The sequence below is a fragment of the Corythoichthys intestinalis genome, chromosome 2 (genome assembly GCF_030265065.1).
Source record: "Corythoichthys intestinalis isolate RoL2023-P3 chromosome 2, ASM3026506v1, whole genome shotgun sequence".
NCBI lineage: Eukaryota > Metazoa > Chordata > Actinopteri > Syngnathiformes > Syngnathidae > Corythoichthys > Corythoichthys intestinalis.
In genome coordinates this window covers 28359865-28504043 of record NC_080396.1, presented here as the reverse complement: position 1 = coordinate 28504043, position 144179 = coordinate 28359865, and the positions used below count along the sequence as shown (strand labels likewise).

Sequence of the window (144179 nt, the reverse complement as noted above, 5' to 3'; positions counted from 1 at the left end):
GGCGGAGTGATCGGGCGCCGCGGCAGCGTTACCTACGCCACCGGACTGTGCAGGTGGGGCCATATTTTCAATTCTAGTGGTTAGCGCGGTGATCACGTTCACTAGTTCATTTAACGATTGTTCATGCTTGCTGATCATATGACCATGACCGGCAAGCGCGTGGCGAATACCCTCCGAGTCTGTGGGATCCATGGTCGGACTATTCTGTTATGACGGCAAGCCGTTATTGTGGATCCAAAAACACAGACCAGGAGATCAATAGAGCAAATGTTTGTGTTTAATTAGTATAACAAAGGGCGCACGCTAGAAAGCGCGGATATAATAAGTACAACTTAGGACGCACGCTAGAAACGCGGATATAACAAGTACAACTTAGGACGCACGCTAGAAAACGCGGATATAACAAGTACAACTTAGGACGCACGCTAGAAAACGCGGATATAACAAGTACAACTTAGGACGCACGCTAGAAAACGCGGATATAACAAGTACAACTTAGGACGCACGCTAGAAAACGCGGATATAACAAGTACAACTTAGGACGCACGCTAGAAAACGCGGATATAACAAGTATAACTAAAAGAGCACCCAAGATGGCGTGAATATAACAGAGTACAAAATCCTAACTACAAAATCCAGAAGAGCACAAAAGTAAATAAGATCAAACCAGAACACGACCGAAGAACGTCGGAAGGCACCGAGGATGACGATGAGCACACAGCGGTAAGCAAGGCAGGAACAAGCATATGCAATAGTCCGACACTCGCAGACGGTGACAGGAGTCCTTAAATAGTGAGCGCTCCTAATGCGCCACAGGTGTGCGGCCACAGCCCCGCCCATCCAGCTGAATCAGATGCTGGAAAGAAAAAACAACTGAGAAGGCATACAGATATGACAGATGATAAAGACCACCCCACCGATGAATTTGACTATTTTTTTCCATTCTTTTTTTTTCCACTTCAAATTACTAAATTTTCATTTTCTTTCAGTTCTAGTGTCCTTTTTTCTTTGTTTTTCATTTCCTTCATAGTTCTAAAACCAGTTTTTTAATCCTGCCAGGAACTATAAATTAGTGGATAAAGGCTTACTTACTGTGTCAGCATAAAACAGAAATTTCAACTTCTTATGTTAGTAAACATTTTTGTTGAGCAATGAGCATCATTACTTTGGTTTGGACATACTTTTGTAAACAATGGACCCTGCCATCATGTGACACAATAACTTGTGGTTTGAAACAAGCACCAGTGTGCTCCAGCACACTAACAGGCTGAATTCTGGGCATGCATGCCCTCGACTATCTCTGAACTACAGACACAATAAGTCCTCAAATATTAATCAGCCAAAGAAATAAAAATCAGACTCCGAGGATGGGGAAGATTTGAAGCCTCAACCTCAAAGCTACAAGGAACACAAATGAACCACTTTTCTCTCTATGCTGTCCAGTTGTGCACTTTTCTCACACAAGAAAACTGTTTCCAGCTTAACTAAATCTTTAAAATTATATTGAATTAGTGTTGGAGAGCTTTTGTATTTAAATTGTTTTGTCACTTCATATCTGACACAAATTCAAATCATTATTTCCACATGTACACTTACCATAACCTCAACAGTTCATCTCAGCGACTCTCCCCAGAGATCAGTGATCATAAAGCGGCGTGCCGTAATCTACGTCGGGTCAGTCTAAAAATGACATGGTAGCAATGTGTTCCAGGTCCGCTGTGTTTAATTCATTAATATTTTGTCTCAATGTGTCCTTAAATTATACAAGCATGAGTCACAAACAATACTTGTGTCTCATTCTGCCTTAGAGTTAAATGAGCATGAGTTGCGAACAAAAAGTCCACACTGCCTTCTGACAACTGACAAATTCCTCTTATAATAATTCCGTCATTAATTAATCCACCCTGATACTTTTTTTTTTTTTTTTTTTAAATCAGGCTCCTAGTCTGGATCGATACATATTGGCCAATGTTACTAACAGACCAAGTTTCAAGACAATCGGTTAAAGAATTAAAGAGGAGTAGCACTTCAAAGTTAAGTATCCACAAGAACAATAACAACCGAACTGACTCGGCAGGCTTTCAGTCTGTACTAAAAATGTTAATTTGATGAAAGTTTAGATGCCTCACATCAAATCAAAAGAAATACGTTTAATTCGATTTGAGGGATCCGATGTTTGGTTTCAGTCGAATGAAACAGATTTTTTAGATAAATTAATAAATAAAAACAAAACTGAAATCCCCGATTTTTAATCACCGTATTTTTCGAACTATAGGTCGCACCTGAGTATAAGTCGTATTTTTGGGAGAAATTTACTTGATAAAATCCAACACATAGAACAGATATGTCCTCTTGAAAGGCAATTTAAAATAAAAATTAGGGCTGTCAAAATTATTGCGTTAACGGGCGGTAATTAATTTTTTAAATTAATCACGTTAAAATATTTGACGCATTTAATGCACATGCCCCGCTCAAACAGATTAAAATGACAGCACAGTGTAATGTCCACTTGTTACTTGTGTTTTTTGGTGTTTTGTCGCACTCTGCTGGCGCTTGGGTGCGACTGATTTCATGGGTTTTAGCACCAAGAATGACATTGTGTAATTATTGACATCAACAATGGCGAGCTACTAGTTTATTTTTTGATTGAAAATTTTACAAATGTTATTAAAACAAAAACATTAAGAGGGGTTTTAATATAAAATTTCTATAACTTGTACTAACATTGATCTTTTAAGAACTACAAGTCTTTCTATCCATGGATCGCTTTAACAGAATGTTAATAATGTTAATGCCATCTTGTTTATTTATTTATTGTAATAATAAACAAATACACTACTATGTACCGCATGTTGAATGTATATAACCATCTTGAGTCTTATCTTTCCATTCCAACAATAATTTACAGAAAAATATGGCATATTTTATAGATGGTTTGAATTGCGATTAATTACGATTAATGAATTTTTAAGCTGTAATTAACTCGATTAAAAATTTTAATCGTTTGACAGCCCTAATAAAAATACAATAGAGAACAACATGCTGAATAAGTGTACAGTATGATAATGTTATATGATGCATGAACAACGAAATGCAAACGAGGCCGATATGTTAACGTAACATAGCTATTAAGAGTTATTCAGGTAACTATAGCATAAAGAACATGCTAAAAAGTTTCGAAACCATCAGTGTCACTCCAAAACACCAAAATAACATGTGAAATGATATAATATGTTAATAATTTCACACATAAGTCGCTCTAGTGTATAAGTTGCACCCCCAGCCAAACAATGAAAAAACGAATGCTTTATTTGGACATTAGAAAAAAAATAATAATAATAGACAAACAAAACAAACGAAAAACAAAATGAATTTTTTTTTCTTTAAAAAATAAAATAAAAATAAAAAAAATCAGACAGAACCAATGATATTCTCGAGATAACAGAAACAATAGTTAAGACAATATTAACAATGATGAAAATAAACAAGATCAGAATTTATTCATTGTGTCCACAAAGGAGTAGGATGAAGCATTTGCTTATTAAAACCTACCCCCCATTTCTACTCCTTAATTATATCTGTCCGCCCTATGTAACTAGTCCTCATATTAACAATGAAATAAACTAAATAACCATATACATAAGATGCAAGATAAACAAAATAAACAGGACTTAGCCAATAACAGATATGTGAAAAACCCCTATAATTTAACCCCTTCCTCTTCCCTATACCCAGTGAAAACCATGTGCTTGTACCACTTCCTAAACTGGGTCATGCTTGGACATTGCTTGAGCCCCTCATCTAGTTTATTCCACAGCTTCACTCTACAAACTGAAACACAAAAACTTTTTAATGTAGTTCGTACCCTCTGATGCTGTAAGCGAAGCTCCCCCCTCAAACTGTATTGTGCTTCTCTGTTAAAAAATAATTTCTGTATATTGCCAGGAAGTGACCTGTGTGAAGCTGAGCTGTTTGAAAATGAACCAAGTCCATGAATTTTAATGTTCCGGAATTTAAAAATAATGTATTTGTATGATCCCTATAACCAGCGTTATTGACTATTTTTATGGCTCTTTTTTGTAAAATGGATAGTGAATTTATTGTACATTTATAAGTATTACCCCAGACTTCTGCACAGTAGTGTAAATATGGCAAGAGTATATATTATAGTCCAAAAAATACTGTAAATTAATGTAAAAATACACTTGTGACACTTTGTTCAGTGATATGAAGGGATTTCTACAATTGTGAAGAAGAAACAAGGCCTCTGCAAAGAGAATTTAGTGAATCATGATACATGTGAAATCATTGAAAGGCGGAATTGTACACGTGACTGTAACACAATGTTCCTGGAAGTGTGAATTAGTCGCCAGAGAGTGACTGTTTTTGCATGGGAAGGTCATCAAACACTTTCAGCATCTGTCTCCTCGCCGAGAATCCGAATGTGAGATGTTGGTCTGCATGTTCATGATTTTATTTTTTTCATCCTTATCTTTTCTATGGAATTGGGACATTTTGTTGCAGATGAACATGATCTGACACTGAATGTAAAAGATATGTTGCTGCTTTATTTCTACAATATTTTCTGAGCAATAGCTATTACCGCAGTTATTAATATCGTTTTAAGATGACTGATGTCAAATGGTTAGAATAAAAATACCATGATCGAGAGAAAAAGACATCAATGGAAGAGAGGGCAGAAAGGGTATTAAAATTCAGTTAATTATTTTACGTGTCTGTTCTCTGTGTGAAAGACAACATGTCATCATGAGTGGTTTGTTCCTTTGTCCTGTTTTTGCATCTGTTAAGACATCTGCATAGATAAAAAGAAAGAATACAAACAGCCTGCCATCTAAGTTAAATTGTAAAACAGTAATAAAACAAGCAGGGACACATAAATGGAGAGCAAGAAAGAAAAGCGTGAGATGACAAGTGAATGGAAAACTACCGATGATAGAACCACACAGATGAATAACTATTATATTGAGCATTTAAAGTCATTCAAAAAGATTTTGTTTTGGACACTAACATTAATAAACGTTCAGTTGACAACTTGTTTCTTATTACAAGTTTAAAACGAATTATTCGTTGGCGCCTTACAAACCCGTGTGTCTATTTGTGTTATGCTGCTAGATTACAAAGTGGGCTCCCAGCTAACTCAAACCAGCTAACTCAAACCAGGAGGTTGATAATCAGTTTTGTCTTTTGCGGTTCCAAGTCTTAAGTGTACCCTGAAAGATCTGAGAAATGCTTCCTCTTAAAGGCCAAATTATACCTGACGCGTGTGCAGTATGGATCTGCCAAGATATAGCGGCCGAGCCAATCCTATTCCATTCTATCATATTTTTCAAATTATATGCGCTATGGATTGACTGCAGACCATCTACGACGTGCCGGAGCCCGCCGGATAGTTTGGGCTATTTTCTATTTTTGCCAGAAATGCATCCATCAAAATGGGTGGAGCCAGGCTTGGAGTCAACAGGCCAGGTGCTTATTCACGGTTTAAACACCAGCAAACATGGATGATGTACGATTCATTATGGAGGTGGAAAGTCACAAAGTGATTTACGACACAGCAGATCCTTTTTATAAGGACAACTTTAAAAAGAAATCTGCATGGAATGCCATCGCAGAAGCTATGAGGATGGATGGTCAGTTATCCAAGTTATGTCATTTAAAACAGTAAATAAATAGTAGAAAATGGGTATAGTTGACATGGTCAGGGTGTCACAAACCCAGGTAAAAGCAAAAAAATCGGGAAAAAATGTTCAGTCAAATCAAGTCACCTCTCTCTGTGCTTCTCTGTTATGTACAGACTCCGTGTGTTTGTCGTTGTTTTTAATGCCACATTATCGCGCGCGATCACGCAAGAACTCATGACGGGACGGAGCTGCTGGACTGCAGTTGTGTGCAGCCAGTATGTTTTGTCCTATTTTTGACGTACGTCGGAGCACGCAGTCAACGCAGAGATTGGCGGATCCGTACCACACACACATCCATTATAATTTGGCCTTAAGACTTTGGGCTTTGTTCTAGTTTCACTGCATGAGTTCAGAGACCTCCAGCTCTTTAGAACCTGAGCCAGTTCTAAATTTAATTTCATAACTTATCAAAAATAATTTTTAGTGATGGTTTATCATATAAACTTCCAGGTATAAGATAAAATCCCTGTGAGCTGGCCTGACTTTTGGGCGTTCTGTACGGTAGCCGAGAAGTATTTCGCCTGATACTATTCGGCCACCATAGAATAATATGCAACTTGCACCATGTGATACGATGGCAACACATAATTGGGGAAACTTGACAGGGATCAGAGAACAAACGGACCCAAGTATGCAGAGATCAGAACAGGTTTTATTGACTAATTTCCCGAGACGGAGCAGGCTTGGCTTTCGGCGAGGCCGGGAGGGATGTTCGAGCGGGGGGGGGGGGCAAGGTGGCGGCCCAGGCAGGATACGTTCCGGGTCCGATTCATGACACCGGTTGCAGGTCACGGTTGCTGGAATACAGGCCAGAGGGCAGAGGCACAGAAGAGGAACAGGCTAGAGGCAAAAAATCCACAAGGTCAAAAAAGTGTATCAAAATCCAGGAAGACAGGGTTACTAGAAACGCTCATATGTTGCAGTGAGGGCTAACAAACTCGCAACGGAGCAGAGGGTTGTGGGTGTTTATGTTGGGAGACTGTGGTAATGACCAGGTGTGCAGGACAGGAGTGTGGAATGAGTGCTGATGACTGGGAGGGAAAAAAGAAAAAGACATACAGGCCTGCTTTGGGGCTCTAACAAAACTTTGTCTTGTAGCTAACTGTGATCATAGGCGGAGTTTGACTTTTGGGGCGGGGGGGGGGGGGGGGGCACAACATGTTGATGCCCCTTAAACGCAGTGTCAACAATAAAATTAACTTACAAGTATATTCATAATAATAAGTTGAAAATTAGCGTTTTTTGTTTCCCATCATTCTTGCGGGGGATTCTAAATAAGGCTACTTTGGACAGCTATACTTTTTGTCAAGATTATCATCCATCGAATATGACATACATGCCAATGTCGTGCCAATGTAGTTACCTGAAGGGGAAAGGATATCATCATCGCACACACCATATAATTGTTTGCATTAGTCTAACACATATATAGTCTAACACATACATATGGTACAGGTTCTTGTAGGCACCGTCTAACTGTTTGCATTACTCTAACACACGCAATATAATTAATCAGGAAATAATATCATTTTCATATTTAGGGTAGGACTACACTACTAATATAAAATAAATAGAACACCATAGTTTAATGAGAAGAAATAGAAGAGATACACAATGCCGTCTTATCACAAGATTGACGCACCAACTCTAGCAATCAGCTCTCCCAGCAAACTCCAAGGACAAAGCGCTGTGTCCTAAAACAAGTACAACCAGCCCGGACAGCAAAGTTGATAGCGGGCGTCCCAATCCACGCACGAACCTAAGCCGCCCAAAACCGGCCACAGAGGGGATGACCCAAAAGCAACGCCCAGAAATGCCTTCGACAAGGCCCGCATCAGCAAAGACTTTAAAAAGACTGGACTCTGAGATAACACAGATTTTTTCTGCTCGGAAACATGTAGCCTTGTTTTGGATCCAGAATTGTCCCTCCGTCGTCTGTTTTTGCCTTGTTTTTACCATTGTCGACGAATAAATTGTCACCTGTTTTCGGTGAGTGTTCTTCAAGCTTTTGAAACATGGAGTCAGTACAAAGGGTTAAAATAAGAGGACGCGCGAGATTCGGCCTTCCCAGCGGGCGCACACGGGGCGGCGTCAGCCGAGCGGCACTTGTTTTGGTTGGTGCTGTCCCCGGGTGCGTCTGGGCCGGGGGGGGGGGTGAAATTTCACCATACCCCAGTCAAAAACTGTATCCCCCGGGCGGAGCCACTGTGCTACACTGATTTGCTTGATTTCCATGTTTTGGTGATGCAGTTATCTACGAGATTTCAAAATGTGGCCCATCCATCAAAAAAATCTTTTTTTTTCTGTCGTATAACGTAAAATACGTACTGAACGTAAAATAAAGCAATGCTTTACTGTTTTACTCATTGGATGACCTATAACTGTTATTACTGGAGGTGTGCGAAATTTCTGATTCTTAGATTATTCACGATTCGGCCGTGGAAGATTCGAGAACGATTCACAAATATCCAAATTCCGATTATTGAATTATACCAGGTAAAGCGGAAGTAAAACACAGTCTTTGGGACGCAATGAGGAACGGACCGAGAGTAAATATCATGTTCAACTCATGCCGCTAGATAAAAAAAACAATCATACCTGACTGCGGCTGACAGCAGCTACAAACAACGCCCAGTTGCTAGTTGCTACAAACATACGGCTACAGTAGATATCATATATATGTAGAACTAGATGCATAATTACAGATGACGTCAGTGTTAGAACATGTATTATTGAACAGAGAGGCGAAATGACAGACTTTCCGGCGTAAGTAAACAGCCACCATCTTAAAGCAGTAGACCTCTCTAGAAGGCTCTGTTGTAGCGAACCTAATTAACTTTTTATCAAAAATACTCCTAAATCGGCAGAATCTTGTCTTGAATCTATCTTTAAATGATGAAATAGTTTTAAAGCTTTGACAAAAGTAGACAGAAGGGAAATTATGGAATAACGGGAGCAATTTTAACAACTGTAACAGTTGATTTACAACATTGAATTAATTGAAGGTAGTTTAAAGCTGCTGATACAGAATGGGGACTGGAGTTTTTTATTTACTGTTATTTTTGTATATTTGTTTACTGTTATATGTTAACTTGATACTGAAATAGTAGTTTGGTTTAGCCTGAGAGGATTTTTGAACAATTTTGGAACTAATGTACAAAACATTTTTAAAAAATAAATAAATTTAAAAAAGGAGGGGGGTGCATCAATAATCGTTTTATAATCGAATCGGAGCCTCTGAATCGTAATCGTAATCGAATCGTTAGGTGCCCAAAGATTCGCAGCTCTAGTTATTACTAATTAAAGTCCTGTAAGGAGTTTCTCCAGTTTAATAAATGTCGATGTCCAAAATATATAAATGTTTTTTTTTTTTCTGGCTTCAATTAATTGTTTAAGTCAACATAACTCATAGCTAATGTGTGTGTGTGCGCTCCCGCAGCCAGGGGATACAATTTTTGATGGGGATAACTACACTGGCAAGACACCGGTGGTGGCTCTGTTATACAATTAGCGTCTTTAGTGGGGCAAATTGAAACTCCGCTCACCATTTTGACGGTGGTCGCTGGCGTTTTATGGTCTACATTTTCAGTCTTTGGTTCTTGCTCAGTAGTTGTTGTCGCTTTTGAAAGCTTAGATTTGAAAAAAATGACGTACCTTGCCTCTTCGGTCCTCGGGTGGTTTTGGCTAAGCAAAGCAAATATTGTCTGAGGTGCTAGTCACATGAGCTTTTCGAAAAATAATTTCTTGGTTTTAAAATCATATCCTGTATAGACACTACTGACCAACGTCACAGAATGACGTGTCGCTGTATCCGGCCGCCATATTGTCCGTCTCTGTTTAGCCCTATTCTCAATGGTTTCAATTAGTCGTTCAGTTTATAGAGCAATTCATGGAAGCCCCGGTGTTTTCAGACGCTGTAAACTCATTGGATGCGTTGCATAAAAGGCGTTATGTGGAAAAGCTTCAGTCTATCCATTCACCAGATCCATATTTGATGCCTAAATCGATATTTTTCGACCCGCTGTCTTCACCCTCTCTGCCTGACATCTGCTACCCTGATACCTACAACTATCTGGTCCACACAAAATCAGCCTATTCTCACGAAAGTTTGAAAAACTTTAAGAGCAGGACTCTAAGCAACATTACCCTGTGTGATTTCTAAAATGGCGACAATCAAAAAAAAAAAAAAGTTGACTGCAATGGCCGACGCTTCAAGGATAGATGGATATTGGACTATTTCTTCAATAAAACATGCAACAACTGTGTCTGCCTCATTTGCAAAGAGACAGTCGCTGTTTTCAAAGAGTTCAATGTGACGCAATATTACTAAACAAGACACGCTGACATGTACGACAACATTACAGGGAAGATACGCAGCGAGAAATTATAGCAACTTGAAGCTAGTTTATTTTTTCACAGCAGCAGTATTTCGCAAGAGTCCGAGTGTCGAAAGAGAAAGCCACAAAGACGAGACTGTTGAAATTATGAATTTAAAAAAAATAATAAAGCAAATGTGACACACGGAAGGGCTTGCTAAAATTTGTTTAAATTAGGGCTGTCAAACGATTAAAGTTTTTAATCGAGTTAATTAGGGTTTAAAAATTAATTAATCGTAATTAATCGCAATTAATCGCAATTCAAACCGTCTATAAAATATGCCATATTTTTCTGTAAATTGTATATATATATTCTGTAAAATAAATTGTTGGAATGGAAAGATAAGACACAAGATGGATATATACATTCAACATACGGTACATAAGGACTGTAGTGGGCATTTCACTCTACTGTCATTTAAATCTGTCTATGCTGTCCTCACTCCGAAGCGTCTACTTTTTCCAAAGCGAGACAGCTAGTGAACGACGCCTTAATAATTCTTCTCCCTTTTTCATCTGATTTATTAATAAAATGGCCTCAAACCATTGTCCTCTTTAGACCGTCGTAAAACTACAAAATAAAAGTACACAAGCATTGCATTAGCAACAACGTTAGCTTAGCACGCTATACAGGTTCACTAAACATAAACAAAAAGCGTCTCATACAAAAAATATAACATTTCGCCTACTAACATAATATGTACATTCTTTACAACAACCATACTTACGGACAAATCTTGTCCAAGGATCATATAAGCACAACATTATCAGCCCGAGACGTCGTGCAGCCATAATGAACTGGTAAGAAAACAATAAACCATGTGCCACAAGAGTTAGCTGTTGGACAGCATAAAAAGCCTTGCTGTAAAACTTAGCAAAAGGCAGAATACTTTCTGAGCGGGACATGTGCGTTAATTGCGTCAAATATTTTAACGTGATTAATTTAAAAAATTAATTACCGCGCGTTAACGCGATAATTTTGACAGCCCTAGTTTAAATATATTGTTCTATGTAAATCAGCCAAAGTAGCCCCCCGCATTTTTACCACACCAAATCTGGCCCCCTTTGCAAAAGGTTTGGACACACCTGTTTAACTGATGATCCGTAGACGAGGCCAGCTTCTTTCACTTGGTACCAGCTAAATATTATTCAAAATGTATCGATGGTGGAAGAAATAAGCATCCTGAATTTGAAACTGTACACTGTAAAATATTATAAGTTGACTTTACTAAAAAAAATATGCAAACTTGCTGCCTTAAAAAATGTATGTTGACTTAGATGAATTAGATTTGATTAACTTAATTATTGTGAGTTGACAGTACTCAAATTAACTTAAAAAAAAAATGAATTATAGTCACTTGTTTATTGTGAGTTGGCAGTACTCAAATTAACTTAAAAATTTTGGATTATAGTCACTTGTTTATTTTGAGTTGGCAGTACTCAAACTAACTTAAATAACTGGATTCCAGTAACTTGTTTATTTTGAGTGTACAGTACTCAAATTAACTCAAATAAATGGATTGTAGTAACTTGTTTGATTTTGCAGTATTCAAGTGATAATTGTGTATTAATTATCTTTAGTTTTCCATTTCATCCATCATATTCAGGTCAACTTAATTTTCTTGACCTAAAAGAATTCCACAATAGAAATTACAACTGCACATACTAATTTCATTAAAAACACATTTTCTAACAGTAATGACCCCCAAAACACAATAAAAGGAGAAGACTCAATGGATTAATTCAGTGGAATTAAAATTTACTTTAAAATGCTCAAAAGTGCATTTAATGGGAGACACTGGCTCCTGGCAGGCTGAACAGTGTTTGGTTAATGCTCAGTATCAATGAAGTGGATTATTATAAACCAACTTTTGCAAACATTTTGCACCTCATACAAAGTATAAGTACCAAAAATAACCTTTTGCTACAGAAATTACTGAATAATACCTGAACTGCATCAATGTCCACTCCTATCCTTTGATTTCCAAAGACTAACAGGCGAGATCCTATTCTCATAATTTCAGGACATTAACTCGAGCATTGAAGACATGGCGTCAAACTAGTTTCCCATTACAACATGAGCTTGAGCTCTGGTAAAGCTAACAGTTCTGATTTCTCCAACAATATTAGTGATCAAAACTGGTACTACAATCAACATTGTGCCGTGGTTTAAACTGCGCAGCAGTGATAAAATAAACATAAAAATACAGAACTGTTTTTGAAACACACAACTCAGTTCAAATTCAAATTTCACTTTAACACCTGATACAGTAAACAAGATACCTTGTTTTTTTCACATCACTAAAAGAGTAAATGCAAAACGTGTACTGGAGTTATACACTTGAGAAACCTAAAATCTTACCAAGAATATCTTATTTTTATTCAAATTCTAATTTCATATTAAGCTTTTTCCTCTAAAAAAAAGTCTAATTTCTAGTCAAAAATATGTCATTAGTATGTATATATATTTTCAATTAAAAAAAAAAGTCATGGCAATCAAAAAAATGTGTTTGAATGCAAAAATAAATTTGTAAGTCAAAAAAATTTATTTGAAAACTATTTTTCTTTGATTTTTTTTTTTATTTTTTTATTTAAGTCAAGTTTTTTTTTTTTTTTATTGAAACAACTTTTTTGATTGATGTAATTCTGCGTTTGGACCACATTTTGGCTAGGACATTTGTGTCTTTATTATTCAATCAAAAAATAAGTTGCTTCAAACAAAAAAATTATATTTTCAAAAGAAAATCACTTCAATCCAAAAAAAAAAAAAAAAAAAAGTAGAAAAAAAGGTTTGAATGTGAAAAAATATTTGAGACTCAGAAATTTACACTTTTCATTGAAACTGTTTTCTTCGATCAAAGCAATCCTTTTTGTTTTCAAGCCATATTATGGGTAGGACATTTGTGTCCAAATCAATCAATCCCAATAAAAGTTGCTTCAATCAAAAAAACTATTTTTAATAAAAGAAAAAAAAACTTTTGCAAAAACATTTTTTTGAAAATATTTTTTTTATTTTAAATATTTTTTTTAATTGACTTGTCACTTTTTTTTTGAAAAGCAAAAAGTTTTAAACTTTTTGTTTTTTTTCTAAGGTGGAAAAAGTTTTGAAGGCACTTTTTTTTGGTTGAATCATTTAGACACGAAGATCCAAATTCAACGCTACTTCCACATGTTTGAGTGGCAGGTGATTACGCCAATGGCATAAAAGCAGGAAGCAAGAATAATGGCCACCAGGGCTCCATCCAGCCATCGGACTCTGCTCGAGTCCAAGCCAAAAATAGGGCACCGGTGCGGGGGTGTGACATCGGCATCTAACCGGAGTGCCGGCGATGGTACGGTGCCCTGTCGCGGCGCACTGGCGGACCCCATTATCACCCCCCCGGCGCGGAGGCCGGCTGTTGAGTAGACGGCCCGTGAGTGACACGACACTCATTCAAAGCTGAAGCGACGGGGCTCCCGACGGGGCTCCCGGCGCGGACTCGCTTACTGGGCAGGCTAGTGTCGGGCCACTCCCATACCGGCGCGTTGCGACACTGCGGTTGGACCCCGATTGCCAACCGTCACGTCAGGGCAGCGGGTGAAGTTCCCCTCTTGAATCACATTAAGCAGCAGCGCACCATACCATCGCGGGCACTCCGGTGAGATGCCGATGTCACCCCCCCGTACCTGTGCCCTATTTCCGGCTTGGACTCGAGCAGAGTCCGATGGCTCGATGGAGCCCTGGTGGCCATTAGTCATTCTTTTATGCCATTGGTGTAGTCACCTGCCACTCAAACATGTCAGAAGTAGCGTTGAAGTCGTATCTTTGTGTCAAAATGATTCAATCGAAAAAAAGTGCCTTCAAAACTTTTTCCACTTCAAAAAAAAAAAAAAAAAAAATTCCACTTTAAAAAAAAAAAAGTTTTAAACTTTTTCCTTTAAAAAAAAGTGACACGTCAATAAAAAAATATATATTTAAAAATATATATATTTTCAAAAAATATATTTTTGCAAAAGGTTCTTTTTCTTTGATTAAAAATGAGTTTTTTTTATTAAAGCAACTTTTATTGGGATTGAATGATTTAGACACAAATGTCCTACCCATACTATGGCTCAAACACATTTCACATTTCTTTGCTTTTGTGTGCAGTGAAAGTAGAATAAACACTGCTCTGAAAGTTAGTCTTGATATGGGCAAGTAACCATTTGCCTCAGCTTAAGATGTCTTTGCAAATGGGTGAAGAAGTCTGCTTCTGAGCAAGGCTCCACAAAGTTGCACAACTGACGGTCAAATGCAGTTTCTCCACTTTTGCCTGCATCTTTTTGAGAGTGCCATGTCGACAGGTGTACTTTGAGTGCATTAAAAGATTTAAATGTGCAGAGGCAGTCCTTATGAAGACATGGGAGTAGGGATGTCCGAGTGTGGTATCCATGTTTTAAGCGGTAATGCTTAAGCAAGTAGCCTCTTTTCAGCAGAAAATGTGCAGTACTTGCAAGTCCACTGCATTAGAAAATACTGCTCTGGTTGACCTGAAAAGACACGATAATTTCAGCATTGAGAACTTGTTAGAAAAAAAAAAGTTACATTTTTTCTTAACAGTCACAAATTAAAATGTACAATTATTTTTAATCACAAATTAAAATCTGCAATGAATTATTTTAATATGCACAAACTAAAATGTGTAATAATGAGTTTTTAAATTAACGTAATTGATTATTTTTGAACATTCAAATTGAGATGTACAATTAATTTCTTAATCCATCTGTAAAAACATTAATGCATGTTTGTTATCCCAGCCCATGAAACAAATACAAATATTAAATGATTCATTGATCAGTGTATGAAACATACCTGTAATTGCTGAGACTGAGGTATGTGTGGACTTTTGACCATTTGCTTCAGCCTGATTGGGGGATGGTGAAAAAGAACACAAAATTAAGGCAACAATTTCAAAATATAGACACATAAATGACCAACCTTCAACACACCAGGTTGTTATAGCATTGAGTGTGATCTCTGCACTCTTTCTATCTGTATTCCTATATTAGGTTAGACCAATGTTAAAGTGGTGAAATAACAGAGAGAAATGTGATCTAGTCCTCTGATTTTTGCGATTAATGCATTTTAAAACAAATTTCAAATTATCAGTGCAGTTTGGTCAAAGATGGAGGGGGAGCACTGCACATGAAGAAAAGCAAATGGAAGGGCAGATGACACTCTAAAGCAGGGGTCCCCAAACCTTTTCCTGTGAAGGCCACATGACTTTTCCCTTCTCTGATGAGGGGCCGGGTCAGTTTGTAACAGAAAAAGTGTGACGATTGCAGCAGTGCCTACATGTAAAAAATTTTGGTTTTTCAGAAAGCCACAATTAAATAACCCTTTCTGGATTCTTCGCGGAACAAAATAAAATAAAAATAATAATAACATAATATAATATCATATAATAATGAATAATAATAACACAATTAATTAAACAGATAATAACCAAATAACCCTGTCTGGGTTCTTCACAGAAAAAAGCCAGGAAATAATAACACTATGGGGGAGGGGGGGGGGATGTTCAGGGGGCCGGACCAAATGTGGAGGCGGGCCGTATCCGGCCCGCGGGCCGTAGTTTGGGGACCCCTGCTCCAACGCAAGAACCGATTACGTTGGCACACATAAAGTCTGACTGTGCATTTAGCTCTTACCTGAGCCGAAATATACAGGCTGAAGCTGACTTAATTCTAGCACTAACTCTGTAAATAAATCACTTTATCGACATTTCTAACATTTTTACGTGAGAAAGTAGCCGTTTAGCTCCACAACGTGCAAATTCGGCGCTTCTCAAGCTAGCCGTAGTGACTAAGGCACTTCCTGTTAGTTTCACAAAATAAAACACCCGCTAACGATAGAATTAGTGTTTTTATTTTTAAAACAGGAAGCGAACCTCCCCTCGGTCTAGCTAACTTAAAACCGCTCGGTAACACAGGAAGCGACCCCCCTCGGCTCGGTCTAGCTAACTTAAAACCGCTCGGTAACTGTTTTAAAAACCTCTCCCATCGCCTAAAAACGTTAACGAGCCCCGTCTGTCAACTTAATTGCCAAGAATTCAAAACGCCGGCATAAAATGGTAGTCTACCATAAAATGTAGTCTACATTTGTTTCTGAAAATGATGAGGTTACTGTCACGGTCATATAGCATGCTTGCTAGCGGTGATATTTGATGTAATTGACATTCTCCTCCCTGGCAGCACACAGGCTACTACGCTACAACAAGACAAATCGACGGTTTACAAAAGAGTAAAATATTTTCTTACCAAATCAGTGTGCTGAGGACAAGTAAACCCACAATGGCGAAAATAACTGAGAAAGGTGTTGGAAAGAGCGCGAAAGTGGGCAGGGCAGATCTGCGCTTGTCTGATAGAACGCCCAAAGGACACTGGGTACAATAAATTATTTTTTCTAATTTGACTTAACTCGGATATATCAAGTTAAGCAAGTTCTCCAACCCCAAATTACTACTTACTTATTTAAAAGTAGTGTTCACAACAGGTTGATGAAAATTGAGTTTAGTTCACTTATCACATTTAATTAATTTGAATGTTAGCATTTACAGTGTATGTTTTCGGCGATTAGCCTCGCAATGATCTTAATTGTGGTTGTCAGCCCAAAACCCTCTAAATATATATTAAATGCATCTTACCAGATATAAAATGACTACTACATAATCCGTGGTAATCGTTTGGAGCCCAGTTTTCTCGTCGAATTGCAGCAGTCCATCTCGCTCTCCTCTCCGGGTCTCTCGGAATACGGTAGAACTTCAAGTCTCTCCGTCTGTCTTCTCTGTTATTGCAACCAACCGCCACACACGCCTTCACCATTTTGATTATTAATGTTAACGAGCAGAAAAACACGCCATAATAGGAGGAATTTACGTAGCGGTAATGCATCAACACGACGAGTAGACGGACAATATGGTGCAGAGGCGTGGTTGTGACGTCATGTGAGTAGAGTCTATAGGAAAGTCAATTACATGCAATGACACTTTTCAGCCACCAGGGGGGCCTGGCCCTCCTGGCCCCCCCTGAAAATCCGCTTATGACTGTGATGTATCGTTGGAGCATAATAATAGGTTACTCTTCTTTTGTAGCAAGTTAGCAACCATGTTTTTATCCCATATTACGACTTTACAACACATCAGAACAATTTTCCAACTTGGGAACTCCGATCTCCCGACACACTTGAACGCAGTATGCAGGTATCTCCCCAGCATGCTCAGCGAAAGTATCAACTCATATGCTTATCACAGCCAAAGTTACGTGCATAAATTACCATATTAAGTAGCTATGTGCAGATTGTGTGTATGGACTGTATATTAAATAGGTATATTCTGTAGATTATGCTATGAAGATTTAAAACTCCAAAGTATTTTTTAATACCGGTGAAATTTATACTGGGGGACTGTAGATCAATATCATATATCACATATATATCATATATCACATATATATATGTGCCCCAGTGAAATATGTCTGGTGACGCCTATGTTCTTACACCTGACACACAGATGTCGTGCCCACCTGGTTTTTCTTTCCTCTGTGGTGGTCCCTGGCACCGGTGGTGATTTCTGGCATTCTGCAGTCAGCAGATGCAGCACAGTGTCATATTTCAAAGGCTGAGAGGAGAGAGATTTGTAAGGCCCTTAAAGAGCATACGACACCAGAAAAAAAGTCTTAAATGGCATTATTATGTGAATTAGAATCATATTTTGAGACGATTCGACCATATACAACAATTTAGCAAAGCACAGATGACGAAAAATTAGTCTTTTAATCTGCCGGTTAGCCACGCCTACAATTATAGGGCTTTAGCGTCCCCAACAGGTGGATGACGTCAGCGGTAGACTAGGCTCATCGGTTTTACTATTCAGCCCATTGAGGGGGAATTGTTCAGAACGAGGAAAACGAGACGAAGAGAGCTGCAAAATGTCATTGTTTCAGTCTCTCTACTCCCAATATTTTTACAGGATATTCTTTTTATCCAAGTATTTTCCCCAATAGCTACATAAATGGCTTGAGAAGGACCAGTCAGCCCGTCGAGGGGGAACTATTCACAATGAGGAAAACGCGACGAAGAGAGCGGCAAAATGTCATTGTTTCTGTCTCTTTACTTCAATATTTTTACAGGATATTCTTTTTATCCAAGTATTTTTCCCCAATAGCTATATAAATGGCTTGAGAAGGACCAGTCAGCCCGTCGAGGGGGAACTATTCACAATGAGGAAAACGCGACGAAGAGAGCGGCAAAATGTCATTGTTTCTGTTTCTTTACTTCAATATTTTTACAGGATATTCTTTTTACCCAAGTACTTTCCCCAATTGCTAAATAAATGGCATGGTCATGACAAATAACTTGTGCTAAATGGAATATAAAATAATAAAAATCCATTTATTCAAGACGACATGGCAAAATTACTCCATAATGGTCAAAACAGTCGACTTTACCTTTACTGTCACACCTGCCGAACGATATTTTATGACACCTAAATCGGACATATGTCATTTCCCTTCCCCGGCTTCGGAGAATGTAAACAGACCAGAAGGAGTGACAGCTAGCCGACATGCTAACCCGAACCGAGGGATGTTTCAAAGTCTTCGAAGTGGAAAATCACACATAACTAGCCTGGATTATTTGACATGACGACCCGGTTGTCGAGTTTCTTTGCGGATCGGCAAACCGCCCGGCGGAGAGCAATTTACAGTTCGTTCCCTGGAGGAGGGTGGCTGGAATTGTTGTGTAGCTAACGTGCTAACAGCTAACTGCTAATGAGCGTGAGGATAGCTTTTTACATGCCTATCAATGATCAAACGTAAGTAGTCCTTTATTTAAATGAATTTTATAGTGTTTACTTTGTAATCACTGTATTTGTATTTGACATAATACAAAACAAGATGTTTACTCACTTCCTTGTAAGTCCAATGGTCCCACAGTAAATATCCACGGTGAATGGGAACCTTTTGAAACTCCAAAAAGGCGCATACGCCTCTCCCGCATACAGAATGATTTTTCTGCAGCCGTTTGGCTGGCGTGATGCAAAAAATAAAAGTATTAATCCGCAAAATCAGCTGAATCCTTCGTCCTCATACACAACAGTACACTGTAGCGTGAAGAGGACGTCTTCTACCGTACACGTCACAACGCCCTCCTCCTCAATGCGAGACCGAAGCCGGAAGTCACTCATTTTCCTGGCGCGGGATTCAAAAAACTAAATAAATATAGCGATCGCTTCCACACGCATCCAAGCGGTCCATATCATTCAGGAGCATAAAATACCGCGTGTATTATGAAATAAACATGCTTTTTCGTGTCACAAGCACTTTAAAGCCCAAAGGCAGCCTGGCGCCTCCCATTCTTGATACTAGTCAGAGGGACGAAGCAAAAGCCTCCGACCATATTATCCTGGGCAGCAATTATTACCGAGACACCAAGAAAGGGAAACTTGTGTCTTGATTGCTTCAAAACGTTATCCTTTAGCATTTGTTGAAAACTGTTTTCAAGTAACGTTCAGTCCTCGAAGCAGTCAAAATGAACTCTTTGTTGCAGTAACGCTGCCAATAATGCTGACAAGTTATATAACTGCTATTCTTCATTTCATAACACCTCTGTTGGCTGTTTGTTGAAGTAATACAAAATCTGTCACAGGCGCCGTGTTTCCAAGCCTGATAAGGAGTCAAGTTCAGCTACAGTATTTGACTAGAAATCTGTTTCTTACCAATATTTTACACAGTTTTCATTTTTTCATAGCCTTATTGCTTGATTTGATATAGTGTAGCCTGGTACAAGATACAGAATTATTTAAATTTGTTAATACGCAGAAACCAAAATTGTTGGCAAGCTTGTTTTTGCTAGAATATCACGCATTTTGGTCTGGCAGGCATCAATTGCTGGCGGGGTTTTTGTTTCATTATATAATTTCTTTTGTGTGCTCATTGTGAATCCTGCACACAAATTATCAGATTGACCCCAAGAAATTAATTGTGGTTGTGAAGAATTGTATTCTCTTGCTTGCTTCACGCAATTAAGTTATTAACAGGAGTTGATGATGATTGAGTCATTAATTCACTTATCCTCACAAGGGTCGCTGGACTGCTGGAACCTATCCCAGTTAACTCTGAACAGTAAACGTGGCATACACTGAATCTGTTGCCAGCCAATCACAGGGCGCAAAGTGATGAACAACTGCTTACGCACACACTCACACTTAGGGACATAAATTTTTGAGTGATCACTCAGGCTACCGTGTACATTTTTGGGTTGTGAGTGTTAGGGTGTGCGACGAGAGGGGATCCAAATGCAGACAAGCAGGGGTTGTGGCGAATAATATTTTATTGGCGAGCACAAACAATAACGTGGCGGGCGTAAGTTGTTCTGCTCGGAGTAGCTGAGCCGACGCGGGGTGTGGAAGCTCGGAAGAAAGGCAGGCGTGGGATCCGATAGGGGCGCGCAAAGTCAGGACCTGGGGCGAGAAGAGAAAAGTCGTGAGCCGGGGATCAGATAAATAATTAAGTACGCGAGACGCAACTGACGTGGTAAACAGACTAGTTGATCGGGCGACGAGGTGGTGGCGTCCACTGGCTTATGAAGATGGCTGATTGTCATTGCCAGCAGCTGTGGCCGCTCCACCCGTCTGGCGTCCAACCTACAAATCAATAAAACACTCACACCTGCCCAAGGTGGGCCAGGGTTCAGGAGGGAGGGGCCGAGGCCCTAACAGTGAGAGGAAACTGGAATATGCAGAGAAAACCGACGTCATCACGGCGAGAACATGCAGACGCCACACAGGAAGGCCGGAGCCTGGGGTTGAACCCATTATCTTCGAAAAGTGAAGCAGACGTGCTAACCATCTAAAGATCCATCCATCCATGGGTCACGGGGGCAGCAGCTTTAGCAGGGAAGCCCAAACTTCCCTCTCCCCAGCCACTTCAACCAGTTCCTCTAACTCCCAAGGCATTCCCAAGCCAGCCGGGAGACATAGCCTCTCCAGCATGTCCTGAGTCGTCCCTGGGGCCTCCCACCGGTGGGACATGCCTGGAACACCGCTCCATCTCAGCAGGCTCCTCTCAACGTGAAGAAGTAGCGGCTCGACCCCGAGTCCCTTCCGGATGACTGAACTTCTCACCTTATCTCTAAGGCAGAGCCCGGACACCCTGCAGAGGAAAGTCATTTCGGCCACTTGTATCCGAGATCTTGTTCTTTCGGTCACAATCCACAGCTCATGACCATAGGTGAGGGTAGGAACTTAGATCGACTGGTAAATCGAGATCATTGCCTTATGGCTCAGCTCCTTCATCACTGCAGACTCTGAATCAATCTACCTGTCGATCTCTCACTCCGTCCTACAATCACTTGTGAACAAAACCCCAAGATTTGAACTCATCATTGATATGAACCCAGAGGGCACGCCACCCTTTTCCGACAGAGGACCATGGTTTCGGATTTGGAGGTGAAATCCAACCCTCACTGGGTACGAATCTGACTTGCTGCCAGCAACGCAGACCAAACTCTGGCACCTGTCTTACAGGGACCGAACAGCCATTACCAAAGGGCTCGGTACCCTGTATTACCGAAGCACCCCTCGCAGGACTCCCTCAGGGACACAGTGGAACGCCTTCTCCATATCCAAAAAACACATGTAGAGCGGTTGGGCAAACACCCATGCACCCTTGAGGACCCTGCCAAAGGTGTAAAGCTGGTCCACTGTTCCACAGCCGGGACAAAAAACACACTGCCCCTCTTGAATCCGATATTCCACTTCCCGACGGACCATCCTCCCCAGCACTCCTGAATAGACTTTACCAGTTAGGCTGAGGAGTGTGATTCCCCTTTAATTGGAACACCCCGGTCTGCCAATCCAGAGGCACTGTCCCCGATGTCCACACGATGTGTAGAGGAGTGTCAACGATGAATGATGTCAAAGTAATTTTCTAATGGGAGGGCATGCAGTGAATGAATATGTTTTCATTTCAGGCAGTGATTTGCTAGCCCTCCCCCTCAAAATGGATTGGACATCTATTGCTGTCAATGGCAGTGAATGAGAAAAGCACAATCTGTTGTCTTCCAGCATTGTTAATAACGGTGTTAGAGTATAACAGCGTTTCTAATGAAGTTATTTTTTTTCAGTAGTGAGTAATTTAATCAATTACTTTTCCCATCTATGCAACGCAGTTACCGTTACTGAGGATGTGAAGGGGGCGCGTTACTACAGTTTGGTTGAATGAAGTGCGAGTTGTTTGATTTTTTCACACATCAGGTGCCTGACTTGGGGGTGGGGGGGTGCCACCGGTGCAAACGCAATGATGATGGGCTAGGCAAACACAACAAGACCGCAATAATGGTGACGGGCCAGGGAATTTCAAAGGAAGCGTTCGCAAACTTGAATTATGTTTAATGTTGTTACATTACGGAATATTTAAGGATAGTGTTGAGCTTATTGTGCATTAGGCCTAACATTCAGTTTCAGAGATTTGCACTGGTTAATGGTCATTTCACTTTTTTTTTTTTTTTTTTTTTTTTTTGTATCTGACCAATATATTTGATACAAATAAATACCAAATGTTCTAAAATACTGTATATCGTGTTTTTATTCTTCAATGAGTTAATACAAACTTCTTTGATGTGAAAGATGTTATTGAATGTATTATGTAATAATCCTACAAAAGTCCACCTATGTTTGTAACTGTAACTTATTACTTTTTTAAATTAACAACACAATTTACTGCACTTGGGTTCTAGTGACGAGATTTGTCGTTCACTTGAGTAAACGAATCCATTCCGGTTCGTTCAGTAAAAAGATTCGTTCAAACAAATCGTTCAACGAATCGTTCGCCCCCCTCATCTCCCTCCCCGCCCAAACGAATCGTTCGGTTACTGAACGGGAAGTGACGTTGCCGAACGAATCACCAAAGACCGCTTCGCAGTATAACTGAACGGGAAGTGACATTGCTTGGTCCCTCCCTCTCTTCCACATTGACCACTCGTCGTAGTTTCAGAAATGAGTGACAGGCGGTATCATTCTGCTTTCACAGACAGCCTCGTCTCCCTCCTGCTGCTGCAAAATCGAGGGAGAACTTCCGCGTCGTCTGTCCTAGTTCTATGGGCTCAAAGTCATGGCTCGTGCTTGCATTTCGATTTAGGACACGGTTCAACATTTTCCTTTTGTGAGGGGAGTAGGGGGCGGGGGCGCACGGACTTTCTTTAGCAGGTTCTTGATCACACATACAATCACATATACAGCATGTTTGCTGTCACGAAAATAAAAATACATCGAAAGTTTAATTTCTGAATATGGAACGACCAACACATCATATTTACATCTCGCTCTGTTGTATTTTTGTTTTTTAGTATTAAGATGATCGTGTTGAATTTTTGCACTGGTATTAATAAATAAAATAATCCGGTCAGCTCCCCTGTCGTCCCCGCATCTCAGATCGTCAAATGCTGACGAGAAATAATTGTTTGCTCTTTACGATGTCGCCTTTCTACTCTCATTAGTCTGTTAAGAAAAATGTAGACATATTGCGACATCTCCCGTGTCCGCGTGCTTTGTTTTTGGGCGCTTGAGTAGCACATGATGGACGGATTGACATAATTTGTCAAACCAACCAACACCTGACACGAAAAAAAAAAAACACTCGGAAAAAAATTACATGTATATACAGTTTCATTGCAAATCAGTATTATGGTGATCATATTGTTTTTTTGCACTGGTATTAATAAATAAAATAATCCGGTCAGCTCCCCTGTCGTCCCCGCATCTCAGATCGTCAAATGCTGACGAGAAATAATTGTTAGCGCTTTACGATGTCGCCTTTCTACTCTCATTAGTCTGTTAAGAAAAATGTAGACATATTGCGACATCTCCCGTGTCTGCGTGCGTTGTTTTGGGCGCTTGAGTAGCACATGATGGACGGATTGACATAATTTGTCAAACCAACCAACACCCGACACGCTGACACGAAAAAAAAATAAAACACTCGGGAAAAAATTGACATGTATATACAGTTTCATTGCAAATCAGTATTATGGTGATCATACTAAATATTTTTTTCTGTGCACATATGAGGTAAATATCGCTGCCATGAAGCCTCCATATAGTGACAGTTCTCTGCCCGCTTCACTGCCGTCACGCGACCGCAGCTCAGCTTTTGCTTGCCTCGTAGCTACCCGTGTTTTAAATTACTATAAATTTGATAGTATGTCGTCATAGGCAGTCACGAGTTTGTTGAGAAAAGTACTACTCTAAACAATGCTCGCTAGATTTGTGTGGTGTTTTTGTCTGTTTGAGCAGCATTTGATAGGCTTCACGTTAACAAATATGTGACAAAGTCATTTCCTTTCATTTTCTGATTCGTTCACCGCATAGTCATTACTGGAAAATCAAGTTAGCAGCAAGCTAGGTCAGGAACCGGAGGACCGAGTCACTGAACGGGAAGTGACAAAACTCAGTCTTGCCCCCCTGCCTGCACGCTGGCTGCTTATTGGCCACACGTGGACGTGAGTGACAAACGCCCTGATTCTGTTTCCGCTCCCTCCCCTGCCCGCGATGAGGCTGGCGTCTGATTGGTCGTGTGCGATGTCAGAAGACGCTGCCGCTTGCTCAACGCCCTCCCACGCAGCGAACAAGCACCACCTTCATAGAACGAATCAGTGCAGATGATGATTAGTTCGGTCTCGTTCACCAAAACAATTCGTTCAAAAAGAACGAATCGTTCGCGACCGATACAACACTATTGGGTTCATCTCGTGCAACCAGAAACAATTAGACTATGGAACTACTGTACTGTAAATGTTTTATGTTCTTATAAATTGGTTGGTCATCTTCAGTAAGTTAAGCCCATCAGTTGGCAGTTCAACCATTTGAACCCAATTTATGTAATGCTTTAGTTTTTAATTGTTTCCAACCTGTGATCCCATTATAAAAAATATTCCTAGTGTTTTATGTGACAGAAATTCAGGAAATGAATGAAATAATTAATAGGAGTTAAAGAAGGAGCAACATCATTGATTCACAGGGTGAATATGTACAGTATATCCTTATTGTAGGTTTTGACTGCAGTATATCAATAATTTTTGGATGTCAGCAACATTCCAATACGAATGGTTCAAACACGTCTGCACCAACTAAACACCTGGGATGAGTTAAAAAGAGCAGCATCTTTGGGGTTTCAATGCATGCATTTAGAGTAGTCTTTTGGTACATTAATGACTATGGTTCCCGTAATTCCCAGAGAACCTTGTGCCTCCCCATATACAGAAAAGGCATGTGGACCTTTTGATATTACCTAAATGTCCGCATTATTTTATTTTATTTTTAAATGTGCTTTTGATAAAACTGCATTTCCATTTCAAATTGTGCCTCACTGAGCAGGAACATATATTTGTGGAATAGGCATGGGTGGCGCCCATGAATGACTTGTTTTGATCTTATTGCCCCCCCTACTCCCCAAGTGTTGAGCATAAACCCATATATTCAGGTGATACAAAGGGGAATGAGCTGTCTTTTCAGTAGTATACCTTTATTTTCTTTTAACAAGAAACCTTATTACAAATAAACCTACAAAACACAAATGTCCTTACTTTCGTATAACGTTTATTATTCATGTTGCATTTCTCCTATACTCTGCTTTGTATTCTGCAGAACAGATATCACTTTATCTCAGAACCTTGGCGCGAGAGACGATGAATGCCTTCAGCTTTCTAGGCTGCATGATAAATATGTGCATATGAAATCTGTTATTCCATAATTTCCTTTAAAATTTGAAGATTTATCTGCGTCACCTTGGCTTTCTATCGAATAATTTATGTCCAAGTTTGTCTTATGGTGATATTGTGGAAACAATGATGCGCTCTCCTGTCAAATGAATGAAATCTATCTTTACCTCAAAGAAATAACAATATAATATTCTTTATATTGCTTATTGCTTTCACATTGCAACATAAGGCGGAAAATACTCAGGTGACTTGAAGTTCTGCTCTGAGACCCCCAATTTGGCCAAATTTCAAAATTGTCCCATATGCATGTGTGATACATCATCGGAAAGCTTAAAAACACGCGAGAGCAGAATTACAGACGCCATGACTTTAACGAGATATTATCTCGTACTTACTTTGTTTCGATCCAAAAACTCCATGTTGCATGTATCACTGAGTGTCAAGCCACAGCTGTGAATGGCTGTGAATCTGTTTTGGGGGGATTTTATGGGTGAAACATGGTAATATAACAATGGTCACAATGCAGAAATCGCAGACATCAAGGAGTGGTCGAGATTTTCTTTTTCATATATTTACCCTTTTTAAAGTTTTTTTTCTCAATTTTTCTTTGTTTGGAACGATTATTAATCATCTAACATCGGAGAAAATGTGACAGTAACAAAAAAATACAATTAATCGATAGTTATGAGGTAGATAGCCGTGACTTTTTTACAGACGCCATTTTTTTCTTTGTGACGTCATTTGTTTCAAAGTTTAAAATATGGGAGTGAATAATTTTTAAAGTCTTTTTTTTTTTTAATGAAATATTAGATATCAATTCATGATTCTAAGCGAAAAATGACAGGCCTTTTGAATGATAAATATCATTAATTACCTTCGTTTTATGGCTGGGTTAAAACAAAAACGGTTGCGCGACATCTGTAAACGGAGGTTTCCAGGGTAAAACGGACAAATCAAAAATAGTTTGGGGGCTTAATCCGCCATGAATCTGCTATAGCAGCATATAGACATATTGCTCTATCAAATACAACCGTTGTTTTGGCTTTAAATACAGCAGTTTCCTTTAAAGAGGAGTGCAAGAAAAGAAACTGCTTTTTCAGTCTTGTTTGTGTTTTTCGCCATATACACACACACTCACCGGCCACTTTATTAGTGTGTGTGTATATATATATATATATATATATATATATATATATATATACATACACATACATACACAGTATATTTATACACTGCTCAAAAAAAATAAATGAATGAAATATTTTTATTAAGTACTTTAAAATTATCAATGAAAGTCAAATGTATCAACCCATGGAGTTACACTCAAAATTTAAGTGGAAAAACACTGTACAGCAGGGGTGTGCAAACTTTTTGTTAAGGGGGCCAGATTTGGCGTGGTAAAAATGTGGGGGGCCGACCTTGTCTGACGTCCTTTACGTAGAACAATATATTTAAGCAAAATTTAGCAAGCGAGTCAGTGTGTCACATTTGCTTTATTATTTTTTTAATAAATAATTTCAACAATCTCGCAACTAGCCTTTGCGGCGTTCTCTTTCGACTCTCGGGCTCTTGCGAAATACTACTGCTGTGAAATGAAACTAGCTTCAAGTTGCTTCAAGTTCTCGCTAAGTATCTTCCCTGTAATCGTGTCGTACATGTCAGCGTGTCTTGTTTGGTAATATCGCCTCACATTGGAATCTTTAAAAACAGTGACTGTCTCTTTGACAAGGCAAGACACAGTTGTTGCGTATTTTAGTGAAGAAATAGTCCAATTTCCACCTATCCTCGTCGGCCACCACAGTCAACTTTTTTTGTTGATTGTCGCCATTTTGGAAAATTGGAAGTAGAGGTTCACACGGACTAATGTTGCTTAGAGTGCTGCTGCCTTTTAGTGGGTAAATGAGGAGCAGTATTTCGTGTGTAAGCTACTTCATATGCTGGTTGCAGTACTGCTGGCCAATTTATTAAGTCTGTGTGCGGGCCAGATGTTATTGATTTTATGACAGAGGCTGGGGGCCGGATGAAATTTGACCACGGGCCGCATTTGGCCCCCGGGCCGGACTTTGGACATGTCTGCTCTACAGGCTAATCAAACTTTGATGTAATGTCCTTTAAACGAGTCAAAATGAGGCTCAGTAGTGTGTGTGGCCTCCGTGTGCCTGTATGACCGCCCTACAATGCCTGGGCATGCTCCTGATGAGGTGGCGAATGCTCTCCTGCAAATCCGGTCCTCGAGAGCCGCTATCCAGCTTGTTTTCCATGTCTCCTTTCTTTAACACAGCTGAATAAAATGACCAGCTCATCAGCAAGCTCTGAACCTGATCATGGAGACCCCTCTCCTAAGGTATCCCGTCCCAGATCTGGACCAGGGCATCACTGAGTTCAACTGGTTACATGGGTAGGGGTGGGGTTGTTATGTCATCAGAATCTTCTTCGAAAGTTAGGTGCGGAATGTCCACCGAATAACCTCTTTAATGGCTTCTGTAATGCAACAAACATCGGCACTTATAGTATTTTACAGTAGAGTACCTAAATAACATGTTTTCAGATGCAGGGAGACAGTCAGTATTGATTTCATACTTGTTTCCTGATTTTGAAATGTCACATTTTACATTTGGTGAGGCAGAAGAGTGATATTGGAAATGCAGGTATGGATTAGCTTACTTTCGTTGAAATTCGGTGAATTTTAGACCCTTTGTGTTTTGTTCTTAGGCTATATTGATCAATTTTAATAACTTGGGAACAAATATTTTGATCCTCCTCAGTCAGTGTTTGTGAAATGGGAGAAAATCGGTCCAATTTTTTGTTCTTTTAGCTAAATAACAAAGGTTAGGAATTAGATTATTCGCTACACGAAAGACGCCAACTTGAGTAAACTTGTTGTGTAGAGAGTATGGTCATCGCTTCGAAAAAGAGTTTCGTTAGATACTGTAGCTAGGCCAACTTTGGTGTGTTGATCTCGCCTGTTTTTTCATTTATTAAACTACTAATTGAACATAATTATGAGATACTGCTGTATCTTTGTTGATATAAGCATTTCAGAGGCAGTTCCAGATGGCTTCAAAATTGATAGATATTATTGAGAACATAAATGCCAGTTTCAGTTACCTGAGACAAAATACGTTAAATGAGCTTGCTGTTAAAAATGGATCAACAGCTAAGAATAGGCTTGTTGAGTTCTAAATGTTCGGTAAAAATATGTCATCAAGCATGTGTCATAATCCTGAGTATTTCAAGCACCAGTTTTTGTAAATAAACTCCATTTTAAAAATCATAATTGTTAACTATAAATGTTTTGGGTGAACTGTGTTTTATATTTGTGTGACAGTCATGACTCATGAATGTTAAAAAGAGTCAATTTTACTATTTTATAGGTATTTTTCTGATTCAAATCCTTCATTCATCTTCTGTGCTGCTTATCCTACTATGAGAAGTAGGCAGAATACACCCTGAATTGGCTGCCTGTCAATCGCAGGGCACAATGAGACACGCTTACACCAGACTGACCCTATGGAATCAATTGAAATTATTTTTTTCCTAATAAATAATATACGAGTAACAATATTAAGAACTACAACGGGAGTACACCAAACCACAATGTGGGATATTAAAATTCCCGTTCTACATGTCTAAGCAGCCGAGCAGGACAGGCTTAGGGAAAATGATAATAATAATATTTGTGGAGTGTTATGGTTGTGAAGAATTGTGAATCCTTGCTTGCTTCACGCAATTAAGTAAATAATTACAGCTTCTGAAATAAACTGTTAACCGTAAAATTTCCATGGAAATACATTTGATATGTCCATCTTTTCTCCCTTCAGGGAAAATTTCAGACACAATCTCAACATACGATGCAGTTCAAGCGAGCGATGCATCAGAGACGCCCAGCACGTGACGGTTAAAATTAAGATCAAACGTGTCACTAGCTCCTCCATCATGACTCTTTAATAGGTGCCTGGAGGAAAAAAATGTGTTTTCTTATCCCATGAGCAGGGACTTACTGTAGATGTTTATCAAAACATTTCAAGTGTACAGTACATGCATAATGTTATGCAAACCATTTAAAATCTTTATTTGGACTGTATGTGACCCATTTCAGGAAATGCCAGAGCAACTGGGAGATCCCATGCAGATAAGTGGCGCCAACAGCACCGCTGATGTCACCATCTTTGAACCCATTAAGCCTCCTCCCTCACTCCCTCAAGCCCTTGTCTACTATAAAACAAAACACACACACATAAGAGGTGTTTGCTTACAAAACACAAGAACGCGCCATTCCAAAACAGCAACATTTTTGGTTGTGTTTCTACTGCCAGAAGAACAAGATGGTTTCATTTAATGCGCACACATACACCGAAAATACAGAGGAAATATGCATGAAGGATGGTAGAAAATCAATTAAAGACTTACAGCTATATTGCACCACATAGTAAAGTATAAACGTATCAAGAGATTTGAGTGACTCAATTTTTATTAGATGCGAGGCGCAGTGACTCAACTCACTTCACAACAAGCATCATTTTAGCAGAGAGTAAACAATTCTTAGAAGAGAGCCTTGAAACTGTTTGTTGCGGGTACTTGAAGTTTGTTAGCTTATCACTAAGGGTGTAACGGTACATGTATTCGTATTGAATCGTTTCGGTACTTGGTGCTCGGTTCGGAACAGAGGCGTACCGAACGAGTTACTTATCGAGGCTGTGAGTCGATCGAGTTACAGTTTCTTTATGTAGATTATATTTACTCCGTCTTCTCTACTATAATGAGGACCAACACGGTAGGACAGTAGAAACGTCAACGGCGCGACAATGTGACTCCCGCGAGAATGCAGTGAAACACGGCCGGTAAAGTCAATCAGCCAAAGCACACCAGTCGCAATTCGGACACGTGTTAGACGCGCCCCAGAAGCGGCTCAACGCGATGCACGCGAAAAGAACGGCAGAGTTTATTATTTGACGCGAGACGCAGCCCTCCTGCGTCAATACTACTAGCTAGCAAACCGGGCAGACCGGAAGTCACTCGTGTAAAAATACGGTGGATCCGGTCGATTTTCAAACTAATATGCAATCGTAACCCACTTTTTGAGTCCATCAGATCTCTTGAGTGGTAGATCGGGGCACAGTTGACTTGTCTTTTCTATTTACAGTTGTCTTCTCTGGTATAATACTGTAATTTCCCCAATATAAGGCGCACCCGTGTATAACACGCACCCCAATTTTACTTGTAAAATCTAGGGAAAATTATTGTACCCATGTATAATGCGCACCCTAATTTTAGCACCAATAAATAGAAGAATACAAGAAAACAGAGCTCATGTACAGATACAGAAATGTAATTTTACTGACTGGTGAAACACAGCACAAGCATAGCACATTGGTAGTTCAAAACATTACCGTAGACTGACAATATGTACGATAATAATATGATCTGATAACTTCTTCAACTTACCAGAATCCAGGAGAAAACAAAACAGATGTGACTTTTCTTTTAAAGGCTGCTGTATAACTTGCTCGTTTCATCATGATGAATAAATGTTTCTTCCATAGATTGATGCGGTAAAATAAAAGTGAGAATTTAAGTCGGAAATGGTAACGAGCGCATTGCTGTAGACTAGAATGTAACAATAGGAACTATTGTTATTTGGATTTTAGTTTCCCGAGGGACAGATATAGTTGACAGACACAGAAAGTGTGTTGTGTTACGTTTGTTATGGTCCGTGTTGCGGAGATGCAATAAACGTTGACTCAAATGAGTTCAAGAAATTAAATTCTGTGCTTTATGTAGAGTAAAAAAAGCAGAATTTAACACAGACGAAATCATTCGACCGATCACAGTGAAGTATTACCGAAGCAAAATGGTGATGTCACGTACCGTAATGGTCGGCAACGGATCGCCGCATACGTTTCTTTAACTCAACATGGGTGTGTCAATAAAAAAATAAAAAAAATTTTTAATCGGTCTTTTTATATTTATATATATATATATATATTTCTGTCTCCATCCCTGTACCCGTGTATAATGCGCACCATTTTACAAGTTGATTTTGGGGAAAAAAAATGCACGTTATATTCGGGAAATTATGGTAATAACCAACACGGCCCTGTGTTCAATACAAAACCCTCCTACCACAACAAAACAAGTACGAACTAATATTCACATAGGAACTAAAGTTATACAATATAAATGAATACTACATCACATTTGTAAAATACAAACACATAATAAAATAAATAATAGCCCATTTAAATAAAATAAATTGAAATGAGCAAAAAACACATGTAATTAAATAATAATACACAGATCCTGCTTACACAATTAAATGTATTAATTTCTGTGTGACGCTTTAACTTGAGAAAATCCACAAATAAAGCTTTTGAAAACCGTTCAAAAAAAAAAAAATTCATTGAGGCATTTCATTTGTAACATACACGTTAAAATCTTTGTCATGGGGATTGCTTTTTTCTTTAGCACAGGACTTTTTTCTTCTTTCTTTCAGAAAGAAAGCTGACCAATACGCGGGGTCTGACAGGCAAATTGTTGTTGGATTATTATCTTTAAATACCCGCTACCTTTTGAGCAGAATTCTTGCTTTGTATAGGCTACTTTTCTTATTGTTGAAAGCACAAAAGTGTGTAATAAACAACGAGCACATTTATATTTTGCTTTTTGTTTTCTTACTGTACCGAAAATGAACTGAACCGTGACCTCAAAACCGAGGTACGTACCGAACCGAGATTTTTGTGTACCGTTACACCCCTACTTATCACTAATGCTAAAGAGCATCCATGTTGCACTACTTTAAAGAGCATATGACAGGAGAAAAAAAGTCTTAAATAGCATTATTATGTCAATTAGAATCATATTTTGAGACGATTCGACTATATACAACAATTTAGAAAAGCGCAGATAACGAGAAACTAGTCTTTTAATTTGCCGGTTAGCCACGCCTACCATTATAGGGCTCTAGCGTCCCCAACAGGTGACAAGGATGCACCAAGGACCCAAATGCTCGATAGTTGTGCTCAAACAGAGTGTTTATTCTCCAATTAGTAGAGTTCAAAAAAGGTTAACAAAAATTCACAGCAACAGCTGGACATCAATCAACCAAAATTCACAGCAACAGCTGGACATCAATAAACTGAGTTACTTCTTCAAGAAACAAAAAGGCATGGGTTCAAAAACATGAATCGTGATCAAAAAAGGGCTTACACAAGGATGTGGCATAGGACGTGGCAGGATAGCAGACAAACCGACACAGAGCAAGGTTGAAGCAGGCTATTTATACAGAGGGTCACAGGTGGACATGATCAGCCTGATTGGCAAGAGCAGGAAGTAAAGTTAGCCTAAGGAGGCACGCAACTACCAAAATAAAAGAATCTGACATGAACTGACAAAAAACATTAACAAGATGTCCGGGACGTGACAACAGGTGGATGACGTCAGCGAGTGACTGGGCTCATCAGTTTTACTATTCAGCCCAATGAGGGGGAATTATTCAGAACGAGGAAAACGCGACGAAGAGAGCCGCAAAATGTCATTGTTTCAGTCTCTCTACTCCAATATTTTTAAAGGATATTCTTTTTATCCAAGTATTTTTCCCCAATCGCTAAATAAATGGCTTGAGAAGGACCAGTCAGCCTGTCGAGGGGGAGCTATTCACTAGGAAAACGCAATGAAGAGAGCTGCAAAATGTCATTGTTTCTGTTTCTTTACTTCAATATTTTTACAGGATATTCTTTTTATCCAAGTATTTTCCCCAATTCCTAAATAAATGGCATGGTCATGACAAATAACAGTCTTGTGCTAAATGGAATATAAAATAATAAAAATGCACTTATTCAGGACGACATGGCAAAATTACTCCATAATGGTCAAAACTGTCAACTTCACCTTTACTGTCGCACCTCCCGAACGATATTTTATGACACCTAAATCGGAGATGCAGTATGTCATTTCGGAGAATGTAAACAAACCAAGAGGTGTGACAGCTAGCCGACATGCTAACCCCAACCGAGTGATCACACAAAATCACACATAACTTGCCCGAATTATTTGACATGACGACTGGGTTGTCGATTGTCTTCGCGGATCGGCAAACCGCTCGGCAGAGAGCAATTTACAGTTCGTTCCCCGGAGGAGGGCGGCTGCAGTTGTTGTGCAGCTAACGTGCAGCTAATGTTTTTATATGCCTATCAATGATCAAACGTAAGTAGTCCTTTATTTAAAGAAAGTTTGTAGTGTTTACTCTGTAATCGCTGTATTCGTATATGACATAATACAAAACAAGATGTTTACTCACTTCCTCGTAAGTCCAATGGTCCCACAGTAGTCGGGCTTGTTTTAGCAAAATTCCCACGGTGAATGTGAACCTTTTGAAACTCCAAAAAGGTGCACACGCTTATCCCTCGTAAAGCAAGATTTTTCTGCAGCCGTTTGGCTGGCGTGATGCGAAAAACAAACGTATTAATCCGCAAACTCAGCTGATTCCTTAGTCCTCATACACAACAGTACGGCTGTTTAGCGAAGAGGACGCCTTCACCCGAACACGTCACAGCGCCCTCCTCCTCAATGCAAGACCGAAGCCGGAAGTCACTCATTTTCATGGCGCAGGATTAAAAAAAACTAAATACATATAGCGATCGCTCCCGCACACATCCAAACGGTCCATATCATTCAGGAGCATGAAATACAGCATGTATTATGAAATAAACATGCTTTTTCGTGTCACATACACTTTAATCCTTAAAGCCAGAAAGAAAATGTATAACAGTACGGTAATCACAGTCCAACATTTTTTATTATCTGCATAGAATGACTAATGCTAGTTTTGGTTTGAGTCGAGATGTCTCAATATATGTGTGACAAATTAATTATATTTAATTATGTGTGTGATTTTATTTAGTACACACTTTGCAACAATTTTGTATCCTGGGCATTTTTGCACTGCGTTAGAGTGAAGTATTGAATTGTTTGACAAGTCAAAACTGTTTTTAGGGGAAGGAAAGGTTTTAAAGCCAGAAAGAAAATGTATAACAGTACGGTAATCACAGTCCAACATTTTTTATTATCTGCATAGAATGACTAATGCTAGTTTTGGTTTGAGTCGAGATGTCTCAATATATGTGTGACAAATTAATTATATTTAATTATGTGTGTGATTTTATTTAGTACACACTTTGCAACAATTTTGTATCCTGGGCATTTTTGCACTGCGTTAGAGTGAAGTATTGAATTGTTTGACAAGTCAAAACTGTTTTTAGGGGAAGGAAAGGTTTTTGGTTCAACAGAAGACCTCTATTCCTCCAGCCATGTCTTAATGGACAAAGCTTCCTGACCCCAAACCAAGCCAAAAAATAGAGAGCGCAGAGACATTAGTCTCCCAAGAATAAAGATACTATGACTTTTTATTAGGGCTGTCAAAATTATCGCGTTAACGCGCGGTAATTAATTTTTTTAATTAATCACGTTAAAATATTTGACGCAATTAACGCACTAGGCCCGCTCAGACAGATTTAAATGTCAGTACAGTGAAAGGCCAACTTGTTAATTGTGTTTTATGGAGTTTTTTCGCCCTCTGCTGGTGCTTGGGTGTGACTTGCATATGTTATGTGGCGTAATGTCGCCCTCTGCTGGCGATTCAGTGCAGCTGATTATTTGGGTTTCGGCGCGCTTTTCTGACGTGATTATATGTCGACGCGAACTCACACTAATAGACAGTGCTATTCAGACCAGCTAACGTCCGCATCCAGTATTCAGTGGCAGTTCTCATAGCCCCATCACACTGTTTGTGTCTAATACATGCATCGCTTGTGAGTTATATTCCTCCTTTGTTTATATTCATGAGCATTAGATAGCTATTGATGATGTGTATTTGAATTTGTTCACATATGTGGTGAAATGCAGTTACATTGTTAGATGCTTGTGAGCTAATTGGCTAGTGCTACTGCTCAAATGGACACGTGTATGTACATTTTATGTTATTTTGTGATTTATGCAAGTTATTGACACATTGCCTTGTTATTTTCAGTTTTACAAAAATACAAGAAACGTGCTCCTGTCAAAAAGAGATGACTTCAGTAAAGCCCATGCAACTTTGCCACACCGTCTGATTTCTTTTTGGAACTTATGTTCGCTATCTGTCAGTTTGTGTACTCACACACATTGAGGACAGAATAGGGCCACTAGTTTATTTTTTGATTGAAAATTTTACAAATTTTATTAAAACGAAAACATTAAGAGGCGTTTTAATATAACATTTCTATAACTTGTACTAATATTCATCTTTTAAGAACTACAAGTCTTTCTATCCATGGATCACTTTAACAGAATGTTAATAATGTTAATGCCATCTTGTTGATTTATTGTTATAATAAACAAATACAGTCCTTATGTACCGTATGTTGAATGTATATATCCATCTTCTTATCTTTCCATTCCAACAATAATTTACAGAAAAATATGGCATATTTTATAGATGGTTTGAATTGCGATTAATTGCGATTAATTACTATTAATTAATTTTTAAGCTGTAATTAACTCGATTAAAATTTTTAATCGTTTGACAGCCCTACTTTTTATATTAGGCTAAGCGACTTAAATGAGTTTATGTGAAGCTTAAGAAATCACTTCTGCATCATAGTCAGAATGACCCCCACCCCCACCTAAAAAAATGAAATATAAAGAGACATAAACATTGAGAGTGCATGAAGGGAGTCCCTGGTCAAGGCTCTAACAGCTGTTGAGTGCTGTCACTCCAGAACTATTATCTAAAACTACACACTCACGACCCCCTCTGCTTCTGCACACACACTGTGGGGATTATAGCAATGCTGACACGCCAAACCATCCTTTGCAAAGTCTGATTGGATGGGAGCAGAAGGCAGTAACAAGCAGTGGGCCGGTCTTACAGTAAAACAAACATGCCGTGCTGGCGCCGCTGCCATGCATTTGCATTTAAATACCTTAACATCACGCAATGAGATGAAAAGCTCTACAGCCACTGGTCCCATAAGTATTGTGATTACGCTACAGAGTTTATGCTCCTTTAAAACATAGCCCTCTTTTGAGTTTAAATGCACGTACGCACTGCTGCAGTCACCCTCATGAACGCCGGGAACAACTTGTCTATAAAGGTTTCAGTGTATTGGGTTACATTCCACAAATAGCGTGGGGTAATTGCACAACTGTTTCGTCATGCTCACTTTTACCTGCTGTTACTTTCAAACTAGCCTGCTCATGCCGACTCATATTTTTGGCATACTGCACACAAAATTTAAGGCTGTCACTCGTCCTAGTCCCACGCAAACAGGAAACAAATAGTCATAATTCTGCAGCATTAGTTAAGTCGAGCAAAGCTTCAAAGGTTTTTTTTAAAGCTTTTTGAAAAGTTTTTCAAAAACTTACTGAATCAATTAAGGCTTGGAGTGGATGTTGATTTGAAAAAATTTGAAGGTTGCTTAAGAATAACAATGAAATATAATCACAGCATCAAGCCTGCATTAAAACAAACAAACACTGGAAACAGTTTAAGTCAGCCATTTTTTAATTTGGAACACACATTTACTATAATAGTGTCAGCTAGTCAGCTTATCTTATTTTAGACTCAGTCAATTTAGCGTTGCAACTATCCTCTCAAAAAGTTGGTTGTATATAGGCCAGAGGTTTTTGTTTTGAAGTTCACAACATGGCTGAACCACCACTGCTAAGTTCACAGTCAATGTGAATAGTTTTGTTAACTTGTTGATGATTTAAACAATGAGGACTTTACAAAGTGATGATAGAAGATGAAAAATGATGAGCGGATTCGATTTTTACATGTAAGGTTGTTGCTGAAATCGTTTACAACCCCTAGCAAAAAGTATGGAATGACCAGTCTCAGACAAGCACTCACACAGACATGTTATCATGTAGAAAAACTCAGATAAAAAGCTTGAAAAAAATAATTAATTAGTTCAAAAGTGCAACTCTTTAGCATTCAGAAACACTAAAAGAAATGAATAAAAAACATTGTGGTGGTCAGTTAATGCTATTTTTATAGAGCAAGTGCAGGGACGTATATATGGAATCACTCCATTATGAGGAAAAAAATATGGAATCATGAGAAACAAACAAAGAAATAACTATCAAAACACATCTCTAGTATTTAGTAGCCTCACCTCTGGCTTTTATGACAGCTTGCAGTCACTGAGACATGGACTTGATGAGTACTCTTCATCAATTTGGTGCCAACTCTCTTTGATTGCAGTTGCCAGATCTTCCTTGCAGGTCAGAGCCTTGCTGTGGACCATTTTTTTCAATATCTACCACAGGTTTTCAATAGGGTTGAAATCTGGGCTATTTGCAGGTCATGGCATTGAATGGATGGGTCTTTCTCCAAGGAATGCTTTAACAGTTTTAGCTCTGTGGCATGATGCATTGTCATCTTGGAAAATGACAAACGTATTTTCAATTGAAGGGATAAGAAGCTAAAATTTCAATGTAAACTTGTGCATTTATTGAAGATTTAACTACAGCCATCTCCCCAGTGCCTTTGCCTGACATGCAGCCCCATATTATCAAGGACTGAGGAAGTTTTGATGTTTTTTTTTTCAGGCAGTCATCTTTGTAAATCTCACTGGAACAGCACTAAACCAAAGATCCAGCATCATCACTTGTCTTGACATGTCTTGGTGAGTTACATTTTCCCTGTACTTAAAGCACAAGTTCATAAGTTTTTTTACATTAGGCTTAATCTTCGAGTTAGCGGGGGTTAAATTAGTCAGTGGAGTTGATTTCAACAAATTCCTTGCATTTAGTTAGTTTTTTATTAATTTCAGGACTCTGGAGTGGCTAAGCTAGCTCGAGTTAATGGTCCCTTCCTAGCATGCTGATAAAAAAAAACGATACTAACAGATCTAACATAGTCAAATAAATTAAAAATGCAGATCGTTGTCCAAAATACCCATGCAGCCAAAACAATGTCACACTAAACTGCCGTAATTCATTTATTTCTGCGGGACTATTTTTTTAGATAAGTAATGTGACCACATTAAAGAGGACTGCTTGTCCACTCGTGCTCATGCTGTATTCGAGGAAGGTGGGAAGTCAGAATTATCCCACTCGGATGGTACCAGTTGTGACCTCAAAGTGTTTTGTTTTTTTTATTTTGGCCATCAAAAGACATGGTGACCTCCAGGAAACATGGCTTCTCGGAAGCGATCAAAAAGTGGAGGAAAAACTACGGCTAAGGTAAATAGAACACATTGTTAACTGTCTGTAGTTTTACTACTGACGGGTCTGTTTTACAACGGGCAGCGCATTTTGTCGTGTGACGTCTGATTGAAGCAACTCGTGAAGTCGTGTACTTTTTTTCTGATTTCGCGACTATGGCCCCCCAGTTCGTGTGGATTTCCAATTATATCCATCCTGGTCGGAGGCTGGAAAACTCCGATTTCCCACATTCCTTGAATGTGGCATCAGTCTACAAAGTCTAGACTGAAGAACGGCAACATAGTGAAACGTGCATTTAGAGGCTGTGGAAACAGAAGAAATGGGCAAATGAGAGTTTCCACCAATTCCCTATGAAGAACAAGGAACAAATACAAAGTGTGGATACTTGCTGCTAGCTACAACATAAACACACCAGTGGAAAAAATATCACTCCGCTCTGCAGTCTGTTACCTACAGAGCTACTGGATTACAAATGTTGCTGTTCATACTGCAGTTATTGACATACAATGGTAAGTTTTAAAAACTTCATCCTGAAAACATAGCCAACACTATTGATTGCATGGGTCATCGGTGATTTTCATGCGTACATATATTGTTTTTAATTGGCATGCTAGGACAGGCTCATTGACTCGTGCTAGCTTAGCCACACCGGAGCCTTGAAACTAATAAATAATTAACTAACTGCACGGAATTTGTTGAAATCAACTCCACCGACTAATTAAACTCCCGCTAACTTGAAGAACAAGGCTAATGTCAAAAATTCTATATTTCCCCTTTAATATTCATTTTTAGCCCTGTCGTCTCATTTTATATTTACTGTATTTTTCTCTAACAAATTCCCGGTCCATGAAAAAAAAAGGTCACATAACACCAGTCTCCATCCATCATCTACCGCTTAATCTGGGGACGGATCGCGGGGGCAGCAGCTTTAGCAGAGAAGCCCAGACTTCCCTCTCCCCAGCCGCTTCAACTAGCTCCTCCAGCGGGCTCCCAAGGCGTTCCCGGGCTAGCCGAGAGACATAGACTCTCCAGCGTGTCCTAGGTCGTCCCCGGGGCCTCCCGTCGGTGGGACATGCCCGGAAAACCTCTCCAGGGAGGCGTCCAGGAGGCATCCGAACCAGATGCCCAAGCCACCTCAACTGGTTCCTCTCTATGCGGAGGAGTAGCAGCTCGACCCCTAGTCCCTCCCTCACACCAGTCTGTGGTGCAAAAAGGTTGAGGACCACTGATCTAAAGAACGTGCTCAGTCAGAACAGTTTGTGGTATGCTTCCACTATACGGTCTGTGCATATGCTTTGGGTCGGGCGCCTTGGACAGTGAGTCGTTAATATATTAACTCATAATGCTGGCTGCCACTCACGTTGATAAACACTTCTGATGCCTTAATGCATATGTTTAATAGGAATTCCTACTGCCACAACACATACTCTGTAAAAAATACTGGGCAGTTAATGATTTAAAAGTCTTAGAGAGCTTCGCAGTTAGCAATGGTCACCGCCAACAACAATGTAATTCAAGGCAAGGAAAACTTTAAATTGATCAATGAAAAGGTGACCTTCACAATGATTTTGATGATCATAACACATTTTATTACCTCATTTTATGTGTGATATTGCCTATAAAAATCTCATGCAATCAGTCTACTTTAGTAATGAATTGCTTTCCCTTCCCCCTTATTTTCAGATTTTTTTTTTTTTTTTGTCATTGAAGATTTTGGAAGTATTTAAAGTGATCACACAAAAATGGACGCCACTTATCACATTACAGCTATATACAATAAGCAGAACTCCTCAAGAAATCAGATGTATAATATGTCAGGTACACCACAGGGATGACCATATAACCACTGTCAAAAATGTGAGATTATATATTGTCATTTTGCATTACTGTGATCTTTTGATCTCATCATTAACTTGAACCTTGAAGGGGCAACCACTTTCCTCTTTGTGCGCTCTCATTAGGAGAAGAAGATCAGTTCTCACTCAAAAGCCACAGAAGCATACATAAAGCTTCATTTTGACTCAACAATATGATGTTTCACCGTATGGATCTGTCCAAGGACAAGCTGAGAGCTGTAATTAGGCAGTTTCTACTTGGCTTTGGTTATTGGTGCTACCAGTCTGCAGGAATAAACAGAGTTGTCAATGAGAAAGATCATTTGTGTCTAAACAACAGGATGGGGTGTGTTCAGAATCTGAGCAAACACATTAAATCACTCTGGCACTGTAGTAAACCAAAAGGGGGCAAACATATAGGCTGTGTTTCTCCCTGGAAATCCTTAGCTTTTCCTCCAATTCAACAGCCAAAATAGAAATGGGAAAATGTTTGTATTCAGCTAATCTCCATAGGTGAATAACTGTCTTTGGAAAGTCCAATGCAGATGACCTGGCAGAAACAGCCAGATTCGGGGGTCTTGTCTATTTGTCATGTATTTGAATATTTAGTGTCCTATTTCCTCCCAAATACACTGACACATTATAGACATATTTTAAGTCTAACCTATTAATGCTAAAACACATGTATCCACATCTAGGTGTATTTACATCTTTTGTTGTGCTGCAATGCACTTTGCCAGGTACCTGCTTTTGTTAAAAGCCCTTTGTCAATAAATTTGTCTTCCCCCGACACTCAATACTGAGTCCATTAAGCCTGAGGGCTGCTCTGTGCAAAGGGGCCGCTGGTTCCAGTAAGGTATCTGCTGAGCTCTCATTAGTGAGCATCATCATACGTAATTCTGGCACGTGTAATGCCATTAGAGGGGATTTGGCATCTGATAGTTGAGTAATGGGATGAACTGGACAGCAAATCTCTAGAAGCATAGCTAGAAGTCTTCCTTGTTCAAAGGTACAAAGGCTTTTTTATGTTAGGTGTCTTAAAGTCCCTTTTGTCATAGTTGTATTTCTATTTAACAGCTTGTGACTACGCCAAGGATTTGAAGAAAAAAAACAGAATTCATTTCTCGCTGGAATGCTACAGATTTAATGTTCAACTTTGCTGAGAGTTTACAGGTGGTTCCTCAACTAGAGTATCACAGAACTAAAAATCAAAGTTTATCTTAAAATTTTAAAGCGAAAAATGGGCATATAAAGACGAAACACCCATTTTAACTATTGGCTGTCATTGACGACAATAGACATCCAATGCATTTTGATTGGGCGGGCTGCAGTGATTCCTCACTTTTTGTTGTTAATAGGGAAGAGACTCTCCGCGAATGCTGAATTTCTGCGAAGTAGGATCATCCACCTCCCAAAAATTAGACCAAAAAAAGAATCACCTCCGCCTGACTGATGTACTGTATGCTGAATTTTACATGTATATATTTATATAATATCAACAAATACGTTCTATATTTGACGCTATAAATGCTTTTAATAACAATGAAACATTAAAAAATGCATAAGATGTAAACAAAATATACCATACTGCATCTTTACTGCAGCAAAGTCAAGTGCTCATCTTGATTAGCCAACGCTTTTGCAGAAAGATCTGACGAAGGTTTCCGGCTGACGATGAACATTGCGATAGGGAGTTGTTGGTGTTTTTCTTTTGGGCCATAATGCTCTTTTTTAACGCCATGTCCGACTGAATACAGTTACTGAGCTTTATGGCTTAAAAGATATCGAAGCTGTTTTGGGGGCAGCACTGTGGATAAGTGGTTTGCACGTCCACGTCACGGTTCAATCATGGACTCATTCTTCACAGTGTGCACTTTGTATGTTCTTTCAGTACCTGGATGGATTTCTCCAGGTATTTTTTTCCGTCTTCCCAAAAACATGCATGGTAATCTGATTGAGCACTTCGTAAATGTCATGAGTCTGAGCGTGAATAGTTAGTCTTATTGTGCTCTGAGATTGGCTGGCACCCAGTTCAGGGTCTACCCCGCCTCCTGCCTATAGTTACATAGGATAGTCTCCTGCAATCCAAGCGACCCTCGTGAGGATCAGCGGTATGGAAGGTGAACGAATGAATGAAGCCATTTTGTGCATCTTCACTTCATCCTTCTTTTTGTAGCACACTGTCTATTTGTTTAAACCGTAATGGCATGCTATGGCCATATAGCTGTGGCCTTCATTAATCATGGTTAATAATATCACTTTTTCTTCCATTGTCATCATCTTCCACTCCTTCAGTTCAGCGGACGATTTAGAAGGGGGATGTGGTTTAGAAGGCATTTTCAAGGGTGTCACAAACACTTTTTTCGTACAAACAAATGGCACCGTAATAAACAAAACTGATCGTTACACGCTACGTCTATAAAGTAGCTGCCTTCCACAAGAAGGGATGCTGGGAAATTCATCGCAACCAATTAGCTTGTGAGATTTCAGAGACAAGTTAATCACAAGTCGGTAAGGACTTTGCAACATTTTTCTTAATTCCATCATTATTTTTTTTTCGATGAATATTTTTGAAAAACTCGCTATGCACTGAAGCTGCTGAAACTGAAGCGCAAAGTAGTATGATATCACTGTAGTTCCACTTTTGGAGATTAGCTGCAGTCAGTGGCATTGAAACATGATCATTCACTGGCATGCATCCAAGTTCAAATGGATTGAACACCTATCACCGTCAATGAGGGTGAAAGCTACATTTATGTAATGTCGAAAAAATGAGACCAAAAAAACATAACTTAAAATACCCTGTATTTTCCAACATTTAACCCAATTCTTTAAACCACCAGTCAAAAAAGTGACTCTGGGAAAAATTTGGGGATTAAACAGGTTTTAATATGGCCTACTGTACCTGTCTAAAGGTCCATACAAATAAATTGAAGACCATGAGCTAAAAATATACAATTGAGATAATAGGGATGCATAAATGTGCACAGCCTCTGGTAACAAAGGAAGATGTAACCGTGTTCGGAATTACAGTGATCCCTCATTTTCACGGTTAATGGGGACCATGACCCGCCGCGATGAGTGAAAGAATGCTAAATAAGTCCCCCTAACTCCCCCCTCCCCATTTTTTGTGTGTTCAATGTATTAATTCAGATTTAGCATTGGAAAGAGATACATATACAATGGAATGAAAAAGTATCTGAACCGTTTGGAATTTCTCACATTTCTGCATAAAATAACCATAAAATGTGATCTGATCAATCACTGATGAGTGGTTAAAAGCTGCCCTGCCCACTACAAAACACACACCTGGTAAGAATTGTATTGATGAGAAGCATTGTCTGATGTGCATCACGGCTCGGTCAAAACAGCTGTATGAAGACCTGTGATCAAGGTTTGTTGATTTGTATAAAGCTGGGAAAGGATACAAAACCATCTCTAAAAGTTTGGGTGTTCATTAATTGACAGTCGAGAAGTTGTCTACAAATGGAGAGAGTTTGGCACTCTCCCAAGGAGTGGCCGTCCACCAAAGATGACGCTAAGAGTTCAGCGCAGAATACCCAGAGAGGTAAAAAGAACCCTAGAGTGTCTGCTAAAGACAGAAATTACTGGCACAGTCCAATATCTCTGTGCACACATCAACTATTTGTAAAACTATGGCCAAGAATGGTGTTCATGGGAGGAAGCCACTGCTGTCTAAAAAAAAAACATTGTTGCTGGTTTAATGTTCGCAAAAAGGCACTTGGACACTCCAGAGAAGTTTTGGCAAAATATTTTGTGGACTGCTGAAACCAAAGTTTAATTGTTTGGGAGTAACACACAACGTCATGTGTGGAAGAAAAATGGAGCAGCTCACCAACATCAACACCTCATCCCCACCGTGACGCATGGTGGAGGTTAGCATCATGATTTGGGGCTGTTTTGCTGCTTGCAATCATTAATGGAAAAATGAATTCAAAAGTTTTTCAGCATGATTTGTAGGAAAACTGTAGGGCCCTCTGTCAGACAATTGAAGCTAAAAAGAGCACGGATGCTGCAACAAGAAAAAAATCAAGAAAATCAACTTCAGAATGGTTTCAGAAGAAGAAAATACACGTTCTGGAGTGCCCAAGTCAAAGTCCAGACTTGAACCCCATTGAGATGCTGTGGCATGACCTAAAGACGGCGATTCATGCCAGACATCCCAGGAATCTGACTGAACTACAGCAGTTTTGTAGAGAAGAATGGGCCAAGATTAGTCCTGATCAATTTGCCAGACTGATCTGCAGCTATAGGAAGCGTCTGGCTCAGGTTATTGCTGCCATGGGGGGGCCACAAAATATTAAATGTGATAGTTCACTTAATTATTTTTCCCCTTCTGTCATTCTTTGCATACTATCCTCATTAAAAAGGATAACCTATAAATATTTGGGCGGTTTTAGTTAAAGCAAGCACTGTATTTTCATCTGTGTGATTTTGACAGAGATCAGATCACATTTGATGGTGATTTTACGTAGAAATGTGAGGAATTCCAATAGGTTCAGATACTTTTTCATACCACCGTAAGACATGTTTTATAAGTATAATTAAAAAATATACTGTTTTGTCTAAATATATTTTAATAAATGTTTTTTAAGGACTTCAAATGTAATGATTATGATGAAGTTATGAAGTAATATGATGAAGTTTTAAACATGTTACTGTCCCACCGAATTATTTTTAAACAAGAATAATATAGAAAAATTTGTTGTCACGGCAAATGTTTCACAAGCTAAACAATGATTCACACATGCGGCGCCTTGAAATTTTGGCTTCCATGCTTCTCTGGCAAGACCAAACCTTAACGCCTGTCAATCATCGTTAACTTTAACAAGCAACTCCAGAGCACTGCCTGACCAAGAAAAGCAGCAGGAGGGAGAAAGAGACTATGTGATTGGATCGGGATAGGTCTATAAAATACTGTATTCATTTAGTAATTGAAAAAAAAAATCCACGATGGACTGAGGGTGCGAAGTAGCGAGGGATCACTGTAAATTATTACCATCAAACCAGTGTTAAAGGAGTCAGCGCAGAGCAAATATTCCAGTTAAGAGGCTGTGCAACCACATTATTTCACCCATTAATTCTTATTTCCCCTCGCAAATATACATCAAATTAATGGTTGAGAAATTCTGAAGAGTATTTACGATATATTGTTAAAACTATGTACGCTTTTTACACTTATTGTAACTGGTTGTGATGCAAGACAAAGGAATCTGATCACAGTATGTAATCTCATTAAGCAGCTTTTTACCGTTGCAATGACCACCTCTTGCTAATTACCTTTACACTTGTTCGTTGTTAAACATGTGAAATATGATTGAATATTTCATCCTCGATTTTAATAGTGATATTTCTATTCTAACTGCAAGGGAAATCTCATCTAAAGAAAAATGAACTCCTCACCTCAAAAGCGTTGGTGCCTAGAGCTATGTACAGAAATGTGTGTTTTGCTGAAAATGAAAGCTAACACCCCAATATAGAAAAGGTGACTCAGCTTGCATCTTGGCAGTAAGATCCCCTGAGACCTTTGACCCCATAATCGCTTAGCAGCGCTTATGTTTGAGATCTGCTCCGGGCTATTAGAGAGATTAGTGTCACGCAGATTTGGGGATGGGCCAAGCCTATATCTGGACTTCATGGTATTCTCAGCATTTATTACAGAGCACCCAACCTATGTTGAAACCTAATTCAGTATGTGGCAACATCTTTGGCATATGCTCACAATGGAGACTATTTCAACATACATAATTTGTGTTGACTAACATAGAGACATGTATGATGCCATGGACAGACAGATTCTATTTGTATCATTTACAAAACCATCCATCCATTTACCACCTTGCGCTTGTGCTGGAACCTATTCCAATCCACTTGGGTGACACCCTGAATTTGTTGCCAGCTAGGCACATCGTAAATATAGAAAAATAAATTTTCACAACTGTGGACAATTTACTCTTTTAAATAACCCAACACAGCAGCATGTTGGTTGCGTGGTTAACATGTCCGCCTCACAGTTCTCAGATCTAGGGTTCAATCCCAGGCTCCAGCCCTTCTGTGTGGAGTTTACATGTTCTTTCCTTAATTTATTTTCCTCCCAAATTCCAGAAACATGCATTGTAGGAATAGTGGAAGCTCCAAAATTGTCCATTAGTATAGGTGTGGGTGAGAGTGGCTGTTTGTCTCATTGTGCCCCGTGACTGGCTGGCAACAAGTTCAGGCGGGACCCTGCCTCCTGCCCTTAGTTAGTTTGGATAGGCTCCAGCACCCAGAAGCATCGCGTCCCACTAGGCAAACCAAGCAATTGCCTATGGCCCCCAGCCAGCAGGGGCCCCCAGAGGGCCAACAGATTTAGCACCCACAGCTTTGCTGTACAGTCGCAGCGACAAGTGTCGGGAGTGTTATAATACCATGGAATCATTTGGCAGATTATCTAATGCTTCTATTGTCAATCCCATTTAGCATTAACCATGTCACGTAGATTATACATGTTTAAAAAAGTTCAATGAGCTATCAATACCACATGATTGTTTAAAGAGTGACTTACCAAGTACCCTCTGGAAAGTCCTTGCCGAGTTGTTTAACGTTGATTTTCACAGTCCACCTCATTTTTCATGTGACTACTTAAAGAAATGGTGATTTTTCCAAAAAAGTCTATTAATGGGTCTATCGTATTCCTCGTCGAATACTCTATAAGAAAAATATACCACATATGCATCTAAAATAATCCTAAACAATTTTATTAGCAAATGTAATACTCATTTCGATCGGTATTCCACCAATCATTGTTTTTTACGGAATAATTTGAATTTGGTGGGTCGTAGAGCCAATGTGACTACTGATTTCTCACAAAAGGTATATACTTTCGCATCCGATGGTGGTATTTTTGTGTTGCTACTCTTTCTTCTATTGCTAGTCCAACTAGTCCAACTGTCCCGCTTACTTTCACACGCTCGAAGGGCCCCATGTTGCTTGTTGCCTGGGGCCCCCAGGGACCCTTGCTACGCCTCTGCCAGCACCAATGCAACCCCCATGAGGATCAGCAGAACAGAAGATTGACGAATGAAAAACTAACCCAAAATCCACATTTGGGAAAGTGGGATAATGCGTGGGTATAAGTGCAAGGGGAGCACACAAACGAGGGGTTACCATGCAAATTCCTCAAAGAATGGCAAGAGCCCAGATTCAAAGTTGCAACAAAGGGAATTGTGCTGTTTTGTCCCAGACATTTCAGATTTGAAAAGGCATACAGTACATGCACAATTTATTGTAACGTGTCCAGCGAAATTTAGATTGCCAATCCTTCTGGCAATATGATGAATAAAAGCCTAATTTGAACAATAATAAAGAACTGCAAATCCTACATGCATCTGTTGTGAAATCAACACAATAAACCTAAAGATATCACGGGTAATGCGAGCCACTGCTCCAAAAAAATCAAAATAGCACAAACCCTAAAAAATGATGAGGAGGCAGCAGCACTGGTTGCTTTATTAACGGTGCTTATTGCTATTGGGCTAAATCTAACGTGAGTGCACACAAAATCAAGAAAATTAAATTCTATTTACTAGAAAAATGAATTTAAAATTCCTCTCGGGTTCATTTGAGAGCAGTTGGACTGCTCAAAAAGTGAAGTAAGGACACCTAATACGGAGAGAATGACTTTGATTGTGGATTACCATGACTCGTGGACTAATGAAACAGCAGAAACGTCTACATACTTTGGATTTAAACCACCCTCTCGCTCGCAATGACAAACGCAATGTAGAGAAACAAGCATACAACCTCGAACAAAACAATATCGCTCGTGAAGTGAATCAAGCTCAAAGGAATTAGCAGAACATTTACCGGATATTAAATGATTGATATACTTCTACATATAAAATATTCACGACGAGAATAGTAATATAAAATCTGGAGAAATTCGTAATATTATGAGTAATGTTAACCACATAGGAAATGTTTAAAAATCTGAAAAGCAATTGAATCTTTGTTAATAGTCTTTTGTTTTGAAACAGTTTACCGGAAACGTCATAATCCATGTCTTGTTGCGGCTCTGTTCGCCATCTTGGATTGTCCCGACCAGAAACCGAGAGGCGGCGGCGGACTTTGGAGGGGGAAAGCAGCGCGTCCTCAATTCGAAAGCCATATTAGTTACGCGGATTACGGGGCTTCCAGCGGTTGCATTCGTCGCATGAGCCTATCTCGTCGAGAATATTTCGCCCAGGACGTCTGTTGAAGAGGTTTAAACGGAGAGCGCCTCGCAGTCGGCGCTGTTTTTGCCTTCTGGAGCGGCGGACCGAGCTTCAACTGTGGCCTGCCTGCCTTGTCGGACTCTTGGGCAATATTCAGGCGATTGCGTGGAGTTGGACAAACATCGAGGCAAGACAACGCACTTGGGTGTTTCAATGTTGGGAAATGGTTGACAATTTGACGTTTTAATGCAGCGCTACACCGCTCACCGAGGAGAAGTTTGATTGGAGGACGGTGTGCGCTTTATTTCCAGTCCGATGGATATTGCCTCTGTCCGGTTGTGGCTTGGTTCTCTGTCCCGCTGCTCTGACAAAACAATCATTCCAACAAAGCCACGTTTGTTCGTAACGATGCTGCAGCATGTCAAACGTATGCTAGCATTGGCTTGAATGCCAAGAAAAAAATCGCCCTCCATTGCTCATCTGTAAACGTGGAAATACCAAGTACCCCCTCCCCCTCTTTTGGAGTAGCGAGGCTTGCATTACCCGGGATATCTTTGGATTTATCGTGTTGTAAAGATGCAAAGACAAACCTGCTTCTGACTCCGCAGCTGGGAGGATTTCCCCCCCTTTTTATTCTTCTTGTTATTGCATTATTATTTTTACTTTATTAAATCTGAGGATCGGATTCGAATGGAAAATGGGAGACGCCACCAAACTGGCCCTCGCCGTTTTCCTCATCTCCTGTTCTTCAGGTGGGTGCGAAGTAGTCTACTTTAGAATTGCATTCCTATGCGCGTTGTGTGCAATGTATACCGGTGGTTATCGGTGCAGAATGCGGTGCAATGCAACCCCGCGGAAGAACGGGTGGGTGTGAAAATCTTATCCTGGCATCTGTGTTTGTGGCCCGTGTTGTCTGATTATTTTTAATTTTTTTTTCAAACTTTACCCACTGCATACAGTAAACGCACAACATTGGTTCCAATTTGCAAATTGTATATCGTCTCCAGATTGTATGTGATGAACTAGAAATTTTACAAAATGACTTGCATCACAGTGAATCAAAGCATACTGTTTGGATGTTTAGTTATGATCTTCTAAGGTAGTAATGTTGCGGCATATTACTTTCCCTCAGTACTTTTGAACAGATACATTTTATCTAAAAGTGAAAATAAGCACTTCAGAACATTTTTATGTTTCACCACTTAATTTCTAGAATAACATTTGTGGTCATGCATCCAAGTCAGGACATTCCTTGATAAAAGGCTTGATGTTTGTTGTGCCACACTTTTGCCATATGCCTAATTGCAAATAGCACTGGCACTTTAATAAAACAGGTTTCATTGTCCTATTTCTGCCCTTTGTCAAAACATTTGTATGCAACATGCTTCCAGCAGCTGTTGATGAAGCTCAGTCAATGACACAGTTATATATTGCAAAGGTCACTGACAGTTTGATTCAGTTGATCTACACCAGGGATGTCCAAACTTTTTGCAAAGGGGGCCAGATTCGGTGTGGTAAAAATGTGGGGGGCCGACCTTGGCTGACGTCCTTTACGAAGAACAATATACTTAAGCAAATTTTAGCAAGCCATTCTGTGTGTCACATTTGCTTTATTATTTTTTTAATTACCGGTAATAATTTTGACAATCTCGCAACTAGACTTTGTGGAGTTCTCTTTCGACTCTCGGGCTCTAGCGAAATACTGCTGCTCTGAAATTAAACTAGCTTCAAGTTGCTTCAATTTCTCGCTGCGTTTGTCGTACATGTCAGCGTGTCTTGTTAGGTAATATCACCTCACATAGAACTCTTTAAAAACATCGACTGCAGATGAGGCAAACACAGTTGTTGCATATTTGAGTAAAGAAATAGTCCAATTTCCGCCTACCCTTGAAGGGTCTGCCATCGCAGTCAACTTTTTTTTGTTGATTGTCGCCATTTTAGAAATTTGCAAGTAAAGGGTCAAATGGAGTAATGTTGTTTAGAGTGCTGCTGCCTTTTAGTGGGTAAATGCGGAGCAGCATTTAGTGTGTAAGCTAAATCATATGCTGGTAGCAGTACTGCTGACCAATTTATTAAGTCTGTGTGCGGGCCAAAAGTTATTGATTTTATGACAGAGGCTGGGGGCCGGATGAAATTTGACCACGGGCCGCATTTGGCCCCCGGGCCGGACTTTGGACGTGTCTGATCTACACGCACACAACTGTGTTGTTTTCATGTTGTGATAGCACATGTCATGTTCATGACACATTTAATTCATTGTTTAAAATAAGTGAAAGCTTTGTAGGGTAGCACTGAAGACTTGGATTCTCTGCAGAAGTTGTGTGTCATTACTCATTACCCATCTAGCATGTATATTATATTATATTATACAACAAAATGTCCATATCCATCACCTGGCAGCTATCTAAATGACACTGAGTGCAAAGTGCATGTTTGCAGCAGTGACACATGGTAAAGACTGCTCTAATGCATGAACTTATCAAGAGGCCTACCAATCTGATTTTGTAAGCTGATCTGATCTGAAACTGTTTTTATTGCCTCCTTAGTTATGTCTGTTCATCCTCCAATATCTAAGTTCTCAGTTTTTGGTGGTGCTATGAAGTAGGGCTGCAGCTATCGAATATTTTAGTAATCGAGTAATCGACTGAAAATTCTATCGGTTAATCGAGTAATCTGAGAAAACATTTTTTTAGGTAAAGAGAAACGATAAATATACATGAGAAAAAAAGACATTTAATCCAATATTGAACCATTTTCAGTCAATGTCTTTATTTTCGATGTACATTGTTGAAAACAGCCAACAATTGCATCTCAGATGCAACTAGGGAAAAAAAATCACTGCTTTCACTCAAAAAAAACTTGAAGATCTTATTAAAAAAACATATTTCTTACCTAAAAATGTAATTACGCTTGATAACACACATCACTTGAAAGCTACGTGTTTTTCCCCACGTGTTTCAATTGAATTTCCATTTGTGTCAAGCTATTTTCAAGTTCTAGTTAAGTTTAAGTTAGTCTAAACTGTAAGTACTGATAGGATTTTGAGTTTTTGCAGTGTTCAAAATAAATGTATGATACCTGCTGTATTGGAGCACATTAGGGACCAGTGCTACTTGGTGTTTTATTCAGCAATGACGACTGAGCTAAAACTGACAGTTAGCTTTATAATGTTTTAATTTTACACCCTCATCACTCTACAGCGCTTTGTTTTTACAGATTAAATAAAGCCTGTATGTGAGACACGTTAGCCACGCATCGACAGTGGTCATAATCAATAGAAACCTAGCCCTCCGAAGGGCTAACGTTACGTGAGCGAGTGACAGTAACATTATATTTATAAGCGCCGAGAAGTCTACTGCTTAAAGATAGCGGCTGTGTACTAACGCTGCCCAGACGCGGCCGAGTCTATAATTTCGCATCTAGTCCTAAATGCATGCGATGTATCTATGAGACGCATCGGACACTACCTGCTACCACACTAGCCTCATGCGGGCATAGTTTTTAGCAACGTCGGCATAGTTTGTAGAGGCTGTCGGCAGTAGTAAGGTTTTTTTTTTTTTTTTTTTTTTTTTTTTTTTTTTTTTTTTTTTTTTTTTGCTTCTTCCTCTATGCACGTGACAACAGCGCGTTGTTCCGCATTGAAAGTAGTCCAGGCAAAATGTGATGCTTGGAGCTGGCAAAATTAAACGATTCCTCGAGGTGAATAAAATTACTCGGATCAGTTTTTAAACTCGAGTTACTCGAGTAGGGCTGCAGCTATCGAATATTTTAGTAATCGAGTAATCGACTGAAAATTCTATCGATTAATCGAGTAATCGGATAAAACAAATATATTTTTAGGTGAAGAGCAATTATAAATATACATGAGAAAACAAGACATTTCATCTAATCATGAACCATTTTCAGTCAATCAATGTCTTTATTTTCGATGTATATTGTATCTATAATTAAAAAAAAAAGACTAATTCACTGCTTTCACTTAAAAAACTTTTAGATTTAAAAAAAAAATATATATATATATATATATATATATATATATATATATTACCTAAAAATGCCGTTACGCTTGATAACACACATCACTTAAAAGTTAGGATTTTTTCCCACGTGTTTCAATTGAATTTCTCTTTGTGTCAAGCCATTTTTAAGTTCTAGTTAAGTTTTAAGTTAGTCTAAACTCTAAGTCCTGATAGGATTTTGAGTTTTTGCAGTGTTTAAAATAAATGTATGATACAGGCTGTACTGGAGCACATTAGGGACCAGTGCTACTTGGTGTTTTATCCAGCAATGACTACTGAGCTAAAATTGATAGTTAGCATGATTAAGTTTTTATTTTACACCCTCATCACTCCACAATGCTATGTTATGTTAAAGCCTGTATGTAAGACACGTTAGCCACGCAACGACAGTGGTCAAAATTAATTGAAACCTAGTCCTCCGCAGGGCTAACTTTACGTGAGCTAGTAGCGACAGTAACGTTAATCTTATTTATTAGCGCTTAGTGCTCTTTATTAGCGCTTAGCGCTCTTTATTAGCGCTTAGCGCTGTACTGCTTAAAGATGGCGGCTGTTTAATAACGCTGCCCAGACGCGGCCGAGTCTGTCATTTCGCATCTAGTTCAACATACATGTGATCTTTGAGAGACGCATCAGACGCTAGCTGTTACCAACTTAGCATCGTGCGGGCTAGTATTTGGCAACGTCGGCGTCGTTTGTGGCGGCTGTCAGCTGCAGTAAGTTTTTTTTTTCCCCTTCTTCCTCTCCGCACGTGACAGCGCGTTGTCCCGCATTAAAAGTAGTCCGAGCAAAACGTGATGCTTAGAGTTGTCAAAATAAACGATTACTCAAGGTGAATAAAATTACTCGGATCAGTTTTTAAACTCGAGTTACTCGAGTTGCTCGAGTACTCGTTTCAGCTCTATACTCGAGTTGCTCGAGTGTTCGTTTCAGCTCTACTATGAAGTAACCCATATTCCTTTTTGGCACAAAAAGTGCAATTACAAGTTGGAGAGGAATGTAGTTTTGAGTTAGTACTTTTTTTTAAATGTGGGATTTTTGGTTAAGAGCATAGTGTTTTTTATAAAAAGGCAAGTCGAGGTTAGTTGCTGATATTCTTGGCTGTGGTGGTGACTCGTCCCTTCCAGTATTTCTTTGGAGTTCTTTTTATGTTTAAAAGCATTGCTTTACTCCGTTGTGGACCCCAAGAAATGCCATTTGAGAAGTAACCTGTACAAAAAAGTGATGTTTTCTTGAACTTCAAATTGGTACACGTACAGTACATACTGTGCTGCCACATAAATGACATCAGTGAAGTGAAAGCATATAGGAAAAAGGGTGGTATACTAGTATTGTGGGACCTCGACATACAATCGCTTCGACACACAATCTTTTCGACATCCGACGTAAAATTTGACTCGCGGTTTGTTTCTACGTCCGACGACATGCTCGAAATACGACGATTTATGACAGCGCCGCAGTTTCTTTTTTTTCCTGCAAGACGGACACCCGGCAGATTTTCTTCAAAAGAAAAATCAACATGGGTTCAAACAATGTTAGTGCAGTTGGTGAATAAAAGGAAAAAAGTGAGGCTTAGCATTAAAATGAAGATGGAAATGATAGAATAATATGAGCGTGGGGTGTGCATCCGTGAACTGGCTCAACAATACAGCTGTAGACGGTCTATGATCTCGGCAGTCCTCCTCCGTTCGCCAGTCTTTAAGGTTAAGGTGACAATTATTATTATAGTAACATCGCCAAAGAAATCGCCAGCTTCGTCAGGTTTTTAATCATTTAGAACATGTGCAACACAACATGCCTACTGTCCGCCGCAGCTGAACATGAAAAGTAAAAGTAAAAAGTTCTTCCCTTTGACACTTCAGCCACGCGGTGCGTTTAGGTACACAATGCAAAAATACATCTGCCACATTGGAACCCGATTCATTACATTATTACAGGTATTATTATTATTACTATTATTATATTCTTATTCAGATTTTTATTCGCAATTTATTTGATTTGCACGGTTTAATTGCTATTTGGAATAGTACCAGCAGTATTTATTAAGGATTTAGTGTAGGTTTTCGGGCTGTGGAACGAATAATGGAATTATAATGTATTCTTATTGGAAAATCCTGCTCGACATACAACCATTCCGACTTAAAAACAAGGTCCCGGAACGAATGAACTTCATATGCAGAGGTACCACTGTAACCTTTAATTTAAATGTTGTACCCCGAAATCCCACTATCTCCGTGTGCGACGCGCTCAGCTCCGATGCGAACCGCCTGCGATGCCCAATTCCCACTGTACACGTCTCTCATGCGGTCCGTACATCCGCAGACTGTGGACGCGCATGCGCGAAACGGAGGAGACCACGTGATCAGATCAACAAAAAGTTTACTATTGTGACAGTATTTTCAGAAAGAAAACACACTTATATGGACCAAAAATGCACAAAGGCCAATAGTACAGTTTAGCTACTAGGAGTGGGAACCTCAGGGCACCTCACAATACGATACAATTTGCGATACAAGGCTCACAATAACTATTATCTCACGATATCACGATACAGCGATTATCGATATACTGGTCAGAAATTTGATACATAATATTCTACGATACAACTGTTGAAACAAAAAAAAAAATTCAAAATCGAAAAAATACTGTTTGTCATTTATTAAATAGTGATACCTTTTCTGTGCAACATTGCTGTAAAATGTAAATCTACTGCAAATTGTTTACCTGCACATATAGAGGAAACAAACCACAACCACTGATATCTCTTGGAGAGATCATGATGAATGGCACCCTTAATTTCTTTAAAGTTTAAAAAAATATATATTAAACAGTGCTGTAGGTGTCAGTCAGCAGTTGAGCTTGGAGTGGGGCAATGATAATATTGGTGGGTCTTTTCTTCGTATATGACCTTTGTTGCCAAAAGCATTGGTTTGAGCACTTCCACCATCTGCCTCAGCATTTGAGATGTCGGACTCGGTCAATCGCATTCTTCCTCACCTTAAAAACAACAAAATAAACCAAAAACGATTAGCTACTTAATACCTTTTGAGTAGAAATCAAGATTTTTTGTGTGTGTGTGTGTTGGAAGTATTGAGTGAATTAATATGAATTGAATGTATAGAAATTAAAAATGCAATAATTACCCCTTTTTTTAATATGTAGCCTACATTAAATATTAGAGGTGTGCAAAATTTCCGATTCTTAGATTATTCGCGATTCGGCCGTGAAAGATTCGAGAACGATTCACAAACATCCAAGTTCCGATTATTGAAATATGCCAAGTAAAGCGGAAGTACAACACTCTCAGCGCGCCGCGCGGTCAATGAGGAACAAAGCGAGAGTAGCTAAACGTCATGCTTCTCATTACCCTGCCCCTCGGGTAATGCCACTGCTCAACTCACGGCTCTAGCTCAACTCATGCCACGAGATAAAAAAACACAACAACATACCTGACTGCTGTCGAAAAGCTGCTACAAAGTACATCCACATAATGATACGGTAGATATAATTTATATAGGACTAGATGCAATATACATTCGGTAACGTTAGCAGCACACCTACAATAAGCTAGATGCGGGCGTTAGTAAACGGCCGCCATCTTAAAGCAGTACGCTTCCCTGCAAGGCTGTTGTAGCGAACCTTCCAAGCAAACCTAATTAATTTTTTATCTAAAATACTCCTAAATCGGTAAAATATTGACTTGAATCTATCTTTAAAATAGTTTTAAAACTTTCACATGTCGAAAGTAGACAAAAGGGAAATTATGGAATAAAGGGAGCAATTTTAACAACTTTAACGGTTGATTCACAACATTAAATTAATTGAATGTAGTTTAAGGCTGCTGATACAGAATGGGGACTGGAGTTTTTTATTTACCGTTATTTTTGTACATTTGATTTACTGCTATATGTTAACTTCATACTGAAATAGTATTTTTGAACAATTTTGGAACTAATGTACAAAACGTTTATTTAAAAAAAAAAAAAAAAAAAAAAAAAAAAGGAGGGGGGTGCATCAATAATCGTTTTATAATCGAATCGGAGCCTCTGAATCGTAATCGAATCGTTAGGTGCCCAAAGATTCCCACTTCGTCACCAGCTGCCAGTGAACCTTCTTTTTGTTAGACAATTATTGCATATAGCAAAGTCCTTGTTCACCTTACTTCCTTTCTTGTTGGTGTAAAACGTAATGTGTGTCCACATGTGTGATTTGTAGCAATATTTTTCTCACTTTTTCCTTCACCGTTTCACAAAGCTTTTTTATTTTTTTCTTCTTCTCTCGACGACCTTTGTACACTTTACCTTGAGCGCCCCTAGTGGACTGCCAAGGAATTGCTCAACAAACATTGAGCAGTTTACAGCATCCATACTCCATCGTATGGCCAATATGTCAAATAAAAGTATTGATACTTGGCGGGAGCATATCGATAACCGATCGGGTTGCAAAATATCGCGATATATTGCTTTATCGAGATATTGTCACACTCTTATTAGCTACAGTTAAATTCCATTCAACACACACAAAAGCACACAAAAACAAGCGGACGCAAACACCCCTCCCCCAGTCCACGCACGCATGCGTGTGCACACAAATATAGTGTAGTACTTGCACGTATTGGCAGTGGAAATCAGATCAGCTTCAGTAAATCAGCAAGGAAGTCTAGCTCACTTTTTATTGTTTATTTTTCTTCACACTCAATCATGATGTCAAAAAAACGACCAATGGGAGCGTCGCGTCTCGGCATCAAATGAACCAATAGGAGCGTTGCGCTGACACATCATTGCAGTGCTGACTATTCCTAGTGACGCTACAATAGTTTTATGAAGAATGTCATTTTCTTTAGTCATTATAAAATACATTTTATTGTTTGGAGATACACAAGCATTGTACATCCCATGCAAATGACCTATATACAGTTTGGTTTGTGTAAATGTCAATAAAATACAGTAAAAATTAGATGCATAATGGATGTGTCAGCAAGGTGAACATGAATACTGTTAAAATATCGGTCACATCTAACTTTGCTTAAATTTGCAATTATGCGCAGTCCTGTTGAATTTTCTGTTGTAAGGTTCTGTGGTGATCTTGAATGATGTCCCAGTATTTATTTTATTGCCGCAGAAACTACTGGATGCTTAAGGTTGAATCTTCTGTTTTGTGCAGTGCAGCAGTCTCGGGCAGTCATCGATCCTCCTTCTCACTGGTGTAAGGTTACATTAGCATGGCAAGGATCTTCTGACCTGACCAGTCCAGGAAGTCCTGGAAGGCTGAGCAAAAATGCATCTCACTAAAATAATAGAAAAGACTTTAGGCAGCTTTTGATTTGTATGTTCATTTTGAACACATACTGACCAAATAAATACACTGTATATTGGAATTAATAATTGACAGCTGGCTTACTTCTCAAAGGCATTAATAAGTAAATGAATACGCAAATCCTTTTGGATGTGGTGGTGGTGGGCTGCATCGGAGTCGGACAGCGTGCCGCGGCAAAATTGTTTCATATCATGACAAATAAGAATTTATTCTTAACATTTATTTATTTATTTTTTCCAAGAAGAACCACAACAAATACCTATTTGCAAAGTTTGCATCCTGCCTGCACTTTATTTTCCTGTATATTATTTAATTTATTTTAGGGCTGCAGCTATCGAATATTTTAGTAATCGAGTAATCGACTGAAAATTCTGTTGATTAATCGAGTAATCGGATAAAACATTTTTTTTTTTTTAGGTAAAGATCAGTAAATATACATGAGAAAAAAAAGACATTAAATCCAATATTGAACCATTTTCAGTCAATCAATGTCTTTATTTTCGATGTACATTGTTGAAAACAGCCAAGAATTGCATCTAAGATGTGACTAGAAAAAAAATTCACTGCTTTCACTCCAAAAATTTCTAGATCTTATAAAAAAACAACAAAAAAAAAAAAACATATTTCTTTCCTAAAAATGTAAATACGCTTGATTACACACATCACTTGAAAGCTACATGTTTTTCCCACGTGTTTCAATTTAATTTCCATTTGTGTCAAGCTAAAGTTTTAGTTAAGTTTTAAGTTAGTCTAAACTGTAAGTACTGGTAGGATTTTGAGTTTTTGCAGTGTTCAAAATAAATGTATGATACCAGCTGTATTGGAGCACATTTATTCAGCAATGACTACTGAGCTAAAACTGACAGTTAGCTTTATTATGTTTTAAATTTACACCCTCATCACTCTACAGCGCTATGTTTTTACAGATTAAATAAAGCCTGTATGTAAGACACGTTAGCCACGCTTCGACAGTGGTCATAATCAATAAAAACCTAGCCCTCCGAAGGGCTAACATTACATGAGCGTGTGACAGTAACATTATATTTATTAGCGATGAGAAGTCTACTGCTTAAAGATGGCGGCTGTGTACTAACGCTGCCCAGACGCGGCCGAGTCTGTCATTTCGCATCTAGTCCTAAATGCATGCGATATCTATGAGACGCATCGGACACTACCTGCTACCAAACTAGCATCATGCGGGCGTAGCTTTTAGCAACGTCGGCGTAGTTTGTAGTGGCTGTCGGCTGCGGTAAGTTTAAAAAAAAAAAAAAAAAAAATTATTGCTTCTTCCTCTACGCACGTGACGTCAGCGTGTTGTCCCGCATTAAAAGTAGTCCGGGCAAAACGTGATGCTTAGAGCTGGCAAAATTAAACGATTCCTCGAGGTGAATAAAATTACTCGGATCAGTTTTTAATCTCGAGTTACTCGAGTTGCTCGAGTATTCGTTTCAGCTCTAATTTATTTTTTTTAATCTGAGGGCTCTTTCATAAGGGAAATCGGCAATCGGTGGTCACATTTATAGTTAATGTGAGGTATGCCTCCGGTCCCCCTGCAGCCGGTTCCTCAGGTCTTTCTTCACCTACACAAGAATTAAAAAAAAAAAAAAAGAAGAAAATATATAGTATCTCTAACTGACATCGTACAGTTCTGTACATTGTAGGGCTGCAGCTATCGAATATTTTAGTAATCGAGTAATCGACTGAAAATCCTTTCGATTAATCAAGTAATCGGATAAAACATATTTTTTAGGCAAAGAGCAATTATAAATATACATGAGAAAACAAGACATTTCATCTAATATTGAACCATTTTCAGTCAATGTCTTTATTTTCGATGTACATTGTTGAAAACAGCCAACAATTGCCTCTCAGATGTGACTAGAATAAAAAAAAAAGACCAATTCACTGCTTTCACTCCAAAAACGTTTAGATCTTATATTATATATATATATATATATATATATATATATATATATATATATATATATATATATATATATATATATATATATATATATATATAAAACAGTGTTTCCCACAAATGAACGAGATCGTTTGGGCCCGCCACAGTCTGGTCCCCCCCCCGGCGCCGAATAAAAAAAAAGAAGATAATAATCAGATGCGTCAATCAGCCGATTACACAGCTGTAGCCCACTCCACTGTAGCATTTTAGAGTAGTATTTTATTTATTTATTTATTTAAGAGACGCAAGGGGAACGAGTAGGAAGAATGGGAGAACGAGCGAGATAGCGAGAGATAGCGGTCGCATGTCTTAGCAGCACGCTGTTATTTTGTTATTGTTTTTCTGTATTATTGTTACCACAATCAAGTGGGTAAGCAAATACAGACTTCTCTCCTTCTTCCCCATATCCGGGGCATTACAATAGTTTGGATCGGACTTTTCGGCGAAAGTGAGCGGTGGACGGCCGTCTTGGACGGAAAGCAAACTTTGAACTTGCGCGGAGAGGCGGGGCCCAAAATAAAGCCTTGCTCTATTTTCAGAGCGTTGGTCACAGTAAAATATTTATTAGTTCAAGCAGAGTAAAATGATACATATTCACGGTACAAGAACGTCGTTTCCGTGTCCATCGATTGGTAAGAAAAGGCTGTTTGTACGAGTGACGCGTGGGCACTCCCGTCAAGGGGGACATTTCGCGTGGAGTGGCTATTTTTCGGCGCAACACCGGCGCGCCAACTTCAGACAAATTACGGCTGACGAAACTTTGATAAATGCGCCCCCCCCCCCCCCCCCCCCCCCAATTTCGCGAGCTCTGGGACACTCGAAAAATGACTGTCGTACCTCTCCTTGCTAAGTTAATGGTACCTCGATGTGCGTTTGTGTGGAAATTTAGTTCACGAACAACGGGGAAAAAACTATTCACCTTCTCACCGAATCAAGCAAAACTCTTTACACGGCTATTAGAATTCCCCCAGTCCTGTAAATGGGTCAGTTGACAGAAGGACTGTTATTGTTGTGGTAATGTAGTACTTACGAGGGTCAAATAAAAAGGAAAAAGGAGGACTACGACGGGGGTCTGAAACCCGCGGCTCTCGGGCTGCACGCAGCTCTTTAGCGCTGCTTTTTTTTTTTTTTTTTTTTTTTTTTTTTTTTTTTTAAATGGAAAAAGATGGGGGAGGGAAATATATTTTTTGTTTTAATAGGATTTCTAGGAGGACAAACATGACACAAACATTCTTTCAATTCATTAATACTGTAATGAAGTTAAACTTGTGGTGGCATCGTCACGTGGTGCGCTATAGGATCCACTGCAGGGAAAATAAACATTTAATCATGAAGGCTAATTATGTATTTCTAGCCAACTTAGTCATTTTTAATATAGCTAGTATTGATAATTATAAGGCTTGTACAAGGCTTTGAATTTTTTGCTGCTCCAGACATACTGTATCAGTTTTTTTTGGGGGGGGGGGGGGGGGTAAAATATGGCTCTTTCAACAGTTTGGGTTGCCAACCCTGAGTCACTACGAGATGTAAGTCGTACTATTGCTACGAGAAAAAAAGTCGCATTATTACATAGGGTAACGTAGCTGCAATCAGCTACGCATTTTACATACATATACCGTAGCTGAGAGCTATAACATTAGCCTAGCTAATGAAATATTTCAAATATATCTTTGTTATGGTTCTTCTTGGGGGAAAAAAATAATGAAGAAAAAAAAAAAAATTCGCCGTGGCACGACATGGTGAGGCTGTCCGACTCCGATGCAGCCCACCACCACAGTTTCAAAAAATCCTATGGGGAACACTGATATATATATATATATATATATATATATATATATATATATATATATATATATATATATTTCTTACCTAAAAATGCCATTACGCTTGATAACACATATCACTTAAAAATTAAGTGTTTTTTCCACTTGTTTCAATTGAATTTCTATTTGTGTCAAGCCATTTTTAAATTCTAGTTAAGTTTTAAGTTAGTCTAAACCGTAAGTCCTCATAGGATTTTGAGTTTTTGCGGTGTTCAAAATAAATGTATTCTAACATATCAGGTTATAATATGGCGGGGATATTTGCATGCGTTCCTGAATGCACCGCGTGACGTACGGAGGGTGAGGGAAGTGCGGGAGAGCGAGAGACGTGCCTTCTTGTTGTTGTTGTCGTTCCACAAGTTCGCAAAAAAGAAATAATTGCAACCTAACGAAGCGGGTGACTCTTTGTCAACGTTACAATATGATACCTGCTGTATTGGAGCAGATTAGGGACCAGTGCTACTTGGTGTTTTATCCAGCAATGACTACTGAGCTAAAATTGACAGTTAGCTTTATCATATTTTCATTTTACACCCTCATCACTCTACAACGCTATGTTTTCACAGATTAAATAAAGCCTGTATGTAAGACACGTTAGCCATGCATCGACAGTGGTCTTAATAGAAACCTAGCCCTCCGCAGGGCTAACATTACGTGAGCGAGTGACAGTAACATTAATCTTATTTATTAGCGCTGAGAATTGTACTGCTTTAAGATGGCGGCTGTTTATTAACACCGCTGACTCTGTCATTTCGCATCTAGTTCAACATACATGTGATATCTATGAGACGCATCAGATGCTACCTGCTACCGCCGTAACATCATGCAGGCTAATTTTTAGTAACGTCGGCGTAGTTTGGAGTGGCTGTCGGCTGCAGAAAGGTTTTTTATGTTTTTTTTATTGCTTCTTCCTCTACGCACATGACGTCAGAGCGTTGTCACGCATTAAAAGTAGTCCGGGCAAAACATGATGCTTAAAGCTGGCAAAATTAAACGATTCCTCGAGGTGAATAAAATTACTCGGATCAGCTTTTAAACTCGAGTTCCTCGAGTATTCGTTTCAGCTCTAGTACATTGTACAGTTGACCACATGTCATAGGCTACGTCTACACTTGGACAGATAATTTTCTCCAGGGAATTTTGCCGACCATTTTTATACCTGTCCACACTTCATTTAAGGTGCGTTTAAAGCCCACCTGCTTCTGCAAGGTACACCTGCATTTGCAAGGAGAAGCCTCATGTGTTATGTCATCGCCCGCACGGTTTACCTTGACCTGGAAACTAATTACTCGCCTGCGGCAAATTTCGAAATTACTACACCTGTCATTATTTTGTGATCACTGTTTTTTCGTGATCACAATTGAACGCATCACGCAGGAGCGAGAGTGTAGGAAGAGCACACTTGGCTTTTACGAGCAGGCGCCGAGTTGTGATAGAAATAAATCTTCATGAAACAACGAAACCCTGATATAATAACTTGGGATGTTACATTCGATGCTCAGTTTCGCTCCCACCACTTGGAAAATAACAAATAGAAGCATATGGTGTGGCGCTGCTTATATTTCCTGGAAGCCGCAACCAGGACTGCTTGTGCATAAAAGTGGCGATCCTGGAAGTGGCGACAGTTTTGACAGCCAGAAATGTCTTGGGAAAAAAACTTATCGCGCGCCTCCTTTTTGACTGGGGGTACCACGCAGGTCACTTTTCGGGGTTTAATTTTCCTCTATTCTATATACAGTACTTATGTTCGGTTGGCATTGAGTTGGGAGGGCCCAGCCCGGCCCAGCCCCGCTGCTGGCTGATTGGAGACAACTCGGGAGACGAGCTCTGTAAAAATGCTCATCTCAACCTCATCCGCGATAGGACGGACCACAAATGGGCTCTGAATTGAAGCATATTATTGAAATGTAATTTGAGGGTTCAAGAAAAATGTGTGGAAAAGAAAAGAGGAGCAGGAATGCCACGTCGTGATTGTCCGCCTCCATTGTTTACAATGCTGTCATGCCGCATCAAAAAACAGCGACAGCATGACGTCCCTTCCTGAATATCCGAATGTTGTACGGAGACTGCAGTCCATATAGGCGGCGGGTAACATTACCCGCCTACATTATCCGTCTAACAACTAATGGCATTAACTACTGCAAAAAAAAAAAAAAGTAAACGGAAACACTTTGACTCCACCTTTATTTAACAGGAAAACAATTCTTACTCTTTTTGTGGTATGTCTATATTGTTCTAAACGTTAAAATAAATTGTAATCGGCCTCATGTCCCAGACAATCAATTTTAGATCACTTTGTGTGAGTTCAGATTCTCTTTCTGGTGTGCATTCTGCATTTTTTGGGGAAGGGAAAAACTGTTCAACTTTTGTCTGTTTTAACCTGAAAATAGATAAAGCAGAAGGCTTCCTGAAATATTACCACAATTATTTTGAATCAAAGGCACACATAGTCATAGTAACAAAAAAATAATATATAGTATTAATTTTAGAGTATACTGCTACATGTATATACACGTTTCCATGATCCTAATAAATACAATCTGCATGCCGTGCACAGAAATGTCAAGATCTACAGCTTTCGGGAGCAGCAGCAGAGTAGATTAAAAACGTGAAGTACGGGGGGGGAGGGTGCATGTTGATACGGCACACATAAAGGCAACTTTAATTTTTTAAAAAATCATTAGAAAGTTGTATGGATCCGCTAGCTTGTTGTTTCTTCTCGTCTTACAAAATTACACCTGCGTGACGGCGCTTCAAGTGTTAGTTCATAGCCGACGTGCTACCGTGGTATGCGAGCTCAGCTTGGCAAAGAATCACACAGTGGCACCCTCCATATTTTCCTTGAAATAATTCCAGGCTCTGGCCATTCTGGTCCACTTTTTTGGCTTTATGCCGCGTGCATGGCGAGTGTCCGTCATTCTAAACTTAATCCGCATATATATATTTTTTTAAAGACCAAATGTGAAGTAATTTCATAACATGCCAAATAGGGTCACAATTAACGTAATTAAACATTGTTCAAATAAAGAATGAAAAAAATAATTTATATGTTGTAAATTTGACAAAATAATCGCGTTTCCGAAGTTCGAGCCTGAAAGGGGACGAACCCGGAAGTGATACGTCACACCGAGAACAGCGATGGCAGCGCTCCATACGGCCGCCATACAAAGCCCTTCAAAGAAAGATTCAAACAGCGATATAAGCGATAGATGGAGCGCAAGGGAAGAGATCCAAGTTTTTGAACAGTTGGAGGAAGAAGAGGAGATTGGAATTTTATGTTGGACCTAACATGTATTAGCCAGACGCTAATCAGGATGCAAACAATGTGCCTAGACTACCTGACATGGAATGGAGACAAGACCCATCGAGATTACAAGATTGGTAAAATATAGGCTGTTATTATTTTCATGATTTGAAGATGCAGGCATTTGCACATAATTTTATGTTTTTGTCTATCTGATGACATTGTTTGAAAACAAATAATAATCAGACTTCATGTTCATTTTGGCAGATCCGGCAGCTCTCGTGCATATAAAATAATAATAATATAAAAACTTTGGGGGGAAAGAAGATGAGTCGTTAATGGCTTTCTCCACTTTATTGTGGCAACAATAAGAAAACAACGGACTGCCACCACATTCGACCACAAAGTTTTGCTTCTCGCTCATCTCCCACTCGCCTCCTACTACTCACACTCTCCAGTCCCAGCGTCTCTTAAACGGATCGTGCATAGTGTCTTGTTATGAGCTTTTTGTTGACAAAGGTATCGAACACACGGTGTGCTGACAACTTTGTTTCTTTAGTAACACATGGAGCTAACAGTACGAACACAGCTTGGGGCTCTCGGCAGGCTGTGCGGAGCGATAGATAGAGCCTGTGCCTCTCTATCACACTCCCGCATCACGTGACCAAAACAAGAGTAATGTTGCGTGCACTTCAGGGTGCCTTGAAAAACATATCAGAATATTACATATGAAAGAGTCAGTGATTTGTTGATGCACTGAGAAGCTGGTCCAACAAATCACACTCCTGACATAAAAATAAATAAATAAATAAAACTTGAAATTTGCGGCATCTTGGGTGCAAGTAGTCAGGATGCCAAAAAGACTGTTGCATTTACTGTCTTTTTTCAAAAAGAAGGAAGATGGTTCAAAACGAGTCAGAAAAGCACATAGAATAGTATATTTTTATTATATTACGTATATACAGGATATACTGTATGTATATATTTTCCCCAAGTGGACGCTTCCATGATCCTAATAAATTTAATAATTAAAAAAAAAATATATACAGTATTGTGTTAAGTTTTAGGCAGGTGTCCTGCCTAAAACTTTTGCACAGTACTGTGTGTTCCGGGACCTGTCCACGTGCCGCCATCCCTGCGCTGTCAAATGTATTTTGCATTCCGGCACCTTTGATTTACAAATTAAGCACTGTTCCACAACAGTTGTCAGCTCCGCTTTGACAAAGTCATCAGTCATCTATCCAAAAATCACATTTACTTTTTTGCAAATCCTTGATCATAAGCAGACCGGTTGAGGAAGCAGGCATCTTCGAAGTGTTTGTAGCAGAGAACACTACTCGATGATGGCGTGAAATTCATTCGCTTCATGCGAACGAAAGATGTCCATTTACGTGCCCTGCTATCCTTTGGCCACTCATACAACTTTTCTTTAGATTGAGAACAATACATCGCCACACACCGCCGTGGCATCTTACCGAGAAGCAATGCAACAATACTGTTCTATGGCGGACTTCCCTCGCAGTTCTCTGTGTGACGTAATTTTCGAAGATTTCCGAAGATTGTCGAAGAAAAGCATTTTTGTTGTCAAGGGCGTTGCTATGGGTTAAACAAAGAATCTGGAAGGGTTGCGTTAAAAAAAATAACGAAAATATGCCTATAATTGTTTAGCCATTGATATTCAAAAACATGGTTGGCAACCTTACTTCACATTTGGTCTTTAACCCATCATTACCCGTCGACGGTATGTTGTGCTTGTCGACGCGTTTACGTCATCGATGACTAGAGCTGGGAATCTTTGGGCACCTAACGATTCGATTACGATTACGATTCAGAGGCTCCGATTCGATTATAAAATGATTATTGATGCACCCCCCTCCTTTTTAAAAAAAAATTTTTTTTAATATTTTTTTTTTTTTTTTTTTTAATGTTTTGTACATTAGTTCCAAAATTGTTCAAAAATACTCTCAGGCTAAACCACACTACTATTTCAGTATCAAGTTAACATATAGCAGTAAACAAATTTACAAAAATAACATTAAATAAAAAAACTCCAGTCCCCATTCTGTATCAGCAGCTTTAAACTACATTCAATTAATTTAATGTTGTGAATCAACTGTTAACAGTTGGTAAAATTGCTCCCGTTATTCCATAATTTCCCTTTTGTCTACTTTCGACATGTGAAAGTTTTAAAACTATTTTAAAGATGGATTCAACTCAATATTTTACCGATTTAGGAGTATTTTAGATAAAAAGTTAATTAGGTTTGCTTGGAAGGTTCGCTACAACAGCCTTGCAGGGAAGTGTACTGCTTTAAGATGGCGGCCATTTATAACGCCCGCATCTAGCTTTTTGTAGATGTGCTGCTAACACTACCAAATCTATATTGCATCTAGTCCTATATAAATGATATCCACCGTAAACTTTGTAGCAGCTTTTCGGCAGCAGTCAGGTATGTTGTTGTGTTTTTTTATCTCGTTGCATGAGTTGAGCTAGAGCCGTGAGTTGAGCATTGGCATTACCCGAGGGGCCGGGTAATGGGAAGCATGATATTTAGCTACTCTCGCTCCGTTCCGCCCCGAAGACCGCGCGGCGCGCTGAGTGTTGTGTACTTCCGCTTTACTTCGCATATTTCAATAATCGGAATTTGGATGTTTGTGAATCGTTCTCGAATCTTCCACGGCCGAATCGCGAATAATCTAAGAATCGGAAATTTTGCACACCTCTATCAATGACGTCGTAGGGCTGTCCCCGATCCGATCATGTGATCGGAAATCGGGTCGATCAGGCCATTTTTCAAAGGATCGGAATCGGATGAAAAACATTGGGTTTTTAACAACAACAACAACAACAACAACAAAAAAAATATATATATATATAATATATATACACTAGGGTTGGGCGATATGGCATTGAGTACGTATCACGATAAATTGAACAGATTTACCTCGATGACGATAAATTCGCCCAAGCGGACTGTATATAATTTGAAAATTTGAATCAATGCATGGAATACAAATTAACAGTTTCTCGTTTAATTTATTTACCAGCTTTCATTTTAACAATTGCACATGCAGTCTCAACATAAGTATATAAAAAAAATCTTATAAACAATAAGAATTCTAGTGTGAAGATTTATAACAGCTTGTATGACTTGAAAAATGTACAACATTATAAAAATCAATATGACGACTGTGCAAACATGTCATTGTAACACAAATGACTTGCAGCTTTAACAGTACACTTCAGACAACTTATTGGTAATGGCTGCTGTGACATAATTATTCAACACAAGTGTTTACGTCAGGTTTTTTTCCAGAACATTTTTTAATGCATTCACCCCCCACACAGACACAACCAGATTAAAGCTGTATTGCTCTGATGCCAATGAAACATTTGAAATTTTATGATGGCAGAATAAAGCAAACACATACAGAAAAATAGCTGTGGCCATTAAACTGTCATATTACATATAGGCTTCACTGTTGGATTATACTTTATGCTGAGTGCTTTACCATCATGAAAGCTTTCAGAGAAATCAGAGAGATACCAAATAACGCGACATAATGATTGCTAGATGATGTCCGTTCCCAGTCCACTCATTAAGTTCAGCCGTTTCGACAAGGTTAGAGCCGCAATCCGACTCCGTCACGTTCATTTGTACCGTTAGCCGCTAGTGTTAGGCTGTGGCTTGGCTACCAGAAGAAAGCACTGAAAGCATCATCTTCTGAAATAGTGAGAACCAGGGAGGACAGCGGGTGAAAGCCCGTCTGGAACCTGCCAAGAGTTTACTTAATGTTGCGTGAAAGTTTGGCGAAGCTCCCTTAAGCCCGGCTCCATCACGTTTGCTTCTAGCATTAGCTGCTAGCGTTAGCCTACCGGTCTTCTGTTTGTTTGGCTTCCTGAAAACCATGTGACTCCATACGTAAGCGCACTGACTGCTTTCTTAAAGGGGAATGAACATAGCCGAACAACACAGAGTCAAAGCGGGATGAAAAGACTATATTTTCTTGTTTTATTAAATTACCGAATTTACCGACATGGTCAAAATTACGTCAGTCATTAGAGGTGTGCAAAATTTCTGATTCTTAGATTATTCGCGATTCGGCCGTGGAAGATTCGAGAACGATTCACAAACATCCAAATTCCGATTATTGAAATATGCGAAGTAAAGCGGAAGTACACAACACTCAGCGCGCCGCGCGGTCTTTGGGACGGAACGGAGCGAGAGTAGCTAAACATCATGCTTCCCATTACCCGGCCCCTCGGGTAATGCCAATGCGCAACTCACGGCTCTAGCTCAACTCATGCAACGAGATAAAAAAACACAACAACATACCTGACTGCTGCCGAAAAGCTGCTCCAAAGTACATCCATATAATGTTACGGTGGATATCATTTATATAGGACTAGATGCAATAAAGCTTTGGTAGTGTTAGCAGCACATCTACAAAAAGCTAGATGCGGGCGTTATAAACGGCCGGCATTTTAAAGCAGTACACTTCCCTGCAAGGCTGTTGTAGCGAACCTTCCAAGCAAACCTAATTAACTTTTTATCTAAAATACTCCTAAATCGGTAAAATATTGACTTGAATCTATCTTTAAAATAGTTTTAAAACTTTCACATGTCGAAAGTAGACAAAAGGGAAATTATGGAATAACGGGAGCAATTTTAACAAATTTAATGGTTGATTCACAACATTAAATTAATTGAATGTAGTTTAAAGCTGCTGATACAGAATGGGGACTGGAGTTTTTTTATTTGTTATTTTTGTATATTTGTTTACTGCTATATGTTAACTTGATACTGAAATAGTAGTGTGGTTTAGCCTGAGAGTATTTTTGAACAATTTTGGAACTAATGTACAAAACATAAAAAAAAAAAAAAAAAAGAGAGAGAAAAAAAGGAGGGGGTGCATCAATAATCGTTTTATAATCGAATCGGAGCCTCTGAATCGTAATCGAATCGTTAGGTGCCCAAAGATTCCCAGCTCTAACAGTCATCATGAAGAATTTTGGTAACGGTAAATTTTCGGTTTACCGCCCTGCTCTAATACCGTTTTGGTACGTGGTCCATGGTTCGGTACGGGGACGTACCGAACGAGTTTCTGACAGAATGTAAAGTGCTGTCAAGTTTGGCGCGTTAACGGGCGGTAATTAATTTTTAGAATTAATCACGTTAAAATATTTGACACATTTAACGCAAGCGGGGAATGCCCGCTCATGCTTCCCATAATCCCACTGTTACGTCCCACGGACGGCTGCTAAGGGCGTAACATAAAACGAGCCACGCACACAAGTTGCAAGTGGACACAAATTTATTCACACAAGTCGAACTCGCAATGAACAAAATATACAAAATGCGGAAGAAGCTGGCTTCAGCATAAGCCCAGGCCAAAACAACAAACAAAATGAAACTACACTTCAACCCCACCCGCTAAGTAAACCCTGATCGTAAAAAAGAAAAAACAATACAGCCACTACCCTGGCTTCTACACTAAACAAAACGGGTTGAACGAAAACGGCAGTTTACCTCTACTGCTGCGGTGCTCTTATTTACAGTGGTGAACAAAAACGATCCAATAACGAATGAACACAAAATACCTCACCGAAAAAGCGAGAGTGTAACAAAATAGCGATAAAATGCACAGGTGAAGGAATGGCGAGCAAACAGCTGGCGAGGAGGTACACGGCGCGTATGCTGTCATATGCGAAGTTGCGATCTCTGAGTGTTGACTATAAAATGACGAGCGGTCAGATGACTTTTAGTAACGCTGCCTTTACTTGGTTAACAAGACTCAGGCACAATACAACACACGCGGGTATGCAAGCTCAAACAACGGCCTAATAGTATTACCCAGAGCCGTATTACCGTGTATCGGATTAGCTGCCGTAAAGCAAGTGTCGTTATTGCCCCAAATGTAAACAAAGCGCTGCATAATGGATACATGTCAGACAGCGGCTAGTTCGGGTGGCCCGTCAGCGGCGGTGACATCGTCTGCCCGTCCGGCGTCAATAAGAGCACGCCACGTTGGGAGGGGAGGCAGCCAGCTGGCGGACGGGGCGATCAGATGACTGACAGTCTCAAAAAAGATAACAATTAAACGGCCTGAGCCATCGCACCACTCAGAAGTGCAGTGAGCAGCGTGGGTAACGGTTAAATGTTAACATGGAAGATGGTTGGCCCTCTGGGTGGGGAATTCAATTTAAAAAAGAATATAGATGGAACAACTCTTCACTTCATTGTTGCAACTGTTCAATTTTGCACATCAGATATTTATTTTAAAGAAAAAGTCTTAGCCGAAGTTATTTTTATTTTGTTTTTCAAAATATCTACATTTCAGAGTATTGTATTTTCTATTTTTGAGCAGAATTCTAGCTTTGTGTAGGCTAATGTTCCTATTGTTGAAAGCACAAAAGAGTGTAATAAACAACTAGCACATTTATATTTTGCATTTTGTTTTCCTACTGTACCGAAAATGAACCGAACCGCGACCTCAAAACCGAGGCACGTACCGAACCGAGATTTTTGTGTACCGTTACACCCCTAATATATATATATATATATATATGTATATACACAGTGGTACCTCGACATACGATCGCTTCGACACACGATCTTTTCGACATCCGACGTAAAATTTGACTTGCCATTTGTTTCTACATCCGACGACATGCTCGAAATACGACGACATGACAGCACCGCAGACAAATGCACGGCGGATTTTCTTGTGTGAGAAATCAACACAAAAGATTTCAAAAAGGGTGGTACAGGTGATGAAACAAAGAAAAAGGTGACGCTTACCTTTTAAATGGAGTTGCAAATTATAGAAAATTATGAGCGTGGGGTGCGCATCTGTGAACTGGCTCAAGAATACAACTCCACGGTCCTCTTCCGACCACCGTTCGCCAGTCTTTATAGGTTAAACTGATAATTATTATTGTGGTAAAATCGCCAAAGAAATCGCCAGCTTTGCCACATTTTTATCATTTATTTCACAACTTATTCAACACAAAACGCCTACTGTCTGCCGCAATTGACGGGGTTCTCAAGAAAACATTGAAAGGGAAAGTGAAACTGTGAAAGGGAAAGTGAAACTGTTTCTGGCACGATAGCCCCGTGGCGCGTTCAGGTACAGCAAAAAACATCCGCCACATTAGAACCCGATTTGTTGCATTATTACAGGAATTATTGTATTATTATTATATTTTTCCGATTTTTATTTGTAATGTATTCGTTTTACTATGTGTAATTGCCATTTGAAATAGTACCAGCAGTATTTATTAAGGATTTAGTGTAGGTTTTTGGGCTGTGGAACGAATTAATGGAATTATAATGTATTCCTATGGGAAAATCCTGCTCGACATACAACCATTTCGACTTACAAACAAGGTCCTGGAACGAATTAACTTCGTATGTAGAGGTACCACTGTATATATATATAATATATATATATATATATATATATATGGGGGGGTACGTTGGTGTGTGTGTGTGTATCGACTATAAAGGGCTAAAAAGTAACAAAATAGTCCAGAAATACAATGGCATTGCCAAAAGAAACAAAAATAGTTTTATATATAGTTATATACTACGCAATACGCAACACTCCCAGAAAAAGCGGAAGAGGAAGTACTGTTAACAGTACAGTACTGTAACATGTTTGGAACTTTTGTTTTAAAAAAATAAATAAATAAATAAATTGCATCAGATCGGGACTCTATATCGGCAGATTCTCAAAATGAAGGGACTCGGACTCATCGCACTGCAAATATAATACGCCCAATTCTGTCAACACCGCTGCACCTACGCACTCATGACACATGCGCTCTTCAGACAACAAATAATGCTGCGTACTCTGAGTATGTTTCAGAAACTGTTTTTCTTACCGAAGTAGCGCCAATGGCAATTGATGTGTGATAACCGGCGCCATCGGTAAATGTCCTTCATTACTATAATGCATATAGTTTTCACGAGAATCACCCAGGTCTATTTGTGAAGTCCATAAGGAAACACAACTTCCCACCAGTCCTACCTAACAAGACTCAAAAACAGAAAATCTACAGTATGTGCCCCACCACTTCAAGTTCAGATCTCATGACGTACGAGAAAATGCATGTTGCCCGGCTGTCATGTCTGGTAAAATGGACCTCTGCAGATGTACTCGATTTGGTCTGTTTGGTGATGTCATATTATATTTGTTTCATACAAGATGTACGATGCATTCAATATAAGTCATAATTCAATCTAATCAGGTTTACCGTGCTCCTGGACAGGATAATCACATTAATGTGGTGAGAGAACGTCATCTGAGAGGCAGTTAAGTCTACCTTTCTTTTAATCGTAGAAATTGCGTCCAGGCAGCAGTTGTTGCTGTTTTCACTAAAAGCAGAATGAGTGGAAGCAAACTTCCTCGGCATCGAGGCCCCTCAGTCAACTTATATGTTGATTCCACCTTCACCATTAATTCATTTATCATAAAGAGCAGTGTGTCCGAACTACTAGTGAGCCAAGAAATATATTTTCCTTTGGGGATGGCGTGGCTCAGTGTTAGAGTAGTTGTCCCCCAACCCAGGGGTTATGGGTTCGATTCTCTGCCCTGATGAACTCTCCTAAGTATCCTTGAGCAAGATACTGAACCCCACATTGCTTCTGGTGCTGCGTCACCAGTAGGTAGATGGCACTGTAGTGTAAAGCGCTTTGAGAACCTTGAAAGGTGGAAAAGCGCTATACAAGTATAAGACTAGGGCTGTCCCAAACGACTAATTTTCTCCCGATTAGTCAGCCGACTATTTTTACGATTAGTCGACTAATCTAACAATTTTTTTTTTTTTTTTTTTTTTACTAATTTAGCAATGAAATTTTTGTTGACGCTTATCAATTCACAAAAAACATATTGGAACACTCAAATTATTTATTAAAGTACAAATAAACATGTAAATAACAATAATAAATCACAAATAAACAATGAGTTCAAATGCTGATAGAATTAACTAGTGTAGCCTCCCGATTGAAAAGATGGTCTCTTAAACTGATGGTTTACAACTTTTATTCCATCCTTGATGTAAACACACTGTAAGAGCTACGGTGCACACAAATAAAGCAACATAATTAGAAATTAACAAAAACTTTTCACCTTTTTCCTTTTAAACCTTATTTATATATCAATGAATTGCCTATATGAATTGCATTTACCTTAATTTATTACCTTATCACTGACAATCTCTCCCTTGAGTGCAATCACTGTATATACTGTATATATTTATGACCTTTTAACCTTATATAATTTTCTATACCATAAAATAAACCATAACATGAAATAAACCTTTCAATTAGCATTAAGAACAATAGTAATAGCACTTATAGGCCCATTGTCAATGAAACATTATTATTTAGTAAGGCGACAGCACCCTCTGGTGTACAAAAAATGAAGAAAAAAAAAAATTACAAACTGCGTGAAGGCGCTTGAGGTTTTTATTCACGGCCGACGTGCAGCCAAGCTTGGCATTGAAGAGACAGGACATAAGAGTGTACTCTCCTTTGTTTCTTTGAAATAAGGCAATGTTTTGGACACTCTGGTGCGCTTTTTTTTGGCTTTGTGCCGCTTTCCCTGCTTGCAAACAGAGCATCCGACATTCTAACTTTCCACGCATATATTTTTTTAACCCTTCATTAACCGTCGACGGGATGTTGTGCTCGTCGACGGATTTACGTCATCGATGACGTCGACTATGTCGACTAGTCGGGACAGCTCTATATAAGACCAAAAAGTTACCGCATTATCAGGCGTCTGGAGAGCTCGCTGATGAGTTGATCATTTCATTCAGGCATGTTAGAGAAAGGAGACATGGAAAACAGACTGGATAGGTGCCCTCAATATATTATTTGTAAAAATTAACATTCCGTATTAATAAATTAAACTCTTAAATTACTATTTATATTTTTTTATGGCTTTTAACCTATTCTAACTGAAACACATTGAAATCACGAGTGTTTTATACAAGCAAATGAATTATACAGCATGTCAAAAGTAAGCACGTTAACTAGCCGCACATTTAGTATTCACAAAATACCTACAGAAAGATGTATTTGGACTGTAACCCATTCTCTTCAGATGTTTAGCTCAACTGCATCCTTTTCTTCTATAAGACTGACCAAAAGTCAATAAAAAAGTTACTTATAATTTACTGAATTCAATTACACAGTTTATGTATAACTAGTAAAGATGCACCGATACCGATACTAGTATCGGCAGGGGGCGCCGATCCGGCCCGAAATGGTGGCATCGTTATCGGAGAGTACCAACAAAGACCGCGCCGATACCATTTACCGGTCCATTATTATAACATTTGACCGCAGCCTTTTTTTTTCCCTCCTGGCGCTCACTACACTCTGTCTCTATGTTGTGTGATGACATGTGAACACCAAGCAGCTATCGCTATTGGCCTGCATCAGACCAATGAGAACGGGCCAATAGCTACTCCTGACCAATGACAAGGCCGCTATTTCAAAATAGAAATCCCGTCAATTAAAATCAATGGCTGCATGCAAGATTTGCGGCCTGAAAGTTTCGAGGTGAGGAGTTAAATCGGCCAGTTTCAATACCTTGAACCTGATAAAACATTTGAAGACGAAACGTGAACGAACACAACGAGTTTGAGCCTGCAAGAGCAGGACTGCTATCCAGCGGAAGGGCGCTGGACCGGTGCAACAATCTCTGGTCAGTTCACTACGTCAACTTTACTTTGTCTTTTACTTAAAGAAATGCTGCAGTAATTTGGGAACTGTTTCCAAAGTAGGGTTGCCACCTTTCAGAAATAGAAATGAGGGAGTCCCCCCTCCTCCCGAAAAAAGGAGGCTAATAGAGAGACGGGATGCTGTGGTCAATTATTTTTACTTATAATTGTTAGCGTCCGCAAATGCGGAAACAAGGTTGGACCTCGAAGCGGACAACAAGCGGGGGATACGTACAAGGATTTAATGATTGCAAACAAAAAATAACACGCGATAGTAGAAATAACAAAAGGAGTCCGTGACAGCAGGTCGATGGAGCTCAATACTACAAACGTGAAGGTTAACTAAGACGATAGGCAGCAAGCCAAAAAGCCAAAATAAAAACACTCAAATACCTGCACAGGGTAGAGGTTACAAACGAGTCAGCACAGTAACAGAAAAAACCCAATGCAGGGGCGTAACAAGCAAATGTAGCGAGACTATAGTGCGAGATGTCAAATGGCGATCAGCAAAGCAAATATCTCGGCAGCCTTCTCTGAGCTCACCCGTGCTTAAATGCTGCGTTGATGAGCCTGCATTGGATTCAGGTGCGATGTCAGGAACGCCGCCACTAACAGCCCAGCAACAAAACACAATCTAACCAGCAGCAGAATGTGACAATAATTTCATGAAAGTTGCAGTGTTTGGCCTTTAAAGCGTTTAAAAAAGTTTACTCAGTTCATTCAGAGATTATTATTATGAACTTATTGTTACTTTCTTACTGTTGGGCTAGTATTATACTTTGTAATAGTCTTTTTCCTATTTTGCAAAGGTAAGCAACAGCCTGACAAAGCCTTGATAGCAAATATTTCACATCCAATTATGTAGCTCTTTGGGGGGAAAATAAATAAATAAATAAATAAATTATATACATATATATATATACATATATATATATATATATATATATAATATACACACAGTGGTACCTCTACATACGATCGCTTCGACACACGAACTTTTCGACATCCGACGTAAAATTTGACTCGCCATTTGTTTCTACATCCGACGACATGCTCGAAATACGACGACAATGGCAGCACCGCAGACGAATGCACGGCGGATTTTCTTGTGTGACAAATCAACACTGGTTTCAGAAAAGGTTGGTACAGGTGGTGAAACAAGGAAAAAGTTGATGCTTACCTTCTAAATGAAGATGCAAATGACAGAAAAATATGAGCGTAGGGTGGGCATCCGTGAAATGGCTCAACAATACATCTCCACGGTCCTCCGCCGACCATCGTTCGCCAGTCTTTATAAGTTAAGCTGACAATTCTTATTGTGGTAACATCTCCAGAGAAATCGCCAACTTCCCCACGTTTTTATCATTTATTTCACAACTTATTCAAAACAAAAACACCTTCTGTCTGCCGCAATTGACGGTGTTCTCAAGAAAACATTCAAAGTGAAAGTGAAACTCAAGCTCACCGGTCTGTCTCCGGCACGTCAGCCCCGCGGTGCGTTCAGGGTCAGCAAAAAACATCCGCCACATTAGAACCCGATTCGTTACATTAATACAGGAATTATTATTATTATTATTATTATTCCGATTTTGATTTATAATTTATTTGTTTTGCTATGTGTAATTGCCATTTGTAATAGTACCAGCAGTATTTTTTAAGGATTTAGTGAAGGTTTTTGGGCTGTGGAACGAATTAATGGAATTATAATGTATTCCTATGGGAAAATCCTGCTCGACATACGACCATTTCGATTTACAAACAAGGTCCTGGAACGGATTAACTTCGTATGTAGAAGTACCACTGTATATATATATATATATATATATGTATATATATATATATATATAAATGGGGTGGTATCGGTATGGTATCGGTATCGGGGCCAAAAAATGGTATCGGTGCAACACTAATAACTAGTATTCAAAATGTTATATTTTTCTGGATTACAAAACTTAATCTGTTTGTGCGTGAGTCCCGTCTCCTTCAGAGAGAATTTAATAGTGCAAATGAATATTAATGACACGTAATTTATCGCGTTCTGAAAAACTATTGTTGGCAATTTTTGATAAGTTATAGTAATTACTGTGACAGGCCTAATTCCAGGTGTAATCAGATACTTGTTGCATGATGTCTTATCCAGATTATTATTGAAATTGAACATAGGCATTTCCTGTCCTTGTACAGCAAAGAGTCTCGCTGTTTACATTCCATAATGAATGCAGTCAGAGAAAAGAACAATGTCACCTATTTTCTCAGAGTACATATTGGTTTGCTGGGTGAGCAAGTAAACAAGAACTAAACCTTGTACATTGTTTATAAAAATCAACTTGGACAATTACTCGGATAAAGCCTCGAGATGGAGAATTGAAAGAGGCACCTGTTAAAATCCTATTTTATTGAGGTCAATAAAATCTTAGTATTGAGTCAACTGGAAATCAAACGTTGTGCTTCATGGTTCATGTGAACTCTCGCTAAACTGGATCCACAATCATCTAAAAAGGCATACACACTCGTAGGTATAAATCTTGTGTTTGATGGCTTCCGTGTTGTGCTTCCCTCCCACCTGCTCTGATCTTCTCTCATTGGCCATTTGATAAGGACAAATGGCCTGTGCTGCAGGCAGGTTATACAGCACCATCACTGCAAATTTAATATACACTTCAGCTATAAAGCCCAAGTGACACTTAAAACACCCTTCAAATGATTCCAAGCAATTTAAGATGGGGGGGGGGGGGGGTCTATACAAGGTCTTTCTCATTTACTCAAACAGATAAAGAGGCATTTTGAATAGCTCATCTTCAAAAGAACGTTTGGAATGTGGTGGCAATTTGCAACTCATGACGCACAAGTGAAACAGGGATGTGTGCTCTCCTCCCAAACTGCTGTATTTCATGGTAAGGAATACAGGCTCTTCTCTGACCTGTCCAGTGTACTGCCCATCAGCGCTTATTGAAGTCGAGACCAATGGGCATTTGTCGCTGCAGCATACCAGCGAGGATTAAAGGGATTGAATTCAGTCGCTGAGTATGGTGCTTTTTAATGCCCCCTCTCACCATGGCTATGGAAAGAGTGTAGCCTTTGTAACTACGTAGCCCACCCAGCCATGTCACGACACCATCTGATCTCCTTCAAGGCTGAACCATTCGTTTGGTTGCTGTAAAGTTGGGGTTGGTGAGTGATTTATTATAATGGTGGACTGTCTCTGGTGCTTGATACCTGTTGTTGGCAGACATCCATTATTGACATTAAAACTCACCAGATGCTAGCCTGTAGCAGTTTTTTTGTCATTGTTCTATAGGGGAGGGAGTAGATTTAATCGCAGTTTCATCATCCTAATGTTATGTCGTCATCTTCCTCTTCCAGTCAGCGATCCTTATGATCAAATTTCAATTTATTTGCATTGTAGCAGTTCCAGTGTCCATTTGCCAGAAGTTGGGCGATGTATGATATATATGTTTCCTTCCTGAGCCATAACTCTCAGACATAAATCTTTTTCTTTCCCGTAACCTTTCTTTTGCACGAATATTCTTAACTGTCACAATCTTGAGCCCACGAAGGTACAAAACATGGAAGCTAAATGAGACTAAATATTTCCCCTCAAAAATATGCTTTGTTTGTGCCCAGGAAAATAGTTTTTTCTTTTGTTGTATGGGCTGTTTGTCGGATAACGTCAAATAATGCTTCAACCTACACTGGCCAGACATAAGGCCAAGACGTTTACTTACTGTTATGAGTAGGGCTGCAGCTATCGAATATTTTAGTAATCAAGTATTCGACTGAAAATTCTCTCGAGTAATCGTATAAAACATTATACTTTTTTAGGTAAACAGCATATACATATGAACATACACATAAATATACTTGCGAAAACATTTGACCTAATATTGAACTATTTTCAGACAATGTCTTCATTTTCAATGTACAGTACATCGTTGAAAACAACTAAAAATGGCATCTCAGATGTGACTAGAAAAAAAAATCACGCTTTCACTCAAAAACCTTCTAGATCTTACAAAAAACATCTTATTTCTTACCTACCACATAGTCATGCACGATAATGCATTTTTCAACCGATACCGATAATGTCAAACCGATAATTCTATGAAAAGATTTATGTAAAATTTTAAAGTACATACACAAGAGAAAATATTACTGTGCACAAATATAATTTATTGCTCTTTTTTCAACATCAAATGTGAACAACTAGTAAATTCAACATCTAAATAACGACAGATTGTATGACATTGTGTAATGGTAAACTTTTGGCAACAATTACTTACAGAGAAAAAGACCTAGGTTGCACAAAAATGTCTCTGAAAGTAAGCCATTCCTAACATATATAGCATTACTACACTGCAAAAACACACCTCCTTAAAACTAGTCAGTTTTAAGTGTGAATCGATAGGAAATAAGTGAAATTATCTGCCAGCGCTTCAAGTGTATTTCACTCAGATTTCTTGGAAGAAAAATAGCTAGCTGAAAATAAGCTTAACAGCCTTATTTTAAGCAATAAATTATTATACTTAATCCTAAAAAAACGTGTTTGTCAGAAATGTTCTTTATTCAAGAATAAGTATGGTTCAAAACATTATTTGAAAGCAGTTTTTAAATTGAGGAGCGTTAATGAATGCTAATAAGTTTTGATTATCTACTGTGACTGTAACTGAGCAGACAAATAAGTTAAATAATTTGAAAAGTGATTGCTAATGTTATATGCTTTGGTGCACACTGGAAATGATTAACTCAAAAGAGGGAGATGTCATGTATCCATTGTACAGCAGCTTGTTTACATTTGCGGCACTCACGACACTTGCTTTATGGCAGCTCAGCTGATACACGGCAGTATTATTAGGCCGGAGTTGTAGCTCACATCCCCATGCGTGTGCCTGAGTTTTGTTAAGCCGAAAATAACGGCAGCATGGATGAATTTATTCTTGTTGGAAAAAAAAAAAATCTCCTCCCGCCTGTGCCCTTCAGTCCGTCTGGCCGCCAAATAGGCACCCGCGCCAGGCCTCTGTCTGACTCGATGAGTGGAACTGGACTGGCGGCGGCAGCTACGTTCGTAACGGATATCCGCCCGCCCCGGCCGGCTCGCAGCGGCATATTCGGGGCCTGGCTCTGCTCCGGACGGAGGCGCACAGCGTGGGGGAACACTGGAGAAACACGCCCCGCCTAGGGCGAGGCGGTGGCGGCGGCTTCCAAGGACTGGCCAGAGCGGCAGACTCCGTCTGAAGACTGCTATTTGTCGACTATCGGTTTCGTGCCGGTGTTTAGCATTAGATGGAGTTTACCACCCGCTTTGGGCTGAATGAGGACGCTTTTTTCCCCTTCGTGAAACTTATGCAGTGCATGTTTCGCAGATGGCGAGAGCCTCGGGGTTTTTTTTTTTTTTTACGCTAATCCAGCCACGCCAGTGACCGCTGCCATTATCTCAAACTGCTTCTGTTGTGTAACTCCCTCCTCCCTCAGGGGCTTCAGAGAGGGGAGGGGTTGAGGTGCAGAAATAGACAAAACTGCTTCGGTTGCGCACATTTGGAGGCTAAATCAAGTATATAATTATCGGACTACATTATTGGTTGATTTTTTTTTTTTATCTGGATTATCTGTGTGACATCATAATGGCCATTATCGGCCGATAAATATCGGTAACCGATATTATCGTGTATCTTTATTAAACGTTACATTAGCAAAGTACAGCAACGTTGATCTTATTTATTTGCGCTTAGAAATCTACTGTTCTAAGATGGCAGCTATTAACTAACGCCGGCGAGTTTGTCATTACGCATCTAATTCTATATACATGTGCCAACGCCGTCAAGCCTGTCGTTTCGCAATAGTTCCATATACATGTGATATCTATGAGATGTATCAGACACTGCCACCTTAGCATCAAGCGGGCGTACAGTAGTTTGTAGCAATGTCGGCATAGTTTGTAGTGGCTGTCGGCTGAAGTCAGATATTATTACTTCCTTCTCTACGCAGGTGAGGTCAGCATGTTGCCCCGCACTCAGCCTTGAAAAGTAGTCCAGGCAAAACGTGATGCTTACAGCTGGCAAAATTAAACGATTCCCCGTGGCGAATAAAATTACTGGGATCAATTTTTACACTCGAGTATTGACCACCTCAATCTCAGCCATCGATTATTTATAGCAGGGGCCTGCAACCTATGACACGTGTGTCTGCACTGGCACATGGAGGGTTAACCAGTGACATGCTAGCGCATGGCCAAAAAAAAAAAAAAAAAAAAAGCGCCTTTTTACCTGAAATTAAGACATTTTCAGTTGCACGCCCTGTTATTTAGGGGCTTTACCTCTGCCTATAGCAGGGGTGGGCAAACCGGTCCTCGAGGGCCGCAGTGGGTCCTGGTCTTTGTTCCAACTGATTCAGCACAGACAGTTTAACCAGTGAGGTTTCAGTGGAAACAAGAAGCACCTGACAGCAATCAACTGATTGCACTTGTAAGAAACCAGATTGGTGAAAGGCTGTCCTCATGATGGGTATGAACAAATACCTGCACCCACTGTGGCCCTTTGTGGAATAGTTTGCCCACCCCTGGCCTATAGCATTATATGCGAGCAATAATGGATTTTGAGCACACCTCCAGCGCTTCCTCAATTTCTCGATTCCTGCGCTCGTTGTTTTTTTTCTCTGCGCGCTCAATTCAGCACATGCTGCTAACATGTCACGAAGCCAATCAATCAGAGAGCTGGCGGAAGTACACTGTGTTACCAATCTGCACTTATTGGTAATTGCGGTGCTTTCAACTCCGCACTGAAGTATGGAGTGGACCGGCGATTAACGTGGCTCGTTGCTTACTTCGGAGAGGTGGGGATGTGTATAAAAACACAGTGAAGCGTTGGATGGCGTTTTGCTGGAGACTTTTATTTTAAAAAAACAAAGACCAGCGGAGGACACAGCCTCTTTTCACAGCGCTTTCCGCGCAACGATCTCTCAACACCTTGCTTCGCTCCCTCTTCTTCTACGCTTAACTAGTAAGCCGGTCATACTGTAGGGGACTGCGGCCCCTTGGGGATTCCGGTAACAACTGGTTGGCTTGTTACTTCCGCTAGCTCTGTCTGTTTGTGCGTTGTCTCGAGAGTGTTGTGTGTCGCACAAGTGTCAAATGCCACTACGCGACAAAACATGAACATTCATGGAAAACAGGGCCAGGGATCGCATTAAGGTAGGCATCTTTTATATTTGTAATATAAAATCTAAAATTGTGCATATAATTCACTGTTTAAGTTGCTAGTGAACAAGACCTAATGTAAGAGTCGGCATTTCTGACTTTGATGGTTAAAATAGCTCCATCTGTAAGAATCACACCTGTTCCCCTTTTCCTGCTGGGGTGTGTGTGTGTGTGTGTGTGTGGGGGGGGGGGGATATGTTTACATAAGATGATGCTACAGTACAGCTAATATTACTGTTGTACTTATTTTCAAGTTTTGATATTTTCTACAATATGCATTTATTTTTTAGTTAATTGATAAAGAAGGATGGTAGTTATACAAATTCAATGTATGTCCATGTTTTTTTCTTTGGAGTAAAATTACAGCTCTTTTGGATATAAAAATTCAGATGTGCATCATTAATCGTGGTGTGGCACACTGATCGAAGAGAAAATTTGAAAGTGGCACTCCACACTAAAAAGGTTACTGACCCCTGATTTATAGGGATGTCACAAATCCCGTCACGTAATCGGAAATCGGGCTGATCACGCCATTTTTCAGAGGATGGGAATCTGGTGACAAGGACTGGGATTTTAATGAAAGAAATATATTTGTTTTTCGGCTTCATGCTCATACAGGGCCACAGCCTCTAACCTTCCCTCCTGCTAAGCAGTGCGACAAAACTATCCAGTGCAGCTGAGTTTAGTACATAAAATTAACGATGATTGACAGGTTTCTCGCTTTGATCTTACCATAGAATCTTCGGTAGCTCTACGATCAAAGGCACAAATGTGTTAATCATCATTAAACTTGCAGCCTAGTCGTAAGTGTGCTGTTGCAACTCAGCATAACCCTGGCAAGAGCCTACAGAGGCTTCAGTATGTCCAAAACACCGCTGCCAGGGTCCTGATGAGTGTGCGTAAACATGAGCACATCACCCCCATCCTCCGCACCCTACACTGGCTCCCTGTTCACCTCCGTATTGAATTCAAAATCCTCCTTCACACCCATCACTGTCTACACGGTGTAGCCCCCACCTACCTCACCGAACTCCTCACATCACATACTTCAGACAGAACCCGGTCAGGCCAACAGCACCGTCTACTCCCGCCCAGGACTCGGCTCAAGACTATGGGCGACAGGGCCTTTACAGCCGCTGCTCCCCGTCTGTGGAACGCCCTCCCAGACCATCTCAGAGCCCCGCAGACGGTGGATGGATTTAAAAAAGGACTAAAAACTCACCTTTTTAAAAAAAGCTTATTCTAGCTAATTTTATTTGACTGTTTTACTTTTATCTGATTGGTATCTGATTTTATCTGTGCTTGTGTCTGTTTTGCTTTTACTGTTTTATTCTTAGTCTTTTGCATTTTATTTATTATTTTCTTTTTTTGCCAATGTGCACTTTGAGATTTGTTTTTCAAATGTAAAGTGCGTTACAAATAAAATGCATTATTATTATTATTATTATAACTCATTCCGTAAGTGAGAGGCGGTTCTCGAGAGTGTGCGTCAAAGCGTGTGTGAATTTGAGTGGACTCGTTCAATTAAGCATTTAATAAAGACAAACATTTTTCTAAGTTATTCTTGTTTAAAAATAATTCACATTATGAAGGCGGAATGGTGGAACAGTGGTTCGCACGTCAACTTCATAGTTCTGGGGTCTTGGGTTCCTGTTCTTGTTTAAAAATAATTCACATTATGAAGGCGGAATGGTGGAACAGTGGTTCGCACGTCAACTTCATAGTTCTGGGGTCTTGGGTTCCTGTTCTTGTTTAAAAATAATTCACATTATGAAGGCGGAATGGTGGAACAGTGGTTCGCACGTCAACCTCATAGTTCTGGGGTCTTGGGTTCCTGGCCTTCCTATGTGGAGTTTGCATTTTTTTCCTGTGCCTGTGTGGGTTTTTTCCAGGTTCCTGACACATCCGAAAAAAACGTGCTTGGTATGCTGATTAGACACTTCAAATTGTCCGTAGGTGTGAGTGTGTTCATGAATGATTGAGTCAACTTGTGTGTCTATATTTGCCCTGTGACTGACTGGCAACCTGTTTAGGGTGTACCCCGCCTTTTGCCTGGAGTTAGCTGTGATAGGCTTCAGCACCCCTGCGACCCTCGTAAGGATAAGCGGTTTAGAAGACGAATAAATTATATGAACGTTATGGGGAGTGATTGAAAGTATGGCGTTAAATGTAATGCAATGAAAAATGTGGGTGCGCCTACATTTTGTGCTGGTGCACCTGAAGAAAAAAGTTTGGCTCACCATTGTGTAACATAGTGTAGGCTACACTAGATTACTGTATGTTGTCAGTTATCACTGCATCCCTAATTGTGTTTGTGCCCTTCAGCACATTTGTTTACTTTGCGCAACAAACTGCACAACGACTGGCATGCAAAGAGTTTTGCCAGAAGACCCAGTTTAGTTTGCCCACGCCAAGCATGCCACTCCCTTTATTTTTAGACAAGTTTTATCTCCAGATCGTCAGCTCAAAAACCTAATCCTATAGACCCTACTCACATGACATCACAGCCACGCCCCCGCGCCATGTTGTCCGTATACTCGTCATGTTAATGCATTAGCGCTTCGTAAATTCCTCCTATTATGGCGTGTTTTTCTGCTCGTTAACATTAATAATCAAAATGGTGAGGTCGTGTGTGGCGGTCGGTTGCAAAAACAGAGAAAATAGACGGAGAGACTTGAAGTTTTACCGTATTCCGAGAGACCCGGAGAGGAGACCGAGATTGACTGCTGCAATTCGATGAGAAAACTGGGCTCCAAACGACTACCACAGATTATGTAGTAGTCATTTTATATCTGGTAAGATGCATTTAATATATATTTAGAGGGTTTTGGGCTGACAACCACAGTCAAGATCATTGCTAGGCTAATCGCCGACAACATACACTCAGACGTTGTGAATGAACTACCTGAAAATATATAATTATAAGGGGATAATCAGACAGTTGTCATACAATTAATTTACAATTTCATTATTGAGGTCAAAAGCCAAAAAATAAATTCAACTAGGGACAATCTGGAGTAGTGCTATCGCACTTCATATTTATTACATATTATATATGTATGTAGTGAGAGTGCTATCGCTAAACCATATAAACATTAAAAGCCCTAGCTCCATTGACAAATGACATGAAATACTGAATGAATGAATAGGTTAGGGTTAGGGTTAGGTTAGGCTCACCTTCCCGAGCACACGATAGATTCCTGCTGAATTTTCGTGGACGAGGACCTGTTTCACCCAACCAGCAACGAAGTATTTATAAGCCTCCAAGCTCTTAAAGTTTTTCAAACTTTCTTGAGAATAGGCTGATTTTGTGTGGACAAGATAGTTGTAAATATCAGGGTAGCTAGCAGATGTCAGGCAAAGACGGCGAAGACAGCGGGTCGAAAAACATAAATTTAGGCATCAAATATGGATCTGGCGAATGGATAAACTGAAGCTTTTCCACATAATGCCTTTTATGCAACGCATCCAATGAGTTAACAGCGTCAGATAACACCGGGGCTTCCATGAATTGCTCTATAACTTGCACGACTAATTGAAAACAATGAGAATAAGTCTTAAAAAATACGGACAATATGGCGGCCGGATACAGCGACACGTCATTTTGTGACGTAGGTGAGTAGGGTCTATACTGGTGAAACTCTTTATATACAAAGATCACCTTGTTTCCTTTTAATATTGTTGAAGGCTATTATAGAACGCAGTTGTTTTCGATATTCATGAGATGCTCTTGTAAACCTTGTTTTGCACAGGGCTGAATTAAGTAAGGCATAGACAAGGAATCACTGAAGAGCGAAGGGTTGCGTTAATAATTGAATTTGGTGGCCTGTTGCCTTGTTAATGTGTAAAAGAATTTATATTTGTATAAAAATGCTAATGAGATTTGCACTTCTGTTGTTTACATCCATGGCAGGTGCAATCCTGGGACGCTCAGAGACTCAGGAGTGCAGCTACTACAACTCCAGCTGGGAGAAGGAACGTACCAACCGCAGTGGCACTGAACCATGCTATGGTGACAAGGACAAGAGGCGGCACTGCTTTGCCACATGGAAGAATATTTCTGGCACTGTGGAGATAGTCAAGCAGGGCTGCTGGTTGGATGACATCAACTGCTATGACAGGTATGCTTAGGGAAATTACGCAAAAGCAGAGACGTACATAATCATTTGGAGAGCAATTTACTGGGATGTACCTGACCAATTATTCTGTCCTATAGAATTATAATTAGCATTGACTGTTGTGTCGTTCTCATCAGTAATTATGTTCATGTTAGTGTTCTTACAAGAAGGCACTGCCCCCTGGCGCTGGTGGCATTCTCTTCACATTCATGTTGTGCATACGTCCGTTAAAGAGCATACGACACCAGAAAAAAAGTCTTAAATGGCATTATTATGTGAATTAGAATCATATTTTGAGACGATTCGACCATATACAACAATTTAGCAAAGCGCAGATGACGAGAAATTAGTCTTTTAATCTGCCGGTTAGCCACGCCTACAATTATAGGGCTTTAGCGTCCCCAACAGGTGGATGACGTCAGCGGTAGACTAGGCTCATTGGTTTTACTATTCAGCCCATTGAGGGGGAATTGTTCAGAACGAGGAAAATGAGACGAAGAGAGCTGCAAAATGTCATTGTTTCAGTCTCTCTACTCCCAATATTTTTACAGGATATTCTTTTTATCTAAGTATTTTCCCCAATAGCTATATAAATGGCTTGAGAAGGACCAGTCAGCCCGTCGAGGGGGAACTATTCACAATGAGGAAAACGCGACGAAGAGAGCGGCAAAATGTCATTGTTTCTGTCTCTTTACTTCAATATTTTTACAGGATATTCTTTTTATCCAAGTATTTTTCCCCAATAGCTATATAAATGGCTTGAGAAGGACCAGTCAGCCCGTCGAGGGGGAACTATTCACAATGAGGAAAACGCGACGAAGAGAGCGGCAAAATGTCATTGTTTCTGTCTCTTTACTTCAATATTTTTACAGGATATTCTTTTTACCCAAGTACTTTCCCCAATTGCTAAATAAATGGCATGGTCATGACAAATAACTTGTGCTAAATGGAATATAAAATAATAAAAATCCATTTATTCAAGACGACATGGCAAAATTACTCCATAATGGTCAAAACAGTCGACTTTACCTTTACTGTCACACCTGCCGAACGATATTTTATGACACCTAAATCGGACATATGTCATTTCCCTTCCCCGGCTTCGGAGAATGTAAACAGACCAGAAGGAGTGACAGCTAGCCGACATGCTAACCCGAACCGAGGGATGTTTCAAAGTCTTCGAAGTGGAAAATCACACATAACTAGCCTGGATTATTTGACATGACGACCCGGTTGTCGAGTTTCTTTGCGGATCGGCAAACCGCCCGGCGGAGAGCAATTTACAGTTCGTTCCCTGGAGGAGGGTGGCTGGAATTGTTGTGTAGCTAACGTGCTAACAGCTAACTGCTAATTAGCGTGAGGATAGCTTTTTACATGCCTATCAATGATCAAACGTAAGTAGTCCTTTATTTAAAGGAATTTTATAGTGTTTACTTTGTAATCACTGTATTCGTATTTGGCATAATACAAAACAAGATGTTTACTCACTTCCTTGTAAGTCCAATGGTCCCACAGTAAATATCCACGGTGAATGGGAACCTTTTGAAACTCCAAAAAGGCGCATACGCCTCTCCCGCATACAGAATGATTTTTCTGCAGCCGTTTGGCTGGCGTGATGCAAAAAATAAAAGTATTAATCCGCAAAATCAGCTGAATCCTTCGTCCTCATACACAACAGTACACTGTAGCGTGAAGAGGACGTCTTCTACCGTACACGTCACAGCGCCCTCCTCCTCAATGCGAGACCGAAGCCGGAAGTCACTCATTTTCCTGGCGCGGGATTCAAAAAACTAAATAAATATAGCGATCGCTTCCACACACATCCAAGCGGTCCATATCATTCAGGAGCATAAAATACCACGTGTATTATGAAATAAACATGCTTTTTCGTGTCACAAGCACTTTAAAGGTGTCTAGGCGGCACCCGTGCCTTGCATTTCTTTCCGCTACTAGCGTCTGTCATAAAGTTATGAGGGAAAATCATCGTTTTTGAACATTTACGAATCGTAATCGAATTGTAACGTGTCGAATCACGTTGCATCTAATAATCGATTTATTGGAACACCCCTTAATAATCATATGAATGAAAAATAGTTTCTATCATGTCTTGGTCGGACACTGATTAACAACCTTTATGCCCTCCTGGAATTGGTGACAAAAAAATGAATGAACTCGAGAACGTGAGACTTCAAATGCTCTCAAAGGCCAAAGTGTTTTTTTTAATGTGTTAAATTTGGTATCAAGCCTGATAATCGTATTGAAGTCCACAGCCTGTGCCATTATACCACATTAGTACATTAGCTTGGCTCATGGGCCTTCCACCTTCCAGGTTTGTACATGTTCACTTATGCTAGCAGTGGTCAAGTTTGTTTGCTTAGTTTTTCTAATTTTCCCTTCTAACAAAGCTAACATCCTTATGTCAAAGTCCATGTTCATGAATCTTCAAATCCTGGTTTGTATTACCATTTAACATGTACATTTATCCGCCATTTAAAGTATAGGCCCATACATCGAAAATATGACTGCTAAATGAGCATACTCAACAACATTTACCAGAATTAAACTCACCTAGGCTCAAAAATACACTTATTATTTTCTATATCTTCTTCTGGTTCTTCCTTGCGTCTTCATCTGCTGCTGCTTCTTCTTTGGCAACATTAGTAATCGGTGGCCATCTTGGGAAGGGCGGCAAGCATTGCTTCTTTTAAAGCAGCATTTGTAACTAGCGGCCATCTAGGGAAGGGCAACCGGCGGTTGGAAACTAATTCTCGAACAGTGCATATTGTGCAGCATTGACTCGCTATTGGCCAATATCGATGCCTGCATTTTAATGCTGTATCAGGGCCCCTTCTGATACTAGTATAGATTACGGTGCAACATAGTTCAGATGAAAAGGTAAATAATGTAAAGAGCTCTCCTATCATTTGTACTGTACTGAAATTATTTGCTGTTTCCTGGTGGCTGCCAAGTCAGTATAGATTTGGAACCCTAGCTGAGACGGCGCCGTCTTGCATCCCTGGAGAGTCCAGAGCAAGTCTAGGGTGGCTGCCACTTCCTCTGACTTTTATCTGATGGCTGTGAGTGTGTGAAAGAAGGAATGAGCGTTATTGTACAGTAACTATATAGACTCGAGTGTATTTTAGAACAGTGCTCTATTGTGTTGAAGAAAGGGAATGGAAAGTGTGTGTTGACATGTCTAAGGGCTTACCCACAGAAATCTGTCGTATTCAGCCTACTTGACAGCAAAGGTTTTGGCTGTTTGGCTAAACCTCTCCTCCTAATACGCTATTGCCCAGCACAATTGGACATGCACATAATGAACACGGGTGCAGTGGTAAATTACTCAGCCCCTCCAGGAATTGTCCAGCATCTTGTGTGATATTGCAGGGATGAAAAAGGTGAACTGCTGTGGAGCGGGGATTTACGTTAAACAGAATGCAGCGCTGTATAATGAAGTGACGCATAAATGAGCCGGAGCGTGAATGCTTAAATAGCACTATGAGGGACTGAAAAGGATATCTATACCAACCGTGGCATAGTTGGAATTCTTAGTGTGAGGATGCAGTAAGTGCATTAATATGTTTGAAAATGAACCTTGTGGAGAAGTGATTTTAGCTATGTGTGTTATTATTAGAATAACAACTATGTACATTAGTAACATTAGATCAAGCTTCACATGATCGCTCTTGTAAACTTGCAGAAACCAGCAAATTGATTAATGAAAGAAACCTCACAGGTTTCCACTGGTGTCAACAATAATCGATGCGGCGATGCATCCCGATGCAGGGCATGGACGATTCGATTCGATGTGGGCAACAAGCCGAATCGATTCAGCGCATTTTAAAATATGTAAGACTAATAGCCTAGATCTTGAGCCCGAACTCGACCCGAATTTCGGGCCCAAAATGTCAATGATTTACGTTCGGGTCGGGTCGGGCCTGACTTCTCACTCGCTTTTTAAAAAAAATATATATATATATATTTGTATACTAAAACGATGTATGGATGTTAAACTAAGGAATATTAGTTATAAAAATAAATAAATTGGATAAAACAGAGAGAAGGCGCTTTGGTAATCCCAAACATGAGCCGCAGCAGAGCCAGTGCATTGTTTGCTCACATGAACGCCGTGGCCCCGCCCTCCTTTTAATCTTCTCCTCGCGCTTTGGCCTCTCCGCGAGTCTGCAACTGCATCCTCGTATTTCCTTTTCGAATTTCGATATAGAGCAGCAAGAGGTGAAAAGCAAACTAAAGACGGGGGGATTGAAAAGGCAAGAATCCACGAGTGGTGTGTGGAAAGGATTTAAATCGATAGTGGAAGATGCTACAGAAAACTGTGTCGGCCTTGCCGAATGCAACATATGTGGCGCTTTGCTCTCGTACGAGAGCAGAAAGACTGGCACCTTGACGCTGAGCAGGCATTTTAAAAACTGTACTGGCCTAAAAGATGATATTAGTCAAACATCGTTATTATCATTTGTTTCGAGGGCTGCACCTCTTCGTGCTAAGCAGGACATCGTGGTGTTACTTTAAATGTTATTATTTATTTTGTTTCAGTGCTCCTTAAGGCAGGTTGTTCTTTTGTGTGTTCTAACGAGAGTCATTAAAATAAAGAATGTTGTTTAAAAGTATTTTAGTTTATTTTTGTATGCTGCTGTTCCTTTCATTGTCATAGAGGCGCGTAGTGAGCAAAATATCCCACACAGAAATATATTTAACAAACCTTTCCAGCGTTATTTCGTTGTGTAAATGCATTTTTAATGATCAGAAAAATAGGTAGACTATTTAAACATTAAGAAAACTTGCGTTTTTTTCTGCCAACTCGAAGAAATTAAAATAAATGTGTATTGCATTTTGCTGAGGAAATGACGAATGAACTATCTACCTGATAGAACAGACACAAAAATATAAAAGATATAAATGTTTATTGAATATGCATCTTACAGTCTTGTTTAACTGGGAGAATTTGTTAGAAAAGACGGGCTTTAATTTGTTATCATTAGCACATGGCATCGTCACAAAAAAATGCAACCACGCATCGCATCCCCGCATTTCCTCCTCCACCTGAGTCCTCACAAATAAAACGGGCTCGGGCCTACGAATAAAACGTACATTTTCCGCGGGGGGTGGGGGGGGTTCTGGGCACGGGCCTACAAATAAAACGTAAAATTTCGGGGGGTTTTCGGGCTCGGGCATACAAATAAAAAATGAAATTTCGGGTTTTTTTCGGGCTCGGGCCTGCAAGGTAAGTTAATTACTCGGGCCGGGTCGGGCTTTAATACGCGCGGGCCGGGTCGGGTCGGGCTGGATTTTTTAGGCCTGAACTAGGCTCTAATATAAGCATGTTCAAAAGTCTTCCCTGCGCAATTCCGGTGATGCAACGGATTTGGTTTCCTCATTTGTATTATTATTCTCATGTTTAGCTGTAGAGGAAGCTACACTACATTTAAAGCAATGCAGGGGTGACGAGGAACCCAAATCAGCTTCCTCACTGGAGTAACGTCACAGACATGCGCAGTTGCAATCGAGAGAGCAGAGAGATAGGACATAACAATGGCTGAAGCGGAGAAAGAGAGAGTGCTACTGTGTTTAAAAAAAAAAGAGAAAGCCCTGGTCTCATTCAAAGCACAAATTAAATGCTGTGATGTTTTTTTTTGTTTTTTTAAATATACATATCTGAAAGTATACTATTTTCATTTGACTTCAACCAGGAGTGACACAAGAGCCAATAAAAAGTTGTTTAATGTCTGACCGCTTGTGTTGCCTCATAATTCACGAAAAATATGCTTTGCTTTAGAATTTTAATGCATGGCGATGCATTGCCGAATCGAACCGAGTCGAATCGTGACCCTCTGAATCGAATCATATTGAATCGTGGCCCTCCAAATCGTAATCGAATCAAATCGTGAGGGCAGTGCCGATGCACACCCCTACAGGTTTCTACATGTTGTTAACGCTGTATGTTTTTTTTCTTTTTTCCCAGCAATGAGTGTGTGGAAAGGAAGGAGAATCCGGATGTTTTCTTCTGCTGCTGTGAAGGCAACATGTGCAATGAGCGCTTCTTGTATGCACCTGATACACCCCCACAAAGGGACACCCAGCAATCAACAGCCTACAGTATGTTCTGTCAACACACACATGCTCATATACATACCATTAAGATTCCATGCGAGTAATTATTATTCACTAGTATTTATTTGTATTGTGCTCTTGAATATTTAGTTCCTTATCCTACTGTTTTTTTGGTTTAGGCAAATGATATTGTTTATTCTATAAACCATTACATTTTGTAAAATAACTCTGCTGGTCATAGTAGCTGGTCTGTTTTCTGCTGCCTGGACTGAAAGAAGAATCTTCAGTCAATAAGTCATAGCCATTCATGAATGGCAGATCACTTGGTGAAAAACATTCAGGTGGCTTGAAGTTCTGTTTTGAGACCCCCAATTTGGCCAAGTTTTAAAATTGTCCAATATGCATGTGTGATACATTATTGGAAAGCTGAAAATCTTTATTTATTTATTTGGGGGGGGGGGGGGGGGTGTTTTGAGCAGGAAGGCATTTTTTGACTCCTTAAAAGTAGGTCAGATTACATCAGCTAAAAATAGACATTTTTTGGCACATTTGAAAATATATTTCTCATTTTAATAAGTTTCGAGCATACTGGTACAAACACTTCAAGTAACATTTTGCAACAAAAAAATTATTTACTTAAAACTTTTTTTTTTTTTTTTGAAAAAATACTTGAAAACAACAGATTCAGGGAACCAAATGAAAACAACAACTAGATCATGAAGAGGAATTCCCCCTCCATGTAATTTCGTAGTCAGCACTGGTAAGGAACCATTTATAAAACAAGTTTTTATAAATGCAGTATAATTTGAAAATAATATGCATCAATGAATACAACCTATGCAGTACGAAATCATGACCGACTAATTATCCATGAACAAAAGTTTAAACATTCTTTTGTTGATTATATTTTCATCATCGATAACTACCGTTTTGGCCCGAATATAAGACGGTGGTTTTTGCATTGAAATAACACTGAAAAAGAGGGGGGTTGTCTTATATTCGTGGTCTAGACATTGACGACGCTAGATGGCGCCAGATATCATTGAAGCGATGTTCTGTCATGACATCTCAGCTACTCTTCAAGTTTGCATTATTTTATTGCAATGTTTTCCTTATTCATATTTGTTTCACGACTACACTGCTACTTTACAGTTAGACTTCACTTTGATGGTTAATGCAGTTATTGCAATTTAGTTGTTTTATCACAATAGATTAGTTTATTTACATTTCAAAAACCAGAAGCCATTCATTTACGAATGTGATTGCACTTTAGTTTACATATTTAAATGTTCAGATATTAAGATTTGAATGAGGCAAAATAACATGCTTTTTCTCTCAAATATATTGTTATAATCATTTGTTTCGGATGTACTGTAATTATTTTCTGTATAAAAATTAGTTTGGTGTTCAAAAAGTCTTTTTTTTTTTTCAAACTTGAGTCTTGAAAAAGAGGGGGTCGTCTTATAATCGGGGCCATCTTATATTCGGGCCAATACGGTAAATTGCATCCATACGCACGGCCTGTTTACGCTCTCCTACTTATACACAGCCCACCCTGCTTTGTAGACAAAGTACCTCGCTAACTCAGAAGCAGGGTTCGTAATAGTAATTCAGATATCAGATTATACTACACAAAGCTATGTGCTAGGGGCTGCAGCTATCAATTATTTAGGTAATCGATTAATCTATCAGTTGGTTAGTTCGAATAATAGAGTAATTGGATTGCTAACATAAAATGTGTTGCAGAATAAATATTAGGATATGTAAAACAAATAAACAAGTGTTTATGCTTGCAATGATATTTATTTTGGCTTGCTAAGATTACACTTTCAAATGAACATTCCATGCGAATACAAAATAAAATTCCTGAGTGTTTCTTCAAATTACGCAGAATTGCATTTTCTTTTCCCACCAGTAATAGATGCATTCAAATATAACTTAAAATACCTGATCTTAGCCTCAAACGATATAAAAAAAAAAGAATAAATGAGGATCTAAGTTAGGGCTGGGCGATATGGCCTAAAATAGGTGTCTCGGTAAATTGAGCAGATTTACCTCGATAACGATAAATGACGATAAAGTCGCCCAACCGGACTGTTAAATAATTTGAAAATCTGAATCAATGCGTGAAATACAAATTAACTGTTTCTCGTTGTTTTATTTACCAGATTTCAATTTAACATATTTAAACAATTGTACATGCAGTCTAAAGATTAAGCCAATGAAACATTTTAACTTTAAACATTTTATCATAGTATTAATGACACATAATGAAGCAAACACATACAGAAAAGCAATTGTGGCCATTAAACAGTCATATTGTAGGCTTCACTGTTGCATTACAATTTATGCTGAATGCTTTACCCTCATAAAAGATATCAAAGAACACCCAAAGATACAAAATAACACGACATATTAATTGCTAGATGCAGTCCGTGCACAATCCACTCATTAAGTTCAGCCGTTTCGACAAGGTTAGAGCCGCTATCCGACGCCACCACGTTCATTTGTAGCCGCTGTGAGCCGCTAGCAGTGGCCTGTGGCCTGGCTACCAGTTCAAAGCACTAAAAACACACGCTCCTGAAATGGTGAGAACCAGGGAGGAAAGCGGGTGAAAGCCTGTCTGGAGGCCGCCTAGCGTCTACTTAATGTTGGGTGAAAGTTTGGCAAACCTCCCTTAAGCCCGACTCCATCACGTTTGCTTGTAGCGCTAGCAGCTAGCATTAGCCGCTAGCGTTAGCCTACCGGGCTTCTGTTTGTTTGAGTTCCTGATAACCACGTGACCTCATACGTAACTTCATACGTAGGCACACTGACTGCTTTCTGAAAGGGGAATGAACATAGCCGGACAACACAGAGTCCAAAGCGGGATAAAAAGACTATATTTTCTTGTTTTATTAAGTTACCGAATTTACAGACTTGGTCAAAATTACGTCGGTCATCGTGAAGAATTTTGGTAACTGTAAATTTTCGGTATACCGCCCAGCTCTAATCTTAGTACAAGAAAAGTACAATTGGCTAATTTGCATAACAAAAATCCGCTATCTTAAATGCTATAAAATGAATGAGAGTCCCAAAGAGTTCCTCCATGTGCAAAAGTGAATATTCTTCTACCCCAATACAATGATAACGGCCAAAGTGACAATGACAACTGAGGTTCACTGTGGCTGACTCCGTGTGATGGAAGGACAGACACTACCAACAGGCACCACCCTGCTCCTGCAGGGGTCAGGCACAGTTCAGAGCTCTGTTATTTTTGGCTAAAGGATTAAGTGATGTCACAAGAGGGATTTGCTCGTCCTGCTGCGTGCATGTGTGTGCTTGAATTTACACTGCCCTGTAAACGTACTGGAACAGTGAGACCAGTTCCTTCATTCTTGCTGTAAATTGCTCATTTTGGTCTGACATCAAATGGAAAATGTGTGAGATAAGCATGAAAAATATTATCTTTTAATTCCAGGTTTTTAGATCTGGAGTAGATATGATATACAAATCAGCTCAGTTTTTTTCCAATCCAACTATATTCAACCCTAGCAAAAGTGTTGAGATGTGTGTTTTGTTTTCCAGATTTGTTTCATTACATTGATTATTTTACAACGAATAGTGCGGAAAGTTTGCTGAAAGTCTACATTTAGTTTCACATTTCAGTTTAATTGTGTAGTTAGATGTGCATCCTTAAAAATAATCAAAGGACTACCAGTGGGTGGAAAAATAGCAATTGTGCACCTGAAAAATTAAAATCAGTCTTGCACTAGCCATAGCCAATACAGCCACTGTAATGTCTTGATGCAAATGTAGATATTTTGATGGCAAGCTGGCATCGCTGCTCCAATATTTTAGGACAAAAGTTTATACTGCAAGCATTTAAATGATTCCCTCAGTGCAGCAGCAATTTGCGAGCAAGGTTTAATACGCACATCGAGAAAAATGTGGCTCATTGTCAAGCTTGTTAGGTTAATAAAATGTTTAATACGGTTATTCCCTTCCTTTACAGCCACATCCAACCCCTTTTCCCAGAAGCCCCAGCTCTTCAGTACTTTGCTTTACTCTTTGGTCCCTGTCATCGGACTGGCAGCTGTTGTCCTCTTCTCCTTGTGGATGTGGCGACACCACAAGTTGGCTTATCCTGCAGCCCTGGTCCCTACACATGTAAGGAAATAAAAAACACACGCACATTTGGTAGCCTTCACGATCCTGTTTTCACACCATATTCATCCCTCATTCTTAGCTCATTGTTAGTTAACCTCTAAGGCAACGGTGTCCACAGTATCTTTGATTTGGAAAGTATTTTGAACACATCTTGCTGGGGCAGCACTTTATTCTAAGTTCCCCAGCACCAGGGGAGATGAAATCCACGCAGCGCCTCCATTGTATGGATGAGAAGTCAGGGGCCTCTACATTATTGATGACACATATATAGGCAAACAAAACTAAACACTGAAATGCTCATTGCTCTACCTTGGAGAGTGGTGGTGGTGGGTGGATAGTGTGGGAGAAGGAATCAAGAGAGATATGCAGTTCTCTCAATTTGGTGGTTAAATCTGCATGGAGTCATTGTAGACTGGACTGAAATACTATTATGCCATGGAAAATACAATTCTACAAAGAAGCTTATGAAACAGTTGAATATATAATGACAGCAGAAGATTTTAAGCAAAGACTAAATTGATCACATCATGCCTTATAATAACTAGAAATACAACATAAAAGATTCATATAATCATGGGAGTGAAAGGCTGTATGTTGTTTGCCCATGCAATTTTCAAGGGCTGCAACTAATTATTATTTTTATAATCGATACGATTAATCGGATAAGTCACTTTTTTCGTTTAGCTTCACAATTTAACTTGAAGTTGTCTTAAGCATGTTGTAAGTAACAATGAAGACAAAATGGATGACCATTTACTTAAAAAACATTTTATTACCTTCTGACTTCACTGTAGTCTACAACTGTACTGTTTTAAGTACATAAAACGTGTTAAAGTTTTTAATAAAGGGTCTGAGTATAAAACATAAAAATAATTTCTCGGCACGCAAATCAGACAAAATGTTCTTTCAAATAAAAAAACCTGCTGCTGAGGTTTTTTTTCTGTGGGCAAAGGGCTGATATAAATTGTGTCATTGACTCATTCATTTTCTTTAAAACAAAAAACAACAAAATCGAATAAGGAGGAGGCAGGCTGTAATGAATCAGTTTTCTTTTTCAAACAGTTGTTCATAAATACAATCCAAATCCAATTTCAAAGCACACTCTGTTGTATGACATTTTACATATTGAGTTTGTGTTGAAAGGAGACGAAGCTGTTATATGAATGGGTTTATGTGTGTGGTTTCTTTATAAAAAAGAAATTGGGAAATTTTACTATCTAACAATGACTCAAGATCTAATATGCTTCTCCAAAACACAATACAAATGGACTCTTAAGACACTCATTACCATAATCACTAACTAACTTAGCCCTCAGTGCTAAGTAATATCGTCTCATCAACAAAGAATACAAACAATGCTTCATTTACTCACCTCTGACGGAGGCACACTGGATCTAACAACACAAAAGACAATCTAACTCTCGACACTTCGTAATATTATTGATTTAGCAACCCAACAGCAGCAGCACCATCTCTCGTTTCCCATATCTCTCGTCAATGGTCAAGGCATTGCAAATCATCGAGGCTGAAGGAACCATCCGGAAAGCCCAAGTTGTCAGCGACAGGCTCCATTGCCTCCTCCACATTCAGTCAACATACCAGTCGAACACGCTCAAATGCAACGATTAAAGAAAAATCCTACTCCTGTCGGAGCTCAGAAAGCAAGGGTGCCAGGTAAACTTCACCTGGTGTCCTAGTCACTGCGGTATCGTCGGCAACGACCTTGTGGTAATGCTCAGGCGAAAGGTGGAGCGGCCACAGACTAAGCCGAAGTTGACTACCACTACGACACACCTAAAGCAATGATCCGCAGGACGACAAGTGGACCAAGCGCGGCCTAAGTGGCGTTGGGTCGGCTTCGCTGTGGCCACCACCCTGACCTGAAGTACTGTTTGGCAAAGATCAGCAGGGCAATAGACACCATTTGCAGGTAATGCGGCTTGGGAGAAGAGACTACGGAACATGTCATCTACGATTGCCCCGCATCCACAGGCCGCCAGCGGAACCACCTCCACCAGACACTATGACGCAAGACCCCGCTTTGACGCTGGCCATGTGGGAGAAATGGATGTCCACACCCGACATACCAGATGTCTCCCAGCCCACCACCCAAAACTAAATACCCTCATCTCTCGTTGCTGAACAGCAGCAGCAGCAGCTGTGAACTCTCTCAGGGGTGGCCAAGTCCGGTCCTCGAGAGCCGCAATCCAGCTTGTTTTCCATGTCTCCCTCCTCCAACACACCTGAATCAAATTATCAGGATTGTTATCAGGGAATTGCAGAGCTTGCTGATGAGCTGATTATTTGATTCAGGTGTGTTAAAGGAGGGAGACATGGAAAACAAGCTGGATTGCGGCTCTCGAGGACCAGTGTTGGCCACCCTAATCACTGGCGCGTGCCTCATATTACACACAAACAAGGACCCAAACGGGACTGCTCAAAGCTGCCAGCAGAAATCAATTATTAGATTGGTTTTCAACTAATTTATTAATCGATTTTAATCGATTACCGTATTTTTAGGACTTTAAGTCACAGTTTTTTTCATAGTTTGGCTGGAGGTGCGACTTATACTCTGGAGCGACTTATGTGTGAAATTATTAACAAATTATTATATCATTTCACATGTTATTTTGGTGTTCTGGAGTGACATTGATGGTTTGGTAAACTTGTTAGCATGTTCTTTATGCTATTGTTTTGTAGCTAGAGGTTTATCAAGTAAATTTCCCCCCAAAATGCGATTTATACTCCAGTGCGACTTGTTTTTTTTTCTTCTTCATTGCGCATTTTGGGCTTGTGCGACTTATACTCAATATCTATACTTATAGTCCGAAAAATACGGTAATTGTTGAAGCCTTAAAATTTACACAAAGTATACTCAGAAATTAGGTCAAATTTCTTCATGGAATGCTAATCTTTTGTTCGCAGAACCCCCACCTGCTTTCTATTATATGCTTCGTATGGCAGTGGTAGAACTGTAGGATTGGCTATATTCCTGTGTAGCCTTTACTTTTAATGTATCTATATATCATTTTTGTTCTAATCTCCTGACTGAGACAGCTCTGTTACTTTGTCCGACCCATCATTTTAGTGTGCTACACAACATGTTGTTACAGTGACCAGTTTTGGCTTTTTATATAGGTTAAATGAATAGTTACAAGTTTGAAGATCTTTTGTTGTTGTACCTTTATAGTTGTGAAGGCCGCTTAATTTGATTATTATTACTGTATTTTTCGGACTACAAGTCGCAATTTTTTTTCATTGTTTGGCTGGGGGTGCGACTTTTACTCTGGAGCGACTTGTGTGTGAAATTATTAACACATTATTATATCATTTGATTTCATGTTATTTTGATTTTTTTGGAGTGACACTGATGGTTTGGTAAATTTGTTAGCATGTTCTTTATGCTATAGTTATCTGAATAACTCTTAATGGCTATGTTACGTTAACATACCGGCCACGTTCGCATTTCGTCATTCATGCATTATGTAACATTATCATACTGTACACTTATTCAGCATGTTGTTCTCTATTGTATTTTTATTTTAAATTGCCTTTCAAGATGACATATCTGTTATGTGTGTTGGATTTTATAAAGTAAATTTTCCCCTAAATGCGACTTATACTCCGGTGCGACTTATGTTTTTTTCCCCCTCTTCATTACGCATTTTTGGGCTAGTGCGACTTATACTCAGGTGCAACTTATAGTCCGAAAAATACGGTAGGTGATGCGTTGGTCCAGAACATATTGACACTATTGGATTTTTATTAATTCATATTATTTTATTCAAAGCACGAATCTTTCAAGGTGTCACCAGAAGTCAGGTTTTAGAAATGTCCTTGTTCATTTTATGTGAAAAATCATAGGTGGCGGCTATAAGCCCTAGACACTATTAAAAATACATTAAATTAAAAGTAGTTCCCTGCTTAACACAAAGTCATCAAAGTGTTATTGATCCCTCCATTTAATGCTGAACCATATCCCTTTAAGTTGCTCTTTATGCTTGTCCAAAGACATTTAACTAATTGAGGACACTTTCCTGCAGTCCGTGTCAACACATTTAAAACAGTTTGTCAAAATTATGCATAATTACTGTACGTTAATAATATATTAGCGTTTTTACCAGCATTTTATGGAACAACCTTTATCTACTCAGCAATATAGAAGCTATCCTCTTACATTACAGCCTTCGTAACATGAAAGCTATACGTAAATTTTATTGAACTTTTTTTTTTTTAAACATGCAACCTGCATTTAGCACATGGTACCTCTAACCACCTCTCTAATTAGTAGTTAAAGGAAATGTGATATGTAAAAATTTGTCATTTAACCTTTTATGGGACATTTATTTATTTGACTCATTGGCTTCCATTGATGGTGCTAGACTTCCAATCCATTTTGACTGGGAGCGACTGGCAGAGAATGATCACACAGATGTCCCAGTTTAAATTAACTGTCGTTGTCATTGCCAGGCAATGAGTTAAATTCTATATAATAATACAAAAAAAAAAAAATCTAATGAAAAACAACTTTAGAATGTTATTGGGGGCCATACCCAGAATCAATTTCGGTTTTTAGTCCTTTAGTTATTCATTATTATGTTTTTAATAATGTAAAATGTTATTTATTCATAAAAAAATATATATATAAAATATGTATTGTGAAATCAGGTAGTCCCCGGGTTATGACGTACCTGACTTACGTGATTTCAACTTTACGACGCCCAAGTCTTTTTCTTTTTTTTTTTTTTTTTTAATGTTAACTTTTGTTGTGAGACTCATCCTTTTATTTTGGCTCAGGAAACGTAGAGCAAGTAGTTCTTCCGCATGTTAGCGCATGTATTCGCGCGCCCACCCTACATTCGCACACATGAGGAAGAGCGCTGCCGAGTGAGAGAGGTGACAGCCTGTGCGTACATTTGTTGCTTGTGAAGAATCCAGAGGCAACGGCTGTATACAACCCCTTTTGTACTGTTCATTGTGTGTTTTCAATTGTGGTCGAATACTTTGGGCGAGATTATTTGATTGTTTTTGATGATGTGGGAAAGTGAACTGATACATGCTAATCGTTTGTTATTGCTGTATCAGCAGCTACTTGTAAACGCAAATAAGAATTGCTGTTTTTGAAGATGAGTCTGATTTCATTTTATTTTAGTTTCATTCTGTAAGTGTTAATGTCATGAGCAGCTGAATAAAGTCAGCAAACCACACGGATGTCTGACATCGTCATTTCGGAGCCTAGCTCGTTGTCTCGCTAGGACTTCGCTCCAATGTCTTGGCGAGGACAGTACAATGACGTATAATACATTTTTTTGTGTGCCGGTTGCAGTGAATTTGCATTTTGTCTATCAAATATTTTTGACTTTGGTGCTTTTCTTTCCTCTGTGAGACAAACGCCGTAACAATCTTGATGTCAAAATGTTTTTCCATCAAGTTTATTAATCCCAGGTAATAACTGCACATTTGATCATCTGCGCCAAACAAAAAAAATAAATTAAAAACACTGGATTCCATGGTTATCATTGCTTGTGTGTTGACAAGACCGTGGCTGCATGAAAGAAAGTTGACATTTTACTTTTCAACGTCACACTTTGACGATGTCATCTTGCATTGCTGTCATCCTGATCTTACCTTTGTTTTATTGGTAATTAGACCATATACTAGTATATTCCAGACATGACGAATTTGGTGTGAGAGGCAGGAAGAAGTACTTCCATCATCTGCTATTCTCTTTCCATTCTGTAACTGACATGAAATACAAATAATTTCTCTGTTTGCTTCCTATGTTCTTTTTCATAAAGCACCCCTTTCACATTATGGTGGAGGTAAGAAAAGCTCAATTGTAGTTAAAACACTATTAATTTTTCCCCCCCTTTTGGGTTCGACATGAATTATCCACATCCTAGACTGTCATTTTCTTATTCTCTTCACTTTTCCACAATGTCCTATTCATTTTAATACCCAGCACATTTCTGTCCGGTTTTTCTTTTTTATTCTTCCCCACCCTCAAATTCATACTTTGCTGCCTGGGTTTATTGCACGCGTGAATGTCTTTTATGTATCCTGATGAAAATGTATTGTGCATGGTGGAAAGTAGGCGGCTCCAAATGCAGCCCCCCCACCCCTTTTTCCTGTGAATGTCCAAGTGTGATGTTTATGTATGATTTGTTTTTGAAATGCTCCACCAATGGCCATTTTGCCGACTTCCCCCATGTTGACGTAAAAATTGCAAAACAACGGAATCTACATCGTTTTTCCATCACTTTCCAAGAGACCGTAGACTACAGCTGGATGTCAAATATCCCAACATCACCCTGTCAGCATTATTAGTGAAATATACCAGTACTAATCACAGAAAGTTCAGGATGTTAACTATTGAGCTTTCTAAGGTAAAGTTATGGTCATTGAATTCTTATAGCACAAGTACTGCACAGAGTACACAACAATTTGATTTACCACAGTATTCAGAAGCTCTTTGCAACAAAAGATTTTTTTTTTTTTTTTTTTTTTTTTTTTTTTTTGGAGGGAAATAGTTTAAAAAACAGTAATCTGTTTGGGTACTTAGTTTGTGGAATCAATATGATATTGAACTGGGAAAAATGGTGGGTCCTTATTGTGTTATAAGACATTGCTTGAAACTAGTGATTTAAAAAATGTATTCATATCAGGTACCATGGGAAAAAAGATTAAGTAATTCACGCAGTAGCTACTGCTGCCTTTTGGTGTTGATGTTTTTTTTTTTTTTTTTTTTTTTTGTATTTTAATTCATTCTACTCCCTGTGATTTGATTTGTATATGTTCAAATTGCAGTATGAAATAAATGCACAATAAGCTTCACAGGTTAACATAATTTTAAGTTCTTCTAAAGTGCTGGCCAAAAGTATTGGTACCCCTGCAATTCTGTCAGATCATGCTCAATTTCTTCACGAAAATGATAGCAATTACAAATGCTTTGGTAGCAATATCTTCATTTATTTTGCTGGCAATGAAAAAACAAAAGTGAATGGGGGGGAAAAAATATCTTATTTTACACAAAACTCCAAAAATGGGCCGGACAAAAGTATTGGCACCCTTTGAAAAATCATGTGATGCTTCTCTAATTTTTGTAATTAACAGCACCCGTTACTTACCTGTGGCACATAACAGGTGGTGACAATAACTAAATCACACTTGCAGCCTGCGGTGGCTACCACCACTATCATTTAGTGTTTCAAGATTAAGTTAGTTATTTATGTGGTATTCTTTGGGACATTTACACTTTGGTTAAGGTATGTCTGAATGCTTATGGGATCTCATTTTCTAATTTGAGGTAACGACCACAGCTGTTTAAGATCTAGCACCTGCCATTCTGGAGGGGTAGAGTTTTCACTGTTTAAATGCACATTAGTTGATTATTGTTTTAAGTTGATGCATGTAATTTTTTCATCCATTGTTGTTTAATTAAGTTGACAATGTTTGGTTAATTGGTTGTCATACCTCCTCTTAGGTGGTCGTTAGTAGTCTGTCCTTATTTAAGCAGCCCCAGAGATGGGTCTGCAGGTCAGTTTGGTTGAAGCCTTTTGTTGTGTTGGGCGTTTTTGTTATATTGGGGTTCTTTTGTGACTTTATTAAATTGAATTTTCACGTAAGTTGAAACACCAGTATCCTCGTGTATGTTTGGTCCACTACACAGCCAGTTGAAATGGATTAAAGTGAACTTAACCTCTGTTCTGTGTCCTTGTGTGTATCACATTGAGAATGGAGACACATTGAGGATGGAGAAAAGAAGACTAAAGAACTGTCTGAGGACTTGAGAAGCAAAATTCTGATGAAGCATGGGCAATCTCAAGGCTACAAGTCCATCTCCATAGACCTGAATGTTCCTGTGTCTACCATGCGCAGTGTCATCAATAAGTGTAAAGCCCATGGCACTTTGGCTAACCTCCCTAGATGTGGACGGAAAAGAAAAACTGACGAGAGATTTCAACAAAAGATTGTGCAGATGGTGGATAAAGAACCTTGAATAACATCCAAACAAGTTGAAGCTGTCCTGCAGTCCAAGAGTACAACAGTGTTAACCCGTACTATCCGCCAGCATCTGAATGAAAAGGGACTCTATGGTAGGATACCCCACTTCTGACAGAGACATAAAAAAGCCAGGCTGGAGTTTGCCAAAACTTACCTGAGAAAGCCAAAAAAGTTTTGGAAGAATGTTCTCTGGTCAGATGAGACAAAAGTAGAGCTTTTTGGGAAAAGGCATCAACATAGAGTTTACAGGGGGAAAAAAACGAGGCTTTCAAAGAAAAGAACACTGTCCCCACAGTCAAACATGGGGGAGGTTCCCTGATGTTTTGGGATTGCTTTGTTACTTGTGACACTGGATTGCTTGACCGTGTGCATGGCATTATGAAGTCTGAAGACTACCAACAAATTTTGCAGCATAATGTAGAGCCCATTGTGAGAAAGCCGGGTCTCCTTCAGAGGTTATGGGTCTTCCAGCAGGACAATGACCCAAAACACGGTTCAAAAAGCACTAGAAAATGGTTTGAGAGAAAGCGCTTGAGACTTATAAAGTGGCCAGCAATGAGTCCAGACCTGAATCCCATAGAACACCTGTGGAGAGATCTAAAAATTACATTTTGGAGAAGGTACCCTTCAAATCTCAGAGACCTGGAGCAGTTGGCCAAAGAAGAATGGTCTAAAATACCAGCAGAGCATGGTAAGAAACTCATTGATGGTTATAGGAAGCGGTTGTTCGCAGCTATTTTGTCTAAAGGTTGTGCTACCAAGTATCAAGCTGAGGGTTTTGATACTTTTGTCCGACCCATTTTTCTGTAAAATGATAATGATTTAGTTGTTTTTTCATTATCTCTTGTGTTTTTTCATTGCAAGAGAAATAAATAAAGATATTACTACCAAAGCATTTGGAATTGCAATCATTTTCTGGGAGAAATTGAGCATTATCTGACAGAATTGCAGGGGTGACAATAGTTTTGGCCAGCACTGTACATATTTGAATAACTTTGTTTCGTTCTTTTTGAAAACCTTGTTTAAAGGCCACATATACTTTTTAAGCCCAATTAAAATAGGTTTCACCATTTAAAGTCACCATGTGCAACTGAATATGTTGCCAAAACCTCTAGGATTTAAAATGCACGCACTTCTTTGCTATGTTGCCCTTTTTGTATAAGGACTCGTTTTCTGACTCCATTTCCTGGGTAAATGATTGACACACATATTGTACCAATCATGTAGTCTAATCGGAGGGCAAAAGATTAGCATACCAGGTTAACCAATCGTGCGATAGCTTGGCATTGCCACAGCAACTTGGCAATGTATCACCTTATACACACTGAAAATTTCTTTTCAAAGCAAACCATTTCCTTAAGTCCTTTAATCTGTTTTTTGTCCAGTGGTAGGTACAGCTCAAGCCACAAGCAGAACTTTGTTGGCAAAGCGTCCCGTCAATCTCGGTCGTAAATAAAATTAATCAATTTCTCTCGTAGGCTTTGCAGCAGGAGTTACGTGTAAAGGTGGAAACACACTATAGCAGGGCTTTTTTGGAAAACCACGAACCGACGGCTTTAGGACGCCCGTGGCTTAGCTTCAATGCCTGCTTAACATATTGTATCCTTGGCCACAGAGGCATTTATTCTGTTTGCTAATTAGACAAGTAGAAGGAGGTGGTAACACACCATTTGGTTGGTTTGCAAACTGCCATTGACCCCCAGAAGGAAGAGACACCGAAGAAAATTCGACAAATCAGAAGAAAGCGAATGGGGCCAAAATTCAGCATGTCTGAGCGCTGTTAAATGGGAGGTTGAGAAAAGGTGGGATTTTGCAGTTGTTGGGGGGAACTCAGTCTTGCGTCGTACAAAAATTACGGAAGTACTAAACCGCTCTTTTTAAACCTTTTTTTTTTTTTTTTTTTAAAGAGCCAAAAAACGAAATTACTAGACCATTTTCGTTGTGTGTTTTTTGGGTTCTAAAGGGTTCCCCTTTGTCAACAATACCATATATTTACTTTAAAAAAAAAAAAAAAAAAACATAATACGTGGTCATTAAATACCTGCAATGTCAATCAACCACAAACATTGACATTCGTGCCATCAGAACCTGAATCTTAATTTCTAAACTGAATCTGAATTACTAAACTTCAACTTGAAATACTTGAATGGTTGAAATATAAAGCTGTATCTGAAAAATGTAATTCAACATAATTTGATATATAGTTCAATAATTTCGATGTAGCGGAGCAAGGCTGTGACGTCTCAGTCAACCTGCAAACTTGAACATTGAGACTCATTGCCTCAGCTGCGCCCGAGACGCAACGAAATCCAGATCGCACGTCCTCCAAGTTTCGTTACCATTTCTTCATTAATATGATGTACAAAAAATGTGTAATTGTGTACAAAACATGTTTTATTCACTCAATACTTCCCATTCTTTGCTCACAAATGCACGTGTCATGTAATAATAACAAATGTGCTGATTGGGCAAGAGGATATCTTTGTTACCTGTGATTTTTTTTTGTTACATTGAATTTTGCGAACATTTTTTTTTTTTTTCAAATGTTAAAGTATTTCGATTTCATGTTTAGTCATTCAGATTCAGTTTAGAAATTCAAATGGTTTCTGATGGCACAAATATTTGCCTATACATACAGTACATCACCATTGCAAGACTTAAAGTTCTCAGAGTGAAGTGGCGGCTGAGCTCAGTCATCAGCAGGGTAGACACAGTGTGGAAGAGTCACTGAAAGGCAAAGAAATTTTCATTGATCGATTGTCAGAACAGAACATCAAGTTTTGCAAAAAGTCCCTCACATGTAATAGTTCAAAACTTTGTAGAAGGTAAAGGTTATACCCAATATTAAATTTATCCTGAAAATTGACACAATGCCGAAATCACAGACTTGGTGTGTGAAGTTCACTTTTGTCTTTATGAACATGCTACATTAGGCTGTGATTAGATTCGTCTGAGGTGGCTGATGTTGAGCGAATCAGTGTAAAGCAGCGTATTGTTGGTGCCAGACTTACTGTGTTGTGCTGATTGAGCGTTGTGTTTCATTACTGGATGCAGTCGCCCCCTGCTAGTGGGCAGGAAATCGCGTTTAGGACAATATGACACTCATTACAATTTTTTGGGCAACACCTTTCTTTCTTTTCTTTTTTCAAGACTGAGCCAAAAAAGAGAATCCTCTCAATATTAGATGTGGAATGGACTTATCTAACATGAAACCACACATCTTCAATATTGATTCGCCAAGGGTTTTGACATCTGCGGCTCCTTACTGGTCCTTTTTCATTTTAGTTCTTGAAAGTACAATTACAAAAAAAATCAATTTTTTTTTTTTTTTTTTAACGTACTATGTTGCAAACGTAATGAATTCCATGGTTTGTTTACAAAAAAGTGGGAAAAAAATAAAATAATGAAAAAATAATAAATGCAGTATTAAAAAAAAAAGTATGCATGTATACAAGTACAGTTCAGTTTTCTATAGATACAGTATCTCATATCAAAATTATTACATTTGCAGTGCTTAATAACCATTTATAAAATATACCTTCAGTATACATTTAAGGATTTTTTTTGTTTTGTTTATTTTTTAAACTTTGGGAGGTGGGCTTTTTTATCTGTATCTCTTTCCAATGCTGTTAAATTTGAATAAATACATTGGACACACAATATATATATATATATGTAAATTAGCCCCACTTCTACCGAATGGATTTTCACGGGGGGCGTTCCCCATTTACCACAGAAAACGGATAACTTTACTTAGTGTTACATAGTTGACACCAATTGCTCCCTAATTTCATCCCAATGCCATTTTATACATTTTTATTTTCACTTGTGAGATTAATTTGTGTCTGCTCAAGAAGGTTATCCACCTCATTATTTTAAACGACACGTGTATCCCCCCGTTTTCGAAAATATGACAACAGTAGACATATTTTCAAAGCTTTTTGGTTTTGCAATCCAAATCAAAACTGCCATATAAACCATAATCCCAAATTGGCATGTGCTGGTTATGGGTTTCAAGGTATACCGTGGTATGAAAACGTCAAGGTTTCAAAACCACAAAAATTTTGTCATACCGTCCCCACGGTATAAGCTACTTTTTTTTTTTTTTAAACCCCCCCCCCCCCCACCCCCCCCAAAAAAAAAAACGAGTCTGCTTTGCTACACGATGGCTGGAGGAGGTGATGGTTATGGGTTTCAAGGTATACCGTGGTATGAAAACGTCAAGGTTTCAAAACCACTAAACTTTTCAGTCATACCGTCCCCACGGTATAAGCTACTTTTTTTTTTTTTAACCCCCCCACCCCAAAAAAAACAAAAAAAAACGAGTCTGCTTTGCTACACGATGGCTGGAGGAGGTGAAACTTCTAAACTTCCCCCCCCCATCGAAGAAAACTATGTCGCTGGTATGGGAATACTTCGGGTACAGGAAAGTTAAGGCCGCAGTTTACGTGGGCCAACTGACATGTAAAACATGTTTGCGGGGGGTGGCTACCAGAGAAGGCTATAACTCCAATAAAATTTTGCATTTATACAAAATTAGGTCAGTAAAGGCTTTGATGAACGTTTCCCACTAGTTATAAGAGTTAATTCCAGTGTGTGTAGTGTGTCTATTAGTAGTAAAACATACTGTAACATAAGCTGTGACGAGGCTAATTAGCATGCCAATTTTTTTTTTTTTTTTTTTTTAATTATTTAGGTTAACATTATACTTATATTCCAATTTGCTAATATGTTGTTGAGAAAAATAAAATCCTGTTCAATGGAAAAGTTTTTTTTGTGTAACCCAGAAATCTCAAAACATTTTAGAGCTGTAATTGCAATACCGTGGTAGCGTGAAACCTTGATATTTTTGTGAAGGTTATCATACCGTCAGAATCTCATACCGGCACATGCCTAATCCCAAGTGACAGATTTCATCTGTTTTTAAATGTCCTTGCCCAAACAGGGCCTTAGCTGCCAAACTTGTAAATTGGTCTGATTGTTTTCATTTCACCCCTGCAGAATTACTAAAATTAGTTTTCAAATATTTTTCCCCATCAAACTAATGTATCTGTCAAGCACAGCTGATGCTTTTTTTCCTCCTCTCTTTTGTCAGTCTTTGTTCATGCAAGATATCAGCAACATTTTGTCTGGGGGTGATATTTGTATGCTAAGCCTCACCCTTAATTGTTTGTTCAAACAGACTTAGAATGACATGCTTGCACTTCCGCTGCATGAATACAATGGTAGGGTGGCTCCGGTTGGCCTCAGGGTTTTAAAACTTGCTCTAGCTTATCACGTAAACCCCTCTGTTCAAGTGAAAACAGGAACATTACCGGAGTGGTGGAAAGATGCCTTCTTTCTTTTCCCTCACACTCTCACTGCAGAGGTCAAAAATACAGTGTTTGCATACATACATCAGTCATGAGCCAGCGTAGACGAACTGCCTTTTAGCCATGAGATATGAGATTCCCCTCCCCACCGATGCTTTGCTGTAACCCTCACCACACTGGGCATTTCTCCTTCTATGTCCTCATACAGTGGGGCAAATAAGTATTTAGTCAACGACTAAATGTGCAACTTCTCCCACTTGAAAATACTAGAGAGGCCTGTAATTGTCAACGTGTGTAAACCTCAGCCATGAGAGACAGAATGTGGAAAAAAAAACAGAAAATAACATTGTTTGATTTTTAAGGAATTTATTTGCGAATCATGGTGGAAAATAATATTTGGTGGATAACAAAAGTTCATCTCAATGCTTTGTTATGTACCCTTTGTTGGCAATAACGAAGGCCAAACGTTTTCTGTAACTCTTCACAAGCTTATCACACACTGTTGCTGGTATTTTGGCCCATTCCTCCATGCAGCTCTCCTCTAGAGCAGTGATGTTTTGGGGCTGTCGTTGGGCAACACGGACTTTCAACTCCCTACGCAGATTTTCTATGGGGTAGAGACCTGGAGACTGGCTAGGCCACTCCAGGACCTTGAAATGCTTTTTACGAAGCCACTCCTTTGTTGCCCTGGCTGTGTGTTTGGGATCATTGCCATGCTGAAAGACCAAGCCACGTCTAATCTTCAATGCCCATGCTGATGGAAGGAGATTTTCACTCAAAATCTCTCGATACATGGCGCCATTCATTCTTTCCTTTACACAGATCAGTCGTCCTGGTCCCTTTGCAGAAAAACAGCCCCAAAGCACGATGTTTCCACCCCCATGCTTCACAGTGGGTATGGTGCAATTCAGTATTCTTTTTCCTCCAAACACAAGAACCTGTGTTTCTACCAAAAAGTTCTATTTTGGTTACATCTGACCATAACACATTCTCCCAGTCTTCTTCTGCATCATCCAAATGCTCTCTAGCGAACCACAGACGGGCCTGGACGTGTACTTTCTTCAGCAGGGGGACACGTCTGGCAGTGCAGGATTTGAGTCCCTGGTGGCGCATTGTTTTACTGATAGTAGCCTTTGTTACTGTGGTCCCAGCTCTCTGTAGGTCATTCACTAGGTCCCCCCATGTGGTTCTGGGATTTTTGCTCCCCGTTCTTGTTATCATTTTGACGCCACGGGGTGAGGAGGGAGTTGAAAGTCAGTGTTGCCCAACGACAGCCCAAAAACATCACTGCTCTAGAGGAGATCTGCATGGAGGAATGGGCCAAAATACCAGCAACAGTGTGTGAAAAGCTTGTGAAGAGAGACAGAAAACGTTTGGCCTCCGTTATTGCCAGTGTTGGGCACGTTACTTTAAAAAAGTAATTAGTTACATTACTCACTACTTCTTCCAAAAAGCAACGGAGTTAATAACTGAATTACTCTATAGTAAAAGTAACTAGTTACCAGGGAAAGTAACTATTTCCGTTACTTTAAAAAGAACATGTTGTATGTCAAAGAATTTGAAATTTTCTAAACAGTATTCGAGTCAGTGCAATAGAGAAGAACAGACAGGTAGTTAACTTGTTAGGTGCTTCAGCAGATTTGAATTGCTTACCACAGATGTCGACAAAAGCTTTGCCCCGGGACATAAATTACACATTACATGCAGGTTCTTTCGTTTAATTTCGACAAACTTGAAATGGTGTCTATATCTCCATCTCTCAAAGGACAGTTTTTCTTTTGAATGTTCTGCCATCCCGACCCTGTGCATCTGTTTTGCGTGTGTGTTTTTGCCGCACGCGCTGTTCCGGTTTGCTTGTGAAATCACCGGCTCCGATTGGCTTACCACGACACATGACTCTAACCCTCAGCCAATCACAATCACTTCCATCGCATTCAGGTAGGCTCGTTTCCCGACAATTCACGTCACCTTCAAAGCGTCTGCCGTCCTCAAGATGGAAGCAGAATTATTGCTGGCTGACAGTGGGAGATGGGAACGAGGCTAGCATCAGGTGTAGCAAACACAGAAACGTTACCAAACTTTGGAAAGCATTGTCTAATTGAATGAGCAGGGACAAACAGCAGGTCTTGGATGACAAATCAACAGAGCAGAGCGTCGACTCGACACGCCTGGTAGTTTCTTCAATTTATTCAGAGTAAGTAACGCACTGCTTTTGACCGACAGTAACTGTAACGGCGTTGTAACTGCGGGAAAAGTAATTAGTTAGATTACCCCGTTACTGAAAAAATAACGCCGTTACGTAACGGCGTTATTTATAACGGCGTTATTTATAACGGCGTTACCACCAACACTGGTTATTGCCAACAAAGGGTACATAATAAAGTATTGAGATTAACTTTTGTTATTGACCAAATACTTATTTTCCACCATGATTTGCAAATAAATTCTTTAAAAATCAATGTGATTTTCTGTTTTTTTCCAACATTCTGTCTCTCATGGTTGAGGTTTACCCATGTTGACAATTACAGGCCTCGCTAATATTTTCAAGTGGGAGAACTTGCACAATTAGTGGTTGACTAAATACTTATTTGCCCCACTGTATATGTACCCAAACCACGCCCTTTCTGTCAGGTCGCTTGTGAAAGTGATCAGCGAATCTTGCTCACTTGACAAGTTTAAACTTTTGTCTTTGCTTTCACTTTTTTTCCCTTTTTTTCCCCAATTAACAATGAGACCCACACAACATAGGTTTGACTCTTCTATATATTTTTTAAACCAGAAGACTGTATAATATGTATCACACCTCAGAGGTTCGAAAACAATATGCTCTGGCTGGATCAGACCACTCCTGACTGTTCTATTGGGAAATAAAGGAAGATAGATTATCATAAAACTATTATCAATAAATGGTGTTATACTTGGTAAATGGTGTTATACTTATATAGCGCTTTTCCACCTTTCAAGGCGCTCAAAGCGCTTTGCACTATCTCGCCATTCACCTACTGGTGACACAGCACCAGGAGCAACGTGGGGTTCAGTATCTTGCTAAGGGATACTTAGGCGAGTTCATCAGGGCGAAGAATCGAACCCACAACCTCTGGGTTGGGGGACAACTACTCTACCACTGAGCCACGCCACCACAATAACTAACTAATTATCAATTTCTCAATTGTCAAGTTTACAAAAGTTTCCCCTTTAACCATAGGGAAAGTGAAAATTCTTGGTAATTAAAAAAATAAAAATAAAAAAATTTTTTTAAAAAAAACAACTTAAACCCTAAAGACCTTACATCCATATAATTGGACATTACACGTATGCATTATCGGTTATCGGTCTTGAAGGCTAAAAGTTTACCACCAGATAGTATGAAGAACCTTAGTCCTCTTATGATGACGTAATCAAAACACGGCGAGGAGCAACACTATTGGCTAATAGCCAACATGTCCGCGATATGGAAGTATTTTTTTTCTACTGTTTGTCACATTTTTTTCCCTTCTACACCCCCTCTGCGACTCACCGTTTAATCCGGCTAGGAGTAGCTTCGTTGCCACTAGAACATGCGCCAATTGCCCGGCACTCGATTGATTTTACGTGTTGCACAAGAAAACACAGAGTCTTATTTTAAGGTGTAGGAGAGAACATACTAGTTTAGCGTGAACGGATTAGTTATTTGTTGTTGTGAACTACAATTCCACACAAACATACATCGAGATCAAATTTAGCTTAGCAATTGGAGGCATGAGACCCATTTTTCGAGTGTTCCAAACTTCCAAGGAAGCGCATTTATCAAGGTTTGATCCGCCGTGACGTGCGTGTCACCGTCCACAGAACAGAATGCTATGATGACGCCAGCACCTCTGCTATGGGACACGTTCAGAGTTTGCCACAAAACGCTCACTGCCACCTGGAACACACCCCACAATGTGGTTTCAGAATCGGCACCTTTCAAACTAAATTTCTCAAGCCTCTGGGGTCATAGAACCAATGCCAAGGCAAAATACATTAATTGGAAAATAATGAAGTAATTCATCAATAGATAAATAAATTGTATATACCATAATTTTCTCACTATAAGGCGCACCTGACTATAAGCCGCCACCCACCAAATTTGACACGAAAACAACATTTGTTCATATATAAGCTGCACCGGACTATAAGCCGCAGCAGTCCTAACTATATTATGGGATATTTACACCAAAAGATATTAACCGGTAACACTTTATTTGACAGCGGCAAAATAAGACTGTCGTAAGACCAAATGAACCACCATGAAGCTTTGAACCAGTTGGATGCAAACCTTCATTGCTTCAAGAAGCTTAATTTGGTCATTATTGGTCCCTTGGGGAAGACAGTCAACCTCTGCTGCCACCTGCTGTCAACACTGATGTTGTCCAACATGCCTCCTTGCATGCATTGCAGCACTACAGATGTAAATAACAACCAAATTCATGTTCTGTGCTAATTATTCCTTCAGTTACTGTTCAAGTTGTTTCATTGATTACTAGTTATGGTATTTGGTACCACTTTATTTGACAGTGGCACCATAAGACTGTCATTAGACAATCATAATTATGACATGACACTGTCATGAGCATTAATGAATGCTTATAACAGATGTCATTTAGTGTTATCCGGATAATTAGCTCACTTTTGAATTGATGTAAAATAACCAAACTGGACATAAAATGAGTTAGTGACATAATTTGCCGGATGACACCTAATGACATCTGTCATAAGCATTCAGTAAGGCCCATGATGGTGTCATGTCACAATGATGACGGTCTTATGATGTCGCTGTCAAATAAAGTGTTACCTATTAACCCAAATAAATCAACAAATAAGCCGCATTGGACTATAAACCGCAGGATTAAAAGTGAAGGAAAAAAGTAGCGGTTTATAGTCCGAAAATTACGGTATGTGTATTTTTCCGGCCAAGTGTTTACAATATTCAGTTTCGGCCAAGTAAATGAATTTGAGATTAATAAAATGTCAATAAAAACAAAATTGATCAAATAAAAATAGAAACAGAAATACACTTTAATTATGGCCCCCAATAACGCTCTATAGTTGGACCCAACCCCCATCCCAATAGTATTTAAGTCATTGCCGGTATTTGAAAACATTGATCATGTCCAAATCATTTAAACTGGGAGGACTGGCTGTGAATGCTCAAGTTTTAGTGCTACTGTGAATGATTGCTCTCCCAGTCAAAATGGATAGGATGTCTAATGATGTCAAATAATTGCCCTATGAAGGGTTAATGTGAAATGTAAAAACAAAACATGCTTGACAAATTGAGCAACAGAAATGCTTAAAAAAATCCCTTCTTTGAGCCTTCTCACTTAGTTGTAAAAGCACATTAAAAAATAACAACTTATTCTTATTTTGGTCACAAATCCAACTAACAGCAACTTGTGACTTCACCAATAAAGTATGTCTTCTTAGCCCACCCTTGTTAAGGATGGTCCAGATACACAGGTGCACAGATGCTCAGTGCAAATCCTTTGCTTGGTAAAACCAAGATCTTGTGACGGACTCTTGAGGTTTCAAATAATATTCTCGTGACTCATGTCACGTCATGCAAATATTACCGGCAAAAAACTTGGTTGAGTTGTTCAACTTCCAAGTATCGCGGCTGTCACTCATTATCACTAGTCTGGCAAGCCAGCCTGACTTTCGCCATGTACAAGATATATAGAAGTCAGTCACTTCTGCGGTTTGAGCTGGATTTCAAAAGCGATGCTCGAGGTGAGCCTAATGAGCACAGACTATGGAGTCCCCTACAGCAGCCTCTTTGACCGATATAAAGGGGGGAAAAAAGACAAGAATGCTGAACAGAATTCCAAACCTCACAGGAATGTAAAAAATATTCGCTGTCGCTCCTCTAATGATGCATCACTAAGTACCGCCTCGCATGCTGTGATTTGTCGATCGATATTGGACTGGAGTGGAAATGCAATTGAAACCACAGAAGACCAGAGTGACTTACCATATATTTTGTACATGCTGAAAATCATGCTGGCTTGCCAGGTTACATTATCACATCTACATGCCGTTGAAGGAGTTTGGAACATGCTGTCAAGGAAAAAGGCAACGAAACCAGCTCTTTTTACCGTAAACCGATAGAATTTGAATTTGTTTCCCCCTCCTGCAGGATCCTGGCCCTTCACCACCATCTCCTATCCTTGGGCATAAACCATTGCAGCTGATTGAGGTGAAGGCGAGAGGACGCTTCGGTTGCGTATGGAAGGCCCAGCTGCTGAGTGAATACGTGGCTGTGAAGATCTTCCCGATTCAGGTGCCTAGTCTACATTTTTGGTAAACCCTTTCAGACAATAGGCTTCATATATGCACTTGGGTGAAGTCAGTTTTAAGTCAATGTTATGATAAAATGTTTTCGCCCTCCACATTTACTTCCCAAATAAGAGCCCAAGTTCCATTCAGTAAATTCCCGGTTTATTCCAATAAATTCTAATAATTCTTGTTATCTTGTTTTTGTAGGACAAACTTTCCTGGCAGAATGAGTACGAAATTTACAGCGTGAGCGGTATGAAGCACGAAAATATCCTCCACTTCATCGGCGTGGAGAAGAGGAACAACAACCTCGACTTGGAGCTGTGGCTCATCACCACCTACCATGACAAGGTAGGCTGCCTGGAAAGCGCAGTCGTTTGCTCTTCGAGTCACGTCGTGTGACTCGTGACTTGTGTAGATTCATTTTTGGTGTTTACAAACATAACTGCAGCACTTTTAAACACATTCTTTTTATTTCCATCCTGATTCCCATGTATTTATGTAACTTCAGCGATGGAGTCGGTGTAGTAAATTGCCATGCTTACTTATGCACATCTGTACTGCTGCAGGGAAGAGTCATAAATGTTATAAAATCTGGAAACTTGCATATTTTATTGGTTAGTGCATTTTGTGCTTGTCCTTAATGATTAATTACAGTGCATACATTCTTTTGAAACGTTCTTTTTATTTTCTAGTTTTATACCACTTTTTTGGATGAAATAATATTAGCACACCGTCGAAGCCACTCGGCTTTCTACTTGGTGATGAAATAACTTAGAAAACAATTGTGTTGAAGGACTTTTTGGCAAGGTTACACTCTAAGGAGTACATCACTGTTAAGTGGCTCGTAAGTCAACCCCTATAATTGTTTTTTCAACAGGGGTCTTCAGAGAATTCATAACTCAGATCTACAGTTTTGCAGTCATGAAGAACAGCCTTGAAAAATGTTAAAATGTTCATTGGCCTCCAGTCGGTTTAGCACAGCTAGGATTGTTCATGACTCCTGAAAGATGATTTATGCTTTAGTAGATCTTTTTGCCTGTAAGGGTCGAATATAACAAGTAGCTGCTAGCTTCCAAACACACGTGCGCTTGCAGAAGAGCCTTTCTTTTGCTTTTTTCGTGTGGACATTTGAAGACAGCTGGTTTTGTTCTAGGAATTCAGGTAAACTACTTACAGGTCTGCCATATCAAAGTTTTAAAGAAGGTATATTTCGACAAAAAAACAGGACAGGGATCAAAACAATAGCCACAGATTCTGCATGCCCTCTAGTGGTCACTAGAAATGGAAACGAATGGCCAATACAAATTCTATTTGCTTGTTCTTTTATTATTATTACTATTATTATTAGAGTATATTACATATACCTAATAACTAAAAGTATATTTAACTTGCCGATTATTGTTCGGGTGAGTTTATTGTCTCAAATTTTCCTATTGCTGTAAATTTCATGGCATCCATAATTTAATGGATTCAAAGTAAAAGTGCCTTTTTAATGTCCAGTGCGCATCAGTTCTTTAGGGTCAATTTGATCCCAGACTTTTTGGCTATAAGTTATATAGATAATTTTAAAAAGAAATATAAAAATCTTACACACTTTTATTTTCATTAATATTAACCCTTTAACACCAAAGCCTATTTTGGCCGAATTTGCATGCCTTTGATGTTGCCTTTATATTTCAAAGAAAAAACTGTTCACAAAGGCCAAGTTGGGTCCCTTTTTTCAGGATACCTTGAACTTCATGTCCAAACTGTTGTTTTCTTCACTGACCAACTTTAACATTTTGGACCCAAAAAGACCAAAAAAAAATCCCAAAATCTTTTTTCAAAATTTGTAATGTTGAAGTCCCACTGACAACCAAACATGCTCGACCAACCGTTTTGAAGCTTGATAATATTTATTTAACTTGCTAAGATAAACATTCAATAGAAAAAAATAAGATTGAATAGTTTTATGTTTGACAATTCAACACAAACAGCAGCTATGGTCATAGGCGTTTTTGGCCTTCACACATACTAAGGTCAAAGCATGTTATATACAGTGCAAAATAGTGAGAAAAAAAATTATATATATTATCCAACACAAAAAGGGTTTGGAGGATATCTCTTTGTGAAGTTAGGTATTGTACCCATCACCTTATCAAAGGTATATACTGTATGTACATGAAATCAAGCTTCTCGAACACACATCTATATAAAAATTGAAAAGATTCATCGTGAAGAAAAAAATAACAAACATTGAAAAAAAAAAGTATTTTCAAAAATATTGACAAGTATTTCAGTTCAATTCATTTGTAGGCATGCGACCCAATAAAGTTTTTTTTTTTTTTTTTTTTTTTGCGCACTCAATAAAGTTTGTTTTTGAACATGTCACTAAGCCGTTTGCGCGCTGCTGTCACATCTACTCGCCGAGACGCCGACTGATCCGAGAAAAACAATGACAAATACAGCTCATCCTATTCCTTGAGTTAATGAAATAATGCATTAGCTTGCGCTAAATTTAGTTTTCGTTTCATTCTGCACGTTTCAAAGTCGCTCGCTGAATCCAACCGGCCGTTGCTTGCTACGCCGCCTACGCGTGTCTCCTTTCCCTTAGTTGGCGCCTTGCTCGTCAATTTATCAAAAATGTTCACATTAGGTTCGTCCTTCTTGACATCACAACGGCTCTTGGGATATGTAGTATTTTGTGCTGCTTTCAATTTTTTTTAAAAAAAGGACAAGAAATGATGAAAATATGGAGATAGACCCATGGTCCATGCAGCGTTTTAATGCATATTAATGAGTGCAATAAAACTCAAATGACACTATCTCCCGTTTTACTTGGTCGATTGACTTCAAATAAAAACTTGTGTGGACATCAACTTCCGTACTTTCAAACGAGAGCAACCAGGGGCACGTGGGTGACGTAATTACAGTGTTACGAGGCTTCAAAGATGATATGTGTAAACGTGTCACATCTGACACGTTCGGTGTTAAAGGGTTAAGGTCACTTTATTATCTAATTTGGTGCACTAAATAACCATAATTGTAGTTGTGCTCCTGTTTACACATTAACTGAAAAATTCTAAATTATTTTTCCTGTTGAAGTTTTCTCTCTGTCTGCTTTCTCTCTCTTTAGCTGAAAGTGACATACGAGGAAAGGTTTTCTATAAATGATGAACTGTCAGGCATTTTTTACTGATAAAAATTATGTCCTCAATGTTGACCCCTTATGTCTCAACCAGCGCTGAACACTGACCCTTCCAAATGTGGAGAGTTAGGGTAACGCTAAACCCTGCCAGGCTATATCGTCATTTCATTTCTATTACAAAAAAACTGGGTCCAGCCTACTGTGCTTTGGTCTAGGCCATACAACTAAATTTTTTACACCATACCTGACCCCGGCCCACAACCTTGTACTGCTTTCAGACAGAATATACCGGAACATTACTGGGTAATGTGACTCAGAATCTACCTGACCAGTGGCTTTCAAAAATACGGAAATGTAGCGGTATTTACCCAGCTCGGCAGATTTTATATGCAGCATGCAACTAAGGCATAATGTTATGGCTGTTTGGTTTGTTAGATTGTAATGTTTCGATTGGAACTATTCATTTGTAAAACATCAGATTGAACAATGAAACGTCGCCAATCACAATGTTGAATAAAAAGAAAATATTAATACCCTATGAACACTCTACTGCGGTTACTCAGCCACTGAGTCCTGTGCCATCCCGTTCAAAAGGTAACACTCTATTCCTAAGCCCCAACCTCGGCGAGCATGACATGTTAGATCTAGTTTGTTAATAGGTTAGTTAACAACTTCTTTGTTTTCTTCTTGGCAAATGTTATTCCATCTTAGGGTGAAGAAAATGAGGTTTGTAGTGTAGCATACTGTAGTTATATGACGGCGACGTCATCAACCTCTGCACTCTGAAGCGGAACATTACTGTATTTTTCGGACTATAAGTCGCAGTTTTTTTTCATAGTTTGGCTGGGGGTGCGACTTATACTCAGGAGCGACTTATGTGTGAAATTATAAACACATTATGATATCATTTCACATGTTATTTGGGTGTTTTGGAGTGACACTGATGGTTTGGTAAACTTGTTAGCATGTTCTTTATGCTATAGTTATCTGAATAACTCTTAATAGCTATGTTCACGTTCACCTTCTGCCTTTGGCAATGTGTGTTCAATTGTATTGTTGACTTTTTTATATTGAAATGCATACTTTTAGTTTGTAGCGCTTTCACGCCCACATAGGGGCATACTCGCACTTGTTTACGTGAAGAAGAGCGCTCACACGCCAGAAGAAGACCGACAGCTACGTAGCTCTGAATGAGTGGCCGAGTTAGCGAGAGAGAAACACGGCTGCGAACCTTCGTTCATTGCTTATGCTTGTAAAATATCTCTACAGAGGCAATGCCTGTGTGTGTCATCTTTTCTGTTGTTGTTGTGTGTTTTCCACCCGCGATCGGACACTTAGAGCCAGTTGTGTGGTTGTTTGAACGATGTGCTAATGCTAGCGAACGCATGCTAACCGTTTTTGTCATTGCTGTAAAAGCACCTAATGATCATTTATTTACGTTGATGCGAACCTGTTTGGTATCGAGGACAAAATTGATTCAGCAAATTATACAGACGTCCAGCATCGTCATTTGGGAGTTTAGCCCGCTGAATAGCCAGCACCGAGCCGTAGCGTCCTGGTGAGGACAGTATATTCGCATTTCGTTGTTCATGCACTGTACACTGTAAACTTATTCAGCATGTTATTCTCTATTGTATTTTTATATTAAATTGCCTTTGAAGATGACATGTCTGTTCTTTGTGTTGGATTTTATCAAGTAAATTTCCCCCAAAAATGCGACTTATACTCCGTTGCGACTTACATACGTTTTTTTTTTTTTTCTCTTCGTTGGGCATTTTATGGCTGGTGCGACTTATACTCAGGTGCGACTTGTAGTCCAAAAAATACGGTACCTGCTGCATTTAGACAAACAGTAGCACGAACCAGTAATATACTGGACTTGTGACTAAGTTGCAAGCTTGTAAGGTTCCAGCTAATGTCTGTGTCAGCAGAGCCGGCAATTCCATTTACACTTAGCGTGTGCTGGGTAAATTCTGGTACATTACGGGACTTCATATGTCTAAAAGGGGCTACAATGTGGCCCTCAGATAAAAAGGTTTGGAGACCCATGCTTTAGATACTCGACAATGTATATTTAAGAATCTATTAAAAATATATATGTATATACTAGGAGTGGGAACCTCAGGGCACCTCACGATATGATACAATTCGTGATACAAGGCTCACGATAACGATAATCTCACGATATCGCGACACAGGTATTATCGATATATAGGTCAGAAAATTGATATCTAATACTATTCGATACAACTGTTGAAACGGAGAACAAGATATTTCAAAATAGAAAAAAAATACTGTTTAAGTCATTTATTAAACAGTGACACCTTTTCTGTGCAACATTGCTGTAAAATATGAATCTACTTTTTGGCTTTGCACATATAAAGGGAACAAACCACAAACATAGATATCTCTTGTAGAGATCGTGATGAATGGCACCCTTAATTTCTTTGAAAAATTTGTATCTTTTAACATTTTTAACAGTGCTGTAGGTGTCAGTCAGCAGTTGAGCTTGGAGTGGGACAATGGTAGAATTGGTGGGTTTCTTTTCTTCGTATATGACCTTTGTTGCCACAAGCGTTGGTTTGAGCACCATTTGCTTCAGCATTTGAGATGTCAGACTCAGTCACATTCTTCCTCAACTTAAAAACAAAATAAAATAAAAAATATTAGCTACTTAATAGGTTTTGAGTTGAAATCCTGATTTTTTTGTGTTGGAAGTATTGAGTGAATTAAAAAGAATATGAATTAAATGTATAGAAATTTAAAATGCAATAATAGCTCATTTTTTAAATATGTAGGCTACATCAATTAAGCTGCAAGTGGTTGTGCATAATTATTGTTATTCCAGTTAACCTTATTTTTGTTAGACACTTCTTGCATACAGCAAAGTCATTTTTCCCCTTACTTCCTTTCTTGTTGGTGTAAATTCTAAAGTTTGTCCACGTGTGTGATATTTTTCTCACTTTTTTCCTCCGCCGTTCTCACTAAACTTTTTCTCATCCCATTGTACCTTCCTCTCTTCTTCTCTAGACGACTTACGCGCACTTTACCTTCATCACCACTCTTGAGCGCCCCTAGTGGATAGTCAAGGAATTACTCAACAAACATTGAATGAGCAGTTCACAGTATCCATATTGCCAATATGTCAAATAAAAGTATCGATACTTGGCAGGAGCATATCAATAAACGATCGGGTTGCTAAATGACGCGATATTTCACCGTATTGAGGTATTGTCACACTCTTAGTATATATTGTATACCCACAAAAATAAAACATACTTCTAGGGAGTGTTATTAATTACTGTTTAAAATTATTAACAAACCTTTAAAAAAAAATTTTTTTTAAAAACCAACTACTGACAGATGTCTCTTATCATAACAGGGCTCGTTGACGGACTACCTGAAGGCTAACGTCGTGTCCTGGAATGAGCTGTGCCACATAGCCCAGACGGCCGCAAGAGGCCTGGCTTACCTCCATGAAGATATCCCAGGACACAAAGATGGACACAAGCCCTCCATCGCTCACAGGTGCTCCACCTGGGCCTGTGAAGCCATCATTAGTCCTTGTCGTTTTTAAATAACAAAATAATGAACCCCATCTTTGGATGTTTGTCAATTGAAAATGAAAACAACACTGATTCCTATCAAGATATACAGTACGTTATTGTCTGGTGCTTCCTGACCCTCTGATGTTCTCATTATGTATTTTCAGGGACATCAAGAGCAAGAACGTGCTCCTCAAAAACAATCTGACGGCTTGCATTGCTGATTTTGGTCTTGCACTTAAATTCGAAGCTGGAAAATCAGCAGGAGACACTCATGGACAAGTATGCTCAGTGACATTGTCATGTCTTCTGTAATGTACACTGGACCTCTTAAATATGTTTATTTTCAACTTCAAGGTTGGAACACGGCGTTACATGGCTCCTGAAGTCCTCGAGGGAGCCATTAACTTCCAGCGTGACTCCTTTCTGCGCATCGACATGTATGCCTTCGGCCTTGTCCTGTGGGAGCTGGCTGTGCGATGCACTGCTGCCGACGGTGAGCGGCTGCGCCGATTGGCCGTCACCAATTCATACAACAATATGACCTTTGGTACATTGTCAACCGTGGGATTGTTTGTCATCAGGCCCAGTAGACGAGTACATGCTGCCGTTCGAGGAAGAGGTGGGTCAGCATCCATCTCTGGAGGACATGCAGGAGGTGGTTGTGCACAAGAAGCTGCGGCCCTGCCTTCGAGACTGCTGGCAGAAACACATGGTAGACACAGTCTGGAGTAGTTTTTGTTTCTTTGACACCCATCTACACCCATTACATAAATTTAGCTAGTCGGGCTTATGAGTAACATTTACATATGGCGGAAAACACTCAGGTGACTTGAAGTTCCGCTCTGAGACCCCCAATTTAGCCAACTTTCAAAATTGTCTGATATGCATGTGTGATACATCATTGGAAAGCTTCAAATCTTAATTTTCTGGGGGAAGAAAGTTTTTGAACAGGAGGGCAATTTTTTTTTTTTTTTTTTATGTTTTTTAAACAGCAAAACCCTATCTGGAGGTGAGAGCACGCGAGAAAAGAATTACAGACGCCGTGACTTTAACGATATATTATCACGTACTTACTTTGTTTCGATCCTAAAAACTCCATGTAGCATGTATCACTGAGCGTCAAGACACAGCTGTGAATGGCCACAGCTGGATTTTTGGGGGATTTTATGGGTGAAACATGGTAATATAACAAGGGTCGCGATGCAGAAATCGCAGACATCAAGGAGTGGTCGAGATTTTCTTGTTCATATATTTACCCTTTTAAAAGTTTTTTTCAACTTTTTTTTGTTTGGATTGATTATTTATCATCTAACATATCGGAGAAAATGCGACAGTAACAAAAAAAAAAAAAAATACAATTAAGCGATAGTTATGAGGTAGGTATCCGTGACTTTTTTACAGACGCCATTTTTTTCATTGTGACATAATTTGTTTAAAAGTTTAAAATATGTGAGTGAACAATTTTTGTAAGTGTCTTTTTTTTTTCTTTTAATGAAATATGAGACATCAATCAATTATTCAAAGCTAAAAACGACAAACATTTTGAATAATATAGTTAATTACCTTCGTTTTATGGCTGGGTTGAAACAAAAGCAGATGCGCGACGTCTGTAAACGGGGGTTTTCAGGGTAAAACGGACAAATTAAAAATAGTTCGGGGGCTTAATGCGCCATGAATCTGCTATGGCAGCATATAGACATATTGTTCTATCAAACACAATAGTTGTTTTTGCTTAAAATACCGCAGTGTCTTTTAAAAAGGGATACAAGAGCAGAAACTGCTTTTTCAGTCTTGTCTGTGTTTTCCGCCATATACTTGTCAAATTAATCTATGTTTGACTACCATATTTTTTGGACTATAAAGTGCACCAGATTACAAAGCATACCATCAATGAAGGAGTTTATATTCATGAATAAATTGCACCTGGTTATAAGGCACATTAGTGCATCAATGTAAATACCGTATTTTTCGGACAATAAGGTGCACCGGATATTAAAGCACACCATCAATGAACAAGTTTATTTTCATAAGTAAAGGGCACCTGGTTATAAAGCGCATTATTGCATAAATGCACTGCATTTGTTCTTTTTCTTTTAACATTTTATTATCGATTTTATTTTTTTGTTTTCCCATTCATTGGTTCGATGAATGTGTTACTTTAATTTACAAATTATTACATTCTTACTGTTAGTGTTGTGAAATCTTTGCCTGTTTAATTCAACACATAGTTGTTAGACTTGCATGAATGCCAAAGTTTGGATATAGACCCCACTCACCAACGTCACACAATGACGTGTCGCTGTATTGTGCCGCCATATTCTCCGTCATTGCGTGTCCGTATTCTCAATGGTCTCAATTTATCGTGCAATTTATAGTGCAATTCATGGAAGCACCGGTGCTTTAAGACGCTGTAAACTCATTGGATGTGTTTCATAAAGGCGTTATGTGGAAAAGCTTCGGTCGATCCATTCGCCAAATCCATATTTGATGCCTAAATCGATATTTTTCGACCCGCTGTCTTCGCCGTCTCTGCCTGACATCTGCTACCCTGATATCTACAACTATCTTGTCCACAGAAACTCAGCCTATTCTCACGAAACTTTGAAAACCTTTAAGAGCAGCACTCTAAGCAACATTACCCCGTGTGACCCTTTACTTCCAATTTTCTACAATGGCGACAATCAATTAAAAAAAAAAAGTTGACTGCGATGGCCGACGCTTCAGGGATTGGTGGATATTGGACTATTTCTTCAATAAAATATGCAACAACTGTGTCTGCTTCATTTGCAAAGAGACAGTCGCTGTTTTCAAAGAGTTCGATGTGACGCGATATTACCAAACAAGACACTCTGACATGTACGACAACATTACAGGGAAGAAACTCAGCGAGAAATGAAAGCAACTTGAAGCTAGTTTAATTTCACAGCAGCAGTATTTCGCAAGAGCACGAGTGTCGAAAGAGAACGCCACAAAGGCGAGATTGTTGAAATTATGAATGTAAAAAAAATCATAATAAAGCAAATGTGACACACAGAAGGGGTTGCTAAAATTTGTTTAAATATATTGTTTTACGTAAATCAGCCAAGTTAGCCCCCCACATTTTCACCACACCAAATCTGGCCCCCTTTGCAAAAAGTTTGGACACCCGTTTAACTGATGGTCCTTAGACGAGGCCAGCTTCTTTCACTTGTTACCAGCTAAATATTATTCAAAAAATAATGATGGTGGAAGAAATAAGCATCTTGAATTTGAAACTGTAACTGTGCCCAAAACCCTCTAAATATATATTAAATGCATCTTACCAGATATAAAATGACTACTACATAATCTGTGGTGATCGTTTGGTGCCCAGTTTTCTCGTCGAATTGCAGCAGTCCATCTCGCTCTCCTCTCCGGGTCTCTCGGAATACGGTAGAACTTCAAGTCTCTCCGTCTATCTTCTCTGTTACTGCAACCAACCGCCACACACGTCTTCACCATTTTGATTATTAATGTTAACGAGCAGAAAAACACGCCATAATAGGAGGAATTTACGTAGCGGTAATGCGTAAACACGACGAGCTGACGGACAATATGGCGCGGAGGCGTGGTTGTAACATCATGTGAGTGGGGTCTATACAGGTTAATTTCTGCTACCTGTCACTGTATATATATATTGCTGCCATAGATGCCATTTGTAATAATCATATTTTTTTCTTAATGATGACTATAAGTGACTATTAGTGTCTTAGCAGCTTGCAATAGACAGACTGAAAGCATAAAAACGTTTGTTTGACCTTGGTGCCCTTGTTTAGCATAGAAGTTACATGAATAGTATTGGAACATTTAACAATTGGACATGTGTTTCCAATTGTTTACGTAAGGTCAAATTAAATTCAAGTTGTCAAAATGCATTTTAGGTTGATTATGAATTTTCACACCACTCACAATGTTCTGAATGCTCCCATCTTTTTGTTCTTAGTGTAAATGTTCTATGTTCCTCACCATGACAATCATGTTGATGTTGCGGCATCCCTCAGGGTCTAGCCATGCTCTGTGAAACAATTGAGGACTGCTGGGACCACGAGGCCGAGGCCCGCCTGTCTGCCGGCTGCGTCGAGGAGCGTATTGGCCAAATGCAGCGACAGGCTCCGATCATCGGACCTGAGGAGATAGTCACCGTTGTCACCATGGTGACCAATGTCGACCTCCCTCCCAAGGAGTCCAGCTTATGATCAGCCACCGCCCCACCAGATGAGCAACAGATGGCATGGGGAGGGGCGGGGAGGGTAGACGAACAGCCGACCCTGGTTGGTTGGCGGCATTTTCTTTCGTCATTCTGGTTTGGTCGTGGTTTGGTTTGGTTTAGTTTTTTTTTTTTTTTGTAAAGTACCGGCCGCTACTCGCGCTCAGGACATACCTACCATGTGCCCACCTCACCACATCAAATGATCCCCACCTCATGTCGACGTGTGTGCCTGAGGATTTGAACACTTTAAACCATTCAGGATATTTATGACGGAGCAAATGAGTTGCAGTGCCGAAACGGCAAGACATTCAACTAACAGTTGGATTATGTTTTTATATACAATATGTCAGAGGTCAGCTGGATCTTCTACAGTGAGAAAAGACTTTGAAGATTAATTTCAACAAACTCTCAATGAATTTAAAAGAGAAAAAAAAATATGGGCATGTGGCTCAATACTTTGCTGTTTTCTTGTGCGTTTTTTTTTTTTTTTTTTTGAAGAATCGACTAACATTCTGCCAATAAGCAACGGCTTTTGAATGTTTATAGTGTAATGCTGCTGTACATAGTGTATTATGGACCCAGTCAACTTGTTAATCCATTTTACTTTAAAGGGGGATGGGGTGGGAAAGGGGTCTGGGGGATCCATTTTTCAAGCATTACGATGATGAAAAAAACCATAGACCTCCTTCAACCAGGTATACCTCAGTTCAGATGGACACATATTAGTCCCTCTCACTGTTCAGTCACTGCTCACTCACCCTTTTCACAAGTTTCATTGCATCTCAACAATATAACCCTTGTTGGTGCTCATGGGTAACGTAGTCAGCAGACTTTGCGTAGACATGGCCGCACATCAGCAAGTGTTTCTGCTTCTTGTTGATTGAATATCTTCTTTTTAATATTTTTTTTCCTTCCAGTTGTGTAGTATGTGTAATGCAGCCCTTTTGTGTTTGCTACAAAAACAAAAGGTTGCAGTGCAACTCTTAGTATCAAATCATGTTTTTCCTTTCATATGTGAAATTGCTTATCTGAAGCTTTTAACATAGTCGGATGAAAAGTAAATCACCCCTTGTTTATATTTGAGCTTTCAGGTTTGACATGCGGTTTTGAGGAAGGTTCCAAAGGTACCAGTTTTTGGAATTATTTTCTGCAGAGCCAGCTCAATTCTTCATTCGATTGCACACATCTCATTTGACTACTGTTAAGGGTTTTCGCTCTCTGTTTATACGCCTCAGGAATCTTTGCTACCCATTCTTTCACTCTCGCCCTTCTCAGACCTGACTTAGGTTGTGAATTCTTGAGCTTCTTCTCACCTCATCTCGACACTAATGCTGGACAGTAAAGTCACAAGACTGCCGGTCTTTGTTCAATTCAGGTTCTGGTTACGGTGTTAGCTCGCTGAGCGAGGCAATGTACCTGGTCTCGCTTCAGCACTGGTTTTGACTTACGCTGCGCCTTTCATAGTCATCAGAATAGAAACAATCCAGGTTGGGTTCCCGCCAAATAAAACTGCCAGTCATGTGCTGTTTCCTGTATTCCTACCACACGTCGCCGCGCCAAACCAAATGTGTCTGTGCCGCCATCAGACGAGAGGGGACGGGGAGCGCATCTTTCATCCTGGTGCCATTTCTTCCAGCATAGTTCCTCTTGTAGATGTCAGGCCAAACGGATGTATTAGTCGCTGTTGTTAGAGCAACAGTGACATTTTTTTTCCTCTCAAATTTTTATTTGCTCCGATAGACGTTGAACACTGGTGCCGGTAAAACTGCAGTCTCTCCTCGAGCTTTGGGTTGGTTTCACATGATGCAGTTTCAAATCAGCAGTTTCAGGATTGACGAACGATTCTAAAAATGAGCAAGGCTGTGGACTCTTTATTTTGCCATTAATTCAAAAACAGCTTCTCAAACATTAGATCCAACCTTTGTAATCTGAATACAATGACACGTTTCAGCAACACGGTAGACCTAAAGGAAGTCAAAGCCATCAATGTTACTGTAGCATGATCTTTGCATCAGTTAAACTTCCCTCTTACTCTGCTGGTGATGTTTAATTGGCTCTTTCGTCTAAACGCGTTGACCTTTCAGTAGGCGCTACCTCACTCACAGGGATTTCAGGGGGTAGAAATAGCGGCACATAAACCAAAATCAAAACCTTGTGTAAAGTGTTGACCATTTGAAATGACTCACTTTGCGCTTTTCTGTAGCTCCTCTTTAAATAGGAAAACACTAGAATTTCATCTTTGGCATGTCCAGTGGCTTCAAACTGCATCAGTGAGACTGTCCCAAAACACCATTCAGGGATTCAGTACTATGCTTTTCTATGTTCTGGCAAGTTATATGCAACCAGTGCCGCAACCGACTCAACACTTGAGCTGCAAGAGTGACTTTCAGTACACACACAAATAACTTGTAGCATTTAATTTTGATTTTAATCCTTGCATATTGATGTTGTATTTATTTTTTACTTACAGACCTGAAGTTTGGGGCTTGTAGCTCAGGTGCAAACTCAAAAGCTAAGAGTTGGCACGAGTTCTGCTTGTTGTTTGGGGTTAGGGTGGGTTGGGGCGGGTTGGGGGTGTCCTCACTTGTAATGCAGGAAGTATTTTAGTTGATTTTTGAAGAAAAGATGCAAACTGCTTCTTACTCTTTGGTCCCTGGACAAAGACTGCAGATGAATGTTGTTAAGACTCCTGGATTCTGACGTGATGAACCTACCAGATCAGGCGTGGCCCGTGTAACTATCGAGGGCTCCGCTTTCAGCTGACCGTCATGTGATTGTGCTCTCTTATGATAGAAAACAGTAAAACTGATACAGGTTCATTCATACACCTCCTGAAGTAAGCCGATGGCTCGTTGGATCTTACTACCGTAAGCAGCACCTGAGTTGTCTTAATGGAGCACTTCAGGTGATCCAAAATGAGTTTAGGGGAGACAATCTTACAAATCAGCTCGACTTATGTGACAATGCCGCGGTCCGGGTGTTACAATCAGAACATTTCGAGGTGTATGAATGGATTTTCCCAGCGCGAAGCTTTACATTTTTCTATCCTGACTTCCTCCAGGCCAGCAGCATACATTGCTGTGCTTCTGACTACCAGTGAATCATTTGTGTCTTGTTGCCCTGCTATATGAAACAGTTGAGGACCTGTACAGACATGAGAACGTATTAAATCAACTATATACTCTGAGCTGAATCTTTATAAGTGTGTGTGAAAATCAGTGTTTCCTATACATCATTTAGAATTCTTGTGTTTTGGTTTCAACTGTCCCATCAAAATTGAGCTTCATGGAAGCTAAAAGCGAAGAGGCTCGTTGGAATACTTTATTTATTCCAGAAAGCACTTGCAGCGGTGTTCCTCAGGGAACCCGTTTGGTTTCCCTGACAGTTGCAATACTATAGATGTGATCATGAAATCATCTGTTCCTGTTGTTCCATATTGCTGCCTGTCCCTGCTATGTTGTCAAGAATACAAGAGGAAGCATTGATCTTTAATGACCCTATTACCAAGACTTTAAAGGTTTGGTTTCCAGGTCAGACGTTTCTATAATTAAAAAAAAAAAAAAAAGGAAAAACACTACAAGTTTATAACCCCACTATTCCTAAGGTTCCCCATTGATATGCAGCGCTGATCAAAGACATGTTAGCCTCACACAAGATTCCTCGCGTTTTTTCAGTTTACTGGTCATTAAGCTAGATACTAGATGAAACCTATGTACAGTATTTTCATGTCAGTGACAAGATGAAATCTATCTGGAACTTTGGACTTATCCTGGAAGAGACTAAACTGATCTCTGATCAGCGCTGTAACCGATGTGAACCAGTGGAGGTTTTTAATCTGTTGAAGTGATCCACGTGGTGTAAATAAATGTTTCTAGATTGTGAAGTTTCTTGGTTTTGTTTTCCCGCACACACAAACACATTCAAAAGGTTTTCTTTTAATGCTAAATATGACCAAAATGTGTTTAAGCAATAAAGCAATTAAAATATAAAAGCTAGTCATAGTTTTGCATACTTTTTGGTCATGTTGCTGTCATACCCCCTAAATCGCTATTTCCAGTACCAGGTCAATGTATCTTAAAATCTGATCAAATCAAAAGCTTGATTAAGAGTAAGAACGAAATTTTAAACCCCCCAAAAAGCTGATTAATTTCTATTGGATAAAATGAATGAAAGTTGTTTACCATGATGAAGGGAAAGGGTAGTGCTAAAAATGTAAAGGGGATTTGGAATACTTAGGAGTTTAGGATTTATTACAGCTAGTTGCTTTGTCATACACTAACTCATTCACTACCTTTGATGGTGATGGAGGTCGAGTCCATTCGAACTAGAAGGCTGGTAGTGATCATTCACGTATTGATGTCGTGAAATATATATTTTTGAACGATAGATGTCCTCCAATTATGGAATGACCTTTAAAAACAGTATTATTAAAACAATTTTTATTTTAGTACAATGTTAAAATGTCATTCCTCACGATCAGGATTAGAACCCTAACCAAATGCAGACATGCCCCACTGTTTGATATCTGTGGGGCATTGTGGGTACTTCTGCAGAGCCTCCATGATCTGGCTGTTGTCCAGCACAAGTCTCATCAACTGGTATTCTCTCTGTGTTTTGGCTAAAGAGGAGTCAACAGGTCTGATCAACTCCAGCTGCTGCAGGTGCTCGAAGGCCTGCAAGCAAAACAAAACAAAACTTGACAATGCTTCCAGATGAAGAAGTTATGTGTTTGCACTCGCCTTCATGACAACGGGCTGCTCAAAGTTGTACATGGAGTTAGACTTTCTCTGCAGGAACTTCTTAAACTCTGAAAAAGAAAACAGGTGGAAAAAACACAGATTGATCACGTCTGTTGGCTTGTATATCTTACGCACCGTTGTGAGCCATCTGAAAGTTAAAGGGTTCTCCTTCGTAGATGTCATTGAGGTGCTTCATGGCAATGACCAGGCACAACTCGAGGATGGAAAGCCCTGAACGAAAGCAGAAGGCCAACATGAACTGAAGCACCCCACTCCAGGTATAAAGGAAGAGGTTCTGTTGTGCATTTTACCATGAAGCATATTAGACTTGGCGTCGCTGAAACATAGTTTGCTGGCTTCTAGCACGTCTGCTGGTTTGATGGTCGGATTTACAGTAGAGATGTGACTTAAACACAACATCTGGAAGTGTAAATAGGGTTCACAAAATAATCTGCACTCATGATTATATCATGGTTTCAATATTTCAACCAGAAGCCACAAAATGACCCAAATGAACAACATTGACTCAAACTTTTCTTTTCTCACCAGCAGCCTGTGCATTGATCGGAAGTCTTTACTGGAGTTAAAATGTCTCCGTAAAACCTCTGTCACCGATTGGTCTTCACAACAACTCTGCCGACAAAACCCCAAGCGCAAAAGATTACAAGACGCTTGGTGACATTTGCTATTGCTGCTGTCTTTTTACCTTACCTGCACACTGCTGTTCCAGTTCTGAGCAAACCTCTTGTCGGGAAAGTCATCCGGCAGGCTGAGCTGGGATTTGACTCGCTCCAAGTACTGAGTGAAACTCAGGCTGTTAAGCAGGTTGATCTGACGGTGGGAAAAGCGTGATTTCACCCGCTTCTCCAGTAACTCCAGAACATCCTGTGACATAAAGATGTTTCTTGAAAACATGTTGAATTCCAGCAAATAAAAAACTTCACATGATGTCAACTCACAAGCCTACAGGTGAGACCAACCACAGCGACCGGCGCCTGAGCGGACTGAGACACGTCTAGCAAGTTGTACAGCAGAGTTTGGTTTTTGTGGTGTGCGAACAGGTCAAACTCATCCAGGACAAACAAGACTGGGCGGGTGGTGCTGCGGTCACCTAAGCACAAACAAGCGTCAAACAGGAGAACGAAAAAGCTGCATTATTGATAACGCGTGTAAATTGCTATCTTACCTTTCTTCAGTGCTTCCAGTAGAAATACCAGGTTCTCTGCAAAGCTCCCCTAAAACCATTTTCAATAAAAGCATGAAATTTGAAAATTAAAGCAATTTTGGGTTATTTCATTTCATTACATGAAACGAAAAATGATAACAGCACATCATTCCGGGGTAATTTTGTTTTTGACTTGAAATTAAAAACTGAAGAAGTTTTGCACAAATTAGGAAATTTAGGTATCCTTTAATCTGAAACGTGACATACATAAACGGATAATAACCCCCCCCAGTGGCCGAAAAGTATCATTGAATGTAATTAACTTTCCTACAGTATATACTGTACATATACATATACACATATATATATATATATATATATATATATATATATATATATATATATATATATATATATAGTACTGTGCAAAAGTTTTAGGCAGGACACCTGCCTAAAACTTTTGCACAGTACTGTATATTTTTATTATATTATGTATATACAGGATATACGGTATGTATATATTTTCCCCAAGTGGAAGCTTCCATGAGCCCAATAAATTTAATAATTAAAAAAAACATATATACAGTACTGTGCAAATGTTTTAGGCAGGACAACTGCCTACAACTTTTGCAAAGTACTGTATATATATTATATAAAGTTGGAACGCAATAAAATTGCAACAAAAATGAATGAAATGAACAAAAAAAAAAAAAAAAACAGTTTTATAATGGGTCGAAATTATTTTTCGAGCACCTTAGACAGTCATTTTCTTTGCATATAATTATATATAATAGAGAAAAAAAATATTTTTTTTAATGGTTTTTTTTTTTTTTTTGAAAAATATTTTTTTTTGATTGAAGCAACTTTTTGGGGGATTGAAAGATTTAGATACAAATGTCCTACTCATAATATGGCCCAAACACAAAAAGGATTGCTTCAATCAAAGAAAACTTTTTAAATGAAAAATTAAGTGTTCATAGGCAAATTTTTCGATCTCAAATATTTTTTTCGCATTCAAAAACTTTTTTCTGTGATTGAAATGTTTCTTTTTTGATTGAAGTGATTTTTCTTTTTGAAAATCTATATTTTTTTGAAGCAACTTATTTTTGGATTGAATAATAAAGAGAAAAATGTCCTAGCCAAAATTTGGCCCAAACACAAATCAACATTACTTCAATCAAAAAAAAATAATAATAATAATACTTCAATCAAAAAAAAAAAAAAAAAAAAAAAAATCAAAGAAAAATAGCTGTCACATGCATTTTTTTTTTTAGTTTTTTAGTAATTTATTTTTGTATTCAAACACTTTTTTTTTTTTGATTGAAGCGACTTTTTTTTGGTTGACATATATTTTGATTGAAGCAACTTTTTTTTTTTTTTTAATCAAGGCAACTTTTTTTTGATTGAATAATAAAGACACAAATCTACCTCCATACGGCTCTGCCCAGGGGATACAATTTTTGACTGGGGTAACTACATTGGCGCGACACTACGGGCGTACCAAATTCAATGGCTGACGAGCTTGGCGAAAAATATTGCCTAAGCAGCCTGATTTAGAATTCACCTCAATAATGATAGGGGGAAAAAACGCTCATTGTCAACCTATTATTTTAAATATTCTTGTAAGTTAATTTTATTGCTGACACTGCGTTTTGGGGTCATCAATAGGAGTGGGAACCTCTTGGTACCTCACGATACGATACGATTTGCGATACAAAGCTCACGATAATGATGATCTGACGATACAACGATTATCGATACATTGGTCAGGAAATCATTCTAGGATCATCTACAAAAAACAAATAAACAGAAAAACAAGCTTCTGCTGTGAACTGGAATGAGTTTGTCAGTAGTAGACGTCCAATCCATTTCAAATGGGAGTTGACTCTTCAAACCACCACTTCAAACGGATTGAACGTCTATGGCCGTCAGTGGCAGCCAATGCCAGGCAATGAGGTTATTTTGGGCCATTTAAGGCCATTTACCTGGTGATTTTCAGTTACTTCCTGTTGATTTTGGGGTATTTATTGGGTTTATTTTGAGTTACAGAACAGGAAGTGACCTGCGAATCACTCAAATGAATAGGCAGTGACTCAAACTCAACAGAAAATGAAATGTAAATGCCCTAAAATGAACAGCAAATGACCTGTAAATGCCCTGAATATCAGACAGAATGACTGAACGCTCTGGTTTCGAATGAACGAACGTTCCCAGACTAAATGGATTGGCCGTCAAGCACCGTCAATGCAGCCTTAGAGTTAATTGAGACATTATTATGGTGGAAGATTTTGGTAGCAACTTGTTGGTTCATCTTTTTTATTTTAATTTTTTTAGATATTGCCACCTTTTTAAAACGATATTTCGATTCTTGGCAGGAGCATATCGACAGGGCCGGCCCAGCATATATGCAGACTATGCAGCTGCTTAGGGCCCCTGTCCACTAGGGGGCCCCCCTTCTGGCAATTGTTTAATTTATATTCTATTTTGTTTCCTGCAGTTTGCTTTATTTGACTTTTGTGAGTTTTGATACTTGATTACAAGCTTAAAAAAAATTAAAAGTTCTTGCTTAACTTCTTTCTTTCCTCTTTTAGAAAAAGGTTTGGCGCAATCTACTGTAAGTACTGACAATCATTTGGGGCGAGAAGTTTGAAGTACGCAGTGCAACAAAATCTGATTAATATACAAAATATGGACATATTGGTTGGATTGCATGTATGGGTTTCACAGTACACTGTGACGAAATGGTGGGCCTAAAATATGGGCCCCTTTGCATTTTTTTGCTTAGGGCCCCCAAATGGCCTGGGCCGGCCCTGCATATCGATAACCTTTTGGGATACAAAGTATTACGATATATCACCATTTCGATATATAGTCACACCCCTAGTCATCAACATGTTGCCCCCCCCCCCCAAAAAAAAAGTCAAACTCCGCCTATGGTGACATAGTAAGAATTAATCTGTAAATACTATATCCTCACTCATTAGCTGCTAGTAATAGCGATTGGAGAACCAGAGTAATTCTTAAAAGGAGTGGTTTTTACATTGACTGCACTGTAACATCTGCATATTAGCAAGCACATACAACAATGAAACCAAGGAGACAGGTCAACAACCTTCCTACTGTTCTAACGGCTTTAAGTTTTTTTTTTCAGTATTTATAAGTTATACCATTGGCTTCCATTGACACCGATAAAGGTCCAATGCATTTTGAGTCAGTGGAAGGGCTAGCAACGATCCTCCCAGTCAAAATGGATTTAATGTCTGTTAATGACAGTGTATTAGTTAAATTATATTTTATTATTTAAACTCTAACTTTATTAAATAGGTCACACAAAATGCCAACACTCACAAACACTTTGTCTCCAACAACATTTTCCAGATTGAGTTGTCGTGTTATTTCTTTTAGAGCTATTCGGTCGTCAGTCTGCAGGAGGCCTGGAAAAACGAGCAAAAACAAGTCTTAAACTGGAGCCAGGAAGAGTACATTGGAAGGGATCTGGCGACATACCATTCAGTTGAACCTGCAGGAGGTTGTTCTGCACTTCTTTTTCCTGCATCAGGTCTCTTAACACGCATTTGAGGAGCTGGAGACAAAAGATGGATGTGACTGCACCATACTGAGATGAAAGGAGCACTTTGGTATGTGATAGTACCGTGGTTTTCCCTGATCCCCTCGGACCTACGATGAGCACAGAGTTACTTTCCCCATTGATGGCAGTTCGCGTCAGCAACCCCAGCAAGTGTCTGAAATGAGCACGTGAACAGAAAGGGAGATGCGGTGAACAATGCTCCAGAGACCGATTGCGAACTTACTTGTGGTGGGCCTCTGATGCTTCAAGCCTGCTAGGGAGCTGCTCCTGGCAAAGTCGCTCCCTCATACACTTCTGAAGCTGACAATGAAAAGGCATCATCATCCACAGCACAACCTTACAGTTAATCCTACAGGTTCATTATGAAGAAAGTCAACTAACCTGTGTGATACATTTGCCAAGTGGCATTGGAGCATCCTTAGACTTTCGTTTACTCATGGTGTCCTGACTAGAAAGAACAATGCAAGCAAAAAGTACATTTATTGTCTTTTACCCTTTATATGGCACTTCACACATTGGCTTCCATTGACGCCGCTAGACATTGAACCATTACTGATGTCTAAAGCTGTCCAAGGCACTGAAAGATGAGCATTTAAATTCACGTTCCACTTTAAAGTTTGCCGTCACTCATTTAAAAACTATGAATTTTTTCTTTTTTTAATCAATTTTACATTTACCGGAGGCCATAACCAGTTTATTTCTCATAGAAATGCCTAAAAATGCCCAAAAATAAACATCAGGTGATTCAAAACAAACAGGAAGTTCCCTGTAAATTGCCCAAAATCAACAAGAACTGACCCTGTATTGACTCAAAATTTAACAAGTAACCCAGGAATGTCCAAAAAAATCAACAGAAAGTGACCTGTAAATGTTCCAATACTAAAAAGAAGTGACCCATGAATGCCGCAAAAAACACAGGAAGTGATTTGCGGCAGTTTACGGACCACCAGAGCAAAGCAACCCCATGCAATTTCTCAGGAAATCTCATTTTCTGGTTAATTTAGTTTTCTTTAACATTTTATTGATTACAAGTTTGATTATTCATAAACAGTAATGCTAAAAATGCAGCAATTTGACCAACAAATAACACAAGTTTAGCATAATAATTAATCATGTTAAAGTTAAGTTTTTAAATGACCAAAAATGGTTATTCACCTTTAAAAGGGTTAACCCAGTACAAATTTTGTAAAAAAACGTGCAATTTTGCACAATTCAGTTACTATTAATCAATCACATCAATGAATGGATGTGCCTGACTTTTCTCCAGCTAAATGTGGGGAAGACAGAGGTGATCTTTTTTGGGCCAAAAAAGGAAAGGTCAAAGATCAGCACGCACTTTGACACTATGTCATTACAGCTACAAATGAAACCAGAAATCTTGGCATTATTATTGACTCAGACTTGAAATTTGACAGCCATCTAAATTTAGTCACTACATCTGCCTATCATTACCTGAAAAATATAACCAAATTTAAGGGGCTTTTGTCTTAACAAGACATGGAAAAACTCCAGTATTTATTTTAAGTAGATTGTGCCGAAATTTAATGTATATCGGTGTCGACCTTTTTTAAAAATCCAACAGACCGATATGAAAGAAATCCATTCAAAACTGAGTTGTTTCGGCTCGGATGCAGCTGCGCCTCTTTCTTCTGCCTGCTACTTCCTGCACTAGTATTCACCCCGTCCTCTGATTGGTTAAATGGTAATTGTAATTGGAGTTACGCTTGTATTGTGCCTTTCCACCATTTTAAGGCCCTCAAAGCGCTTCACACTATATCCTCATCTACCTACTGGTAACACAGCACCAGGAGCAACATGGGGTTTAGTATCATGCTCAAGGATACTTAGACGAGATCATCAGGGCTTTCTTTTCTGTGGAAAAAAATCAGAGAGCTATTTATTTAACCTATTATTCAACTTTAAAAGAGATGTTTCTGAGTCTAAGAAAATTCAGACACTTCTGGAACTATTTTTTTCAATTTGTGTGATTTAATAAACATGCTTTAGGCATTTCAATGAAGTTCAGGGTTTGCACTATTCAATTTTTTCACGCCAATTTTTACACTTTTACTGCAAATGAATATCGGCTCCAAAAATGTGTTATCGATCCCTCTAACTACTAATAATCGGTATCGGTCCTAAAAAACCCATAACAGTCGATCTCTAGTATATTTACAGATCTTACTAAAAAAATCAGTCAGGAAGCTGCAGCTAGTACAGAATGCTGCTGCCAGAGTCCTTACAAATACAAGGAAACTGGATCATATTACACCAATTATGAAATTGTTACACAGACTTCCAGTGAGTCAAAGGATCGACTATAAAATACAACTGATTGTCCACAAAACACTTAATGCCCTTGGACCAAAATACATGCTTGATTTGTTTGACCCCTATGAAGCATCTGGACCCCTAAGGTGGTCTAGAACCGGTCTGCCGTATGTTCCAAGAACAAGAACCAAGCAGGGTGAGGCAGCATTTGGTTACTATGCTCCTCACCTCTGGAACAAGTTACCTGAAGATGTCACCTTAAGTGGGCTCAAACTGTTAGCTTCTTTAAATCAGGGCTAAAACGCTATTGTTTACCATAGTAAATTCATAACTAGGAGTGGAAACCTCTTGGTATCTCACGATACAATACAATTTGCAATACAAAGCTCACGATAACGATGATCTGACGATACAACGATTAAAGAGCTGTGAATAGTTCATCATTAGTAGACGTCCAATCCATTTCAACTGGGAGGGTGGCAGCGAATGAACATTTGTTCATTCGCTGCCATCCCTCCCACTTCAAACGGATTGAACGTCTATGGCCGGTAGTGGCAGCCAATGCCAGGCAATGAGGTAATTTTGGGCCATTTAAGGTCATTTACCTGTTCATTTTCAGTTACTTCCTGTTGATTTTGGGGTATTTTATGGGTCTCTTCCTGTTTATTTTGAGGTACAGAACAGGAAAGGACCTGGGAATCACCCAAATGAATAGGCAGTGACTCAAAATCAACAGAAAATGACCTGTAAATGCCCTAAAATGAACAGCAAGTGACCTGTAAATGCCCTGAAAATCGGACCGAATGACTGCGAATGCTCTGGTTTCAAATGAACGAATGTTCCCAGTCTAAATGGATTGGGCGTCGAGCACCGTCAGTGCAGCCTTAGAGTTACCTGAGACACTATTATGGTGGAAAATTTTGGTAGCAACTTGTTGGTTCATTTTTATTTTTTTTATTTTTTTTAAGACAATGACACCTTTTCAAAACGATATCTCGATTCTTGGCAGGAGCAAATCGATAACCTTTTAGGATATAAAGTATCATGATATATCACCATTTCGATATTTTGTCACACCCCTATTCATAACTGCATATATATTTCAAATTTCAAGATATATGCCTTTTTATTCATTTTTTAGTTTAATTCTATTTCCGATTTTTTTAATCGCTTTTGATGATTTAATGTGATTTTTCTGTATCATTTTATTTCCTGTTTAGTTTTTTTTTTTTTTTTTTTATCATTATCAATGTTCTAGTTGTATTTCTATTTACTGATTCAATTACCTTTGTTTTTAACTTTATTGATGATTTAATAGTTTTTATTGTGATTTTTACGTATCATTTCATCTGTTTGTGCATCTTCATGTAATGTAAAGCACTTTGAATCGCCTTTTTTGTTGCAAATAACAACAAATACAAATGCATTTGCGTTGCCTTGCCACCAAACTTGAATATAACTAAAACTAATTTGTCCCGACAACTAATTACTGGATGTTTGCTTAATGACACTTAAATATCACTTGCGTTAAACGTGACTTAATGTGTATAGAGTAAGAACAAGTTTAATGTGTCACATCCATGCAAACATATTTGGGGCTCAATTGTAGCCTCGATCAATCCTACCCATATGAACTCGTATTACGTTGATAAATTACGCTTGTTTAATTCACTCGGCAGACAAAGAAATCAAACATACCCAAATTGAGAAACTCAATCTTGTTGACGTCCAAACCTTCGCGGGGTAAAACCAAAAATTACGTTATGTACTTCCGGCTTTTTACTGCAGTTCCGCTTTTGGTGTCGCTGATTGGCCACGAATCGTGACCATCAAATCTTGAAAAATGAAAAAAAAAATGCAACATGTACATTTAACTTCTAAATTAAGCATTTTTAAGTGTAAAGGGAGGGGGGAATATATCTATCTAGACTTTCTACAAAACGATCAAGATTTTTTGGTGTGTCTCTTGGCACTTTAAACGAAGCCAATACGTATGTTGTTTTCATTAATGTCCACTGGATGTCGCTGTGATTAAAGGCTCTCGACTGAGAACGTGTCCAAATTTAAATTGTAGTTCTCTTTCGCGTCCACGAGGTGACGTAAACGAACTCCCCTTGGAATAGAAATCCCACCCGCCCCCAAAGGAGTGTTTCTTTTGTAATGTTTTTTCCAAGTGCTTTATGCCACTAAAATTACCACATGTCTCATCTGTTTACAATTATTATTATTATTGTTATACATTTTAATAGTTCGGCAACAGGACATTTTCACATTGGATCGAAATACAATAAATTACTTTTTAATGTTAAAGTAATATATGTACTATATCTACTTAACCAACTACTGGATATAACATTGCATTGTCTGCCATGTATGTATTTGGCATCGCTATTATTGTGTTTTGATTTACTCTGCTATCTGCAGACAGTTCTGCATTGCAAAACCCTTCTCAATTGCCTTGATACATAAAATGTAACCTAAAAGATTTTTTTTTTTTTAATATGCTTTCTTTTTTTATTTGTGTGTATATATATATATATATATATATATATATATATATATATATATATATATATATATATATATATATATATATATATTTTTTTTTTTTTTTTTTTTTTTTTTTTTTAGAAGAAGGGTATTTTTTTCTTATCTGTTCTTGGTAGGTCGGCAGGCTGATAGGTTTGTGTATGGCAAACTTATTTATACAGCACAATTCCACACAAGGCAATTCAAAATGCTTTACATCACATGACGATCATAAAAATCACATTAAATCAATGGAACGTTAAATCAAAGACAATCGAAACAGGAAATAAAATTATACATAAAAATGACATTTAATCACAAATAGAAAAAAATACTACTACTACTACTACTACTAATAATAATAATAATAATAATTGAAATCAGCAATGGAGATAAAGCACAAGATGAATAAATAGAAAGCAAATAGTTGAAATATATAGACAGTTATCCATATGCTGTGCTAAATAAAAGTGTTTTAAGCCCTGATTTAAAGGAGATAACAGTCTGAGCATACTTCAGACCTTCAGGTAACTTGTTCCAGAGGTGAGGAGCATAATAACTAAATGCTGCCTCACCATGCTTGGTTCTTGTTCTTGGAACATACAGCAGACCGGTTCCAGACGACCTCAGAGGTTTAGATGTTTCATAGGAATCTAACAAATCAAGCATGTATTTTGGTCCAAGGCCAATAAGTGTTTTGTAGATGAGCAGTAGTATTTTATAGTGTATCATTTGACTCACTGGAAGCCAGTGTAACGATTTCAAAACCGGTGTAATGTGGTACAGTTTCCTCGTATTTGTGAGGACTCTGGCTAAAGCATTCTGTACTAGCTGCAGCTTCCTGACTGATTTTTTTTTTATCAAGACCTGTAAATATACCGTTGCAATAGTCCAATCTACTGAAAATGAAGCATAAGTTTTTCCATGTCTTGCTGAGTCAGAAGCGCCTTAATTCTGGCTGTATTTTTGGTGGCAATAAGCAGATTTAGTGACAGACTTTAGATGGCTATCAAAATTTAGGTCTGAGTCAATAATTACTTCAAGATTTCTGACTTGATTTTTAGCTGTAAGTGACATTGTGCTAAGGTGCCTGTTATCTTTGACCTTTTCTTTTTTGGCCCAAAAATGATCACTTCTGTCTTCTCCACATTTAGCTGGAGAAAATTATGGCACATCCATTGATTGAGTTTATGAATGCATTTACTCAGGGAGACTAAGGGCCTATAATCATGTGGGGACACAGAAATGTAGAGTTATGTGTCATCTGCTTAGGTGTGATAGGAGATGTCATACCGTTCTATAATCTGAGCTAGGGGAAGCATATAGATGCTAAATAAGAGTGGTCCAAGAATTGACCCTTGAGGGACTCCACACGTGAATTTGGTTCGTTCTGACTGATGGTTTCCGATTGACACAAAGAAATCCCTATCATGTAAATAAGATGTGAACCACTGAAGAACAGTATTAGTAAGCCCTACCCACTGTTCCAATCAGCTCAGTAGTATGTTGTAATCAACTGTGGCAAATGCGGCACTGAGATCCAATAGTAGCAGAACAGATGATTTGCCTGCATCGGTATTCCGACGAATATCATTTAGGACTTTGATAAGGACGGTCTCGGTGCTGTGTTGTGGCCGAAATCGAGAATAAAATGAGTTAAAAAGATTAATTTGCATCATAA

At 39.1% G+C, this 144179-nt stretch overlaps 2 protein-coding genes across 3 annotated transcripts; one reads left to right on the top strand and one right to left on the bottom strand.

Annotated features, from left to right (window-relative positions):
- The first annotated feature begins 48929 nt into the window (after positions 1 to 48929).
- On the top strand, positions 48930 to 128814 carry acvr2ab (activin A receptor type 2Ab). 2 transcript variants are annotated; one of them, XM_057818150.1, is made up of 12 exons: positions 48930 to 49817; positions 87264 to 87471; positions 93452 to 93585; positions 97535 to 97689; positions 103488 to 103511; positions 117160 to 117303; positions 117507 to 117650; positions 123812 to 123957; positions 124142 to 124256; positions 124332 to 124470; positions 124559 to 124689; positions 127997 to 128814. In XM_057818150.1, the coding sequence occupies exons 1-12, from the start codon at positions 49763 to 49765 to the stop codon at positions 128189 to 128191; spliced, it is 1590 nt and encodes a 529-aa protein (XP_057674133.1). In that variant the 5' UTR covers positions 48930 to 49762; the 3' UTR covers positions 128192 to 128814. The 2 variants fall into 2 exon arrangements, with proteins under 2 accessions (XP_057674133.1, XP_057674142.1); XM_057818159.1 differs by lacking the exon at positions 103488 to 103511.
- Positions 128815 to 132400: 3586 nt separating this feature from the next.
- orc4 (origin recognition complex, subunit 4) lies at positions 132401 to 141759 on the bottom strand. Its single transcript, XM_057830637.1, has 14 exons — positions 141668 to 141759; positions 138080 to 138146; positions 137922 to 137998; positions 137762 to 137852; positions 137617 to 137692; positions 137458 to 137543; positions 134131 to 134179; positions 133904 to 134055; positions 133656 to 133829; positions 133491 to 133577; positions 133256 to 133364; positions 133080 to 133175; positions 132945 to 133012; positions 132401 to 132878 (listed from the first exon to the last, which is right to left on the bottom strand). The coding sequence occupies exons 2-14, from the start codon at positions 138134 to 138136 to the stop codon at positions 132696 to 132698; spliced, it is 1305 nt and encodes a 434-aa protein (XP_057686620.1). The 5' UTR covers positions 138137 to 138146; positions 141668 to 141759; the 3' UTR covers positions 132401 to 132695.
- Positions 141760 to 144179: the final 2420 nt, after the last annotated feature.

Excerpts from the sequence above, each read along its gene's own strand:
- orc4 (XM_057830637.1), bottom strand. The coding sequence starts at position 138,136 with ATGAGTAAACGAAAGTCTAAGGATGCTCCAATGCCACTTGGCAAATGT. Across the intron at positions 137,544-137,616 it reads CCTGCAGGTTCAACTGAATG|GCCTCCTGCAGACTGACGAC; the intron begins GTATGTCGCCAG and ends TCGTTTTTCCAG. Across the intron at positions 132,879-132,944 it reads AGCAGCCCGTTGTCATGAAG|GCCTTCGAGCACCTGCAGCA; the intron begins GCGAGTGCAAAC and ends TTTTGCTTGCAG.
- acvr2ab (XM_057818150.1), top strand. The coding sequence starts at position 49,763 with ATGGGAGACGCCACCAAACTGGCCCTCGCCGTTTTCCTCATCTCCTGT. Across the intron at positions 97,690-103,487 it reads CAGCCCTGGTCCCTACACAT|CACCCCTTTCACATTATGGT; the intron begins GTAAGGAAATAA and ends TTTTTCATAAAG. Across the intron at positions 123,958-124,141 it reads AAGCCCTCCATCGCTCACAG|GGACATCAAGAGCAAGAACG; the intron begins GTGCTCCACCTG and ends ATGTATTTTCAG.